At 50.6% G+C, this 142513-nt stretch overlaps 2 protein-coding genes across 2 annotated transcripts in view; one reads left to right on the top strand and one right to left on the bottom strand.

The window, feature by feature from the left end:
- TMCC2 (transmembrane and coiled-coil domain family 2) overlaps positions 1-44735 on the bottom strand; it is a 48761-nt gene extending 4026 nt beyond the window's left edge. The window contains exons 1-3 of the mRNA XM_075529338.1: positions 44060-44735; positions 28551-29075; positions 1-419 (exon numbers count right to left, since the gene is read on the bottom strand). The exon at positions 1-419 is cut by the window's left edge and continues 522 nt beyond it. Coding sequence (XP_075385453.1) covers positions 1-419; positions 28551-29075; positions 44060-44266 — 1151 coding nt within the window. The 5' untranslated portion in view covers positions 44267-44735. The remainder of the gene's footprint in view (positions 420-28550; positions 29076-44059) is intronic.
- Positions 44736-84976: 40241 nt separating this feature from the next.
- On the top strand, positions 84977-141424 carry DSTYK (dual serine/threonine and tyrosine protein kinase). Its single transcript, XM_075529324.1, has 13 exons — positions 84977-85362; positions 105997-106385; positions 121761-122430; positions 126373-126605; positions 127019-127102; positions 127667-127843; positions 128463-128592; positions 128931-129087; positions 129776-129908; positions 130194-130307; positions 131342-131456; positions 136885-137019; positions 137399-141424. The coding sequence occupies exons 1-13, from the start codon at positions 85095-85097 to the stop codon at positions 137584-137586; spliced, it is 2793 nt and encodes a 930-aa protein (XP_075385439.1). The 5' UTR covers positions 84977-85094; the 3' UTR covers positions 137587-141424.
- The last annotated feature ends 1089 nt before the right edge of the window (positions 141425-142513 follow it).

The raw sequence follows: 142513 nt of genomic DNA, 5'->3' as shown, positions 1-142513 counted from the left end.
ACGTCCTTGAGGCCCTGCTGCATGTCGCGCAAAACGTCCTTGGGCTGCCGCGACGGCCCGTTCTGCTCGATCTCGCGCAGGCGCCGGCGATAGTGCTCCAGCTTCTTGTGCAGCTGGGCGATGGTCTGCGCCGACTTCTGGTTCTTCTTCTCAAACACCTGCTTGATGCGGGCCGCCTGCTGCCGGTCGGCATTGTTGGCCAGCTTCAGGTACTCCGCCACGTTGTCGTCCCGCGCCTCCTGCTCGATCTTGATCTGCTCCGTGATCTTCAGGATCTTCTGGTGCAAGTGCTCGATGGCGGCCTTCGTCCGCTGGGGGTCTGGCGCCCCGTCCGGCACATCCAGGCTGATGGGGCCGTCACTGTCGCCATGGCCCGGGCCACCGGGGAGGCTCAGGCTGGAGAGGTCTCCCTTGTCGACCTGGGGAGAGGACAGAGGAAACGTGGGGTCAGGCAGAAAGCCACAAGCGTCTGGATGGGGTCTCTCCGCACATGACTTCTCTATCTGTAAAAAGGGTGTGGCGTTATTGGGGATCTTCAGAGACACAAGTGGAGGCCCGGAACGCCATCAGTAAAGGGTTCTCGGCGCCTTATCTGCCATCAAGGTACCCAGGGGCTCCCCACCACTTTTCAGAAAGGCAACCTAGGCAGATCCAGAAATTGGCCCGGACACATCAAGCAAGGTGCTAGAGACATTGTGTTTGTTGGGTACCAGCGAGTGAGCCCCGACCCCTAGCGACTCTGTGAACACCAGGAGACACTGCCCATCCTGCGCCATCCTCACAATGGTTCCTGTGCTCGAACCAGCGTTAAAGCCACCGTGTCCCTCCATCTCATCTAAGGCCTTCCTCTGTCCCTCTGCCCTGCCACATCACCAAGCACGATGTCCTTCTCCGGGACTCTGCTGCCCCCACAACGTATCCCAAGAGCATGAGACCAAGTCTCGCCATCCCTGCCTCTAAGGAACCTTCTGACTGTACTTCCATGACAGGTTCTTTCGGAAGGGACACGCGGTGACAAAAACACAGAACTTCCAGCCCAGCAATACCTGTTGCTCCATCACACAGGCCACGCAGATCGGCGGCCTCCCTCCCCGTGACTCACAGGCTGAGTGGTTTCTCAGAGCTGAGGCAAAGCTGTCCCTTGCAACTCACCTTCCCCTTAGGACTCCTGTCTTGTGCAAGGCTTTCTCTCAGAGTTGGTCACAGCCTGCACTCGGTCCCCATCCCCCCACCCTCCCACCCAGTGGGCACCCTCTTCTGCCGGCACCTCTCCCAGCCCCTCCGTTACCTTCCAGTTCTCTGGAGTCGTCAGCAATCTCCTCCGCTTCATGGTGGTGGGAGCACTCAGCCCCAGGAGAGGGGTACCCCTGCCACCTGCCCTGCTGGCCCAGGGCCCTGGGCTTTAGCCTGAGAAGCCAGGCCAGGGGAAGCGGGGACCAGCTCTGAGGGTCTGAGGGGCTGGCTGCTCAGCAGGGTGTGTGTGAGCATACAGGAAGGAAATGGCAGCCCCCCTCTGCTCCCCAGCAGACAGGCTCCCCAAGCATATCAGGGTGGTGACCCCAGAACCCCCAGAGTCAGCCACAGGCAGAAGATAAGGACCTGGGAGAGAACTCGGAGGAACGGGAGAGGAAGGAGAGGCCACAGGAGATAGGGAACATGGAAAGCAGGAGGCCAGCGGAGAGAGGGGGAGTTGGGGGTACTCCCCTCTGCCTGTGGGGAGGACCTCTGTGTCCCCAGCTGAGTGCCCGAGTCTTATCACTAGGCAACAACGTAAGCAGCAGGAAATGGCTCAACCCCATGTATTTATATACACAGCACACCCCGAAATCAGCCGGGTCAGCTCATTCGTCCCTTGAACATCTGTGGGGGCAGGCAGGGGCGGGCTGAGGTGTATGTTGGGGGCAGGGGTCAAACACAAAGAAAGTGGCGTAGTCACCGGAGCGGAACCGGAAAAGGCCAGTGTCAACGAAAGGCAGAAGTCACCGGGTCCACTTCTGCCACTTCTGTGAGGTACGAAGTTACTGGCAAACAAACAAGAGCCTGCTGCCCTCAGGCCGGAGAAGGCTGCGGCTCCTCGAGCTTCCTCTGGGGCGTTCTCAGATTATGCTTCTGCTGGGGACACTGGGGACGCCCTTCCTCATTCCCTCCTGAAGTCAGGATGTGCCTCGCACATGTACTCTGCAGATCCCTGCTGACACCCCTGCCCTCCACCCAGTGGCAAGACCAGCTCCTATGAAGGAACCCTGCCCTCTGGGTTTGAGTCCACAGCCTCTCTCGGCACATCTGCTCCAAGGTCTACCAGTCACACGCATCCACCCCAACCCATGGCCCTCAAGTTGATTCCCAAGCATTATCCACCCACAGGCAGGTCAGAGCTGCCCGGGTTTCCTCTCTGCCCCTGAAGAGTGGCGAGGGGTGCTCAAATCACCAACCTTCCAGGTCAGCAGCTGGCTATGTCACCAGTGACATAAAAGCCCTCTCTGGACTCAGTGTCCCGACCTGCAAAATGGGCAAAGTGCATGTTGCTTCCCCCCCAGGTCTGCAGTGAAGGCCATAGAAGCTGGATGTCTGCTGCTCTCCTCCCCGTCTGCTCTCTGGCACTGACCAGCGGTGGGGCCTGGCCGAGTTTCTGCCCAGGGCAGTGCTTGGCCACGTGACATCTCTAGAACGGGGGACCACCGGTCCCACAGCCTCTGAGTGTGGGAGCAGCAGGGGAGCAGGGCTGTAAAATGCCCAGGACGCCTTGTGCTTAGCCCCGCCCCCAGGTGTCCAGCAGGACCACGCTCCACAGGGCTTGCGGCTGGTGATTTCTTAGATTTTACTTTGGCCTCTGGCTGGACTTGCACCTTTCCTTTGCTGTATCCAGGGACTCCTCAGGATTGGGGTGCTATTGCTGGGTGCTGCGGAGTCCAGTCTGATTCTCAGTTAGCAGCCAGGTACCTCCCCGTTGCCCCCTTTGGGGTCTCAGAGGAAGTGAGAGGGGGCAAGCCCTCCACCTGCCCCCTTGAGGATGTGAGGTGGAGGGGCCATCTCGCTGGACCGCTTTATCTACCACTGGCCCAGGCTCCAGGGGCAGTCCTGAAGCAGGCCGCCAGCTCCGGCCTCACCCACCTCTCCCTGCACTGAGGCTGGAAGCCTCTGAGGGTCGTGAAGCTTAACAAGGCCTGTAATCAGGCCACCTCTCCATGGCGCAGCTCTGCCTTGTCACCTCCCCTAAGGACTCAGCTCCACGGGCCTTGGGGATGGGGGGGTGGTGGGGGCATCTTTCACTAAAGGCCCTTCTTGCCCCCTGGGGACCGCCATTCTAAAATCCTTGGATGAGGGCTAAGACTAGCCCCACAATTCCTAACCCTTCCTGACACGAGCCAGGCACACCCTAAGTGCTTGATGTACGTGCTCATTTACAGTAAAGGGACAAGTCCCCCAGGTCAGTATAATTAGTATTCCTACCTTACAGAGGCAATGGTGGAGGAAACCAAGGCCCTCTGAGGGCAAGTCACCAGCCCAGGCGACAAACCAGTAAGTGAAAGGCCAAGACCGTGAGCCCTGTCTGGTTCCAACACTCAGGCCCCGACCCCACAGTGGAGGCTGGGATGCCCCTGAAGACCCCAGGCCACGAACTGCCAGAGACAGGTCTGCCTTCAAGGGAGGGCCTCACGCTAGCAGCCTCCTGTCCTCAGCCACCTTGGGGATGCACAAGGCTAGGCCAGTGGGTCTCAGCTGCAGGGCAACTAACGTGTGGTTTCTATGTCTGGCATCACAGGCTTTTCTCCACCCCTGTGAATGTGCAAGAGAGGTGCTCTCCCCAGCCCAGGCCTGATGTCTCCACACCCACGTGTAAGTCCTTGGAAAGATCCGGGCCGGGGCCACATCGACTGAAGCCACCCCTGCTGACCCATCCCTGTGACCCTGCCACCATCCTCATGGCAGCAACCCCCTGAGCCCAGAGTCCATCAATGCACACTGAGCTCGAGCACTTCCAAATTCTGTACCATCTGCACAAAGCAGCAACTCGCGGAGGGACTAGACGCACACAACGTCTTTCTCGACAGCCCCTTACATTCCACGCCACTGAATAAATTACTGACATTATCAATGGACTCGCTTTGTACCCCAGGGGGATTATGGATTAGGTTTTCTGTTTAACCATAAATGACAAGACCACCGAAATAAACCAGTCGTACATAATCTGTGGACAAGAGGATGGATAGACATTGACTTATGGAATGATTGATGGATGGATGGACTGACTGACCGAAGGACTCACAAAGAGAGATTCTAATTCAAAGGCTGGGATCAGCCCTGTTTCCAGAGAGAGCCCAGCCTCACGGAAGTATCTCAGGGGCTTCCGCTTCTTGAGCCCCGAGACCTCGCTTGGGCCCTCAGCTGCACTCACACTGACTGGACTGCAGGGAACGGTGGGCCTCCCCTGGCCGGCTTGGACTGAGGTGCTCCTAACAGCAGGGGTGGGATGACCTCACTGGCACAGCCCACATGTTGATCTCATTCAGCACCGCCCTCCCCACCCGCAGGCCCACCTGACCTAGGAAAGACTGTTTTAGGGTTCTGAAGAACCAGCAGAACTTATGTGCTGAGAGGAAATACTGGATGCCCCCCCATCCCCTCCTCTCAACACCCTCTCTCTGGTTTTTCAGGCCTCACCTTGGAGGGAGGCACAGTGAAAGAGACAAGACGGTGATAGGCAAAAGGGGAGCTGTGCTTTCACAAGGGGGTTGGGAAGAAGCTGAGAGACCCAAGTACAAGGAGAGAAGAGATCTGCCCAAAGGAAGAACAATAGGCTGGCTTAGGGGGCAGGAATTGGGACCCTGGGGCCAACTGGGAGTCCTGGCTCGGTTGCTGCAACTGTCTGACCTTGGATGTCAGGAACCTCTCTGAGGTTGTTTTCTCATTTATAAAAGGGGGTTCATTCTCCCTATCTCAGAGGGTTCCCAGCAGGAGGAAATGAGGCAGGGTGACAGTAGCCACCCACAGTACAACCACAGGCAGAAAGCAGGGGCTCAAAAGCAAATGCCAGTCAATGAAGGAGCGTCGGGCAAGAGCACGTGTCGGCAGGAAGGCCTGCTGTGGATGGCCAGAGCCCCCACCGCCTGCAGCTCCGATGCAGTGCGATGACCCCACGGGGCTGCACCATGGCTCTTGGCCTCCGACTCAGCAGCCCACTCAATACTGTCGAAGCTTTTCCTCCCAACCCCTTGCCACACGGCCCAGCTGTCCATGTCCACAGGTGACCCTGGCCTGATGGCCCCCTCACTCAATTCCACTGGGGAGAGGCCACAGCTAGCCCCGGTACACAGGCTAGGCATGGCCTGCACACCAGGCAATCATGGCTGGCTACTCCTGGCTCCTGTTTGCTCAATTCCCATCATGCATGCCAGGTAGTCAGGGTGTCCACCAGGCAGGGCCTGAGCCACTGGCCTTGATCTCCACCAAGACAGAGTTCAAGAAGTGCTCAGCAAACATTCTGGATGGAGTCAGAGTCTAATGTGCCCCCTCCCTGGTCCAGTAATACCTGCTTGCTCCCAGCATACCCCTGGAGGGCAATCATAAATGGTCCCGCACCACAGAGGACTTGTCTGGACCCCCTTCGGCGACACTAAGCGGAGCTGGATTAGCAGTCTGCTGGATTACAGGAGTTGCCGGCGCAGGGTTCCCAGATCAGCTTCTGTGGCTTCCACAGGGCTCCTGGCTCCGGACCAAAGCTCCGTGTCCTCATGTTAACCAGACCAGGACTCCTGCCCCTCCTCAGGCACCCCTGCCCAGCAGCCTGGCTCCCTGAGATCCATGGCAGGACCCCAAATACACTGTCCTGACTTGAGTAAAGCCTTCGTGGGTGTGGGATGGTACTCCTAGCCCATCTCTGGGCTGTTAAGACAGTCAAGCGGATCTGACTAAACTCCCTGCCATTGAGCCCAGGCCGACTCTCAGTGACCCTGTGGGACAGAATAGAACTGCCCCTGAGTTTCCCAGACGGAAATTCTTGACAGGAGTAGAAAGTCTCGTCTTTCTCCCGAGTAGCAGCTGGTGGTTTCGAACTGCTGACCTTGTGGTTAGCAGCCCAATGGGTAACCACTCCCTACCAGGGCTCCTTCAAATGGACTTGGCAGGTATGCAAATTGTGCAGAGTGAGTGAATCACGGACTTATTTATGCAGCAAGAGCACAGGATCACTGTGAGTAGGAATCAACTGGATGGTAGGGAACACAGGATGTTGTTGTTAGGTGCCTGACCCTCTGTACAAGGGAACAAAACACTGCCTGGTCCCGTGTCATCCTCCCAACTGTTCCTATGCCTGATCCCACTCGTTGATGCAGCCAGAGTGTCGATCATCCTGTCCAGGGCCTTCCTCTCTTCCGCTGCCCCTCTACTGAGCAGGATGGCTTTCTCCAGGGACTCCGTCTCTCCTGATCACATGTCCAAAGTGCATGCATGTAGTGAATATAAAAACACAAAGCACAAACATTCGTTATCATGGGCCACACAGACATCACCGCTTGCAAGCAGTGTGTGTGCCCCTCCTGGGCTTCCAGGCTCACAAGAGGAACTTCAGAGGGTCAGAATCTGTGACCCCAACTTACCCTCACCTGGGGTCTCAAGCAGCCCCCACCTATATTTTCAAAGTGAGCCAAAGGGAACAAGCTGACACAGAAGAGCCTGCCTGTCACTTGCTCCGGGCAGGAGCTGGGGAGTCAATATCACGGGGACTCCCACTTTAAGGAGGGGCGGGGGAGAAAGAGCAAAGGGAAGAGATGGAAGATGCTCTCTCTGGACTTCTAAGCATTCCTCCAGGAGAACAGGTCAGCCCAGCGTCCAAGGATGGGTGGCCCTCCGGTCCCTCCCAGGGTCAACCCTGACATGTCTGTGGGTCTGGCCAGGAAGATCAAGGATCTACACAGAAGGCTGCTCCCCAAAGCAAGGTCTGAGCCTTCAGTGGGTGACAGCCAGCAGGCAAGTATGACCCGGGGGATGCCAGGCCAGGGTGACTCAGGAGGGGTGTTTGCAACAGCCGACGTCTCTCACAGTGATCGGAGCCTGTCTCCTCCTGGCAAGGAGGACATTCCGAGTCTCTCAGAGGGACACAGGGACAAGCCAGGCAGGAGAGGGAAATCCAGTTAAAATCCTTCAGCTCAAAAGAGGTCATGGGACAGTCCTAGACTTTACTGTGAAACTGGAAGGGAAGGAGACGGATGCCCCTCAGAGCTCGACATTCCGGCAACAGTAGGCTGGGAAAACGTTTCTGTACACGGGCTGCCCGCAACCAGCGGACCTAGTCCTGGTGGGCTGGTCCCTCTTTCTCTTCCTAGCGGGCAGCAAGAAGGGGCTCAAGCCAAGCTCTGGAGGCATCATCAGAACTGACCAAGTGCTCTTGGGGAGACGAGGGGTGGGGGGCTGGGCAGGGGGAGGCAGAAGCCAACAACAGAGTTCTCTTGGTGCCTGGAAGCATAAGCAGCTTTCCTCCAGAGGTCGAGGCAAAATGCTCAGATACTGAATGGGGTGTGTGTGGTGCAAGGTGGGGTGTGACCGGCCCCACAGCATACCCCAGGGGGCTGGCTCTTCCCTCCTGACCCAGCTTGATGGGGAATTTCAGTCTCTTATAAGCAGACTGGGGAGCTCTAGTGGAGTAGTGGGTTTACATCCTGGGCTGTGAAATGCAAGGTCAGCAGTCAGGAACCACCAGCCGCTCCCCGAGAGAGAAAGATGAGGCTTTTTGCTCCCATAAAAGCGTTACAATCTCGGAAACCCATGGGGCAGTTCCATGCGCTGTCCTGTAGGGTCGCGACGAGTCGGAACGGCCTGGTTGGCAGTGATTTTGGTTCGCAGAGATTTGTTACAAGGGGACAGTAATGATGAATGCTCACTGCTAACTGAAAAGGTGCAGGCTCAAGCCCCCGCAGATGCCCACCTCGGAGGGCCTGGGGCTCTGTTCCCAGAGCCAGCGCAGGGGCCCCTCGGAAGAGCAGTTCTATATGGGCACGCGGCACTTGGAGCCAGGCGATGACAACTGGCTGCCTGTGGACAAGGGAAACTTACCCTCCCACCCAGCCTCTCCTAAGTCAGAGGCCCGTGCAGCTAATGCCCATCTCCCCGCAGCAGCGCAGCCCAGTCTTCCTCCACCCCGACCCTCGGGCTGCTCCCGCTTCCTGGTGGACACGCTCCCCTCACCAAGCCCGCAGCTCCTGGGCAGAGGTCATGCTCCTCTGCTCCCAGCAACGCTCTCCTGTTTGCTCCATGTCCCTGGCTCTCCTCTCCTCACACCCCTGCAGCTGCCCTCCTGCTGAGGGGATTCTCAGTTCTCTACCCTCAGGATGCCCCCAGAGCAGCAGACACCCACTTTTCTCCCTCTAGACCCTCCTATTGCCCACCCGCTGATTTCTGCCCCTCTGCACACTGGGACTTAGGCCTCCACCCCCCACTCCCACTCCTCCCCAGGACTGCCTCTCCTGTGGATTTCCTATCAGCCCCTCTGGCCTCACTCTCAGTGACACATGGCCCCTCATTTCTGGAGGCATCTTGGCCCTCACCCACTCATTCTCCTGCACAAGGGCCCCAGGACCCCAGAAGCCCTCTCTGCACCTGCCTTGAGAGCCTAGGTCTGGGAACACCTGGGGTCGGTCCCTACGCCCTTCTCCCAGCCATACCGGGCTCTGCCCTGAGCCAGGAGAGGTAACTGCAGCCTGGAAAGCCCAGAGGGTGAGCCCTGCCCATATACGCAACCTCACAAGTGGCTTCCTCCCCATCCCACACTCCACCTCCACCGCTGCAGAGAGTGCTAGCCCCCAGCTGCCCTGAGAGCCTCTCTCCTTTCACCCACCAGGGCCCTCACCTGTGTGGGCGCCATTTCCAGGGTCCAGGCAGGGGATGGGGTCCCAGGGGTTCTGAGGCCGCAGCTCTCTGACGGTTGTGCCAGAGTCCCAGGGTTATGGTCCCTTGGCAGCATTGGACTCGCTGCAGGCAGCTGGGGTCTGTGAGCGGGTGTGCCCGAGTTCCCACCCTCCACAGCTGCCATCTCAGTCTGAGGCCTGGCCAGGGGATTAGGGGAAATGGCTCAGGGAGATTTCCTCCCTCCCCTGGGGCATCCAGGCCGCTCCTTCCCATCTGGCAGGAGACCATGGAGATTGGCAGAGCGGGTACAGCTGCCCCCCGTCCCAAGCCAGCTGTGGGTTCATGTGGCTGAGGATGGCCAGGTGGGGCAGGCAGCCCACCTGCTCTGCCCTCTCCTTCCATCTCACTGAGCATAACCAGAAACACCTCCTACCCCACCATCATGGGCCCCCTCACAGTCACGGAGGCCCTGCTGCAGCCTGAGTGGCATGAGTCCCCTAGCCAGCCCTCTGCCATGCAGGAGTGCTCTCTGAAGCCAAGAAGGGTGCCCAGGGGCTCCTCGATGGACCCCTGCCCAGCCAGCTCGGCCAGTGTCCTTTCCCTGCTGCCCTGCCCACTGCCTCCTTAGGACACCATGCTTGTCGTGCCTGTCCTCCCCAAAATGTCTGCACAAGTCAGACGGCAGCCAGCTTCACGCTTGGGCACCTGCAGGGGAGGGGGTCTCTGCTCCCTGAGGCACCCTCAGCTCTAGTCACCACTGTGCCCACTTTCCTCTAGCTGCCGCTTTCTATTCCCCCACCCTTCCCGTTTTCCTCCATGCCTCCCTCACCCCCACCCACCCACCCCAGACCTGTCCAGGCAACACACCCTCCAGGTGAGAGGACACACAGACTCACAGCAGTGTCCTCGTCTTTGGGCTTCGTTTTGGCCATCCCAGCAGGAAGTTCTGGGAGTGTCCAGCAGAGGGAGTCAGCTGTCCACAGAAGAGGCCAGCAAGCAGTGTGGAGCGTGATGGTGGCTGCTGAGTCTGGGGCCTGCTGGGGCTCTGGAAGGGCAGCGTCCCCTAGTCAAAGGGTTCTCCAGTTCTGCCCTAGCTGCAGGCTGGAGAGGGCCTCAGGCTTAAATACAGGTCGGCCTGGGGCCAGCAGATGGGGCGGGCCTAAGCTCAAGAAGGTGTCAGGCGATAAGAGGGGGCCCGGTGCTATCTACAGGGCTCTGACGCTGGGACCTACAGGCCAAATCACCAAGGGCAGGAGGCACCACACCCTGGGCTCAGAGAAACCTCACAAATATTTGTGGCGGCCAGTGACTTGAGCTTTGTGAGGACAGAAACGCATCAAAGCAAAGCATGTTCTATAGGTCCCAGGTCCTGCAGCCAGCTCTGACTGGTGCGCTCAAGACACACAGCGCCCCAGGCCTCTGACCGCTCTCCTCCCAGGGAGGCTCCATGTTCACTTCATGTCTTTGCAGCCGCCGGCCAGAGAGAGGCCTGGGGATGTGCTCTGGAAAGATGACGGCCAAGAAAACTGGGCGATTCTGTCCTGTGAATCAGGCAGTCCCCAGGAATAGGAATGGCCAGGAAGTCACAGACGGCAAGGACAATGACTGCTGATGCTGTACCCCGGTTATCTGTAAACAGGCCATTTATAAACAGGCCCTACTGCATCCGTCTGCCCCGCTCTTAATCACATGTGAGCTCCTCACTGCGCCTGGCATAAGATTAACCCCCGATATTGATATTTGTAGAATGACTGGGCTTAGCCACTCCAGCTAGGAACCTTCTGTCCCGGGTGGCAGGGAGACAGCCCGGTCTTCCCCTAGTCCCCTGATACCCACCCCCTCTCCTGCTCCCTCTTTTACAACCCATCAAGCTAGTGCTTCAGCTTTGTAAGTAAAAGAAGTGGGAGAGACCCGGGCCACGAGGGGGAAGATGACATGGAGTGGGAGAGGTGAGGAGGGGGCTGAGCAAGCTGAAGCCTGGGGCTCGCTCTCCACCACAGCTCTGGCTGCCCAGAGCCACGGAGACTTGGAAAGAGGTCCCTGGGAGGCACAGCACACCATCAAGATGCCACTGAGGGACATCACCCCCAACCAAGCTGTCTCCCCAGTGAGAGGTGTCCGCTCTGCTCTGGGGACAACTGAGCTGCAATGCCCAAGCAGCAGGGCAGGGCTCAGGGCACCCCAACAGTCTGCAGCGAGAAGAGGAACAAATGGGGACCAGAAGATGGCTGCCAGGCAAGTTGGCACAAACCAGTCCTTTCTCCTCTCTTGTTCTGTTCTTGTCTCTGGACCAATTGGCCAAGGACTCAGTGCATTCTGCTCAGAGGGTGGGAAGTGGCAAACAGGGTGCCTGAGTCCCAGTTCTACCACTTCTTTGCTATGGGCCCTGGGTCAAGTCACCTCAGGCTCAGACATGCCGTTTCTACAAATGAGCAGCCCCTCTGGCCCCGGCCCCGACAGGTGAGCCAATGGGAGGAGTATGTGTGGGGGGTTGGGGGGTGGGAGCTTGGCGCCTTGGCTGCAGCTGAAGTTGCTTGGCAGGAAGACATGGCATGGTCGGGCCCCTGAGCACCGGCTGCGGCTTTTCGGGACAAAGCAGAGTAGCCGGCGGGGAAAGAGCCAGTATCCAGTGCTCAGCACGCCTCCTGCTATCGGCCGCCTGGGCAGGCTCTGTAAGGCAGAGGGCTCACAGGCTCCTTCACGGCGGTGGCAGGAGGAGGCAGCTGCTCCTATACAGTTGGCATCGGGAGGTGGGGGAGAGGGTGCGTAGCGTGAGCCGTGATTTGGCACATTAAGTCTTCGTTTTCCTTGCAGCAAAAAATGGTACCCATGATACATCTATCCCAGGGCCTTCAAGCAATCATAAGCAAGTGAACGTCAAACCAGGGGCCGTCAGGAGAGCAGCTACATTGGAGAACTGACTCTGAATTCTGGCCTTTCGGAAGCAGTGCACCGGGTCTTCCCTCCACACTTGTCTCCGCAGAGTCCCTTCCCTTCCGACTCACCGCAACCCTGTAGGCCCGAGTAGACTGCCCCTGTGTCTTCCAGACTCTAAATTCTTTTTAAAAAATCATTTTATTGGAGACTCATACAACTCTTATCACAATCCATACATCCATCCATTGTGTCAAGCACATTTGTACAGTTGTTGCCATCATCATTCTCAAAACATTTGCTTTCTACTTGAGCCCTTGGTATCAGCTCCTCATTTTTTCCCTCCCTCCCTCCTTCCTTCATGAACCCTTGATAATTTATTATTTTTTCCCATGTCTTACACTGACTGATGTCTCCCTTTACCCACTTCTCTGTTGTCCATCCCCCTGAGAGGGGTTATAGTCGATCATTGTGATCGATTTTCCTTTTCTCCCCCACCTTCCCCTTCCCCTCCTGGCATGGCTACTCTCAATATTGGTCCTGAGGGGTTTATCTGTCCTGCATTCCCTGTGTTTCCAGCTCTTATCTGTACCTGTGTACATGCTCTGGTCTAGCTAGATTTGTAAGGTAAAATTGGGGTCATGATAGTGGGGTGGGGGGAAACATTAAAGAACTAAAGGAAAGTTGTATGTTTCATTGTTGCTACCCTGCACACTGATTGGCTTATCTCCTCCCCGCAACCCTTCTGTAAGGGGATGTCCAGTTGCCTACAGATGGGCTTTGGGTCTCCACTCCGCACTGGCCTTCATTCACAAATTCAGGGATACATATGGTAGCCAACTAAAAAGGAGGGTGGGGCGAACAGACTGTAAATTCTTATAGGAATAGAAAGCCTCATCTTTCTCCCATGGAGTGGCCAGTGGTCTCGAACTGCTGACCTTGTGGTTGGCAGCCCGATGCATAACCCACCACACCATCAACACTCCTCTTTCCTTCAAGATGAGTTTGTTCGAATCATCAACTTTTGGGTTTGTTACCCAGTGCTCAGTTGTCTGCACCACCCAGGGACACCCCCAAGGACTTAGCTAAGATAAGATGAACACAGGAGTGAACATGCCTGACACACAGTAGGTGACATCAATAGAGAACTGGCCTTGAGCTCCTGTACCACAGGTGTGCACCTTCATGCACACAATCCACAGCAAACGCTGCTGGCTTGTGCACTACTCAGACAGACTTTGGAGGATATGCCAGGGGCAGAGAAGGCCAGAAAAGGAGCTGTCTGGTAGAGCCACGGCGAGACAGCTGCAGGGAGAGCAAGGAGCATGGGAAGGGCATGAGTGGCCTTTACAAAGGCCATGCATGTGCTGGGGGTAAGTGCCAGGGCTGCCTGTGGCCTAGGGAGTGGTGTGATCCCTGCTGCCTCCTCTCTGGCCTCTCTGAGATGGGAGTGGTGGTGCCATGTCAGTAGAGCAGGGCATCCGTGGTGGATGTATGGGACCAGGCAGCTGGGCGCAAGCAGGCAGTCTTCTGCTCTGCTCTGTGCAGTCTTCTAATGGAACCTGAGCATGGGGGCACCAGATGGGGTCTGTCTGTCCTGCAAGGGAGGCTGGGAAGCTGGCCAGCTCTGCTCACAGAGCCTGCCCGGCACCTTAGGTTGAACCTCTTTTACCGGGCTCCCCTGAGTTGTTTGACTTCCATACCTTCCCGTTGTCCCCTCCTCCTGCCACTGTCTCATCACGCTGCTTCTCTTTCCTATTCGGTTACGGACTGAGTTGTGTCCCCACAACATGTGTGTTGTAACCATCCCGTACGGAATCCGGGTCTTCTCAAACCAGACTCTCACTGCCACTGAGTTCATTCCAACTCACCACGACCCTACAGAACTGGCCCTGTGGGTTTCCGGGACTGTAACTCTTTCCAGGAGCAAAAAGCCTCATATTTCTCTCACCGAGGGGCTAGTGATTTCAAGCTGCCAACTTACGGATTAGCCAATGTGTAACTAATAAGCCACCGGAGCATCTGGAAACAGGGTCTTTCAGTGCCGTATGAATGAGGTCCTATCAGTGTGGGGCTGGGCTGGGACATGCCGGGATGATGACCACAGAGTCAGCAGTTCCAACCCACCCACTGCTCTGCAGGAAAAAGAGGAGGCTCTCTCCTGCCGTCAAGAGTTCCATTTCAGGAACCTGAAGGTGCACCTGACCCTGGCCCAAGGAGGGTCTCTAAGGGTGGGAGTTGACTTGACGGCGGGGGGCATGAGTGTAGGGTCACCTTGGAGGTGTGTAATGAAGAGGTTCAGCACAGAGAAGGAAGTGCAAATGGAGACTGGAGTTGCCACCAGGAGATCGCCAGAAACGGAGCCACGGAAGCGGAACAAAGACCTTCCCCCAGAGCCTAACCCTAGCCCTAGCACTAGACCTAAACCTAACCCTAGCCCTAGCAATAACTGAACCCGAGCCTGAACCCTAAACCACACCCTAGCCCTAACCACAGCCCTAAATTGAACCCTAAAACTAGCCCCAACCCTAACCCGAGCCCTAGCTCTAAACAGAGAGAAAGCCTTTCCCTGATTCGCCTTCTGTCGCCTTCAACTGTGAGAAAGTGGCCTTCTGTTTCTTGAAGCACCCCTGAGGTCTTGGTCACAGCAGGACTGAAAAACCAAGAGGCTCTTGGGGCATCCCAGTTCCCTCTCCTCTCCCTTCACCTTCAGGATTCTGCTTCTGTCCCTCCACCCCCACCCTCCCCCACCCAGCAACCACTTCAATAATAACACCGGGTATACTCGTGTATAAGCCGGGTTTCTTTCAGCACGTTTTTAATGCAGTTTTTGTGGTAAAATTAGGTGTCTCGGCTGATTTTTGGGTTGGCTCATATTCGAGTATATAGGTAATAATAATAATAAATAATAATAAATCTTCCTACTCAGAGCACTGTCTCGTGAAAAAAAGCTACACCCACGCATTGTAGAGGGTGGAAACCCCAAGAATTCACGGCCCCAGGAGCAAAAGACAACCTGACCGGGAGCTGAAAACAAGGTGAGACCTCACAAACAAAAACAAAACACCCCTCAGGTTCCAACCGTGGGTGAAGCTGTTCCAGAAGGACTGCTCCTGAAAGGGCCTGGGCTTCTGGAATGCTCACCAAGCCACCCTGGGAGGGGTCAGTGGCAGTGGCCAGTAGTTAGAAACCCTGCCACCCCCAACGGTCTTGGCCAGACCCAGCTGGAAGGTGCATCGTTAGAAACTCCTACGTGGTGGCTTCTGGAAGCTCGTGGAGAACAGTGTCCTTGACCTTCAAGTTCAATTTCTCCCTTCCCTTTTCTGAAGCACCCTTGTATTATCAAAGAGCCCTAGGTGCCCCAGGAAAATGCAGGAGGAAGGTGCGCCTTGGTCAGCATGAACTGGAGCCACCGGGGGATGAGGGGGAGGGGGGCAGGTTTCCTGGGAGCAGGGGAGAGGCACAGGGGTCTGAGTTGGGGTGGAGGATGATGGGACAGCTGGGAGCCACCCCCAGGAACAATGCCAGACACTGTCTAAGAAGGTGCAGGTAAACATGCGCGGCTGCTAACCCATAGGTTGGCGCTCATCCTGACGTCCCTTGGAAGAAAGGCCTGGAAAGCACTCACTGACACACACAAACACACACACCCCACCCCCCAGAGCACAGTGCTAGACTCACGGAGTCACTGTGGGTCAGGGGCTCCTGTAGGGCCACCAGGTTGGGCACAGAACTACTCACCTGGTCACCCTGGCTGCCAATGTCAGTTGTCGGTTCTGGTTCAGGGTGACCCACCCTAGGCGTGCACAGAGCCACCTCACAGGGCTTCCGAGACTGAGTCTCTGTGGGTGCAGACTGACTGCCACATCTTTGACCTGTGGCACCTGGTGCTAAGAACTGCCGACTCAGTTAGTCGCCTGTCACTTAACCCACTGGACCCCCAGGGCCCCTTAGGTCACCTTTTAGGCAAATCAACATTCTTGCCAGGCTGGGAGAAAAGGCCAGCCCATTCCGTGTCCATGTCTTTCACAGTCACTGGGGGAACAGGCGCGGAGAGAAGGGCAGGTTGCCAGCAGCAGAGCTCTCTGTTGTGATTAGATGCCATGGAGTTCCTGGCGACCCTTGTGATGGAGCGGAACTGTCCCAGAGGGACACCACAATTCAGACGCGTCCATTTTGAACTAGTGAGTGTCAAGGACAGCTAAAAGGACAAACCTCTCATGGTAGAAGTACGGCCAGAGCGCTCCTCAGAGGCAGGGATGGCGAGACTTTGTCTCACGTACTTTGGGAGAGACCGGTCCCTGGAGAAGGATGTCATGAAGGCCCCCGGTGAGGTGGATGGATACGGTGGTCGCAATGATGGGCTCAGACATGGGAACACTCGGGAGGGTGCGGCAGGGCCGGGCGGTGTTTCCTTCTACCGTGCGCAGGGGCGCCCAGGGGTGGAGCTGACTCAGTGGCGCCTAGCACTACCGAGCGTTCTAGCGTGTGACCTTTAAAGGTCAACCACTCGGTTGTCTCTGGCGGAGCCAGGTGGGTGCTTTACCAGTACACACCTGGGTTCCTTAGAGTGCCTGCTACCTCGCCCCACTTGCCCAGAATCGTTTAGGACCAAGGAGTCCTGGTAGCTCAGTGTGCAAGGGCTCGGTTCAGCCCCAGCAGGCTCTCCGGGGGAGAAAGACGAGGCTGCCTCTGGGAACCCTGTAGGGCCAGCTCTACTCTGTCCTACAGTCGCTCTGCGTCAGTTTCAAGTTGACGGCAACCGGCTTTCACGGAGGACAATCGTTCTAAAAGCCCAGGATGGGCACACAGACTCCCCCTGGGTCCTCCTTACTGAGGGCTCAGTGCAGGACGGACACCCAGGCTCCCCACGGGTCCTCTTACTGAGGACTCGGCGCTCACCAGGAGCAGAGATGATGAAACGTGAAATGCCATGAGAGCACTCCCCATGCGGCAGCATGCGGCTCAACTGGCTGCCAGACCCCAGGAAGGCTTTCAAAGGGACCCGAGGGGCACATCCTGGTGGGGGGAGGGCATGCCACAGAGTCAGCAAGGACTTAGTAGACAGGCACAGGTCCCGAATCATGTTGGGGTCTGGAGCTACCTTCTCCAGGAGGGAAGAAACCTTATATCGTGACGTTGATATTACCGAGCCCTTGTCTTTCCAGGGCAGGGTTCGCCTTTCCAGTCGCCCGGAGGCGGCCTCCCGGTCATGGTATCGCCCAGGATCTGATCGAGCCTGCTGAACATGCTGAATTATTCACTAGTTATGGATACTGGCTTAGCTCTGGGGTCCCAGCGGTGGGCTGTCAGAGACACTTGTCAAAGGAAGAGAGAGAGGTGCGCAGCCAGACGCCCCCATATACCAGACCTGGGGGAAGTCAAAGGGGACAAAAGAGAAATGTGGGAAACGGGCTGGGGAGCCAAGGGGACCACCTGGGGAGCCAAGGGGACCACCTGGCTGGTCCCTTGAGAGAGGAGCGAAGTTGGAGAGGGCTCTAGTACCCAGGAGCTGCATTCTTGACTCCCAGCCCCCCACTTGTGCTCAGGGCTGCCCTGGGCTCCCCAGGAGGAATTCAGGGTCTGTGCTCACTTGGGCACCTCTGCTACTACCTGCAAGCCCTCGGGCCCTTGGGGTACAAGCAGAGACAGCCCAGGCTGTGCCCGTGAACAGAAAGAAGAGGCGGGCGCCCGGATCAGGTTCATGATAGTGTTTCCATTGCCTCACCTGGCACCAGAGGGGCCCAGGGTCACGTTTCACTTCTCAGGGATGTGGCGGATACAGGGAGGAATGTGCTCAGTGGCTGGGGAGAGGGTGCCAGCTCCCATACCCAGCCCCACCCCACCAGCTCCGCTCCATCTGGCACCAGATGACAGCGCACCCCTGGCTACTCTTATGGGCTCTTATGGGAAACCCTGTGGAGCAGCTGTCTTCTCTTCGATTGGGTCTCTGTGAGTCAGGATGGACTTGGGGGCAGGGAATTTCCTTCGTCCTCATTGACCTCGCAAAAACCAAAAAAAAAACAAACCCAAAACCAGTTGACTGTAACTCATGGTGACACCAGCGTATCAAAATAGAACCCTGCTCTATGGGGATTGTAGGGGCTAGTTTTTGGGAAGTAGAGTACCAAGTAAGATAGCTTTTCTTTGAACACGCTGTCAGGAGAGGCCAGGCCCCGGAAAAGGACGTCGTGCTCGGTACAGTGGAGGGGCGGAGGCGCGGCGAAGAAGAGGAAGGCCGTTGACGAGATGGACGGACAGCAGCTGCAGCGATGGCTCAGGACACGAGCCACCGTGAGGATGCGCAGGACCACGCAGGGTTTCCTTCGGCTGCACAGGGCCGCTATGGGTCAGAACCGACACCATGACACCTAACTATAACAGTGGAGTGTGAGGGCTTTCTTCCAAGTCACCTCTGGGTGAACTCTAACCTCTCACCTTGCAGTCAGCAGCTGAGCAGGTTAAACATTATGTATCACTGAGAGAAGGGCACCTCCTGCCTGGACAGGGCTTCCCCTGAATCTGAGGCATTCAAATCAGACTAGAGCAGCGGTTCTCAACCTGGGGGTCGAACGACCCCTTCACAGGGGTCGCCCGATTCATAACAGTAGCAACACGACAGTGATGAAGTAGGAACAAAATTAATTTTATGGTTGGGAGGGGGGGTCACCACCACAGGAGGACCTGTGTTAAGGGGCCACGGCAGTAGGAAGGTTGAGACCACTGGACTAGAGGAAGAACTTGTTGGTTTGCAGGCACAATAAGGGAGTTGCGGTGATACGAGTGGTTAAGAACTTGGCTGCGAACCCCAAGGTTGGTGGTTCAAACCTCTCAGCCCCTCTGACCAATGTTTGCAGTCTGCTTCTGCAAAGATAGGGCAGTTTTAGGCTATCTTATAAGGGTGAGTCAATGATGGTAGGCTTGAAGGTTTTGTTTCGTTTTGTGTTTTACAAAACACTCGCAAGGGAGCCCTGGTGGTGAGATGGTGAAGCACTTGGTTGCTAACCAAGAGGTCTGTGGTTGGAACCCACCAGCTGCTCCGTAGGAAACCCCCCGGGGTCATTCTTCAGGGACCCTCCGAGTCGGAACTGATTTGAGGCCAGTGGCATGGGGGTTGTTCTTTAAGACGCGTTGTGACAGACTGCCATGGTGAGGCCTGAAGGGTGCTAGGCAATGGAGCTCTTGAAGCACCAGGAGGGAACACAGCTCTTGGCTGCCTGGCTGGCAGGAAGGGCCTGTCTCAGGAGGTGTTTCTGAGGCTACTGGACAGGCTGGCTCTGCCTGTGCCCCAGGGGCCTTCCTGGAGCAGAGAGGACGAGAGGATCAGACCCAACATCTGTCCTCCCAGCTTCTGATGGGAAGGCCAGGAGGTAAATCCACGCCGGAACAGCACAGGAGTGGCCAGGGAGGTAGACACCTGCATGTGGACAGGTCAGCGCTGGGCCCCTTCTGCCCAGCCAGAAGCACAGCTCGTGAAAACAGTCCCCGTGGCAAGCTCTGAAATCGTGCCCCTGCACAAACACCTGACACCCATCTTTGAGACAACTTTACCACACCATTGGCTCCAAGACCCGCATCCAGCTCACTGCTCCTTTGCTCAACGCATCAGGCCACCTCATGGAAAGGACAGCCTCCGGCTGTCACGGATGGCCATGTGCTTCAAGTCACCCCCACCCTCTCCCCGCAGTCGCTTCTCTTCCTGTGCATGGCTGTGCAAGACCAAGAGGCCTGTCTTGACCCAGAGGCTCTCCCACGGCCCAGCTGGAGGGTTCACTTGCTGCGTGATCGCTCACAACTGGCGGTGGAAACAGGATGCTTAACAGCCACAGCCCGGCCGAGTCCCCTGGGAGCAGCACACCCAGGGCGCTGCCATCCCTGCCACCTCTGTTCCCACGCACCCTGGCCTGTGAGCTCAGATGCACAGGGTCTAGCGGCCTGGTTCCTGCCAGCTGCCCAGGGGGACATGTTTAGCAGCCTCTTCTGCAGAGCCGGCCACACCTGCAGGCTCCCAGATGTCAATCAACCAGAGCTGCTCACAGCTCAGCCTTCTTGGCCAGAGCCCCTCACCTACCACCCCTTGAGTGGTGTAAACAGAGGTGCTGTTTATGTCAGGGTGGGAAAGAAATCTTGTTAGGTAAATCTGGCGAGGGGGTGTCCTGAGAGGGCAGGGTGGCGGAGTCAGCTCTGGTTGATGTGATGAGCAAGGCTGGCCCCTGCTCCCTGTCTGGGGGGTGGAGATAAGGCAGGCCATGGGCAGCTTCAAAGTGGTGACATCATTCCTACGCTTCCACCTCACCCCCCAACCCCCCTGCACCTCCTTGGCCTCCTCTTCCACCCTTTCCTGTAAGCCGGGGGCAGCAGAAGCGTCTCCCTCCAGCTCTCCCAAGGCCACCTTAATGCCTCCTTGTGTGCTCCCAGCTTCCACCCCCATGCCCCTCCTCATCCTCAGCAGGAGCAGCCACATGTCTGTCCAAGGGCTGGGCTGCAGCCTCCACCCAGGGCCAGCCCTTTCTTGGACCTCAGCAATCCCCTGCACCCTAGTCACGGCCCAATGCACAGACGTACCAACAAACAATGGCCTTTTCACATCCTCCAAGGGCGGAAAGGAGGGGCAGAAATGACCGCTTGTTTTTACAGGGGAACCCTTGGGTGCACAACCTCAAAGGCTCTTGGCTGAATCTGGAGAGACCTGTCAGTGACCACACTACCACCAAACTATCCTCTGGGGATTGCGGGGAGCGGCTTCCCTGGACTGGGAGCCTCTTCAGCCCTCATATGCACCCCTACTCTCCTTGGGGTTCAAAGTCCCCGAGGTCCTTAGGGTGGGGGTGGGGTGAGTCTTTTCAGGACAGCTGGGGAACTTTAGCTGACTGCAAGGGGTTTCAGTAACTCAACCCCTGCCTGGCCAGCACGGATCCAAAAGCCAGCTGGTAAACCCCAAACAATGGCAAGGGTGTGGGCCGGGAGTGGGAGGCTTATGAATTAAAAATAGATGCTAGTAATCGTGGGGCGCTTGCTAAAGCGGGGCTGTGTTTACTGGGGAGAAGAATATCTTCTATTCATGCCCAGAGACCAGGGGCGGACCCGCCACGGGGCAAGCACCAACCAATGGCCTCTGGGTCTGACAGAACAGGGTTTGCCCAGGGCCGTAAGTCCCCTTCTTCATGGAAGCACCTCATTCTCCTTGCCCCCCACCATCCGGGGTTCAACCATCCCTGGAGGGTCAGCTCAGGTCAGGAGTGCCACCTGATTGAAGGGGAAATGCCAGCCGAGAGAGAGAAGGGTCCCCTCCCTGGGCTGGGGCAGTCCTGGTCCTGTGGACAGTGCAGAAAATGTTCCTGAGAGGTTTGGCCAACTGCAGATCTCAGCCTGATCTAATGGAGAATCTGGAAGCAGAAATTAATTTATTTAGCCCCCCCCCCACCACCACCCCTGCTTTTGACTGGCTAAGTCGCCTCCCAAAAGTAGTCTCTTGATCTCTCAAGAGCTCAATCTAGCAAACGTCCAGGGAGCTGAGGGGAGGTGCAGGTGGCCCTGTGTGTGTCAGAGAAAGCCGACTTGTGAATGTTTCCTCTGAGGTGCCTCCCCGTGGGCCCAGCCAAGCCCTTAGCTCTTTCCACCACCCCGGGTGGTCAGAGAGAGAGGAGGCTTTTTCCAGTCACCGTCTCACCCCGGCCCTCGAGGGGGACGGACAACAAAGGTGGGTGAAGAGAGACCACGACAGGGGTCCTCAAACTTTTTAAACAGGGGGCCAGGTCACTGTCCCTCAGGCCCGTTGGAAGGCCGGACTCTAGTTTTAAAAAAAACTATGAACAAATTCCTATGCACACTGGACGAGTCGGCTGCTAAGCAGGACAGGCAGCGGCGGCAAAAACACCCGGTGGGCTGGATAAATGCCCACGGCGGGCCGCATGTGGCCCACGGGCCGTAGTTTGAGGACCCCTGGTGTAAGAGATGAAAATAATAATAAGCTCTGATTTATCAAAGGTTCATAAGGAAGAGAGGGTGGGGGAGGGAGGGGAAAAGGAGCTCATCCCATGGGCTCAAGCAGAAAGAAAAGGTTTTGAAGATGATGATGGTGGCAACATAAGTACAAATGTGCTTGATACAATGGATGGATGGATGGTTATAAGACCCCCCAAGAAAATGATTTATAAGAAAAAAAAAGTTAGCATCTAGGAAACCCACAGGGGCAGTCCTACCCTGTCTTCCACAGCTGCAATGTGCTGGAGTTGACTGGATGGCAGTGAGTTTATTTTTTCCTCCCTTTTCCCTTTCTGGTTTTGGGACTCCGGAACGTCAGTTGGTAAAATCAGGGGAAGACTACTTTCTCTGATTTGACTCTTTATGATCCCTGGTGACACAGCGGGTTAAGCACCAGGTTGCTAACCATGAGGTCAGCGGTTCAAACCCACCAGGTGCTCTTCAGAGAAAAGATGAGGTTGTCTGCTACCATATAGATTTACAGTCTCAGAAACCCTAAGGAACAGTTCTACTCTGTCCTGTAGGGTCACCATGAGTTGGAACGTACTCCCTAGCAATCTGGCAGTGGGTTTGATTTTGGGATTCTGCCTACTTCATAGATCTGGTGTAGGATTTACCAGGTCAGGTGCGTGACAAAACTCTACCAAGGTCAAAATTCTAAATGAGGACAAAAAATGGTCATGGGAGCAGCCATTTCCCCGTTTGCCACTGGAATCCCAGAAATCGCCCTCCCAAGAGTCTCTGGGCCTGGTGTCCACTGGAAACAAATCCTCCCTGCCCTCTGGGTATCACAGGGGCCATGTGAACACCAAACAGGAGCCACGTGGAAGAGCAGCTTGCCAGCTGATGCCCGAGCCCAGGGCCCCGGGCCCATGACAATCCCAGTCAGCAGCTGCCACACCCATCGGCCGGTGCTACCCCGTCTCTCCATCTGCTCAGGCACCAGGAGATCTTTGTGGCAGCTCTGGAACCCAGGTCCAAAGACTCACGTAGAGTCTCCTTACAAAGTACCTGCGACACCAGGGCCCCTGGCTGGTCAGGTGATTGCGTTTGATTTCAGAATGCATTTACTGATTCCTCTCTGGCTGCTGTCCCACGCAGGGCACGGTCATACACAACTCTGAACAACTCAGAACATTCTCTGGGGCCCCTCTAGCTCCCCATTCCATAGGGCCCCCAGTGGAAGCTCTGCCTGCAGCGTTTTAAAGCCCATCTCTGTGCTGACCACACCCTCATGTATGCTCACACACCTGACTGCTTCTTTGGCCATTCCACAGATGTCCAATAGCTATCGCTCCCTCAGCATATCCAGAATTGAACTTGGACATCCCCCGCCTACCCAGACCCCCTGCCGTTGACACACATCGACCCCGTGAACCGTCCTCTCCGACGCAGCCAGCGGCGACGACACCGTCCTAGTTGCTCAGTCACGGGGTTGTTCCCTTTCTGCCAGGCCCCACATCCAATTCATTGGAGTCTTTGTGACCACAAAGCAAATCCAGAACCCCGCCACTGCCACCACCTCCACCACTCCACCTCTTCCCATCCCTGGCTGATTCCAGCAGCTCCTAACTAGACCTCCCACCATACCTTGCTCACGGCCTATTCCCACAGCAGCAAAGTGATCATCTGAAAATGTATCAGTCATCTGCACAACACCTTCCAGCCGCTCCCCAACTCTCTCTTGCCCAAAAAAAGAAATATCAAAAGTCCTCTCCCGGGGCCCACTACACCCCATTTGTCCCTCAGCCCTGCTCACGCTCCACCCACCTCTCCTACCTCTGTCTCCACTCTCCTGCACTCCCCAATGTGTACTGACCACCCCGGCCACACTTCCCTCCCCGGGGCACCTCGATCACCTCAGTATAGTCTTAACTCGGGGCCTTTGCATTGACCTGTCCCTCTTCCCACCTATCCTCATGGTTCATTCTCCGTTATCACACAACCCTTAGCTGACCAGCCTGCCCAAGCAGCTCCCTGGGCCCACCCCTCTCTGCCCCCGAAATCAGCTTTTATCTTGCTTCACAGCACCCCCTACAACGCGACCTGCTGTGTGTTTCATGTTTGCCTCTTCCCCCTGAGGAGCCCCGGTGCTGCAGTAGGGTAACGATTTGGCTAACTGCAAGATCGGTGGTTCAAACCTACCAGCCGCTCATGGGAGAAAAGTCAAGCTGTCACTCTGCTCCGTAAAGATTTACAGTCTCAGACACCCTGCGCACAGTCATCACGAGCGGGAGTCAGCTCCGTGGCAGTGGGGTTTCTCCTCCTACGAACCAGGATGCGGGCTCAGTGCGAGCCCGGTACCAGTTCCCCGATGTCACCAAGTTTATTCTGACTCATGGGGACCTCTCGCGTGTCAAGAGTAGGACTGTGGCCTGCAGGGGGCTCAGAGGCTGATTTTTCAATAGTAGATCACCAGGCCTTTCTTTGGAAGCGCCTGTGCGAGGACCTGAACTCACAACCTTTCAGTTAACAGCCAAGCATGTCTGTTTTCAGGACCCTAGGCATTTGCAGGACCCTAGGATTCCCCCATGAGAACTGGGGCTTTGTGTACATTCCCAGCGGGTCCTTCCTGGTTGGGTATCTCCCAAAGGTGCCTGGAACTCAACCAGACTGAGGCGCTTGGTCCACTCCAGGCTCCCACCGCAAGTCCCCTGCCCCTGCATCCTCTCAAGTCCAGCTCCTCTCCCCCATGCTCCCCACATGTCGTCACTCTGGGGGCAGGAGCAGCACGCCCTGTCCTCGGGGCTGCTTTGGAGACATCACGCCTTCACCCTCACAGACAAGTGCATCCTCCCATCACACATCCAGGTCACCGCGGCCCTCGCTCCTGACCTTGTTCTTACACACTGGCCTCTGAGCCCAGGCTTCCTCTCATCATATTCCGCAGCAGTCAGGGGGTTCCAGGGTGATGTGAGCTACAGCCTAACCACCGAGTTCTTACCGCCTCAAAGATCTTTCCATTCAAGCCAGGCCAGCCACCCTCCTGCCAGTGCACTTTGACCCCTTTCTCGCCGACTCAGCCTCCCAACTCTCAAACGCCAGTGGCCTTTGTGTCCCTCTGCTCTTGACCGTCAGTGGCTGGCTGCCCAGCCCCTGCAGCAGTCCCACCTGCTTTCTCCCACTTCCATCTTCTCTGCCAGACAACGTGCCAAGGTCAAAAGCTTTGAGCTCTTTGGTCCAAACACTTGATCTTTTAGCAGCCCTCCAACAAATCCTGCACGCCAAATCTAACAGTCTTTGGCTCTGTCTCTACCCTCCGGCTTCGAGAAGGGAAGGCCACTCAAACTCTCTGCAATCAAGTAGATTCTGACTCCAGGCGGCCCCAAGGAGAGAGCAGAACTGCCCCCTTTGAGTTCCCAAGGCTGTAAACCCTTACAGCCGCAGAAAGACTCATCTTTCCCCATGGAGCGGCTGGTGGATCTGAACTGCTGACCTTGTAGTTAGCAGCCCCACTCGTCATAACCCACAATGCCACTGGGGTCCTTGGGAAGACCAACTCCAAACCCCAAACTCACTGCCACTGAGTCTACTGTGACTTATAGAGACCCTGTAAGACAGCACAGAATTGCCCCCAGTGGTCTTCTGAGATATCACTCATTTACAGGAATAGAATGCCTCATCTTTCCCTCACAGAGTAGCTGATAGTTTTGAACTACTGATCTCGCATTCAGCAGCCTAACACATTATCCACTTTGCCACCAGGACTCCTCTAGGAAGACCACTTAAGGGGGAAATAAATTACAACCACTGAAGGTGTGGCCAATACAAACTCAGAGCCTCTCACCTCAGCCAGTGCCTCACCTACACCAGGCAAATCACCCATGTCTTCCAGCTCAGAGCCCCACTCTGTCCTGAGCCAAACATTTATTGGGCCCTCTCCCCTCCCCTACTCCCTTCAAGAAACAGCCTCACCTTTTGTCCCCACGGAAAATAGGCACCAAGTGAGAAGTTGTCTGCCTCCCATCACCACCTCGCCTGCACCTTTTCCGTGAACACCCTTCACTCATGCCAGCAGAAGCGACCTTCTTCCTGGCCAAGGGCAATGCTGACCTCTGACCACAACTTCTCTCGAGCACTCCCTGACCTCCGCCTCCCTACAGTATGAATGCTCCCTCCTCACGGCTGCCCTGTCTTTCCTGCCACGTGGCCTTCTGTCTCTCTCATCTTTGAAAAAACACACTGCTTCAGTTCGCATCTCTCCTTCCCAGGCCAGCTACACACGCTGGCTCCGCTCCCACCCACTCCTCGGGCCACTGAAACTGGTTTCTTGTGGCCGATGGCAGTGACGTCCACAGCTTGCTATTGATTGTGTTCATGTCCAGCTCCAGCTCGGGGCTGCCGTCAGTGCCACATCTCCCGCTGTGGACGACGTTCCCTCCTTGAAGGCCCTTTCTCTTTTGGCTGGGAGGGCATCTCTCAGAGTCTACTCTTACCTATGTGGCGACTCCTCTGGTCTGTTCTTGGGCTCCTCCCGTTCAACTCATGCCCCTTGGATGATAACGTACGCACGCAGGATGCCAACCTCAGTGCTGACTCCAACTACCAGGTGGCCCGCTCCAGTTGGACTGCTCTCAAAGCCCCCTGGAACACCCTGTTTCCTGAAAGGAACTCACCATCAACTCCCCTCGAATGGCTTGTTCCTCTCCCATGTTTCCTCATTCTGAGACCATTCCCCCCCTGCACTTGCTGAGCCAGAAGCCCCAGAATCAGCCTCTACTCCTTCCCTTCTTTCTCTTCCACTTCCAATGTGAGTCCCAGTACTGCTGACTCTGAGCCCTAAATATCCTGAAAGTGCCCCCTTCTTTCCGTCCTCGCTGCTGCTGCCCTGATTACGACGCAGCTCCAAACAGGGCTTCCTTGACTCCTGTCCCAACTTTCAACCTATTGTCTATACCGAGACCCAGAGAGATGCCCTCCCAGCAATGTCTGCCCACCACCCTTCAACAGCACCTCACCTTAGAATAAGCAACCATTTGAGATGGAAAGGCAGCATCTGCCCAGGGATACAGTTCAGAAGGGAGGCGGGGTTAGGGCAGAATGAATAATGGGACCTCGAGGTAAGACCCCAGACTATTAGGGCCGTCAATGAGGGAATTGGGACAAACCTGAGGACCTTGGTGCAGGGAATACACAGGCTATCAGAAACAGGGAAGGATGCAAACACAGAGGAGTCACAAACAGACAAGTGGGATATACTGAAGATAAGACACCTGTGTACATCAAAAGAATTCACCAAGGGAGTAATAAGAGAGCCCACGGACTGGGAAAACATCTTTAGCAAGGACACATCAGACAAAGGCCTTATTACTAAAATCTATAGTATTCTGCTAGCTTCCAAAAAGAAAAAACTAATTGCCCACTGAGGAGGTGGGCAAAGGACCTGAACAGAAGTCTCACAAGGGCAGAAATCCAAATGGCCGATAAACATATGAGAAAATGTTCCCAATCATTAACCATAAGAGAAATGCAAATTAAAACAACAGTGAGATACCAGCTAACACCCTCAAAGATAACCCAATTCAAAAAATCAGAAAGCAACAAGTGTTGGAGGGGCTGTGGGGAGACAGTAACTCTCATCCACTGCTGGTGGGCCTGTAGGTATGTACAGCCACTATAGAAATCGATTTGGCAATTTCTAAAGCAGATGGAAATTGAGCTACCGTGTGACCCAGCAATCGCCCTACTGGGCATGTACCCAGAAGAGGCAAGAAACAAACCACGGCCAGACATCTGTGCTCCAGTGTTCATCGCGGCCAGTTCACAATTTCAAGGCGATGGAAACAACCCAAATTTCCATCAACAGATGAATGGATTTAAAACTGTGGTTCATACATACAACGGAGTACTACGCATCACTAAAAAGCAGTGATGAACACATGAAGCACATTGCCACATGGGAAGAACTGGAGGAAATTACGCTGAGAGAAGTAAGCCAAGCACAAAAGGACAGTTACAACATGAGTCCACTGAGGTAAGCTTAAATATGCAAAAGGGGCCTAGGGAAAAAGCTACTGTACACAAAACTCCAGATCATAAAAGGGACCAGGCTACTGGTTGGATAGAAACTGGTGGGGCCCCCAAAACTGTGGTCCTGAGTCATCTTTCATGGTTCAATTTTCAGCCAAGCAATAGACAGATCCACAAGGGAACAATAGCACGCAGGAGATAGACACGTTAGAATAATCAACCGCTTGAGATCAATAGGGGATCAATAGGGCAGCGTCTGTCCCAGGGCGCAGGTCAGCGGGCTGGTAGAGGAGAAACCCAAGGAGGACACGTGACATTACACGGAGGCCATTGCTGTCGACGAGCTGACACAAAATACAAAAGAATGACTGAATGGACAACCGGCGATCTCTTCTGCAAACTTTCACCCAAGTCTCTCTCTCTCTCTCTCTCTCTCTCACACACACACACACACACACACACACACAGTTACAAAAATGAAAACTAGAGGGAGAGGGGTAGAGCGGGGGGAGGAGAGGGGTAGGGTAAAAGGGAGACGATGTCAAGGAGCCCACGTGGAAAAAGACTGGAAACTGGTGGGGTGGCAATTGTACACTTCCACTTGATGAGACTGAACCACGGAATGATGTATGTATTCTAAATCCGAAGTAAGAATCCATCTTTCTTTAAAAAAATAAACAGACCTGTGCCCCCAAACAAATACAAACCTGTCCTTCCGTTCGTCAGCTCTTGCCTCTAGCCTGGTCAGACCTCTGTCTGTTCCCAGCAGTAGGATGGCAGCACCCACCTGAGGCCCGGCGCTGGTTCCCAGGCCTAGAGGGTGTTCCCACCCCACAGAAAGCCCGGTAGCCCGGTCCCAGCACCCCTCGGTGCCCGCTCACCTTGTCCGCGCTGCCCTCAGCCTCCTCGGCCAGGAGGTACACGTTGCCGCTGTCAGCCAGCAGCAGGGCCGTGTCGGTGGTGGAAGAGGAGCGAGGGCGGCCCTGGTGCTGGTGCAGGATGGCGGCCAGGCTGCTGTCCTGGGGGGCTTTGCGCAGCAGGTAGGGGCTGCCACGCTGGGCCTCCAGGGAGCTGCTCTTGGTGCGCCGGCTGCCGCCCCCGCTGCTGCTGTGCAGGCTGGCGCCCCGCTTGATGGAGGGCCGGGAGCGGATCTGCTGCAGCACGCGGTTGAAGGCGGTGGGCCGGGCTGGCAGGTCGTGCAGGGACATGGCATAGGAGACTCGGTGCATCTCTGGGGAGCGCTCCTTCTCGTCCGGAGAGTCATGGTCAGACATGCCCTGGTGAGGCTGCGGCTGCGGGCTATCCTGAGACGCTTGGTGCTCCCGCTCCCGAGACCGGCGGCGGCTGTGGAACAGGTGCTTCAGGCCGTGGCCAAACATGGAGCCGTCGGAGAGCTGCTGGAGTTTCTGAAGGGAAGAGACCGACACTCATGAGTGGAAAGCTCTGGAAGGCCGGGTCAGCTGTGGGCGACCTAGGGCCAGATAGCTATGACCGCCCTGTCATCTCAGTCATGAACCCCGGGGATTCCCAGCAGGACACTCAGACCACCATGTGGGACCAGACAGCACGTGGGACCCACACTCTGGGGCTTGGCGGCCCGCACAGGTAGTAGCACTTGGCTCTGGGGTTGCATCGTTCTGACCGGTTCTTCCCCCATGGCCCCTCCCTCTTTGTAAGTTAGGCCCTCAGTCTGCCCGCACTGGCTCTTTTAGACCAACGTTTCCATTTCCAAAGATGCCTCATGGTGACACTCCCCAGGAAAACCAGGGTCCTGGGATATAGATTGTTGGGGCAGACACTAATTAGCTACCCGGTCGTTCCCCTTTCTCTCCCACCAACCGAACAGCAGGACCTCAATGTATCTGGCCACAAACCTCAGGGGCGTCAGGCTCCCTTGCAGCTGGGAGGAGCCGCATTGATCACTGTTCTGATCAATGGACAGCACAGCGAGGGTGACTGGGGACACTTGCTTTCCTAGTACAGGCACTGGCCCTTCTGCTTCGTATCTGGAATGTGGAGGCAGTGTGTGGAGCAACCGTTCTGTAGCCATTAGGCAACTGGCCTGACTGTCGCCTAGGAACTTGATAGCCGGGGGCGCCTCTCCAGTGGCTGTGAACTGCCTATCCTGAGATTCTTGATGCATCCAATAAAGAGAGCAAGGCGCCCTGGTGGTGCTGTGGGTTAGTCAGTGGTTCGAATCCACCAGCCGTTCCATAGGAGGAAGATGAGGCTGTCTGCTCCCGTCAAGATGTACAGTCTCAGAAACCCTACAAAGAGTCATGATGAGTTGAAATCAATGCCATGGTAGAGGGTTTGAGCTCTTTTGTGTCGTTTAATCTAAAGTAGTGGTTCTCAACCTGTGGGTCGCGGCCCCTTTGTGTGGGGGGGTGTTGAATGACCCTTTCATAGGGGTCACCCGATTCATAGCAGTAGCAAAACGATAGTGATGAAGTAGCAATGAAAATAATGTTATGGTTGGGGGTCCCCACCCCATGAGGAACTGTATGAAAGGGTGGCGGCGTGAGGAAGGTTGAGAAGCACTGATCTAAAGGGTAGGGGTATAATTCTCAACTGCCATGCAAGAAACCCAGGGTTAGATTCCTGGCCAACAGACCTCAGGCGCAGCTGCCAATTGCGTCAGTGGAGGCTTGCTATGATGTTGAACACGTTTCAGTGGAGTTTGCAAACTAAGAAAGACTAGGAAGAAAGGCCTGAAGATATACTTCATAAACAAAAATAAAAAAACAGCCACCGAAAATCTATGAACCACAACAGTATAATCTGTAACTGAGCATGCGGCTAACACAGGACCAGACCGTGTTGTTCTCTTGAACCCGGGGTCACTGCCAATCAGGACCAACTTAGTGCAGCTAACCACAAGTATTGATGATAACCGTATAGGACAGAGTAGAACTGCTCTAGGCAGGGTTTCCTAGCAGACTTACACATATGTAAGCAAATCACTACATCTTTTCTCCCACAGAAGGTCCCTGCTGGCATAGTGAGTTATGCATTGAGTTGCTAACTGCAAGGTCAGCGATTTGAACCTACCAGTCGCTCTGTGGGACAAAGACAAGGCTTTCTACTCCCATAAGGATTTCGTCTCAGACAAAAAGGGTATCTAAGCAAATGTGAAGAAAACTGATGGTGCCTGGCTATCAAAAGATACAGCACTGGGGTTTTAAAGGCTTGTAGTTAAACAAGCGGCCATCCAGCAGAGAAGCAACAAAGTCCACATGGAAGAAGCACACCAGCCCGTGTGATTGTGTGGTATTGACGGGAAAAGGTATGACAAGCTCACAAAATGTGCAACCCGATCGACACGAAGACTAGTGGATGTAGTGGGACCCAAAGTCCACCAGCAAGACAGTTGGAGAGTCCCTCTTGAAAGGGCCTCATGGAACGGAGGATAAATCCAGGCTGTGGTGTGGCACTGATGAACCGCATAACTGTCCTCCGGTTCTTTAAGATTTCCTCCCCTATTATGGTCCTTACCTGATACACCTCATTGGTCATGTTAGACTTGCGTATGTTCATTTGTACATTGGCGATCTCTTGGTACGTGGCAGTCAAGATAGAGGGCCCCTCAGAGACAGTGGCAGGAGTCAGGGTTCCCTGAGGGTACCGGAAGTGAGAGGGGGGGGGATTGATGGCCTTGATGACTGTACAATCCTACAAGATGGGACTGTATGGGAAGGGATACTGGAATGAGTACGATATGGCAATAAAGATATTATTTAACTTAAAAAAAAAAGATTCAGTGTCAGAAATCCCAAAGAGCAGTTGTCCTCTGTCCTAATTGGTTCACAATGAGTTGAAATGGACCCAATCACAGTGAGTTTTTAAATGTTCCTCCTTCAGTGGGTTCGAACGGCCCACCTTTCAGTTATCAGCTGAGCGCTTCCTTGTCACCCCGCTATCGCTGCATGGGAATGGGCGTGACGACACAAAACACGTTCATCTGTAGGACTCTGGTGCACTTTGCGATTATTTGTAGACACTCTCGCGCCTGAGACAGCTGGCAGTGAAGTATACAAGTTTCACTTCTGTACACATGCCCCATAGTGCAGTGGATCGCATAACCGACTCTCTAGCATCCAGACCAGAACCAGAAATTCAAATGAGTGTCTTTCGGCTCAGATGGGGGCAAACCACAGAGGCCCCCAGGCTCAGCCAGCTGCCCTGGCCCAGCCTTCCCGCTTTACGCTAGCATTGAGATTCTCTGCCTGCTCCTCAGACACGACTGCTCAGAGAGCCAGTCAGAAGTCCCTGCAGGTGAAGGAACAGGCAGCCTAACTCCAAGGGCCAGGACCAGCCTTATCTGGCCAGGCCGTGCCCTCTGCTGAGTCTCAGGCAGTTGGGAGGGCCTCCAGGACCCAGAGGAACTCAGTAGAGGGAAACTCAGAGCCAGGCAATTGGGGTGTTGGTGCGCCCCCTGCAGATCTCCACCTGTGAGGACAGCCCACCCTCTCATGAGGCGGCCTCGCTTGTTTGTTAAAACATTCTAAATACTGACTCCTACGGGATTTCCCTTTTTCTTCCTTGAAACAAATTTTCAGGGCTGGAAACTCAGGCATGAGGAAACCAGGAGAAACACCCCTGACATCCCCTGGGCGCGGGTCACCTGTAACCTCAGCACAGGTGGTCTGTGCAGACAACTGCACACAGCTGGATGTGCAGATTATAAACCAGCTGTCATCACATACCCCCGACACATGGCAACCCCGTGTGTGTGTGTGTGTGTGTGTGTGTGTGTGTGTGTAGGGGGGGGTAGAACCGTGCCCTCTAGAATTTTCATGGGCTGATTTATTTTTTAGAAGTAGATCCCACCATGGCTTTATATACAAATTTAGGATTTTCATTCTTTACCCCATCCGAGTTGCCCCACAAGCCTCAGACGAGGCAGGCCCCTAGCTCTCCTCTCTCACAGCCCTGCGGAAGTGCCATCACCGCAGGTGCTGGTCGTCATTCACAAGTGGTCAAGGCACTTCTGCTCCTGTGCATTCTCAATGATTTCCCAGGTCCGACATCAACAACCGCATGCTGTCTATTGTCAGCACAGGCGATCAAGGCTACACCAGATTTTCCATTCCACCCTGGTCCTCCCCTGGCAGTTGCCATCTTTTCAGTAGCAGCCTGAGGCAGGACTACCATGAGCCCCATCTGAATCTGCTCTGGGTCAAACCAAGGCCCCCAGGAAGCCACAACTTGGGAGCACCCTCCACCATGAACTTGAACCTGGCTGGATCCCGTGGGCCTCCAGCCAGGGCACCACCCATCTATGCAGTTCCAAGCTAATACCAGACCTCCCTCCAAGCATCTCAGATGGAGCCAGCTGGCTCTGGCATGTCCCCAACGGATTCTGCCAACTGGCCACATTACATATAACAAACTGTCTTTCAGGCATTCTATTCCAGATCCCTTCCTCCCCTCCCCATCCCCTCATCCCTAAGCTGGTCTCCCTAACATTACGGCTCTGCTTCTCTATCCACTCAGGTAGAAGGAGCTCTCCTTCAAAAGGAACTGGGCCGAGGGGTGGCATGGGCCGGCATTTCCTCTCCTGCCTGGAAATGGTGGAGATGCTGGGAGAGGAACATCGGCCACTACTGTCTGCCATCAAGCCTTGGTGTCGCCAATGTGGATCCGTTTCTTTTACAATTACACAGCATCCGTTTTCAAAGCTCTTCCCGATGTATGTGTGCTGTCATTCCACCTCAAGCTTAGGAGAGGGAGGCGACACATCAAGGTGTTAGGATCTCCATTCTGCAGGTAAAGAAACGGAGGCACGGCAGAGTGGAGGGAGTCACCTAAGACGCACCCTGAGCCCTGGCTCCTAGATCAACTTACCTCCTTGGCCTGTGCACTGTCCCCAAGATAAACTGCCAGCTGCCATCCAGTGCCTCCCTACTCACAGCCACCCAGGTGTCAGAACTGAACCGACACCCTCCACAGGGCTTCCAGTGGCTGGGTTTTGGGAAATAGATTATCGGGTGCTTCAGAGTGGACCTTGTTAGTTTGGCTGACTAGAGAAAAAAATCCAGGGACACTCATATGTGTGTGGGAGAGGGCTTTATATCAAAGAGCAATTGTATACTGAGAAAACATCCCAGCCCAGTCCAGTTCAAGTCCATAAGTCTGATATTAGCCCATTTGTCCTATACTAGTCCATAAATTCCTCTTCAGATTCGCGCAGCACATGCAATGATAGTGAATGCAAGAAGATCATAGGCCGGTGGGGTGAAAGATCTGTGGATCCAATGAGGGTGGGAACATCTCCAGAGTTCTGGTGGCCATCAGCATGGCTCCATGTGGCTTTTCAACAGGAATGTGAAATAGAGAGAGTGTCACCTGCTTCTTCTGATGGCAGAATCAGGAGACTTGAAGTTTCCAGAATCCTCATGAGAAGTTCACACCCACACAGAGGTGTCATTGGCTATGACCTGATTGACAGGCTAGACTCCACGCCTTCATTCAGAACACTCTCAAGTTGACACCAGGTTATGGACTACCACAGACTTGAACCTCTTCCTATGTTTTGGTGCGTCATCAAGAACTTTAACTGCTTGCACACCCATGACTCTTAAGACTCAATTAGATATGGTATTTACCTTTGCCCCCAAAGAAGATCAAAATCAGGATCAAAACAAAAATGCCTGGGCCTGGAGGAATGCAGTCTCCTGAACCAGTCACGGATCTGCTCAGACTACATTCTAAGGCCCCGAGTCACTGCAGAGCTTCATCTTCTTCCGACCTTTCAGGTAAAGGGAAGCCAGGGATGGGACTGCAGCCGTGGGACCTTCTCCCCGCCAGCACCCAGGAATCCGCTAAAGTCCATGAGCGGGATGAAGGAGAGAACAAAGGGAAGTCAAGACAGGAGGCTACAATGGAATGAATGGCTAAGGACCTTCGTGAGCAGCTGCCTCCTCCGCCACAAGACCAAAGAACTAGATGGGACCCGACTATCATTACTGAATGTTTTGATGAAAAGTTCTATAGAAGAATTCTCATCAAAGGAGGACTGAAGGGAAATGCTGAACAAAATGTCAAATTCTCATGGAATCTAAACTTCCTGGGTCCACGGAGGCTGGATAATCCTCTAAGACCACTGCCCGGAGACCATCTTTGAAGTTTACACTAACCTTATCCCCCTGAAACCTTCTTTAAACCAAATAATACTTGAGTTTACTTAGTAAAGAATGTCTGCCTTAAGGCTTTGCTGGATTTTAAAGAACTACCTCTATGAGATCAGGAGCCCTGGTGGTATAGTGGCTACTCACCAAGCTATAAACCACAAGGTTGGCAGTTCAAAATCACCAGCCACTCCTAGGGAGAAAGAGGAGGCTTTCCAAGCCCCCATAGAGTGACGGCCTCAGAAGCCCACCGGAGTTCTCCTCTGTCCTACAGGGTCATGATGAGTTGGAATAGACTTAATGGCAGTGAGTGTTTGTGGTTGTTGCTGTTTTATATGGGATCAAGCTGACAAGAGCAGCTCACAGGGACCCTTGGGGGCAATGAGATTATGTTGATGGGGAGGGGACCAATTTAGAAAAGGAGGGTCAGAATGACTGCCTGGCTGGATGAACAGTCACTGTCACTGAATCATGTCTGCAGAAGTGGTTGAGTTGGAGTATGTTCTGCTGTGTATATTCTCCACGACAATAGCCAAAAATACATCAAAATCACTTTTGAAAAACGAAGTCAAAGAAAGATGTGGGCATGGGTGCTCCAAACACATCCACAGGTGTGAGGCAGGAATCTCAGGGGGCTACCTGGGCTGCCCAAAGGGCAGACAGATCTGTCTCGGAAGAAGTACAGCCAGAGTGCTTGTAAGGGGCAAAGCCTGCGAGGCTTCCTCTCACGGGCTTTGGACACGCTGTCGGGAGAGACCAGTCCCTGGAGAGAGGGACATCACGCTTGGTAGAGTGGAGGGGCAGAGAAAGAGAGGAAGGCCCTCGACAAGATGGATTGGCACGATGGCTGCCACCATGGGCTCGAACATAACAAGCATGGGGAGGGTGTGGTGCGCAAGGGCCCTGGGGTGGGAACCCCCTCGATGGCCCCTAGCCAGACCAACCAACCCTGGTGCTGAGCTACTCAGTCTGGGGAGAAGGGCCAGCAGGGCGGAAATGGTTCAGGAGTTTTGACCCAACATGGTAACTGTTAAAAACAAAACCCCAAGCCCTTCAGCACAAACACAAACGCAGCTACGAGTCTTGGAAGTGAGGAAAACCATGGTGACGAGCTGGAGGGATCGTTCCCGCCAACGCAGCAGAAAGTGCCACCTGCTCTGGCAAACCAGGTTCCAGCAACTAAATGTCATTTGCTCTTCCACATCGACTCCTCCCCAACTGCTAGCAATCCGTTTGCTGGCCACACGAAGGCTCGCCTCAGGGAAAGAAGGGTTGAGCTGGGTCAGATGGGAAAAGCAGCACACGGACAGAGCTTGTGTGACCTGGGAGGACGGGGGAAGAAGAGGCGCCCCCGAACTACCGGCGGCAGGGACAGCTTCCTGGGCTCAATGCCTATACCTGGGGAAGCCACAGAGCAAGGACCACTGTCTCCCCCTGGGCCATCTTCAGTGGCAGGAGGGGGGCCGCCCTGTCTTCTCCGGGCACCCCTGCCCTTTCAGGAAGAAGGAGTGGACTTGATGGGTCCCACAAGTTCCTTCCTGAGAAGGCTGTGGTCTCTGGACAGTTAGGCTTTAGCCATTTTCTTTTCTGGATGTGGGTCCCCCAAAGGGGAAGTTTGCTTCAAATTCTTCAAACACAGCTGCAAGAGGCCCCAAAATGAAAATACTCCAGGATGCAGCGCCTTTGGCATCCTCTGGTTGGGAAATGGTGGAAAGTTGCTCCTAATTCCGACGGGTGCCTGGATCCCCAACAAATCACAGAAAGAAAATGCTGAACAGATCCTAAAAAGTCACACTAACCTAGAGCCAGTTTTCCCGTGTGGCAGCGACAACATAGCCCTTCCGCATATCCCTGCGGGCTTGCGGTTCGGCTGGAAGAGTTCGGTGGGGTGACTGGGTCACCCTGTGCCTTGGCAAGCCCAGGTTGCCAACGCTCCTCTATTTATAGGGTCTCTATGGAAACAGGGCCAGCATTAGAGAGCTAATCACTATAAAAAAATCCACAGAGCCCTCCTCTCGGGACATCAAGTAGTTTGAGGAAGTCTCGGGTTGCCCTGAAGAAGTTAGGGGGGGAGGGCTTGAAGGAGGAGAGGTGCCATCACCACAGGGCTGGCATGGAAATTGATGATGATGGGCAAGGGTGAGCGGCTGCAGCGGTGCCAGCCTGTTGGGGTTTCTATTGGAGATGCAGGGATGAAGGAGTCTTGCAAGCATGTTTGCGGCCACAGCATCCTGAAGCCCAAACCAAACCCATTGCCCCCGAGTCAATTCCGACTTGCAGGCTCCTTAAAAGGACAGAGTAGAACGGTCCCACACGGTTTGCCAGGCTGTACATGGCAATGGGAGCCGACTGCCTCCTTTTCCTCCCAAGGAGCAACTGGTTTGTTCAAACCACTGACCTCCCCGGAAGTGGCTGAGCCCTTACCCACTGCACTACCAGGGTGCCTTCACAGCATCACAGTTGACGGTACATGGCAGACCTCAAGTCAGAAGCAAGTGATTTCCCATTCCACATTGTATGTCAATCCTTCCTCCGTATCTTACTCAGAGAACGCTGCCTGGAGCCAACACGAGTGAGGAAAGGTAACCTCAATCACTGGGTATTCCGGCAGAACCGAGTCAGTGTACCCCAGCCTAGAAGAGTCCTATTAAAGTGGCCTGCAAGGTGTGCTCTCTCCCTGCCTCTTCACACCCCACTCATCCTTCACCACCTCCTCCGTTCACACCAGCCTGCCAAGGCCTCCATCCGTCCGTCCGCTCAGAGCCCCAGAGAGCTCATTATCTGTACCACTCCTTTGGCAATTAATCGTGCCCTGCCTTGTGACATTGCTTCTAACGCTCTCTCTAACGGTTATCTAGCAGCGCTCACCCGCTGGCGAGCTGCATCCTCGATGAGAACAGAATCAATGGGAGTGTGCAGGGGCCTGCATGTCCAAAGTGCCCAGGAGCTCCTTGCTGGTGCTAATGGTTAAGCATGTGACCGAGGAAACAGGGTGGGCTGCCCAAACTGACCCAGAAGCACCTCAGTCCAGGCCTGGCCATCAGAAGGGTCACAGTCTTGAAAACCCCAAGGGGCCAGTTGTGCTCTGCACAGAGTGGGCTCGCCAAGAGTCAGAAGTGGATGGGATAGCAACCAGCCGCTAACGACACTCTTACCCGGTAGAGGTGGCCATGCAAGCACAGAGGTTTCTATCTTTCAGGATGTGTGCGCATTTGCTGAGGAGAAACTACCCAAGTCTACAAAGCCATTAAATCAGGTGACTCCATCCTCCGTGGCTTATCTTTTCCGAAAACCGAAGCTGCTCTATCAGGCAGCTGCTGCTTGCATCTAGCCCATTCCTTCCTGCTGCGGTTCGGTGTACAGTCTCCGAAATGGCTAAGATTGAGCTGCCACGGAGGGAGGGGAGCACGGGCCAAGGAGCCTGAATGTGTGGGGTGACTGTTTGCACAAACGGCTGAGGGAGAACGGAGGGGGCCCATGTCGTTCTGCTCAGCTTTCTTCACCAGCCTGGTCATCACTCCATTAACATGGCGGGAATGGGGAGGCCTTTAGTTATTTAGGTTGAAAATACAAATCATGCCTTTTATACCAGCAGTTAAAAAACCTGCTAGCTCCTGGTGGCAGAGTGGTTACACGCTGGACTGCGAATGGCGAGCTCAGCAGTTTGAAACCATCGGCTCTTCTGCAGGAGAAAGATGAGGCTTTCTGCTTTGGCAAAGAGTGACAGTCTCAGCCACTCACAGGGGCAGTTCCACCTGTCCTGTCGGGTCGAGATGAGTTGGCATCGAACATTGACACCATGGCAGTGAACGTTATTGGGGAGATCCCTCAACAGCTTTGCATCTATCTTCTTAACATGGAGAGAGTCCTACATGACTGGCTGAGAAAGGTGGACTCTCCGGTCATAGTTCCATTTTTAAAAGCACACCATCCTTCTCTATGGGGAGGAGCCCCAGAGGGCAGAAAGTTTAGCATTGAGCTGATAACCCCAATGTCAGCAGTTCAAAGCCACCAGTTGCTCCACAGAGAAAAGATGAGGCAGTCTGCTCCTTTAAAGATGTAGTCTCAGAAACTATCAGACACAGTTCTACTCTGTCCAAAAGGGCTGCTGAATTGTAATTGGCTTGATGACAGCAGGTTAATGGGAGTGTATCAGGATTTCTACAAGAAACTCCATTCCTTATGAGAGGTCAGTTTTGAATCGCCTCTAAGACCACTACTGAGAAAGTACTTGAGCCTTTCCCCTCGTCCCTGTGATAAGCCAAACCCACTGCCTTCAAGTTAATTCTAACTGACAGCAACCTTGTGGCACAGCGTAGAACTACTTCCTAGAGTCCGGGAGGCTGCGAGTCTTTATGAGAGCAGAAGGATTCATCTTCCTCCCACTCGGTGGCTGGTAGATTTGAACCCCTGACCTTGTGGCTAGCAGCCCAGTGCTTGCCCCACTGCTCCACTAGGGTTCCTTTAGCCCCATGATGCTCACTCTTAAAAATAAAACCACCAAAACCTCCTGCCTAAAACTTAGGTTGATTGCCTGTTTCTTGTTGAGGGAGACATTCTTATTAATGGATTGCCAATTAAGGCCCAATTAGACACACCCAAAGAGAAGCACATTCTGTAAATACTGAGCCGGCAAACAGTTCCCACTAGAAGAACAAGGCAGACATCTGGGGGTTCAGCTGGGACCCAAAGATGGCAATAGAACAGAGCGCTTCATCTGTCACACGCTTTCTCAGCAGCCACCAAGTCCTCCCTTGGAGGTGGAGAGAGTCCCTGCTGTCAAAGAACTAATTTCCCAGTTCTTCCTCTCCTGGTGCAATCTAAGGCATTCTGGGGGCTCCCGGCTGCCAACCTCAAGGTCAGTGGTTTGAACTCACCAGCCTTTCCTCATGAGAATGATACGTCAGTCTGCTTCCGTACAGACTTAGAGCCAGGGCAGGCAATGTCCAGCCCGCAGGCCCTATGAGGCCCAAGAGACCATCCACAGCAGCTAACATGGCACCGCTCACCTGAGAAGAAACCCCAGCCATCACAGTAGGGGTGAGTGAAATAAATGTTTGACCAGTATGGCCTGAGAATGACGCTATCAATATCCAATGGCCTTGGGCAGATAGAAAGGCTCCCCTCCTCTGATGTGAAACCTCAGAGACCTGGTGGGGCAGTTGGTGCTCCTCCATTCCAGAGATTTGGTACCTGATGGAATCTACTAGGTGGCAATGGTGATGAATCTATCCCAGGGATGCGCTCCCAGTTGACATGTCAGGGATCCTCCAGCCGTAAGCTCTCCCTGCTGGAGCTGGGAGCCTCATGGAGTGGCAAGGCCAATGCAGGTTAGGCTTTCTGTTAGAGCTCACCCTTTGAGTGCCCAAGCACACACATTCCTTCTGCCACCTGTGTGAAGTGGCTCGTCTTCCACCCATTTAACAACGGGGAAACCCAGAGCCAAAAATCCGATCTGAATCCTAAGTCTTAAAAATCAGAACCAACACCAAAGCACAAACAAACAAATGGGGGCTTCTTGGGAATGTCCGTGTTCCATTTCTGAACTTGGGCAGCAGTGGGGGGATGGGGCATCTGTTTAGCTACTGTTGTGTAACTGGTGCATTTCTTCTTCAATATTTCTTTCTATGCATGGTTTATTTTACCATTAGGAACAGCGCCTTCCCCATGGAAGGCGTCCAACAGCTGTTGGCCATACCTGTTCTCCATGGGATCCTGGCCGCTCGTGGGGGTGAAGCACCTCCAACGAGAGATGAAGGTCGTGAGCTACCAGAACATCTCACAGAGGACTCGGCTGTGGGTCCCTCTGAACAGTCTGGCCTCTGATGGCTTTGCCGGCCCTTCACTGGGAGCAGGCAAGAAAAGACCGGTGTCCGGTGGGAGAAGAAGAGCATGCGCAAGAGTCTTGAGTCAAAAGCACGTATAACCAAGAATGAATCATAGAACTAGGACATCCCCCCTTCTATGAATTGAGGAGAACAGGAAGGGTCCCTGAGGAAACGATGTTTTGGTGAGAGGAAATGTGTTTTTATGAAAGGAAAAAGGGCCCCGAGGAGAGCCCAGGGAAGGCCTCTGGTCTGCACCCAGACCCTACTTTTCAGCAAGGGCCAAATTCCTCAGGCTGCACCTGGGGTAGGAGAGGTGGGTGGCCGGTCATTTCGTTCCCACCTTGTGCTTTTGGATGTGAGTCAGGACAAACCCAGCTGGCACCTCAGTTCAGACACTCATCCCACACATCAACATTTCGACCCCACGCCCTCTGTTTAACAGGAAATCGGGCTCCACATCTCTTTCAGCACTTTCCCCTCAGTTTCTCCCTGGAGCTGAGTTGTCTCCCTGGTCAAGACTCCACAGCAGCGCCTTCAAACTAGTAAGCAGCCCAGTAACGGCCAAGGACTAGATGCTGCTGCTGCAGTGGTGGATATTGCTCAATCAATCCGACTCATAGCAACCCGGCATTCGACTAGAATGGCCCCCGTAGAATATTCCAGGCTGGAATCTTTACTGGAGCAGATAGCTAGGCCCTTCCGCCCCAGAGTCCCTGGGTGGGAGCCACCTACCAACCTCTCGGCTCATGGCTGAGTATTTAATGGCTGTGCCAGCAGGGCCCCTTAAGGACTGGATAATGGCCACAGACGAATCAAGCCGTGAACACACGTGGTTAAACAGTACCACGCCCCAGTAGCTGCTGGGACTGGGACTCCGAGCGGCTGGGATTCTGTTGCTCAAGAGACCACCGAGAGCTCTCCTGAAGTCATGTACGCTGTGTGACAGGGCTGAGGAGGCCCCCAAAGTATCCAAATGAGCCTCCTGGGAGACAAGTCCCATGTTCACATTCTGGTTTACATACGGTTTGAGCACTCCTCCTTTAAAATTTGCTGCTTAACTTTTTTTTTTTCTTTTCACCGCTCCTCCTCAACCCGTAATCACAGCTCCCAGGCCCCCAGAGCAGAAATTCACAGCACAGCGCACAATGAAGGGCCACAGAAAGAAGCCCACAGGAGTCCCTGCCACCCTGGCTGCCACGAACAAGGGCCTCATCCAAACCTCTCTGGCAAAGACCTAACGCTCCCCTCCCTGGAGGGGCTTCGGAGAGAAAATAGGGCTTCTTTGCCCTATTTTCAAAGATGATTTCCTTAGATGCACTCAATCTATCATAATGCCTGAAGCTGTCACAGAAAACTGAAGCTGGGACCAAGGGACTGAGTGACCAATAGCCAAAGTTTAAAATGAAAACCAAGGAAAAGTGAGGACTGCTGAGCTGCCCTGGACAAACACAGGTGGGTGGAAGGTGTAACAACAACAACAAAAATCAAACTCATCCCCTGTCTGGGCCCCCCATCAAATCAAGAGCCAGTCACCTCCTCCCCAGTTCCAGGGCCAACGATGGGATTTTTCCATCACTGGAAAATGATACCTGGAAAATAATTTGGGACACATTCCAACATTTGCTTTCCCAGGACGGCAGCTCAGGAAAGTTGAGTGATTTGTCTGAAACCAGACTGCAATGCCTTCAAGTCCCTGGCCTGTAAACATGTTGTGGTGCAGCAGACAGAGATAAACAGGAAAGGCCCAGCTTGCTTCCCCGACTCCCACTGGGCAAGCAGGCGCACCTCCGTTTCCTGCTCCTGACTACTAGTCTGAGTCCAAACTCTTGTGAGGGACCTGGGAATATTTACTCTCAGGATGGAGAGGGGCCCGGTAGGGGTCCTTTCCTCACCTCTGGTAGCAATTCTGGCTCAGGGAAGTTCGGCAGGTAATATCAAGTGCCCAGTGGCTGCTCCCTCTGCCCCTGTTCAGAATGAGGGCGTCACCAGAAAAACACAGAGATAACAGCGGGAGCACGGAAAGGAACAGCTTCTTCAGGTGTAGCCCCCAGCACATGAGTGCGCCAGGTTGGGGAGGAATGAAGGCCAAGGCTGGAATCTCTGAGCTGGAGAGATTCACCCTCTCACTTAAAACAGGAACCGTGCCCCCTGACAGTACAGGGTAGGCTCCTTGGGCTTGATAAAGCACAGGCTCCCCCTGCACAGCTCCCCTGGGATGGGGGTGGGCGTAGGGCAGCAGCAAAACCAGAGGCCAGGTAGGAGAAACAGCCACCATTTATTTAAAAGTGCACCAAACCTGCTCCCCGACCCGCACACCTCCTCAAGCCCAGACAGGTAGCAGGGACAGGTAAGGGCATACTTACCTGCGCCCCAGTGGCTTCCTGAAGCTGAGTCTCTCAAGCCGAATGAGGAATATCATTGGCTTATTCGGGGGAAGCTCCTTAGTGGCTGCTGCCATAGGATACAGGCTTCCTTTAACACGACCCAGTCCTCTCCGTTCCCCTAGCCTGACCCTGCACCCCCTCCAGAGAGAAATCTCCCTGAGGGATCAATCTACAAGGCCTTGAAGTTCCTTCCTGGGACTGGCATCTCTCTCAGCCCCACCATGAGCCTGAGCCGGCTTGAGGACCCCGAGCCTGCATAACTTGGGGCTGCTCCGGCAAAGGTGCATTACTAGGCTGGCTGCTGTTTTCATTGACAGAGGTATACATCCGCAGCTCACCAATGGGGTCAGCAGCTCAAGTCCAAAAATACTGGGCCCCGGGCTGCATGGGAACTGTTCCCTGGGATCCTGGTTCTAGCTGCCGGCTCAGCCTGCATGCAACTTGAACCGAGGCCCCAAAGCAGCCCAACCGCGCTCGTACCACCTGTCAGTCCTCCACCCTGGGGGCTGGTTCGCAGGCAGGCACGGATCTCCAAGCACTGGCCGGACCTCTGGCTCCACCTAACGGCAAGAAGCGCACACCCCCCTTTCACAGATGGACAAACTGACTCCAGAAGGCTCCCCCAGGGAGGAAACGAATTCAGCAGAGGCAACTAACGGTCGCCTGCTCTGCCGCCCACACTGCAATTTCCTTCCCCTGCCTTCCTGCAAGAAGAGAGGGTGATGTCAACTTTTGAGTTCGCTTCTTGGATTTCTCCAGCCCTTTGTCTGCGAATAGCACTTCTCACTCACGTTATTCAAATAATCTCCTAGGATGGGTGACTCACTAGAACACCTTCCGAAGAATGGGAACAAACGCAGGCCCGAAATGTATCTGCAAGTCAGAGGCACGAATAGGACACCTTTGACTTCCAGCTCCGGATCCCAGCCCACCACCCGCTCATCCTCGGCGACCTTTGCCTCGCCTCCCCGTCACTTTCCCCTGCTCGGTGGCGTGAGGAAAGCGAAGTCGCTGGGCTAGGCTTGCCACGGAAGGGTCTGTGGCTCACCTTTAAATCAGGAGGCTTGCTTCGGGGTCCCGGGTTGGGCGCCACGGCCGCGCCTGCATCTGAAGCTGGCCCGCCGGCAGAGAGAGCGCCCGTGCCCTCCCCCGGGCGGGGGTCCGCGCCGGGCTGGGGACCAGCGGCGTCTTCCAGCCCAGTTCCATCCTCTTCACCTGGCTGTTGCTGCAGCTCGTCCGATTTGCACCTCTTCATGGTTTATGTGGGTCGACAAGGGGACTCTGTCCTTCCAGCGCGCCGTCTTGGGGGAGACCGCGCCACCTTCTCCACTCCAGAATGAGGCCGAGGGTTAAAATGACTAACGAGGAGGGGAGTCAGCGGATCATCATTTCTTAAATTATGACATTTTTTTAAGAAAAGAAAGAAGGGGTGAAGGAGGGGCGCGGAAGGGAAGCCTTGGTTACAGCTTGTAATAACACTTGGTTATGGCCTGGGCAGCCGAAGGCAGGTCCCAGGCGAGGCTGGGCAGCAGAAGTCCTTGGGCAGTCACGGGAGGGGGTGCGGGAAGAAGCCCCGACCCCGAAACTTTCTGCTTCTGGGCATGGGCAGGGCGGAGGGGAGCTGGGCGGCACCGCGCATCCCTCCCCGCTGGCCCGGCCGCTGGGCAGGGCAGGGCAGGGGACAGCCCGCCCGCCCGGCGCCCTCCGCAGCCCGCAGCCCCCAGCCCGGCCGCGCCGCTCCGGCCCCGCAGGGGCCCGGCCTCGAAGTGGGCAGCTCGCCCGGGCCCCTCCCCGCCCGCCCGCTGCAAAGCCGCCGCTGCCGCCGCCGCGGCCCCAGCCCAGCGGCGAGCGCGCAACCTACCCCGCCTCCGCCGGGGAGGGAAGGCGAGGCAAGGAGGGCGGGGCGACGACAACCGGCCAATGGCGAGCGCGCAGGGCTGAGGGGGCGTCGCTCCGCCACGTTGTTAGGGTTGGTTGCACTGCGCGGTTCCCCAGGAGAGGTTCGGAGGGCGACGCTGCTGCGTTTTAGCATTGCGGAGAGCGGGGTGCGGAGTAGGGGCTGGGGCAGCGGGCGGTGGAAGATGCACTTGAACGGGTGCGTGAGGGACCCTCCCAGGGAAGACTCTCCCGGAGCAAACCCCCCGCCCCCGGCCAGTTTCTTAGGCGGGGAGGAGGCGCCACGGGGATGTTTATCTCCACTGCTTCTTTGCCCTAACTTCTCACCTTTGGCGGGGGACCCCCCCCCCCCTCCAGGAGGCTCAGAGGGAGGCAAACCCACGCCCGCATTCTGAGCTGCACCTGCAAAGGGGAGAGGGTGGTCTTCAGCCCTATTGCTCCCACCCCACCCTCCTCTTTAAGCACCTGGCTCATCGGAATGCTCACTTAGCTCTATACATAGTCATTGGAAGGTCTTACATATTTACAAGCAATAATGAATAGGGGCGTACTTTGCAAACCGTGAAGCATTATTTACATCATATCACAAAATCCACGCCCCTTGAGTGGCTTCCGGAGGTCATAGTGACCCTATTATCATATCATATATCATATATCATATCATATTTCATTTAAAAACTCAAAACCAAACTCACTCGCATTGAGTCGATGCCAACTCATAGAGACCCTGTAGGACTTGGGAAGAAATGTCTCTGTGAATGACTGAGACTGTAACTCTATGAGACTACATCTGTGAGTGGTTTCTAACTGCCGACCTTTAGGATCACAGCCCCAATGTATAGAATAACCAGTAGGCCATCAGCGTTCCAGATCATATAACAAGGGGTTGTTAAATCACAGGAGGTTGATACTGATGGGAGAGTAGGGCAGAACTGCCATCTCTTTGCCCGTAAACCCCAGCCAAAGACACTGAGTGATAGGGAGGCAGAGGAGACAAAATGCTGGGACTTACACAGTATGCAACTCAGGAAATAATAATGATCCTATTGTGTGCCTGCAGTGGATGGGATGGGCTTGCCCACCCTGCAGCCCTAATCTGGTAGTTCTTGAAGCGGGGCTCCTGGACCTGCAGCGTTGGTATCACCTGGCAACTTTGGAGAAAGGCACATTGTCAGCCTCCACTCAGATCTATTGGCCCGGAAAACCGAGTCTGAACAAGTCCTCCCAACACTTGGTCTCAGCAGCCTCGGAGGGGCCCGTCCCTGTATGAGTCATGGCAATGCTCCAAGAGAGCTTTACAGCTTCCCGATCCCTGTCTGGCTCACGGTGCATCCCCAGCTTCACTTCAGTCCTGCTCGGCTGTGGGCTTGTTGGCTCTTCCTTCCATCTTCCTCCCCTGCCGACCGCTCCTTCTCATGTGTGCCCTAAAAGAGACTGAGTTGTTAAGACTTTGTTGTAGGAAAGCATCCACTCTCTAAGCTAGGCAGCTCGTGTTTGAAGGCTGGAATATCGGATGGGCTGGGGATGTGAAGCCACCTCCTACACCCTCTCCACAGCACCGGCCACCGTGTGGAAACATGATGGTGTGGGTGGCAAGTCTGGGCAGAACCAGTGGGCCCAGAGTCCCCTGATGTCAAGTGTCGGCAGTGGAAGGTCCCTGCTTGATTCACCCCAGAGCAGTATAAAAGTGCAGCGGCCCCACAGACACCCCCCCCCCCCCCGGCAGGTCTTGGGCAGCAAATCATGAGCACACGTTGACCCTTGTTCACAGCCTGGCCCTAAAATGCAGAATTGTGACAGGATTCAGGCTGAATCGTCAAGAACGCTGAAACCGTGTTACTCTGAGTGATTCTTCATTTCTGTACTAAATTGAAGTTGGCTTTGAGTTTGATGTGTGTGCATATACATGCATATGTAGTATATGGATCTATGAGAATCATGATCACCAAATGTCTGACTTGTGGCCCTATGTAGCTAGGTATGATGTAGGTATATGAAAAAGTCTGTTTCATGAATCAACGAAGGCTTTATATTGCATTTTGGATATGCTGGGTAGCATAGTAGTCTGAGCTCAGGCTCTGTGCTCAGACAGCTTGAGACAGATCATGGCTCTGATCTGCATGACTGTATAATCAAGGACAAGTTATCTAATTTCCTTATGCCCCAGTCTTCTCATTTGGAAAGTGGAGGCAGTAACAGTACCTCCCTCACCGGGTGTTGGTTAATATATAAGTGGGTTAAGCACTTAGAACATCGCTGTCACCCAGTAAGGACCCTGGCCATTCTCAGAGATGTCTTCCTTTTTCAACAGAGTTGCACCTTTGATTCCAGCAGTTCTATCCTTCGATGTTCAAATGCATCTAGCATATTTCTGATTTTTATCAAACGTGATCTTATAGAAAGAGCGTAAGCACTTGGCTGCTAGTTTGAAACCGCCAGCCACTGCATGGGAAACCGATGGGGCAGTCTGCTTCCATAACATGTTGGAACCCTATAGGGCAGTTCTATTCTGTTCTTTGGATGGTTGTGAATTGGGCTCAGCTCGATGGCAGCGGATGTGATATAAAAGAAGAAACGCCCTGCTACTAAAAAGGCTTGTGTGAGAAGTCTGTGTAGAGACCCGTGTGACCTACAACCATCTGTGTGAAGCAACATTTCCTTAACCATAGTACATTCTTGGGTAATTACGATAAACAGGCCTGAAAGTACTTTGGTTGATAGAAATTGTGTCAAAAGTGGTACATTGTTCTAATCTTCTTTGGGGAGATACAGGCCCAGACTATGTTTTGATGTACAAGAGAATGCAAGAGTTTGTCCCTGGAAGAAAGATGAGGCTTTCTACTCCCATGGAGAGTGACAGTCTCAGAAACCCACCGGGACAGTTCCACCCTGTCCCACAGGGTTGGACATGGACTCCATGCGAGTCGGCATGGACTCCATGACAGTGAGTTTGAGTCAAAGACGGTAAATAGCATGATTGTGTTGAACACCGGTCTCCTCCTCCTGATGTCCATGTAAGAACTCCAGTGCTGGTACCTCCTGTGTTCTTGAGCAACCAAATCACTTACCTTCTCTCACCCTTGGTTTTCTCAACTATAACTAGACCTTAATAATACACCATCCTCACGTAGATAATTATGTGAAAACTCTGGCATGAAGTAGGTGTTCCATAAATATGAGTGAAACGGAATTAATAGACTTGTCCCAGGTGCCCTACCTGTCCCATGAGAAAGACAGGATGATCCCACTAACCTGAGACCTTGCAGTGAATAAAAGGTGGGCACTTCGGGCAGCATCTGATGTGCTAAACCAAAAACCTGTGTGCAAACCAGGTGGATAGAGAGCAGGTGTTTGGCTCCTGCTCCCTTGTCTACAGCCAGCTCCTTCAGTGTGCTAAGCGGATGAAGGCTTAGTGCTAGCAGAGTCAGTGCTGAGATCAACAGGTAGGGTGGGTTTCTGTTTCCTGTTCGTGGAAGCAGTTAAGTCTGAGGAATAAAGACTCTTCTATCTTTTAGCCTATAGCAAAGGCTTGCGAATTATTCAAGAAAATTCCATGTCCTACTCTGCAGGAATTCTTTCTTTAAAAAAAAAACTCAAACATTAAATAAGTGGGTAATTGTCAGAGAGCTTTTTTAAGATTCAACCTCCTGAGGACTTGCAAGGTAAATGCATTCTTTTGAGGAGCTAGGTACCAATAAATCTGATCACTATATTTTGGTACCAGCATCATGACCAATATTGTCTTTTGTTCATGTAATTTCCTTCCCTTTGGGCTGGAGATTTCCACTTCCACTCAGCGCTCTCCTTAAAAGAAATTGAGTACCAATGGAATAGGAGGAGTACACTATGCAAATAACTGCCAGGGAGATTGGCTAGATTTGCTGATGATGTCACAATCCCACCACCTAAAGACAGGCCTCCTATTGGCTATTGTCAGAGGCAGGGGGCGGGGCCCAGGAGAGTCCTGCCCCACTCCAGAGTGGGAGACCGCTCAGCAGCCCCTCCTGTCCCACCAATTCCTCACGTGGTGAAAGATAGTCGCCACTTCCTCAGCCAGTATCTAACACGCACCTTTCTGCCTCTCAGCGTGATTTCAGTCATTCTCTAGAAACATAAGAGTTTCCAGCTAAAAATATATCAGCTATTTTATCCGGAGAGAAGGGAGGGTAGGGAATGTGTGAGATTTCCTAACCCACCCGCGGGATTTTTCAACTGCTTCTATGTCTGTGTGAAAACTGGGTTTCCTGCTCTGAGGAACCTCGGACTTTAGTTGGGCTACCTACAAAAGGGTAGTGTTTTTTGCTAACAATACGTGGCTTTCCATGAAAATCTGGGGGCAAGGAATTTAGGGAAATGGAAAGAAGAAAATGACCCCCTCTGGACAGAAATAGTGATCTGGTTCGTAATAGGCCCTTCCAATATTTAAAAAAGTAACAATCAACCAAATTTGATCTTTTTATGACGCTCAAATTTTACTCAGAAGCATTTCCACATGATTGCTGATCCCCCTATGTGTAAGTAAACATTTTAAATGACTGCTTAACATTCTATCACGTGATTATAAATAAAATATCACTGCCACCAAGTCGATTCTGGCTCAGAGGGGCCGCCCAGGGCAGACTGCAACTAGAACTAGACTCCCTCCTTGGGGGTGCAGAAAGTGCCCTTTCTCCCCAGGAGCTGCGAGGGGGTTCAAGCGACCTTGTAGTTAGCAACCCAGAACATATCGCGGCACTCTGATAAATCAAGAGTATAGTATGATTTCATTAACCACCATGCACCTTATCTTACACATGCAGGTGTTTCAGATGTTTTGGGCCCTTTTAAACGTACCAAATACTACTATATTGATAAATACATTGTATGTGTTATTTTTCCTGAGCACAGAACCTTCGACCCACAACTGGGGATGCTTTACAAGAACAGGAAGCCCAGGTCCCCACCCCTGTGGTCATATCTCTCACAATACCCCAAAGACCTGCAGTGTCTTTCTCGCCCTGGGAACGTTGCCTCTCTTCTCTGTCCTATGAAACTGGAAGTCCCTGTCCCTCGGCTTAGGTAGATGCTGGCCAAGCCCCCATTCTGGGTGCTCGCCGTTGGTGGTAATAGGAGAACCGCTGCAGTGGGGATGGTGCCCAGGAACAAAGAGGGTTTGTGAAGCATAAACTCAAACCCTGATTGTGCTGTTCTGTGTGAAAGCCTGGGACTGCTGAAATGGCTGCTTTGTGTCCTTTCCCGGCTCTATAGGGAATCCATACAAACCTCTGGACAATCTGTTACTTAAAGCTGAAAATGCGAGGCCTTGAAAATAAAATTTGAAAAATAGAAAGTCTCAGCTTTGCTCAGTGAGAGCCTCCCGTTGATGATGGTGCCTCTGAAGAGCACGCTCTGGGGCCGTTCCCATCTATTCTGCCGGGTGGGACACAGCTAGAAAATAAAAGAAAGCAGCTACCATTTAAAGGACCTCCACTGGCTTAGGAAACTCAGGAACACGGTCTTACTTCTTCTCCACAACAGCCCCGCAAGGTAAGTTGCTAGTCTCCCTCTGCACAGGAGCACCAACAGGCTCACAGAGGCTGTGGGCTTACCTAGGCCTGAGTGTAGAACCCACCTCAGACTCTAAAACCTCGAAGACTTATAGTTCACCTGTGGTGACTAATTCCGCATCACTCTTGTGCTGAAGAATCTGTCGATGAGTATTAATCCATAAATATGCGTACATCCATTCAAATGCCTGTACCAAGTGCACACCGTGTCCACAAGCTCGCCCAGCTGTTGTGGAGGATAAAGACAACACGTCGGTCCTTGCCTTTGGACTTAACGTCCAGGTGGGGAGATGCAATGCAGTATTTCAAGGGTGATGGCTGCCAGCTCTTTAGGGGAGGGATAATTATGTGGTGAGACCACTCCCCAACCTGCCCAGTCCTGTGCAGCCTGCCCTTGGAGCCTGCCCTCATGCTGTCGTCACAGCATGTTGGAATACACACCTCATATGTTGCCCAGAGTTAACCTGTACTCTCCTTCCTGACCGCCTGTCTCTTGTGAGCCCTTTTCTTCTCAGGAAAGCATCCTATCACGGCAAGTGAATATTCATCGTGCCCACACCTGGCCTACTGAACATGCACAAAAAGCGCAGTCCCAACCTTCAGGCCACCCACCCAGGAACAAAACTACATTGCTCAAGGAACCCCAAGTTGCTGAAAGACATCACTAGACCAACTCAAAAGATATTTGAAATTGAGGAGTCCCATAAGCCATCTCCTGTCAAGGATCATAACTTGCCCTGGTGCATATTCATGACTTTCTGTGAAATCTGTTACATATTTATAACCCCTTCGAATTATGTCTTGGTGTGCACGGATAAAATCATAAGCCCCCCTTTCGGGGAGCTTGCCTCGAGGCTCTAGTCCTGGCTAGCTGTTTGCTTGATCAACTGCAGTACAGCTTTCCTCTTTCACCTCTGTTTGCTCTTGGCCTTGGATTCTCAGCCACGCTGAGCGAGTCCTTTGTTGGTAATAGTTCTATGGGTCCAGAGGCTCTGTGAGCGAGGGGTCGGGTCGACTCCAAGGAAGAGATGCTTGCACATACTCATCCATATCCGGAGTGCTAAATGGATACAACTCAGCTTTAGGATGTTCCTGGTCCTGTCCATGAATAAGAGCTATATGAGTCATCTTGAAAAGAGAATGAGACAAAAAAAAGAATGATTCAAATGGGGAGCTGGTATCAGGGGCTCAAGTGGGGAGAGAATGCTTTGAAAATGATGATGGCAGCATATGTGCAAATGTGCTTGGCACGCTGGATGAATGCAGGGATTGTGATAAGAGATGGAAGAGCTCCCAATAAAAGTATTTAAAAAAAGAATGAATGATTCCATATTTGGATCCCTTTAATTTTGCATTGGAGTGCTATAATGTTTTTAGGGCCTACAAGGGAGCTTCAAAAAGTTCATGGAAAGATGGTATTGAAAGATAATGGATTTTTCCCCCAAAACTGTTTGAAGCCCCCTCATATGAGAGATGAAAAAGATTGTTTCTTCATAGTCTCTGAGACTATAGGGCAGTGTTTTCTTCGTTGTTGTTGTTCTACATCAATGTATTTTATATACCTTTCAAAAATTTGTCATGCATACCTTTCAAAAATTTGTCATGCATATGTATGTATCTGCATATACATACATATTTATTTTTTACAGTTTTATTGGCATATAATCCACATATCATATAATTCATATCAAGAAGAATTATACAATCATTACCCTGAATAAATTTTAGATCATTTTCTTTTTTCCCCTCATAGTTAAATCGCTTTTAAAATAAGTTGTGTAATCTCAGTCAGTTCTAGTGCTTCCACCCCCTCCAGGGCAGAGTTTCTTAATGCATGGTTCAAAGACTGCAAGATTTTCATTGCAAAGGGGCTTCAAAAGGTGGATGGAAAAATGAAAATAAAAGATTAAGGAATTTTTCCGTGAAATTTTTGAAGTCCCATGGCAGATATCCAGATTCAGAGCCTCATCTCAAATGGACAAAAACAGAATGCCTAGGAGTGGAGTCTGAAAAAATTATTTCAAACATGTATCCCAGGCAACTCTTAGGTACATTGAAGTTTGAAAACCATTGTGTTAGGGGAAGACTTGGCTAGTCACATTTGTTCATACTAAAGGAATTTGATTATAGTTCCCTCGATCATCCAGGCAAAAGAAAACACCGGGAGGAGTGTACGAGTTAATGTCATCAAAAGTAAATACAATTACACACACAATCCTGCATTAATCATAATAACTATAATCTACGAATGGATCAGAGACGCCCAAACTGAACATGGGTGGGAAGGTGAATGGGACCACACCCACAAGTATATCTGGGTTTGACAGAGCATAGTTCTACATATGTAGAAATACATCCATGAATATAGTAGCATACGGAAACTTCTTAACTGTAATCAAATACCTTGATGAAATGAGTTGCTGGGCCTGTGGACTCAGGTCTGTGATCCCAGGAGACCAACCGGCATAACACAGGCCAAATATTCTCCACCCTGTTCTGGTGAGGAGCACCAGCGGTCTTAAAAGCTTGTGAGTGGCTGTGTGGGTCTGGGGACATTAGAGAAACAAATCCACAGAAAATCATATGTATAAGAGAGAGTTTTATATAAAGGGTAAGTGTACATTAAGAAAGCATCCCAACCCAGTGCTGTCCAAGCCCATAAGTCCAACATTAGCCCATAAGTCTGACACCAATCCACAAAGTCCTCCTCAATTTCACAAAACACACGCAACGACGCCGACTGCAGGAGGAAAGCCGAATCAGTGTGTAAGCATCTCAGTGCTGGCAGGGGTCTCCACACAGCTGTTCCAGCACCCAGGGCTGCATCAGGGTAGGTCCATGTGGCTTCTCCTCAGGGATGTCTTGCAGGAAGTGAGCCTTGCCAGCTGAGGCAAGAAACTGGCTAAGGCAGCTGCACCCTGGTCCGACCATCAGAGAGCAAGAGACCAAGAACCAAAAAAAGGCAAGACTCACCGAGCCATTTACCTCTTTGCCCTTCAATTAATCCCACATGTGTTTATTAGCCAGGTTGGCACAATAAACCTTAACGATGTCAGTAGCCATTTAAGGTGCATCTATTGGTCTCTCTCCTTCTGGGGCAAAGTAGACTGAAAAACAAAAAACAAAATCAGAGACTCAAGGAAACAATTTGGTCCAAAGGACTCATGAGCCATGGGAAACCCAGCACCCAGGATCCCTAGACCAAAAGAACTAGATGTTGCTGGCTAGCACTGCTGGCGTCTCTGGATGTAATCACAATTAGATGTCTTGGCTCAATTGGGAGCAAAAAGTGGTACAAAACTTAATATCATAAAAAAGGCTAAGCCTACTGATCCAATGATAGAGTCTGGTGACACCCCCAAGACTATGGCCATTAGATACTTCAAGCCTGAAACTTAACTCACCCCCATGGCTCAACTTCCAGCCAAACCTTAGACAAGCCCATCAGGTGAGCAATAAGTCCAGAGAGGCATCTAGTCCTCGTTATAATCAATGAGGAGATCAAACGGGCATTTACTCAGGGACAAAGCTCAGAAGTCAAGACAGACGGGGAAAAGATGGTTGGAAGTGGTAAACCCAGGAAGGAAGTGGAAATTGCAATCTATGTTATGAAACAAAATCTGCTTAAGGTAAGGGGGTGTTGTTTATATCTCCACAGGGAAAGAGGGGCCAGACTTCAATCCGGGATTCCAAGGTGTGAATCCAACATGCAGGCATGGAGTAGGGAACCAATGGAGAGGTCTGAGGGGCCGGACCCAAGCCCAACTATGTGGACACCTGCCCCTCCCTCCAGAATTTATTTCGGAGGACAGCACTGAATCTCAGCTCCAGGAGAGGGACACGTCTGATCAGAGCACACAGGAGCAAATGAAGGGGAAGGAAGAGAGAGTGGAGCACATCCTGGCCCACCAAACCTTGACGATGAGATTCCCGCTCAGAGCAGCCAATCCACAGGGAAGGCCACATGACCGGCCCCACAATGAGACATGGCATCTGTTACTGGCCCATAGCCCTACAGGGGACAACACTGGAGACACAGGGTGGAAATTCCGCTCAATCTGATCCCACCACACCAAGGCAAAAATACTAAGGGCTTGGAACAGAACAGCAAGGGGAACAGAGCAACAAAGTCCCCAGGGAATAACAAAAATAGACTTTGGGGCCAGGGCTTGGTGCCCGATCAAACTTGACCAGAAAACACTCCTAAAGGCCAATAAACAGTCCTTGAGCTAACTACAAGCTTTTCTTTCTTGTTGTTGTGTTTTGTTTTATCATTGGCTTGTTAGTTTTGCTGTTTTGTTTTATTTTGTTGCTTGGTTTTGCTCTGTTTTGTTTTTGTACATGTTATTATTTCTGCAGGTCTGTCTAAATAAGATAGGCTGGATGAACAATCTGGAGGAGAAAACAATGGGACTGACAGTTCTGGGGGGACATGGGAGAGGGGGAGGTGAAGGTAAAGGAAGTGGTGTTAACAAACCCAGGGGCAAGGGAACAACAAGTGATCCAAATTGGTGGTGAGGAGGGTATAGGAGACCTGGTAGGGTGTGATCAAGAGTAATGTAATTGAGAGGAATTACTGACACCCAAATGAAGGCTGAGCATGATAGTGGGACAAGAGGAAAGTCAAAGGAAATAGAGGAAAGATCTAGGAGGCAAAGGGCATATATAGAGGTCTAAATAAAGGCATGTACATATGTAAATATATTTATATATGATGGGGAAATAGATCTATGTACATATATGTATACATTTAGTATTAAGGTAGCAGATGGACATTGGACCTCCACGCAAGTATTCCCTCAATGCAAGAATACTTTATTTTATTAAACTGGCATTCCATGATGCTCACCTTCCCGACACAATCGCTGAAGACAAAGTACATGCATAAGCAAATGTGGTGAAGAAAGCTGATGGTGCTCAGCTATCAAAAGATATAGCATCTGGGGTCTTAAAGGCTTGAAGGTAAACAAGCGGCCATCTCGCTGAGAAGCAACAAAGCCGACATGGAAGAAGCACACCAGCCTGTGTGATCACGAGGTGTTGGAGGGATCAGGTATCAGGCATCATCAGAACATAAAAAACCTATCATTGTGAATGAGGGGAGTGCAGAATGGAGACCCAAAGCCCATCTGTGGGCAATTGGACATCCTCTTACAGAAGGGTCTCGGGGAAGAGACAAGCCAGTCCGGGTGCAGTGTAGCAACGATGAAACATACAACTTTCCTCTAGTTCCTAAATGCTTCCCCCCCCCCACTATTATGATCTCAATTCTACCTTACAAATCTGGCTAGACCAGAGAATGTACAGATGGGAACTGGAAACAAAGGGAATCCAGGACGGATGACTCTTTAGGACCAGTGGTGAGAGTGGTGATACCGGGATGATGGAGGGAGGGTGGGGTGGAAAGGGGGAACCTATTACAAGGATCTACATATAGCTTCCTTCCTGGGGGAGGGACAACAGAAAAGTGGGTGAAGGGAGACATCGGACTGTATAAGATATGACAAAACAATAATTTATAAATTATCAAGGGTTCATGAGGGAGGGGGGAGAAAGGAGGGAGGGGGAAAATGAGGAGCTGATGGCAGGGTCTTAAGTGGAGAGCAAATGTTTTGAGAATGAGGAGGGCAATGAATGTACAAATGTGCTTTACACAACTGATGTGTGTATGGATTGTGATAAAAGTTGTATGAGCCACCAATAAAATTACTTTTTGAAAAATAAATAAATAGAAAGCCAATTTGATCTGTAAATTTTCATCCAAATACCTACATCTCTTGTGGTAGTAACATAATTGCATGTCAACTTGAAGATACAAACGTGAAGGGGTGGAGTTTTGCCTGTCAATCAGGTTGCAGCCTAATGACCTCCTTTGGAGGTGCCACTGAGATAAATGGCTTTTTGGAAGTGGGCCCCCCTCTCTCTGTCTTCCCCTTCCTGCTGCTGAGTCACTCGCAAGCCATGCTGAGACCTGCACCAGACTGTGATGCGGCCACCACCACTGGATCTGCATAACTGTGCGCCCACCCGCCTGGGATCTTCCTGTATCCTGCAACATTGCATGTGGCTGTGTGAGTCTGAAGAAGGACTTATGGACTAGTATTGGACTCATGGACATGATCTGGACTGGGCTGGGATGTTTTCTTGATATACAATTCTTAATATAAAACTCTTTTTTTTAAGCAAAAGGGAAGAAATTTATTGGAGCCCATACGGGAAACCCTAGCGCGGCCCAGCATACCCTACTGTGTAGGCATTCCCAGCAAAGGGTCATACCATTCATTGTACCCCCATGTCCCAGAGGGACTCCCCTTGAGCCGAGCCCCAAAGCCCCAGGACTGGCTGGGGTGGGGATGATAAAGTTCTTTCTTACACATACATGAGAGTCTCTGGATTTGTTTCTTTAGCCAACCCAGCCTAACACCTGTCTGTCTGTCTGTCTCTCTCTCACACATGCACACGCGCTCCCATTTAGAGAACACTTAGAATATGGCACATCCTCCTTACTCCATCTAGTCTGTAAAATGAACTCTGAAGGCTAGTAGCATAACCCCTGTTCTTCAGATGAGAAAAACGAAGGCTCCCAGAGCATTAGTAATTGCCCAGGGTCACCTGGCTAGAAAGGGCTGGAACCAAGATTCCAAATCAACTCTACTTGCTGTCTTCAATGTCGGCACATTTCCTCACATTGCCTCCTGTTTCTTAAGTCTATTACGGCTACTATATTCACTCATCAGCATTTACCAGTGGAGTTCCCGGTGGCACAGGTGTTAAGCGTTTGACTCCTGGTGGTGCTATTGGCAGTCTGAACTCGCCCAGAAATGTCTCAGAAGACAGGTGCGGTGCTCTGTTTCGGAAAGCCTTGGAGACTCGATGGAGCCGTTCTCCTCTGTATACAAGGGTTGCTGTGAGTTAGAGCCAAGTCGAAGGCAGGCGACAGCAGCGGCAACATCCCTGGCGTGCCTTATTTTGCCGTGTGGTTTCACTCTCAACCTTTCCATAACCTCAAACAATGTCACTGAGAGCGAGCTGCAATGTCCCTGATTCACTTTCCGTAAGTTAGAACAGAGCTCTCCTGTCCTGACCTGACTTCAGCTCACATCGGCTCCCTCTGCAAGTCCCTGAAATCTTGTTCCTCTCTGACTTCTCAACCCGCCTCAGCTCGGTGTGATGTATCCCAGCCGCCTTAGCACCTAGTTTGGAATGGGGAACCACGGACTGGAGTCAACTCTTCATTTCTACCAGCCACCCTGCATGCCTTTTCCTGGCCCGGAATGAAGAGCTACTGTCTGGGCAGAGGCAAGTGTCAGAGAGCCTGCTGCTGATCTTGTGACTTCAAAGAGAAAAAGACAAGCTTCATCCAGGAAGCTTTTCCTGGGAAGAGGGGCTCACACCATGCCATGTGAGATCCGACTCTGGAAGCCATCAGCCTTTTGCGGCGAGTCTCATATGACCCTGGGGCCCATCCAAGCTCATATGGGGACAAAGGGCTGTCTTCATTGGCCAAGGCACCTCTCACAGGCTGCTGGGGCGAGAAGATAGTGCTGCCTTTCAAGTCAGTCACTCTTTCAGCGAATGACTTAGTCATGTATCGCTCGAGCCACAGAAATGCTTGTGCCCTTTCACCTGATAATGTCCTCCGGGGAATAAATCTACAGGAAAAAAATAATCCAAAAGAAGAAGGCAAGCAGCATGAGCAACAACAAAACGTTGAAGTAGCGTTGCGTGCATCATCAAGCAGCCCAAATCCCCAAGGGAAGAGCCCGGGCGGTGTAGTTAGTGGTTATGCTTTGGGCAGATCTTCGTGGTCGGCAGTTCAAATCCACCAGCAGCTCCATGGGAGAAAGACTGGGCTTTCTGCTCCTGTAAACAGTTACCATCTCGGAAAACCCACCGCAGACCGCTAAGTCGGCTTTGACTCAATAGCAGTGAGTTTGGTTTGGAAACGTCCAAGAATAGGGAGTGGGGAATAACAATGGCACGACAATATAATGGAATAGTATGCAGCAGTTCAAAGAGATACATGTGACGAATATGGAGAAGCCTGAAAAACCCCCTTGCAATGATAAGGCAATGAAAGCAGTCAAATATGGCATTACGGAGAATTAGGAGAATGGGGGCAGTCAAGTCAGATAAACTGCATAATGGGTTTGGCAGACGAGTTACCTAACTTGAGTCTCACAAATGGCGCTAAAAATACCCACCTTCCCAAAGCTGTTGTAAGAATCAGAGACTATATAAATGACTTCAGGTAGCATCCAAATCAACTGCAGGTAAAACTGGGGAAGGGACTCTAAGAGTCTGACTTTTCATGCTGGGATGTGGTGCTATTGAAACTTTTATTTGGCATAGATTTATTTTTTTGGTGTTTCAAACTTAGTGCTTTATTTTTCTCCCCCCCCCCCCCGACTTTAAAAAGCTTCATACTCCCTGTGCAAAATAACAGTAAGTGCTTGTTCTCAGGAAACTTGGCTGAATGAATCACTAGACCTGCCTTCAAAATGGTTCTAGATCAGTGGTCTTTTCTCAGCTCCGAGAGAATAGTAGGAAGCCCCCAGGTTCCAGGGCCTGTTTTCTAAGCACTTGGATGTTTCTAGGACACTTGGTAGGCGCAGGTCCCCCTTACCTCTGCAGTTTGGTGATGTTCTTGTGACCAGGATGGCTTCCATGAACCTTGTCTTCACACTTTTAGCCTCACCTCCACCAAACCAGCTCCCTGAAGAGCTAGATTCATGAGAAGGGCAAGGAGAGGAAATGATAGAAAGATTTTCATTCAGTCAACATATATTGAGCACGCTCTCGGTGCCAGGCGTTGTGCTTGGCATATATGGAAGGATTCTGAATTAGCCAGTTAGATAGGTTTGGAAATGAATAGGTTTCTGAATCTGTTAGAATCTACTTCTAGAAAACCTCTACCAATCTAATGTTGACAACGAAAATTATATTGGTGGGTTTTAATCTGCTCATCTTCCTCGATCTAGGACCAGTCCAGCGAGATAAGACTATCGCCTGCTGAAAGGTTTTGATTTTTGGAGCGTTCAAAAATTAACTAAAAATGAGTTCTACTGAACTTTCAGGCTCCGCGGGGGAAAGAGCAAAGCCATATCAATTAGGAAAAGCAGTGTCAACCTTTTAATCTTGACTGGTGGCGACTGAACTTGACAGAATGATGTCCATGACTTCTGGAAAGCTTTGGATCACTTGCTCTCAAGTCTTTCTGGAAAACCTTGTTCGCCTACGAGGCAATAAAGCAAAGGTTGTCTCTGTTTGGGGTAACAGTGAGTTTTCCTTAAAGTGATTGCTTTTCCTCCCTAGGCTTCCTGCCGCCTAACAGCCAGGGATGCCGCTGATGAAATATTCAGCATGGCAATGATATTTGATGCATAATTAAATAGAATGCATTTAGCAATTCAGTTTTATAGACCTTTCATCTTTAAGTTAATAAGCCTTCATGTACAGAATAGCTTTAACTGAAACAAATAGAATATTCTTGGAAACACTATCTTTCGAAAATGCCTAATCTGAGCAGTTACTCTGGGGCGGAAAGAAAGCACTTACTAAGCACGTGCATTCAGGTAAGGCTATCGAATGAGGGGTGCCATTGCTGTTGTCAGATGGGTCTTGGCTTAAAGAGGAGACTACCAGGACGGCATTTATCTGTGTTTTATCGGCGCACACATTGCCACCCAGTTGACGCTGATTCACAGCGACCCTCTAGGACTGAGTAGAATTACTCCTGTGGGTTTCCAAGACTGGAAATCCAGATGGGAACCGAAAACCTCCTATTTCTCCCATGTGGTGGTTATTGGCTTCCAACTGTTGAACTTGAAGTGAGCAGCCCAATGCATAACCTATTAAGTCACCAGGGTTCCTTCTATGAGAAGGTCTACAGCGGTGTGGCACGTCACAGATCGTGGGTAACGTTGCACAGGATGGAAATGTCAGACACTTATGTGTGGAACCTGTGCATGAGTCCCGAGGCAGTGGTACGAACAGAACAAGAGGATCCTGCATCGTTGGACTTTTGGTGCCTCGAGGTTGTATCCTTTATCCTTCCTTATTCCATTTGAATGTTGGCCAAACAATCCAAAAAGCCGGAGTGTGTGGAGACAAGCCTGACATCAGGGTTGGAGTAAGCTTCATTGGCAATCTGTGCTGTGCAGACGACACAACCTTGCCTGCCAAAGAGAAAAAGGATGACTTGAAGTGCTTATTGAGGAAGGTCAAAGACAACTGCCTTCAGGGCAGACTTCACCTGACTGTGGAAAACAAACATCACGACACGTGGAAAAGTTGTTGAAGTTGTTGAGGAGTTCAATCTCTTAGATCAACAGCCAAGGTCTGCGCACGCAGCAGTCAGGACATCAGAGAGTGAGTTCCTCTGGGTCATTGGCTAATACATTTTTCCTCTTTCAGAGTCGGGGGTGGGGAAATCAAATAGTGTCATGCATTGGGAAAATCTGCTGGAAAACTCTTTATGAAAGTTTGAAAAACAAAGGTTTCACTTTCACGGTGAAGGTGCTGAGCCAAGCTGAGCTCCGGTCTTTCCAATCACATGTAAAAATTGGACAATGAAAAGAGAAGACAGAAGAATCGGTAAGTTCAAACTGTAGTGCTGATGAAGAATGCAGAGTGTGCTATCGATCCACAACCAAGAGAATAAATCCGCCTTTATACGAGGATGGTCAGGCTTCGACCGGCCCTCTTAGCACCTGCTCTCAGAGACAGTCTAGAGAGGGACATCCTGCTTGGGAAAGAAGAGGACCGGCGGAAGGCTCCAGGACCCCTCCGCGAGTTGAGTAGACACGATCGTCATAACCTTGGACTCAGACCTGTCCGCCATCACGAAGCCGGTGCGTCGCAGGCCAGCGTTTTATTCTGGCATCATAAGGCCGCCAGGAGCTGGGGCTGGCTCCATGGGCAAGAGCAACCACACCATGTCCCAGGCAAGGCGCCAACTGCTCTGTACATTAATCCATTCACTGCCACATCGTGTCAACACTGCTGGTCGGCGTCGTGCGGTCAGTTCCAGCTCATCGCGGCCTGGCGCACGACAGAACGAAACGCGGCCAGGGTCCCTGAGGTGGCCCTTGAGATAAGTATTCGCTTCACTATCCAGATGCAATCACTTAGGCTCCGAGAAGCTAAGGAGCGTTTGGAAGCTCGCCAGGGGAGTGAGCAGCACAGGCGGGATTGCACTCCGGTTCTGTCCACTGGTGCTCGTTCATCGGGCTTTATTCTGAGAGTCCTCTGGTCTGCCGGGATACCTTTGATCGTCCCCATGACTCGGCGATAGCGAACACAGCCCCAGGATTCTCCCTTTTAACAGAAGACACAGATCCAGAATTAGAATTTCTGTTTGCCATTGTTAGCATCATCTCATTGACCTTTTGTTGGGTGTTTTCTCCGTGCTGGGCTCTGTGCTAAGCGTTTAATATACTTTGTTTTGTATTCAAAGCCCTAGTGGCATAGTGGTTACAGGTTAGGCTGCAGTTTGCAAGGTCAGCAGTTCAAAACCACCAGTTGCCCTGTGGGAGAAAGACAGGGTTTTCTACTCCCATAAGGAGTACCCGCAGGGGTAATTCTACTCTGCCCTATAGGGTCACTTTGAGTCGGCATCGACTCGATGGCAGTAAGCTTTGAATTGAGAATTTTGTTTTCCTTTTAAATCTCATAATAATCCTGTGAGGTGGGCACTGTTATGACCCCCATTTTATGGATGCATAAACAGAGACTCAGAAAGGCTTACCCCACAGCTGCCCAATAGTAAGTCAGAGTTGGAATAACAGTAACGATGGAAGACAACTCCAAAAACCAAACTCACGGCCACTGAGCCAATCTTGACTCCGAACAACTCCAAGGACAGGGTACAAGTGGCCCTGTGGATTTCCAAGCCTGTAAGTCTATATGGGAGCAGAAACAGTGGCTGGTGGGTTTGAACTGCTGATCTTGGGTTAGCAGTGCCATGCATAACTAATTATGCAAAACCAAAAAACAAAACAACAAAGTCACTGCCATCAAGTCCATTCCAATTCCTAGCTACCCTTCAGGACAGGGCAGAATTATTCCTGAGGGTTTCTGAGACCGTAATGGGAGTCGAAAACCCCATCCTCCCCTCCAGTGATAGAAGTAGTTTCTGCTTACTGAACCCTTATCATGTGACTGCGTTTGCTGGTTGGGGATTAAATGCCTGGTGTGTCCTGAAATAGGTGCTGGATGCCTGGCCATTTTGCCTGTGATCCTGCTAAGAAATAAGATTGCCTTGGCTATCTTCATTAGGTATCTTGAGTAGCTGCGAGTTCTGAAGCTAGCCACTTCTGAGGACACAAAGGGCAGATTCAATGCGAAGTTGCGCGACCACGAGGGGAGCCAGATGCCACGAGAGACCCACGGATGCCTGGAGCTCCTGACAAGGAAGGACTTGCCGGGGCCAGGACCCTGATTGGACGGTGAGCCTCCAGAATTGAAAAGCTGCTTTTCAGTTGCTTAAAGCACCCTCTTGGACTCTGTTGTGTTATTTCTGTCCAAGCAGCATTAGGGGAGACTGCTCTTTTCCAGTGTTTAAAACGCATTTGATATTTACAGTCCGCCCTCCTCTTTTAATGCCCCCCAACAACCCTGTGAAGCAGGTTTTATTCGTGTCCCCCTTTGGCAGACGAGGAGCTGGGGCTCAGAGAGCCAAGCAAACGGGAGGGTCCAGCAACACGGGAAGGCAAGGTCTCCTGGACTCCAAGCCATTTCCTTAATCACAATGCTTTGCTAGCTGCTGGAGCTCTCGCCTTACATCTTTGCTACCCAAACCAAGAGCACTAGCCACCTCCTGGGGGCTCCTGGAGCACAGAAACCCCAGCCCTGCCCCAGCCCTACTGAACAGAAGTCTACTTTAACAAGAAGAGGCCCAGCGGCCATATGCACTCGAGACTCTGGGAAGCCCTGCTCTGTGACGGCACCAGCAACATAGACGAGCCACAGAGGCTAGCAGGGTTGTCTAGAGAATGGGTCCCCAGACATGCTCCCTGGAAATCATTATCAAGCTGGAGCTGGAGGAAGGAGTGAGTATCCTGCTGCTAAGACTGGTGATCTTTTCATAACTCACAGAAAAAAATTAAGTTATGGATTTTCTTTAATGTTCTCATTTTGTCTTTCCCATTTCTTCCTCTCTTCTCCGGAGCCTTTGCCTCACTCTCCTGTTAGTAATTTAAAAGATGACAAGATGATCACAAAATATTGCTGAGGGGGTACAAGCAGATATTAAAATGGGATGTACCGAAAAAAACAAATAAAAGATGGCAACCACTGAACAAGTAGTAAAGAAAAAACTGTTGGAAAACTCAGAAGCTCCATGTACATGCTTCCTGTGGGTTTTGGCTTTCCTTCTGGGCTGGCTATTGTGAATTAGGGCGCATGCTAGACAACAGCTACGCCTTCTGTCAGTACATGTGTCCCTGCTTCACATGGCAGAAGCAGATGCCGATGGTTTGGGTGACCCACGAGAAGCAGCTGCTATCTAGCTGATACCTAGCCCGGGGTCGAGACTTCTGTATCTCTCTAGAAAGCATATAAGTGAGAGGAAGTTGTCACAGAAAAGCAAGGTTAGAAAGACCGATGACGTGCTTCTCACCTAGCTCTCTTCTTCCAGGGAGGATCGAAGTTAATAGCTGTAAAAATGCCCTGATGGGAATGCTGAAGGCGGACTTTGGGGTCAGGGCGGGGTGCCCCAACAGACTGGACTAGAAAACACTCCTAAAGGTCAACCAACGATCCTTGAACTAACGACAAGCTTTTCTTTCTTGTGTTTTGTTCTTTGTCAGTGGTTTGTTGTTGTTGTTTTGTTGTATATTGTTGCTTGGTTTTGCTCTGTCTTGTTTTTGTGCATGTTATTATCTCTGCAGGTCTGTCCAAATAAGATAGGCTGGATGTACAATCTGGAGGAGAAACAACAAGACCAACAGTTCCAGGGGGAAATGGGATGGGGGAGGTGGGGGCGGGGCAAAGGAAGTGGTGTTAACAAACCCAGGGACAAGGGAACAACAAGTGATCCAAATTGGTGGTGAGGTGGATGTGGGAGGCCTGGTAGGGCATGATCAAGGTAATGTAATGAAGAGATATTGCTGAAACCCAGGTGAGGATTGAGCATGATAGCGGGACAGGAGGAAAGTAAAGAGAAATAGAGGAAAGAGCTGGGAGGCAAAGGGCATTTATAGAGTTCTAGACAAAGACATGTACATATGCAAATATATATGAGGATGGGGAAATAGATCTATGTGCCTATATTTATAGGTTTAGTATTAATGTGGCAGAAGGACATTGGACCTCCATTCAAGTACTCCCTCAATGCAAGAATACGTTCTTCTATTAAATTGGCATTCTATGATGCTCACCCTCCCAACACAAGCGCTGAAGACAAAGTGGGTAAATAAGCAAATGTGGTGAAGAAAACTGATGGTGCCTGGCTATCAAAAGAGATAGCATCTGGGGTCTTAAAGGCTTGAAGATAAACAAGTGGCCATCTAGCTCAGAAGCAACAAAGCCCACATGGAAGAAGCACACCAGCCTGTGTGATCATGAGGTTCCGAAGGGATCAGTTATTAGGCATCAAAGAACAAAAAATCATATCATTGGCTGCACACTTCCATGATATGATCGCTAAGGACAAACAGGTCCATAAGCAAATGTGGTGAAGGAAACTGATGATGCCCAGCTATCAAAAGATATAGCGTCTGCAGTCTTAACGGCTTGAAGGTAAACAAGCGGCCATCTAGCTCAGAAGCAACAAAGCCCACATGGAAGAAGCATACCAGCCTGTGCAATCACGAGGTGTCAAAGGGATCAGAGTGGAAACCCAAAGCCCATTTGTCGGCCACTGGAGATCCCTCTGTAGAGGGGTCTAGGGGAGATGAGTCAGTCAGGGTGCGATGTAGCACCGATGAAGAATACAGCTTTCATCTAGTTCCTAAATGCTTCTCCACCCCCACCCTCCACTATCATGATCCGAATTCTCCCTTGCAAGTCTGGCTAGACCAGAGGATGTACACTGGTAAAGATAGGAGCTGGAGGCACAGAGAATCCAGGGCGGATGATACCTTCAGGACCAGGGGTGTGAGTGGCGATACTGGGAGAGTAGAGGGAGAGTGGGTTGGAAAGTGAGAACTGATTACAAGGATCTACATGTGACCTCCTCCCTGGGGGACGGACAACAGAAAAGGGGGTGAAGGGAGACGTCGAATAGGGCAAGATATGACAAAACAATAATTTATAGATTATCAAGGGCTCATGAGGGATTGGAGAGTGGGAAGGGAGGGGGAAAAAAAGGACCTGATGCCAAGGACTTAAGTGGAGAGCAAATGCTTTGAGAATGATGAGGGCAAAGAATGTACAGATGTGCTTTACACAATTGATATATGTATGGATTGTGATAAGAGTTGTATGAGCCCCTAATAAAATGTTTAAAAAAATACCCTGATGGCTCTTTATGTGTAGTAAAGATGTAAGTGGTTTTATTTCGTGCTTCCTTGAGCATTCAGAAATGTCCACAGTGGACATTCGAGAAGTGTCTAATGACATGGAATGTGGAATATCTAATTACCTCCATGATCAACTGTTACTGTCATGATGAAACCCTACCTGGACTGTGGCTGTTTATCATTGCCGAGCCCACTGACCAAGGATTGTATAGAGGAATACTGATCAAAAGAGGGGATGTAATATCGAGCTGCACATCCTCAAGCACTCCAGACACAGGCTTTTCTAAGGTATGGCAGATGGACTGGGTACCATTTGAAGGGGCCACTATTAAACTGTTTCTATTAACCATCACAGTTTCTAATACCGGTTGTGAGAGATCATTCAGTATGTTAAAACTAATATTTTGATACTTGAGAGCCACCATGAGACAGACTGTGTGATTTTGTTCTGCTGAATGCAGAAAGAGAGGAAACTGAGTGTATCACAGACCAATTTTCATCAGTGAAAGTGAAGAAGGTACCATTCAAATGTTTACCTAGTGCTCTCGTGGGATAAGTAAAAGATTAACAAGCTGGACTTTTGAGCTGAGATTATGATAAAGTTATCTAAATGATGAGGGTCCAATGTTTGGACAGGGTGTCATTTCAAAGCTTGCTATCAGTGTTACTTTCTGTAGATCAACCTCTAACTCCAGATCTTGAACTCCGTGGAGCCACAGAGGCCAGATTAACCCCTGAAACTTGTCCTGAGAAAATCTTTAAACCTGAGACCAAAATACTCTCTAAAGCAGCGGTTCTCAACCTTCCTCATGCCTGACCCTTGAATACAGTTCCTCATGTGGTGGTGACCCCCCAACCACAAAAATTTTTTTGTTGCTACTTCACCACTATCATTTTGCTACATTTATGAATCGGGCGACCCCTGTGAAAGGGTCGTTCGACCCCCAAAGGGGTGGCAAGGTTGAGAACCGCTGCTCTAAGGGCTTCTTAAAACAGTAATTTGGCTTAGGGAGTAAAAATTGTCTGCCTTAAGTGTTCTGCTCTTTCCAGGACAATCTGTAAGGGATCAGAGGAGCCTCGCTGGCTCAGTGGGTTAAGCATTAATCGGTAGATTAAACCCACCATTTTTGCCATGGGAGAAAGATGAGGCTGTCTACTCTCATAAAGATCTCTAGTCTAGGGAAATGCACGGAATCCAGGGCGGATGATCCCCTCAGGACCAGTGGTGTGAGTGGCAATACTGGGAGGTCATAGGGAGGGTGGGTTGGAAAGGGGGAACCTATTTTAAGGATCTACATGTGACCTCTTCCCTGGGGGACATACAACAGAAAAGCGGGGGAAGGGAGACATGGGACAGAGCAAGATATGACAAAATAATAATTTATAAATTATCAGGGGTTCATGAGGGGTGGGGAAGGGAGGGGAAAAATGAGGACCTGATGCCAGGGGCTTAGGTGGAGAGCAAATGTTTTGAGAATGATGAGAGCAATGAATGTACAAATGTGCTTTACACAATTGATATATGTATGGATTGTGATAAGAATTGTATGAGCCCCTAATAAAATGTTTAAAAAAGTGATAACAAAGGACTCTCTCACTCACTTACTCACTCACTCACTCACTCTCTCTCTCACTCATTGACTCACTAACTCACTCTCTCACTGACTCACTCACTCTCACTCACTCACTCTCTCACTCACTCTCACTCATTCTCTCACTCTCTCACTTACTTTCATACTCACTCACTAACTCACTCTCTCACTGACTCACTAACTCACTCTCTCACTCACTCACTCACTCACTGACTCACTCACTCACTGACTCACTAACTCTCACTCACTCACTCACTCTCTCACTCACTCACTCTCTCACTTACTTTCATACTCACTCACTGACTCACTCTCTCACTGACTCACTAACTCACTCTCTCACTCACAAAAAAAAAAAAAAGGGAAAAAAAAGAAAAGATTTCTAGTCTGGGAAACTCTCGGGAGCAGTTTTACTTTGTCCTGTAGGGCAGAGATGAAGAATCAACGGGATAGCAGTGGGTTTGGGTTTGGGCTTTATATGGGATCCAACTGACAACAGCAAATCGATAGATAGGAACCTGAGGGGGAGTCGATGTTAAGGGGGTGGGGGAACATCTCAGAAAAGGAGGGTGAGAATGGTCTCACGACTCGAAGGATGTAATTATGTCACTAAATTATGCAGGTGGACATTGTTGGACTGGTGCATGTTTTGCTGTGTAGATTTTCAACAGCAACAAAATAAGTAAGTATTAATAAAAATCAAAATCTACTAAGTGCAAAAAAAAATCTACTAGTGCTTCCTAAATGGCAGGCACTATTCTTTTAGGACGTGAGTTCCGCAGTGAACAGGCCAGATAAAAATCTCTTCTTGTACCCCCTCGCAAAGGGGTCTAGGGGAGGAGATGAGTCAGTCAGGGTGCGATATAGCACCGATGAAGAATACAGCTTTCCTCCAGTTCCTAAATGCTTCCCCCCCTCCAACTACCACGATCCGAATCTACCTTGTAAGTCTGGCTAGACCAGAGGTTGTACACTGGTGCAGATAGGAGCTGGAGGCACAGGGAATCCAGGGCAGATGATACCTTCAGGACCAGTGGTGTGAGTGGGGATACTAGGAGGGTAGAGGGAGAGTAGGCTGGAAAGCGGGAACTGATTACAAGGAACTACATGTGACCTCCTCCCTGGGGGACGGACAACAGAAAAGGGGGTGGAGGGAGACGTCGGACAGGGCAAGATATGACAAAATAATAATTTATAAATTATCAAGGCCTCATGAGGGAGGGGTGAGCGAAAGAGGAACTGATGCCAAGGGCTTAAGTGGAGAGCAAATGCTTTGAGAATGATGAAGGCAAAGAATGTACAGATGTGATTTATACAATTGATGTATGTATATGTATGGACTGTTATAAGAGTTGTATGAACCCCTAATAAAATGTTTTTTTTTAAAAAAATCTCTTCTTGTGTCAATGTCTGTGTTGTTACTCCTGGGTTGGTGTTACAGATTACATGGGGTTCTCCCAAACTACGTATTAACTTGGCTAGGTCATGGTCGTCAGTGGTTTGTCAATTATATAATAATGAAATCATATTCCATATGTGATCAGCCAGTTAGTTAAAGGAGGATTGAGGTGGAAACACACTAATTCGGGTCATAACCTTGAGCTCATGTACGAGGAGTTTCCTTGGGGAATGGCCTGTCTCATCTTTTACCTTACAAGACATGAAGGAGAGAAACAAACCAAGAGGGAGGGATCTGGCCAAGAAAGAAGAGGTGGGAAAAGACTTTGTCCCTTGGATCCAGGGTCCCTCCACTGAGAACCTCCTAGACACAAGGCAAGATTGATTCAAGACACAGGTAGATCTTCAGGGAATGCTGGGCCCACAGATGCTGAAATGTGAATGAAGCTGAGCAAGAAGAAATAAAGCCTTCTTCCCCACTTGTACCTTGGAGTCTGGCATCTCGTCTCCGAACTGTGACAGAATAAGTGTTTATTCAAGTCGTCCACTTGTGCTTCTGTTGGAGTAGCATTAGAACAGAGACGACTCGTCAGATTCTTTACAGAAGGCATTTCAACGGGCAAATGGTGTATGGGCTCCCTTACATAGACTGTCACAGATGGGCACCCCCAGAAGACAGCACTGTGGGAGGGTTACCAGCGATGGAAGAGGGAAGGAGAGGACTCGCTTTCCAGATAGCAGACCCTTAGGATTTTGGTGAAGGAGATGGCAGCACCCGACATGAGGGAATCCTGCGCAACTTGTCCAAGCTGAGCCAAGACAATAAGAAGGATGCAAGAGTGAGGGACAATTCTGGTAAACACTACAACAAGTTTGTTGTGACAATAACGACCGAAGAATTGCATGTGGTTACATAGGTGGATATGTAGGCATGTAGGTGTATAAGAATGCACATGTGAATCTACGGGTGTGCACGTGTAAGTTTAGGCAGCGTACATGTGAGAGTAAGCTTACAAGCATTGCTACTCATATTCCAATTCTTGCACGCATGCGTTTGTGCTAGGAAAAACATGTTTAGACATGTTTCTGCAATCATTATATGACTGCAGGCAAGTTTGTTCAGAAATACACCCACACACTATCTGCAGTGTTTCGGAATGCCTTCACAAGAAGGAGGTTGAATCAAATAGTGGTTTCCAAGGGGCTAGGCCATTACATTCAAGGAAGAGCGGTCAGCTCAGAAGCTATGATACCTGCTTTGGGGGATTCCAATGAAATTATTGGGTAGGACTGTGTTAGTCTGGGTTGTCCAGAGAAACAAATCCAGAGACACTCATCTGTGTATAAGAAAGAGCTTAAGAAAACATCCCAGCCCAGTCCAGATCAAGTCTGTAAGTCTGATATTAGCCCATATGTCTGATACCAATCTATAAATTCCTCTTCAGACACATGCAAAGACTACAAATGCAGGAAGATCACAGGCTAGTGGGTGGAAAGTCTTGTGGATCCAGTGGTGGTGAAAGCACTTCAGCACTGGCGTGGTTCTCCATGTGGCTCCTCCAGCTCCAGGACTCTGGTTCCATCTATGTAGCTCCCTGCAGCTTGTCAACAGGAATGTGTAGCAGAGAGTGTGGGTCTGGCCTCCAGAGAGCCATTTATCTCCGTAGTGCCTCCAGATGAGGTCATCAAGCTGCAACCTGATTGGCAGGCTAAACTCCATCCCTTCACTCTTAATAGTCTCAAGTTGACACCGGATTATATAACTACCACAAGGACATAGGTCAAAGGACACAGGCCAATCGTCGTGGTTTATGAGGAAGAAGTCTTAAGAAAAGCTGCATTGGTGAGAAGCCAGAAATCTGTACCCAGAAAAATCCCCCTCAACACAACCATGTGCCTGGTTCATTCTTTGCGGGCAGGTAGACAGGGCTGTCCTATGGGAATTTTTCTGGGCAAGCTTACCCCCGTCTGCTGTATACCCTTTATCTTTCCGCTTCAGCTTCCTTTCGGTTCCCAAAACTCAAAGAACATTGAACAGGGGCATGATTTGAGCCCCTGTGGCTGCCATAACGGCTGTTTTAACGTGGTGTGAATGGAAGAGAGCAGGATTCCTTAGGGGAGGGTTAGAGAGGTGGAAACATGGCCTTCAGAAGTCCTCCTGTGTAGCCCTAGATGGAGGCGATGCTGAGATAATAGCCTCGCGTTTTGATATTTTTAAGGAAGGGCTCTATGAATCAATAGCAATACTTTCTGGCGTCCCCTCCTATATGCACGTATCTACATCTCTGTGTGTGCTGCAAAGTACATGGCAGGCACAATTAGGGCTACTTCCCAGACACAACCGAGACTGTTGGGTAATCGGTTTACGGGGTTGAAAGGCCCAGGACCACAGTTTAGTGGGACAAGTCGGTCAATTGACACAACATAGCTCATAAAGATGATGGTTTATGTCCTATTAGGCGAGTCGCATCTGGTCTCTTAAAAGCTCACGGGTGGTCATCGAAGGTACAACTGTTGGTCTTCATCTGTCTGAAACAAAAGAAAAGAGATCAAAGCCTCAAAGGAAGAAAGTAGGGTTGGAAGCTCACAAGGAGCCCCGCTGGCACAGTGGTTATGCATTGCGCTGCAGTTGCAAGGCCCTGAGTTCAAAGCTCCAGCCACTCCATGGGAAAAGGATGGGGCTTACTACTTCCATGAAGAGTTACGGTCCTGAAATCCTCAGGGATGCTTCTACCCTGTCCTGTAGGGTCACAGTGAGTTTGAAAAGTTCACACGAACCTTGGCTCCATCTAACCTGAAACCAGAAGAACTAGACGGTGCAGAAGCTACCACTACTGACTATCCTGACAAGGGACACAAGAAGACCTTGAATCGAAAGGGGAAAATTGTAGACTACAGATCAAGTTCATAAAAGGGTCATATCCTGGACTGATAGACATTCAATGAACTTCTGAGACTATTGCCCTGAAACACCCTTTGCACTTGAACCCGGAGGCACTTCTGGTGGTCCCTTTATTAAAAATACAGTTTCGCCTGGGAGTGACGTGGGCTCTTAAATAATCAGCTATATAAAGTCACTATATACCCTAAAAGATGAGACGTCAAGGAGGGGCAGGAAAGCCAGATTAATAGAATCACAACAAAGAGGAGGAAAAAATGCACGTGCTGACACCTGGGGGAAGGTGACCAATAGCATATGGAATCGTGTACATGTAAAGTGTTACCTGGGAACCAAATTTGTTGTGCAAAGGTTCCCGTAAAACCCACGCATACGAGACGCTTCAAATTTCCTTTGTAGAGGGTAAACACCCGGTCGCCAGTGTTGAATGTGCTAGAGGAAGAGGACTGTAGATCTAAGCTTCCCCTATGCACAGACTCACAGCGCATCCCTGTTTGTGCAGGGAGATGGGACTGATTACTGCGCGCTCTCCGGCATCTGGTGCAGGGGTACCAGTGGGGCTGCAAAATTAGCAGAGGGACAGAGGAGGCTTTCTTCTCCGAACCCCACAGGGCAGGTCTACCCTGAGTCAATATCGACTTGATGGCAGTGAGCTTGGCTTTCTTTTTTTGAGTCTTCTTTTTGGAGAAGACAGGTAAAGGAAAGGAAGAAACCTGGGGATCTATCGGCTCTTAAACAACTTACAAAATCCTTGTTTCAGTCTCTACCCAGGTCACGCTATACCCTGTCCATGATAGGCCTGGTGTCCACCTCGCTACGTGCGGTTTCCAGGAGATCTGCTGCCTCTCGATTCCTGAGACATAAGAGGCTCTGCGGTGGACATCAGGTTGGTGCTCACGTTTTCTTACTTCAGGTTCAGGATTTAGGTTGCTAACATTTTTTAAAACACTTTCCAGCTTCTATTTTTATCTATCTGTCTGTCTATGTTCTATCATCTATTTGTGTGTATTGATGGCTCTCATTACTTTGAGTGTACTTAAAAACCCTTTTACTGGATTGAGTCACTGGGCCTGGAAGCTCGGGATTATAGGCTCAAGAGACTCCAAAGCCAATTGGCACAACATAATTCACAAAGATAATGTTCTACATCCTACTTTGGTGAGTAGCAACTGGAGTCTGACAAACTCATGAGTAGCCATCTAAGGTGCAACTATGGGTCTTTGCCCATCCTAGAGAAAGAACAAGCGGCCAACTACCTCAGAAGCAAAAAAGCCCACATGGAAGAAGCACACCAGCCAGTGCGATCATGAGGTACCAAAGGGACCAGGTATAAGGCATCATGCAAAAATATATATATACATGTATATATATGTGTGTGTATGTATGTGTGTGTGTATATATATATATATACAGTATATATATATACACCATATTTAATGAAGGGGGAAGTGCAGAGTGGAGACCCAAGGCCCAAGTGTCGGCCAATGGAGATCCCCTCATAGAGGGGTTTAGGAGAGGAGATGGGTCAGTCAGGGTGCGAGGTAGTACCGATGAAGAACACAGCTTTCCCCCAGATCCTGGATACTTCCTCCCCCCAACTACCATGATCCGAATTCTACCTTGCAGGGCTGGATAGGGCAGAGGTTGTACACTGGTACATATGAGGGCTGGAGGCACAGGGAATCCAGGGTGGATGATACCTTCAGGACCAAGGGTGTAAGGGGCAATGCTGGGAGAGTGGGGGGTGAGTGGGTTGGAAAGGGGGAACGGATTACCAGGATCTACATGTCACCTCCTCCCTGGGAGATGGACGGCAGAGAAGTGGGGGAAGGGAGATTCCGGATAGGGCAAGATATGACAAAATAACAATGTATAAATTACCAAGGGCGAGGGGGGAAAAAAAAGAGGACCTGATGCAAGGGGCTTAAGTGGAGAGCAAATGCCTTGAGAATGATTGGGGCAGGGAATGTATGGATGTGCTTTATACAATTGATGTATGTATATGTATGGATTGTGGTAAGAGTTGTTTGAGTCCCTAATAAAATGTAAAAGAAGAAAAGAGAAAAAAAATGATTAGGGCAAAGACTGTACAGATGTGCTTTATACAATTGATGTATGTATATGTATGAACTGTGAAAAGAATTGTATCAGCCCCAATAAATTGTTAAAATAAAAAAAACACACACAAACAAAACAAAACAAAACAAAATTACCAAGGGCACATGAGGGACGGGGGAGCGGGGAGGGAGGGAAAAAAAAAGAGGACCTGATGCAAAGGGCTTAAGTGGAGAGCAAATGCTTTGCGAATGATTGGGGCAGGGAATGTGCAGATGTGCTTTATACAATTGATGTATGTATATGTGTGGATTTTGATAAGAGTTGTATGAGCCCTTAATAAAATGTAAAAAAAGAAAAGAGGAGAAAAAAAAAGAAAATGATTAGGGCAAAGAATGTACAGATGTGCTTTATACAATTGATGTATGTATATGTATGGATTGTGATAAGAGTTGTATGAGCCCCTAATAAAATGTTTAAAAAATAATTGAAGACACATGGGAACAAATTAGTCCAATTACATCATCAGGTTATTGCTGGATGCCATTGAATCAGTTTTGACCCATAGTGATCCCTTCTCGTTTTCTCTGCCCCTCTATTACCAAGGTACATTAAAATCAGAAAATCGAGCTCACTGCCCTCGAGTTGATGCCAACTCATAATAGAAGTCTCCGAGATTGTGGCTGGTGGTTTCAAACTGCTGACCTTGCAGATTGCAGCCTGATGCACAACTACTGTGCCACCAGGGCCCCTTTCAAAGTGCATTAGGAAGGAGTAAACATTAACCTCCACAATCTTGAGATTGGGAGGACTAAAAGGTGTCAGCTCCCACAACCAACTGCTCTGGAAAGGATCACAGTAGAAAGTCCTGGATAAGTTAGGAGAAAATTGTGGAACAAAATTCGGAATCAGACAATGAAACACCTATCATTCTTCTAGCTCCTGAATGCTTCCTCTGACCCACTACCACGACCCAGTTCTGCCTTACAAATCTGGCTAGACTGGAGAACACACAGTGGTACAGATAAGCATTGGGGACATGTAGAATTCAGGACAGATAAACCCCTGAGGAACAGTAGTGGGAGTAGCGATATCATGAGGTAAGGGGATGGCCAGGGAGAGGGAAGGAGGAGAAAGGGGGAACCCATCACAAGGTTGGATATATAGCCCCCCAGCCCCAAACGGGACCAATGACAGAAATGTGGATGAAGGGAGACAACGGAGAGTGTAAGATACGAAATAACAATATATAATTGACCAAGGGTGGAAGGGTGGGGGAGGGAGGGGAAAAAAGAGTTTATACCAAGCACTCAAGTAGAAAATGTTTTGGAAATGATAATGGCAACCTATGTACAAATATGCTTAAGAAAATTGACGTATGGAATGTTAGAGCTGTAAGAGCCCCCAATAAAATTATTTAAAAAAAATTCAGAATCATAAACCTAAAGAGACCACACTTCCTGGTCTGATATAGATGGTGGAACACACCCCCCACCCCCCATCCCCAAGCCCTTGGCCACCCTTCAGGTCTGGAACGTTACTCTCCCCTATGACTCAATTTTTATCCCCAAACAAAGAGCTCCAGAAGGGGACTACTGGAGTTAAACACTTCTTAAGATAACCAACCATTTGAGATCAGGGGGCAGCAGTTACCAAAGGACAGCGTTCTGTTCAGAGGGAAGAAAGAAGGCGGGATGGAAATGGGAAACAGCGAAGGGGATCAGTGCCGGTTCCCTGTGGAGCTGGCAATCATGGGACGACACACAGTGTCTGAACGGTTGGGAGGAAAACCGATGGTCTGCTCTGCTCCGTAACCTTCACCCAGTTCACAATAAAAGGGCTTTTGTTTTTTCCTTCCTTTACTGCTGTCTCAGTAACGCTTTAGGAGAGAACCAAAACAGATCTATATGTTTATCTTTACTAACCACATCTCATCATTTTCAGAAATCTATTTTCCTAAGTCTAGTTTAGGCCTTCTCTTACTACTTATTACTGAATCCTCACGCCCTGCGTTTGTCTGTAGTTTAGACCACTGAATAAAACGTGCGTCTTTACTTGTCGGCGAAAGTGATTTAGGAGGGTTCACCATAACTGGCCTTCTTCAAGATTTTAAATGGCAAGAAACAAATAATTGCTTTCTTGAGCAGATCAAAAGTAGGGTTACCCAGAGTAATTAAGCAAGAAAAAGACGTCAAAGGGCATCCAAACCAGGAAAAGGAAGCAACACGCTCCTCATCGTAGCTGAGCGAGCCTGTGTGTCAGCCCCAAACCCATAGCTGTTTAGTCGGGTTCAACTCCTCGTGAGCCTACACATGGAAAATACCAAAGAACCCACATAAAGGCTGTGGAAACTAAGCAATGCACTTAGCAAAGTGGCAGGATACAAGGTAGACACACAATATCAGGTGGGTTTCTATACAACAATGAGCAATCTGAAAGGGGAAAATAAGGAGATAATTAATTCATAATAACATCTAAAAAATCAAAATACCAGTAATAAACCTAACCAGGGAGATGAAAACCTTATACAAGGAAAACTACAAACCCCACTGAGAGACATTAAAGGTCTAAATAAATGGAAAGACATTTGGTAAGGGTATGAATCAGAAGGCTTAATATTATTCAGATGCCAATACTACCCGAAAAGAGCTATAGATTAAATGTAATTCCTTAAAAAAAAAGAATAAATGCAATTGCTATCAAAGTTCCAACAGCTTTATTTTGCAGAAATGGAAAAGCCAATTATCAAATTTATGTCAAGTTGCAAGGAGTCAAAAATAGTCACAACTATTTTGAAAAAAGAACAACATGGGCAGACTCACACCTGGCTATTTCAAAGCACTGTGTAGAATAACAGTAATCAAAGTAACCTGAAACTGGTATAATGATAAGCACACAGCCCAATCAGTAGATTTGAGAGTCTAGAAATAAGCGCCTACATTTCTGACCAGCTGATTTTCAATAAGAGCGCTAAGTACATTTAATGGGGTGGGTGGGGCGGGGACAACTGGATCTCCACGTGCAAAAAAAGAAATTGGACCCATACTTTACACTGTACAAAAATTAACTCAACATGATCAAATAATTGCATGTAAGAACTAAAACCACAAAAATCTTACAAGAAGACAGGACTTCATTTTTGACAGTGGTGTCTTAGGTGTATCATCAGAAACAAGAGCAACAAACCTCCCAAATCGATCAATTAGATGTTATCCAAAGCGGAGATCTCGTTCATCAAAGGGCTTCATCGATAAAGGAAAGAGGCAGCCTATAGGAAATGTTTGGGAAGCATAAATGTCTGTGTGCTTGGGAAAGGAACGGAGCAGGGGAAGAGGAGGACCTTAAAGATGATGGATGGGGGCAGTGGCTGGGGCAGTGGCTGGGACAGTGGGCTCAAACAGAAGGCCAATGCGGAGGCTGGCACAGGAGAGGGCCATGTTTCATGTTAGTGTACGTGGGAGCCCCGTGAGGCGGCACCCCCGGGCCACACCTAACAGCAAAGGCAACATCAAACTCCTACGACTCAACAAAAAGAGGAACTCAATTAAAAAAAAGAAACAAAGAATTTGAATCCGCTCCAAGATCAACACATAGCCAGGAAACCCATTGCCACTGAGATCACTGGAGGTGGCTACAGAAACAGTGCGGAGGCCACGCCTGGCCGCGGACTCCACCAGGGAGAAGGAGACTCTGACTGCACACACCGAGGCCCGTGGTCACAAGGAAGAGGTCAGACGTGCCTCCACTCCTGTTGCCCTGTGCTGACACCAGCAGATCCGCCCAGGACGCTACTTTTCTGTTGGTTTGGGTAATCCGCTGCGGCAGCCACACAAACTCACGGACAGCACTCACAAGGAAGGGAGCTTCGTAGAGACCCGAAGGAGCCCTGCTGGCGGAGTGGCTGCTAAGCTCAAGGTCTGCAGATTGAAATCACCAGCTGCCCCACGGGGCTAACCGGGCTGTCTCCTCCTGTAAAAAGTGACAGTCTTGGACACTCACGAGGGCAGTTCTATCCTGTCCTGCAGGGTCTCCAGGAGTTGGCATCCCCTCGATGGCAGTGAGGGCTTATTAGAGAAGCTGACAGGTTACAAGCCAGGATCAGAAAACATGAAGGATGCATGTTTGCACGGTCTGCTCCATAACAACACGTGTCCGCGGCCAGCAGCCAAGTCTCTCTGGAGTCTACAGCCGCTAGGTCATGTGATCTCTGCCTCTGTGGGCCAGAAAGGCAGTCTGTTGCTCGGCCTCCCTGTCTCTGGGGGTCCTTGCCTTAGCCTCTGGTCTAGGCTTGGATCCTTTGTTCTGTTCCGTGGTCTCCGTGCCACAGCCTCCGATGTCTCCGATCTCGGCTTCTGTCACGTTAGACAGAGTTCTTGAATGTGCTCCACTAGGGACTCCTCTTCCTTGATGATCCTGGAGTTTCCGTCTACGTTTCTGACGTGGCTCTTGTACACAGGAAGGACTTTGGTGGAGGTATGGGTTTTGCCTTTTAGCAGACAACACCGCGGGGAAACGAGGGGCCGTGGATAGCAAATGGGAATGATAGCCACCGACACGGAGCCTGGGATCTATAATACACCGCACAGGGATAATGACGAGAGGGCCGTGGGAATTGACGCTATCTCCGTTACCGTCGGGAGTAGAACTGTCCCATAGGTTTTCCAATGTGGGATTCTTTATGGAAGTAGCCTGCCACATCTTTCTCCCAGTGAGCAGCTGGTGAGTTTGAGCCCTGGCTCTTTCAGTTAGCTGTTGAGCACAAACTACTGATGCACCAGGGGCCTATATGTCCAGTAAACTCAAGAAGCGATGCTCAACCAAGCAGTTACGGACACTGCACGGCATTGACTCAATTCAGGAAGTCATAGGGTTTCTAGTGGACGTGAACGTTCATGGAACATCAGACCTTTCCTCTAAGGGGACGGTGGGTGAGTTCAAACGTTTTGGATCATTTGAACCACTCAGGCCTCCTCTTGGTTGTGAAATGCAAACCCAGCCCACTGTTATTGATTCCTACTCTCGGCACTCTAGACAGAGCAGAGCTGCCCGAGGGTTTGCAGGACTGTGAAATGTTAAAGAGCAGACTGGTACACCTTTCCCCCACAGAACGGCTGGCAGGTTTGAACAGCCAGCTGTGGGGGGAGCAGCGTAATGTGTAACCCAGTACGTGCGACACCAGAGTTCCTGCTCGCTGGTTGTTAGAGAGATGCCAGTCAAACCACAGTGAGACACCATGTCCCCTCCCACTGGATGGCGGCAGGATTGGAGGAAGGCTTGGAACAGCCTGCGATATGCAGGGGACACAGCCTTGCTTGCTGAGAGTGGGGAGCACTGAAGCACGTGCTGATGAAGATCAAGGGCTGCAGCCTCCAGCTCAACGTAAAGAAGACCCAAAGGTGGAGATGGCCAAGGATTTTGTCTTAGTCAGATCCACAATCAAAGCCCACGGAAGCTGCAGTCAAGAGATCAAAAGACGCACATGAAATAAATCTACAGCACGATAGCTCTTTAGATTATTGAAAGCAAGATGTTATTTGAGGACGAAGGCGCACCTGACCCAAGCCATGGTATTTTCCATTGCTTCATATGCATGTGAACGTTGGATACTGAAAAAGGAAGACAGAAGACTGGATGGATTTGAATGGCGGGGCTGGGGAAGAATATCGAAAGTATCATGGACTGCTGCAAGGACAGACGGATCTGTCTTGGAAGAAGACTGGCCACAGCCAGAGTGCTCCTTAGAGGCAAAGAGGGCCAGACTTCGTCTTACCTACTTTGGGCTGCTGTCAGGAGAGACCAGATCCTGGAGGAGGACATCGTGCTTCGTACAGAGGAGGGGCAGCGGCAACGAGGAAAGCTCGCTACGAGACGGAGTGCAGCCCTGGCTGCAACAACAGGCTCAGGCAGAGGAGCAACTGTGAGGATGACGCAGGACTGGGCAGTGTGTCCTTCTGTTGTGCATAAAGTCCCTCTGCGTCAGAGCTGACTCAGTCGCATCAACAGCTACAAAGGGTGGCTATTGTGTTAGTCCGAGTAGACTAGAGGAACAAATTCATAGACACTCATATGTGTATAAGAGAGAGCTGTAAAGCAAAGAGCAACTGTATATTAAGAAAACATCCCGTTCTCTGATGAGAGTGCCGGTTGAGTCAAGGTGGGCTGGCAAGTCTCTACTCTCTTTCTAAGATGACTTTTACCCGTTTGGCATCAAGGCTTCCCACCTGTTCCTTCCCCTGCTGGGAATGTGCATCTCCAACCCGGACACACTGACTCAGAATCAACAGCTTCACAAGATCCCCAGCTAAGCTCCATCATGGCCGGGTTTCTCCAGACGCCTCGCCGGAGGGTTAGACTACCTAAGAGTGTCCTGACAAAGCCTTGCCTTGAGCGATACCATCTCCCCATCTGCCTCATCAGCCTGGGATTCCTGAGTTTGGCTATGGGCATGGCTATGGTAATAGGCATTTTGGGCAGTTTCGATACTGTCCTCGGGGTAATACTGCTTCTGCTGGGAGGCCTCCTCTTATCTACTGGAGTTGTGAAAATGTTCGATGTATACTGGGAATTCCAGGGTGTCTCCAGAGCATGAGAAATGGCAGGGAGTGGTCACCTCCTCCAGTCTTCAGCTCCAGGTCTCCAACCCGAAGAGTCCCCTTCCAGTACCTGGTTATAATCTTCTCTCTAACCTGGATGTCTTTGGGCCTCCAACGTTAGTTTAAGCACCTTTCTCAAGTGGGAAATAAAGCTGTTACAGCTGCAAAAAAAAAAAAAAAAAAAGAAAGAAAAGAAAAGAAAACACCCCAGCCCATTACAGATCCAATTCATAAGTCCGATATTAGCCCATATGTCTGATACCAGTCCAAAAATTCCTCTTTAGACTCACGCAACACATGCAATGGAAGATCACAGGCCAGTGGGTGGAAAGTTGTGGATCCAGTGGCGGTGGAAGCATGTCAGTGCTGGCACAGGTCTCCACATGGCTCCTCCAGCTCCAGGGCTCTGCCTCCATCAGCGTGTCTCAACCTGGCTTGTCAGCAGGAAGAGGAAGCAGAGAATGTGTGTCCCACCTCCAGGGGGTAAGACAGGAGTTCCCAGAATCCTCAGGAGAAAGCCATGCCCACACAGAGGTCTCATTGGCTGACAGGCTAGACTCCACTCCTTCACTCAAGTTGACAGCAGATTACGTAACTGCCCCAGCTATTATTGGAAAACAGAAAATCATTGGAAAAAAGAAAATCATCGGAAAACGGAAAATCAACAAGTGTCGTTGAGGATGTAGAGAAATCGGAACCCTTACTCACTGTGGGCGGGATGGTAAGTAGTGCTGCCCCCGCGGAAACCAAAGTGGTGGTTTCTCGGAAAGGTAGATCTAACCTATGACCCAACAGTCCCAATTCTGGGGATCCGCCCCAAAGAACTGAAAGCAGGGGTGAAGAATATACACCCACAGTCTTCCCGGCATCACGTCAGGTATAATTGATCCATATAATGTAATATTCTTCAGCCATAAAGAGGAAGCACGTTCTGATGCAGCTACCACCTGGATGAACCTTGCAAACATCATGCTGAGCGAGAAAAGTGATCACAAGAAGACAAACATTGTATGACTTCACTCATCTCAAACACGAGGCTAATAAAAGCATTGCTACCAGGGTTCCCATTCTTACATGTGTGTGTATGTTTAACCACGTGGGAGTGGATGGCTGCAGACAAGCTTGCTGTTATTTTAATTGCCTTCAAAAAGCCGGGGATGGTGGTGGGGCGGTGGTGATGTCCTAGTTGAAACAGTGGCGTCCAAGGGGATCTGTCAGTTAAATTCAAGGCAGAGAGGTCAGCTCAGAAGGTCACGGTCACTCTTTGGGGGGATTATCAAGGGGCACAGGGCAATCACAGTGGCTGATGGAGGAGTTCTAAGAAAACGGAAAGCTGTACTGGTGAGGAGAAAGTCAGAGAAGTTGTGCCCAGGATTCCCCATGACAACAAAGCCCTTGCTCCTTCTATGGGGGTGCAAGGGCGTCCCTCAGTACCCTAGAGCTCCGATCTTGCCCTTTGAGGCTTCTCCTTTGTTTCTAGAATGTAGAGAACATTGACAAAGAGCAGCTCCCCGAAGAACAGAGTCCCTGAAGATGCCACAACTGCCATGCTGACCTGGTGCGAATGGAAGGGCGGAGAATTCTTTGACCCTGCCTTCCAAAGTCCTCCTCTGTAGCCTGCATCGAGGAGGTGGGGAGGGACGATAGCTTCACATTTTTGTCTAATAAAGGTTTTTAGATTTTGCAGCAAAAATTTTGATTTTCCCTCATATCTAAATGAGGAAACGTTTATTAATGGTTACCAGGGGCAGGTGGGAGGTGGAAAAATAGAAGTTACCTCTTAAGGGACATTGAATTTCTGTTAAAGGGGATGAATAATTTGGAAGCAGATGGCCTTGATGGTTACACAGCACGATGAGCATAATTGATGATACAGAACTGTACGTTTAAAAAAGGCTGAAATGAAAAGGCTCGTTCTATATATTTCACCACCACTTTCCCCCCCCAAAATTTCAAGGAATTCAAGGTGAACTTCTCAAAAGAAAAAGAGATGCGTGGCAGGAATACATGTTGTCAACAGGAGAACCCTCAGGGGTGGGAGGAGCAGTATATGGGAACTTTTGTACTTGCTGCACACATTTTCTGCCAACCGAAAACTGCTCTAAAACCTCGTCTATTAAAAGGGGGGTGAGACATGTCCACAGATCTTCAAAACGTTGTGTGCTAGTTATTGAGGTGAGACTTGTACATCCAGGAGGCTGCAGAAGTCTTATTAAAAAGAAGACAGAAGCGTGCCAGTCTGGTGGTAGTTCATTCTGTAGCTGTTAAAAAGAACGAGCTTCAGGTTCAGGTGTGGAAAAGTCTGCAAAGGCAGAACAGAATAGGCCACTGTCATTCGTCTCCAACACACACACACACACACACAGACACACACACACACACGGGATATGCACGCGTGCAACAGTGGCTGCCTTCCTGCAGGACTGGGACGGAAGAGGGACTTAAATTTTCCTTGTATATTTTGTGAGCCATTGAAACTCACACGGCCTTCTAACCACACGGTTGGCAGTTCAACCGCCCCCCAGCCATGCTGTGGGAGAAAGATGAGACAGTCTGCACCCATCAAAATGTACAGCCTCAGACACCCTATGGCATCCCATCCTCTTCTTCCCTTCAGGGGCACCAGGAGTCGGTATCAACTCCATGGCAGAGCTATTTTTTAAAAATCATTTTAGTGGGACCTCTTACAGGTATTATAGCAAGAACATAATTCAATTAGATCAAGCAGTTTTGTACAACTGCCACCACCATCATTTTCAAAACATTTTCTTTCTTCTTGAACTCTTTGATATCAGTTCCCCTTTATCCCCTCCCCCCCAGGAACCCTTATCTCTATATTATAGTTGTTATTATTTTTGCCATATATCACACGGTCCACTGTATTACATTATTTAAAGTTTCTTATGTTACGTGTTTTAAAATAAATCTCTTTCTCACTGTGGAGTCTGTGCTGACTCATAGTGATCCTATAGGACAGGGTAGAACGGCCCCCTGTGGGTTTCGGAGACGGTAACTCCTTAGGGGAACAGAATAGTTTTTCAAAGGGTATCCTTCCTGACCTTACCTGAAATGCCTTTCTGGATTACTCCCTATTCAAATGTCATCCCTTGGACAAGCTAGCTCTGAATACCCATTCCTTTTCTGGACACCGCTGACATGAGTGCTCTCTCAGTGAATAACCTTCATGAAAAATGATGCTGTGTGGCAAATCATTTGATTGAAATCATTTGATTAAAAAATATCCACAGCCACTTTCCATTTTCATTCCTGTTTTACTGAGCCTTTTGAGGGTTGCTTCAGGGGAGAGGGGAGCTTGCAAAGACCAGGGCGGCTAGTGGAGATGAGACCAAGCATGGGGGAGGGCGTGCACCAAAAGCACGGAAGCCATCTCCTACCAGGCAGCCTTGACACGCATTCACCAAAGATTGGAATCAGCTGCCCTTTTTATAAAATGCTAACAGCCCGCAGAAGGACAACGTTTTCCTGTCAAAATTAATGGAATTAAGCCCGGAGTCAGGGCACCACTTACAACCGAAGGGGCTTAAACATCAACTATGTACTTCATCGATGCCATAAAAGGTTCTTGCCCCGGGTCTCCAGGCAAGCCAGTGGCGAAGTTGAGACCCAATCAAATCTCCTGGAACTTCGTGTTCTTTGCACATCTTCAGGCCTGGATGATTTAGAATGGGTCTTTCCTTAGGGAGAAAGGCTCTGGATCTGGGGAAGGGGGGAAGTAAAAGGGGAGGTGCGAGAGAGGCGAGTGCAGAGTTCTGCCACGTTGGTGGCTGCATCTAGGGCTCTCTGACCGTCTCTGTCAATCAAAGTCTCTATCTGCTGAAGCCAAACTAGGATCATTCGAACAGGGTTGGGAGGCTAGAAACCTCAACTTCCCCTTGCTCGGCCCGTCCTCCCGGTTTGAAGAAACAACTGGCAAGTGCTAACCGCTCTTCATTCACCTTGCACACCCCACCCTTTGCTCATCCGGAGAAGCAAAGCCGCGGAAGGAGGATGCCAGGGGGATCTCCTCAGCCGACTCCCCGTATCGCTGTATCTGGAGGATGACCGTCACGTAGGGTAACCGAAGAGATATTATTGACCTCCGGTCCTGCTTCCTTCCTTTTTTACGCTACTAAACTCTCCCGCTCTGAGTGCAGTCAGGGCACCCCACGCCTGCTGGCGTCCAGGATGTGCCGCGACTCCTCGCTCTCCTCCGGGATATGCATGTATATGCATGTAGAAAAACGTTTTCCAACCAGGAGCGCGTGGTCCGCAGGAGCATGGGCGCGGAGCTTGCCTCGACGGCGCGCATCAGTCCCGTGCACCGGGTCCAAGCCCTCAGCTGAGCGGCGGGGGGTGGAGGTGCAAGCCTCCGCCAGGACTACACTTCCCAGGAGACCGCGCGGCGCCGGCGTCCCGCCTCAGAGCGTCCCTCCCTCTTCGGGATGGTGGGGCGAAAGGTTCCGCTCGCGGCGCACTGCGGGCGGGTTTGTTTTCCACGGAGGTGACGGAGCGGGCAGCCGGGCCGCCTGCAGCCGGGGGCGTCCGGGGGCGGATTCCTCCTCCTTGAGGCCCGACGGGGCGGGCGGAGGCAGGCCGGGCCAGCGGCCGGGGGCCGAGCGGCGGGCACTGAGGCGGCCGAGGAGATGGAGGGCGGCGGGGTGTCGAGGGCCAGCGAGCCCGGATCCGGCCCCAGGCCGGGAGGCGGCGGGCTGGCCCGCGAGCTGTGCCGGGGCTTCGCACGCTACCGCCGCTACCTGGGGCGGCTCCGGCAGAACCTGCGCGAGACCCAGAAGTTCTTCCGCGACATCCAGTGCTCGCACGGCCACGGTGGTCCCTCCTCCCCCGCGGGCGGCGGCGGCGGGGCCGGGCCCGGCCCTGCCAGCGACGTCGCCGAAGTCGGCCAGCAGCCGGGTGAGGAGGGCAGCCCGCGGACGGGGGGACCGGAGCCCTGCCCCTGCTCGGTCCCCCGCGGGGAGGGCGCGGGCGCGGTCGGCGCGGCGGGGCCTGGGCCGCGCGGCCGGGATGCCGTGCGGGGCATCCCTCGCGGTGGGGGAGGGGAGGGAGAGGAGGGGACCGCGGCCGGGCTCCGGGGCGCCCGGGGCGGGGGCGCCCGAGGGGATGGGTCCCCCGGGACGACGGTTTGGAGAGGAGCCGGAAAGTTGTTGGAGTTGTGGGTTCGAGCCCCAGCTTAGGGATGCAGGAGGCATGGAGGGAGGGATGGAGGAAGAGGAGCAAGCCAGGGTGCTCCGGGAGCGGCGGGGTTCGGGAGGTGAGATTGCGTGTGTGTGTGTGTGTGTGTGTGTGTGTGTGTGTGTAGCGGGGGCAGAGGTGTTCGATTACCTATGTGAGACGCTTTTAACACCGATCGATCGATCGTGGGCAGCGCTGTGAAAGAGGATAAGGAATGCCCTCTAAACGGCTGCTTGAGAGTCGCTGAAGGCTAGCTACTAGCTGATGGGACTTGGCAGAGTTGTCACCTGTGCTTACGGCGAAGGCGAAGACGTTACAAGTTGGATCCCGTCTTGACCACACCATTCTCTAGTGACTCCCCAGCACTTCCCATCATTTATAGGCTTTGAGATGTGCTTCTTGCTTCCTCTCGAAACTCCACAGTTGGGCTGGAGGTGGGGGTGAGGGGACTGGAGCGTTTGTTAACTCCTGCACCTAATTAGGAAATAACTTTAGGTTGGGAGAAGGGACCTGTATCCTCTGTCAATATCTTGGGGCAGTACTCTAAAAATAGCTTCCCTGCTATCCAGTCACTTCTGACTCACAGGGACCCTTTCCATGAGCTCACGTTTTGAGAATCAGTCCATTGATCTTAGCAACGAAGTCGGTCAAGTTCAGCTTGGTTATTCTCAAACTTGAATGCCTTTAAGAGGGAGCTGGTTTAGAACAAAAACAAAAGAGTTATGTTTCAGAACTCCGCAGATTCGGGTTTAGTAGGTCTGGTGGGTAAATCCTAAGATCTAAGATAAAGGTTCCAGGAAATTCCCATGTGGGCGGTGTGCAGGTGCTCTTCCAGAAACTCGGCAAACAACATTTTACATGCTGACAAATTAGAACTTAAGGCCCAGGACTGAATGAATTGTTAAACTCTTCCGAGTGTGCGTTGGGCTCCAAATTCCTGAAACTATATGTTTAATATCCTGAACTTCTCGGAGACTCCAGAAGTCCCCAAAATAAGATAGCATGAATCCAATATAGTAGGGAATGATACTCTTTTGTTTATTTGACTGGCCCAAACCCAAACCCATTGCTGCTGAGCCGATCCCGACTCATAGCATCCTGTCTGAAAGGGTAGCACTGGCCCGGTGGGTTTCTAAAGGAACCTTCACAGGAGCCAACGGCCCCTGCACTGTCTTTTCGCAGAGCGCCTGGTGGGTTGGAACTACCATGCTTTTGGGTTGCAGTCAAGTGCTGAATGAACCACTGTGATGCTAGGACTCCTTACTTGGTGTGAATGTAAATTAAAAAACAAAACGAAACACTTTCATTGTCTCTTATGGGAGAAACAGGAGAAGGATGAGGATTCGTTGTTCCGAAGTTGTAGTTTTGACATGTATGGCCTGAGATTCGCAGTTCTGTAAGTGGGGCTCTAGAGGGAAAAGATTTCTCGGAGGCTGTCATAAGACAGCTAGTGCGAAGGCCTGATGTTTTCAGTCCATTCCCTTTGACTTCTCCTTTCCTCCGTCCCCTGAGCGGTGTCCACTAGTGGCTGCCCCTTCCCAGAAGTTCTTCTCATGGCGTATCTGAAAACTCTTGCAGTGAAGGTTGTAACCACCCCCCCTTGTAGAATTATAGGGGGGAATAAACAACACAAACAAAAACTCGAGGACATTCACTTCCGAGAGTTGGAGGTGCTCAAGGTACTAGGTTGGCTCTTGTTTTTCATTCTTTCAGAACCAACCGACGAAACACAACTGTGTCTTTGTATTTCTTCTCATTGGCTTTTCTAGTTGACTGCATCGCATATTAATCTTTGCACAGTTAGCCCTCTTCACCCTCTGGAGTTTGTCCATCTCAAACAAAAACCTGTGGAGGGTGAAGATGACCAGGCTGGGAGCAAGTTGCTTTTGTTCTGGAAAACGCTTCCATTCCTTTCCGAGTGGAGATGTTTCTCTGCGGAGACTAGAATGCGCACCCGTGCCTTGGAGTCTGTTCTGAGGATGCCGTTTACGCGATTAGGTCATCATGCTCAGAAGGAGAAACCACTCCCCAAAAGACGACTCACTCTTGTTTTCCCCTTTTATAGGCTATCTTTGTAAGATCAAGTTCAGAGACTGTCTCCACTTTCTTTTATGAAGGCTGATGTCTGATGAATAGGAACTTGGAATGTTCAGGGAAGGCGCTCTTGGTTTGTACTCTAACAGGCCTCCTGGAGGTTTGAATGGTTTCCAAGTGGAAGCAGACTTCCAGAACCAGCTGACACCCTGTCGATTCTGCCCCGTGGTGGCTGGCAGACTGGGCCTCTGTACAGTGTTCAGGTGCAGGGTTGGGAAGTGGCCCACCAGCCCTTTCTTGTGTGCCATCCCTTGGGCACTTGAACTTCCAGCCGTTCCTCGGTCAGTCTGGCCACGGGTTAGTTGTCTGTGCCACCCAGGCACTCGCGGGCTTGTGGAATGAATGTATGTGAGCCAAGGGAAGGTCTGCCAAGAGCTGTACATTTGAAATATGGGGACCATGTGGATGACAGAAATATTAAAACCCTTTTCATGAGTCTGTTTTTTTGTAGTACCATTTAAGGACCCAAAAGTTATTTTAAGTTGAACAAGGCGGGGGAAACAAAAATAAGCCATTGCCAGCAAATTGATTTCAACATAGCAACCCTATCAACAGGGTGGAGCTATTCCATCGGATAGCTCAGACTGTCTTTTTTTTTAAAAATCATTTTATTGGGAACTCATACAGATCTTTCTTCTTTCTCTGGTGGGTGGGCCCCCTTTTGGTTGGCTTAACCCACCACACTACAGGAGCTCCATGGAAGTAAGGGGACCTCCAAAAAAGTACTTCTTGCATAATTTTGCTAGTATTATAAACTATCGGGGAGTATACAGAGTTTATACTGTGCATAGTGTTTTAGAAAGTAGCTTTAAAAAGTATATGAACTAGAACTCTGAGTTGGTTGTTTCTTTTTTAAAGAGCAAGTGTAATTGTAAGATAAATTGTGATTCAATCAATCCCTTGTCTACTGCTCAAATCACTGACTTTTATCCCCCTACTTAGTTACAGAAAGTGAGGAGGCCTAGGAGGGCAAGTGGTTACTTGCTCAGCTGCAAACTGAAAGGTTCATGTTCCAGTTCACCAGCCATTCTGCAGGAAAGAGATGTGGCAATCTATCTCCCTAGAGATTTACAGCCCTGGGAACCCTACAGAGGCAGACCTGTTCTGTCCTATAGGGTCACTTTGCCCTGCAGGGTCACTCTGAGGTGGACTTGACTGGACAGCAAAGGGTCTGGTTTAAAGAGAGGAAGAGTCCTAGCCCTCTGCTGTGTCTTGATCAGGGCACTCAAATGCGAGCACTTCTGAAGAAAGGGCAGAGGGGGAAGTTAACTGGCGTGTTATATGATCCAGTAGGGTTCTTTGCTGTCTCTATGATGGCCTCCCTCTCAGTCGGAAGAAACCGGAATGACAGACGTGTCACTGGAATGCTCTAATCGCTGCATTCTGTCACCACAGGTTCCCACCCTTTCCCAACTCATTCGTCCTGGGAAAACCACCAAGGTCTCACTGTCCCCATCTGGAAATGGGGGTTATAGTCTTTACCTCTAGGGTGTTGGGACTTACTGGTAGGATAATATATAAGCAGTATCTGTGAATGCATTCCACATGGTGGAGCACCTGTGAAGAGCAGGGCACAGTGCGACGAATAGGACATACGAGTCAAAGAAAAAAACATTGGGCTTAGCCTTGTTTTCCTGGAGATCCCTTCTATGGCTTTAAGAAATCAAGAAATATCTGTAATTGTCATTATTACAGTACACCTATTGTTTATGCTGACTGATGCATGAGAAGACAAGGAGCGTCTGAATTTGGTCCTTAGAAAAGTATAATCTAATAGAAACCTTATACATGTGCAAGACAGAAAGCAGTAGAACCAATCAAAGCGAACCCCCACCCCCAATAAAAAGCAAAATGTTGAGGTATGTTTGGTTATAGATGTTTTGCTTCGTCAGGGTTTAGACTTCTACAATGCTCTGCCTTGGCTGGCTGACAGCAATTGGCCACACCTAGTATCAGCTGGGCGCCGCAGTTGGCAAGAAGAGGGAACGCTCTAGTATGCTTCTTTAACATGAAGGTGGTTCATGGATTTCTAGCAGTAATTGTGTGAAGCAATAGGGTGGAAGTGGCAGAGACATTTGGGAAAGGAACTAATGGTCCGGAGAGGAGAGAGTCTTTACAGCCTGGCTTCCTACATCTAGGAGTGTGGTTGCACAGTGGTTAAAGCACTGGACTGAAAGGAAAGCTGGACGGTTCAGTCTCACCAGCCCTTCCGTGGGAGAGAGAGGAGGCGGTCTGTTGCCCAGAGATTTGCAGCAGAGGAGACCCGGTGAGGCCGTTTGACTCTGTCCTAGGGAGCTCCATGAGTCAGAATCAGGGTTATGGGGCTGAGCTATGGCGGGTGCTGGGGGTGGGATGTGCATTCTGATTGAGCTGGCCAGGACCTGTCTGGAATACACGGGGCCCTGGGTGTGCTTTTTGGTATGAGTTCTGAAGAGCTGCCTGTGCATTTCAGCATACACTCAGCAGAGAGGGTTCCAAAATTGCCATTCTTGTTTATTGTGCATGTTATCTTAGATTTACAAAGCCCTCCTCTTCCCCCCCCCCAGCTATATCGAAAACATTTATTTTCTTTCTCAAGGGTTCGCCTATGAAATGGCATATAGTGGTCGTTTGAATAGGACCCAGGATCCTATATTAGTTCAGCCTCTCACTAGCTGTGTGCTCTAGGCAAAGTTCCTTGACTTATTTGAGTTTTGATTTCTTCATCATACAAAATGAAACGTGTTACAAAAAACCACATTGTACGAGTTCCTCTATTTCCAGTGTTCAGGATAAGGCAAATACTGAGAAATAGACCACTGCCAACAAGTCAGCTCCAACTCACAGCCACTCTGTAGGGCAGAGCAGGACTGCTCCACAGGCTTTCCAAGGGGGTGCTCCTTCTCCCGCGGCTGGTGAGTTCAAACCACCAACCCTTTAATCAACAGTCCAGTAATTAACCACCTTGCCACTGGGGCTCCTATTCCTAGAGATAGGAAGTAGGTTAGTAATGGTCAGAAGCCAGGGGAGAGAAAAGGGGAAGTGACTGCTGGTGGCTACTGGTTTTCCTTTTGGGTGATGAAAATGTTCTGGAATTAGTGGCGTGGTGACGGTTGTGCAAGTTTGTGAAGATCCCGCTGGTATGTGACTTATTGCTCAAGTCGGGAGAGAGGTGTGGGAACACCCACCTCACAGAGCTATTAGGACACCTGCAGAGGTTGCACACTAAAGCACTAGACACAGGCGTGTTGGTTACTGTTAAATAGATGATGTGGTTCTTCAAGTCTCAGGAGCCAGGTGGCATAAATAGTGGACAGTGTGTTGGGTTGCTAGCTACAAGGTTGGCAGTTTGAGCCTACCAGCAGCCCTGAGGGAAGGAAAATGAGGCTTTCTGCTTCTGTAAAGACTTACAGCCTAGGAAACCCACAGGGGCTGTTCTACTCTGTCTTAGAGGGTAGCTGTGAGGTGGGATTTACTTGATAGCAGTGTATGTGGTTGAAATTTGGGTTAGGGAGTTAGAAACCAGTTGTGGGGAAGAATGAGAGGAGCAGAAAGATGGAATATGAGACAGGACAATTTTGTCTCAAGATTTTGAGTGGAGCCCAAGTTAGTCCCGGGTCTCCAATGTTCTCAGTCCAGTTCTGCTTTGGTGGCCCCTCACATGCTCCTTCCTGACCATGGGACTATAAAGTGCTCCCGGCAATAGAGAGACTTTGTTGTGTCTGAGTCATAACCTAGACTCCTCTGTAGTTTAAGAATCAAGATTTCGTTCATAGGGACTGCATCCTAGCGAGTGTAGTGTGACAGTGACTACTCAGGTCTCTTATCCTAGCTTCTGCTCCCTGGTGCCAGTGACGGTGGCAGAGCCCTCTGAGGAGAGGGCGACCTTCCCAAGAACACGGGTTCTTTGCATGCTTGGGCTTCACAGCCGTTCCCGTTCTTTATCCTGCGGCTTTCCTGCCATAACCTGGCTCCCAGCTCAGGACAGGTCCCTATGGAAAATGGTTGATAATTCTGCCTGCTCTCTCACATACATAAGTATATGTACATCTGTTTACATATATAAACATAATTACCTTTATGATAGTTCTCAATATGTTTAGTCTAATCTTACAAACATCAGCTTTAGTGTAGCCGATTCTATAGCCTTGTACTTACTTTTCCCAGAAAGCATGTTGTACATAGTGATGGAATCTAGGTTTTGATTGTTGCTTTGCTTTCCAGCCTCTCCTGTTCCCTCTTCCCGCCGCTGCTCTCCGTCTCACTTGATTCTAGCTTCCTGCAGTATGCGTGTTTCCCAAACATACTCCTTTGCAAATCACACCTGTAAAAGTATGTAATTGAAATAAAGAGGAATGTGAATTTCACTTTGCGCCTATTACTTAGACCGGGTAGACTCTAGGGTTGCTTGCTGTGAGTCGGATCTCCTTGCTGGCATTGATTAGTGAGTTGGAGCTTTGGATATAGTCTCGGGACACACACGCTTTTATTTATTTTTTCTTTTTGTATTAGTGTCTTTATACATCTGACTTTTATTTGCCTTTGGGGACTGAAAACCATACCTGTGAGATTGCTAACATCGTCCTTAGGTACCATCGAGTTGGTGCACAGAGTGAACCATCCCAGTCCTGCACCAGCCTCCCAACGCTTCCTGTGCTTGAGCTCGCTGTGATAGCCCTGTGTCCAGCCGCCTCCTTGAGAGCTTCCGTCTTCGCTGCCCCTCTCCTTTACCAAGTACGATGTTCCTCTCTAGGAGCGGGTCTCCAAAGTCTGTGAGATGAAGTCTCTAAGGAGCACTCTGGCCATAATCTTCTAAGACAGATCAGTTTGTCCTTCCAGTAGCCCGTGCTACTTTGAGTATCCTTCAACACCACAGTTCAGACGCACCAGTTCTTCTTTGGTCTAACGTATTTACTGTCCAAATTTCACATGGATATGTGGCAATTGAAAACACCACGGCTTAGGTCAGGCACGTTTTGTTAACATTAGCAGATTAATTACACACTGCAATGTGTGTCTGTGTGAGTGTGTGTGCTTCCATCAAGTCAAGTCTGAATCATGGTGAGTCTATTTATGGCTTCCAGGCTTTAAATCTGCTTGAGCAGGCAACCTCATCTTTCCCCCTCAGAGGGACTGGTGGGTTTGAACCCAGGACCTTGTGAATAGTAGTCCTGACAGCACCACCAGAGCTGCTTGACCTTACATATAGTACATATTACTTGCGGTAAATTGTAGGGGGGAAAAAAGCAAAACAAATGATTGTAAATGTGGTTTGTGGGCATTGAATATGTTCTAAGTTGGGACTCTTTATAGCTGGCAAATTCCTTCTATGACTGGTAAATACTGGAATGATATTTTGAAATAATTAAAGTGCAATTCTTTCCTACTTCAGAAAGTCATGATTTCCCCTTAGACGATATTGGATTATTGGATTCACTCACATTGTATTACTTGTCCCCCCCGCCCTCCAAGACCCAGGGCTCATGCACTTGTTGTTGGCAGCACTGGAGTTGCTTGCTGTGTGAGTGTCCTAGAACTTCAACGTGGTCTCACTGCCGACTTACAGGGACTTTAAAGGACAGAATAGAACTGCCCCTGTGAGCTTCCCAACGGGTCACTCTTTACGGGAGTAGACAGACTGGTCTTTCTCCTGTGGAGTGGCTAATAGTTTTGAACTACCGACCTTGTGGTTAGCAGCCCAATGCATTCCCACCGTGGTAGGGGGAATCAATCCTTAGTATCTATTCACTCACCAGCTGCTTATTTAATTTCTGACAGTGTCCTGTACACAGGACACACCACAGTGAGTTGTGGTCCAGGTAACAGATGATTAATTCCAAGTCCATGTTCTGAAATGAAGAAGGATTAGTGCTTCATCGCATTCATTCTATAGCATTTTCTACGCACTGGTCACCTGCTTAGCCATTAGTGATTTTTTGAGGGCCTGGGGGCAGAATAGGTGAGCGGTTATAAAATGAAATGCATTGCTTAAAGACTGTTCTGACTCTGTGCTCACTTCTGGCCGGAAGATTAGCCCTCTTCTCTCTTTGATGGCATGGCCGTACGCTGCCATGCAGCATGCTCTCAGGAAGACTGCTGTCAGAGCCTCTTTGGTCCCCCTGTCTCTTTTCAGGAGTTACTTAGAGAGAAGTCAGGGTGAAGAGGTGTGTGGTGGGAGTTATAAGACTTTCGGTGAATTTACTCCTTCTTACAGGAAAAGAGCCCACTTCTGGAGTGCTGGCTTCTACTTCCTGCGACACTGGTTCTCAACCTGTGGGTCGCAACCCCTTTGAGGGTCAAACAACCCTTTCACAGGGGTCTCCGATTCATAACAGTAGCAAAATTACAGTTTATGAAGTAGCAACGAAAATCATTTTATGGTTGGGGGAGTCACCACCACATGAGGAACTTTATGAAAGGGTCGTGGCATGAGGAAGGTTTAGAACCACTGCCCTACGAGGTCCAGGGAGACTGGAAGCTTTCCATCATCACCAGAGTAGAGAAGGTGAACATGTGGGTCCTGCAGCTCTTCTTTCCTGCCTGGGCTCCTGCAGGATGTCCATCTAGGACAGGCCATCCCCAGGCCCGAAGATTGACTCGGTTGTTGTGGAATGGGGAGTTTGGTGATCTTGGGGATCCAGAACCTGAGACTGTACCAAGGGCAGATGTAGCAGTGGTCACAGTGTGTGCTGCCCTCCCACTGCCGGAGAAAGGCCTCTGCACTTAATGCTTCTCCAAAGCCCACACCAGGACCCTGGGAAGGAGGGTGGATCAGAGCATGAGGGATCTGCAGTGCCCTGGCCAGGCCCTGGTTGGAGTACCCCTTCATGCAATGCATTTTATTCTCTTTGGCAGGCAGTGGGAGTGGTTTTGGTGTGTTCCCCAGCCTTGTGCCATGTGGCTGTGGAACCTGTGACCACTACCCTCTCTGGAGTTGTGCTTAATAATGGCCTTCCATTCTGTGGGGGTGGTCTCTGGGCAGGAAGATGGGAAGTAGGACTTGAGCACTGTTTTTGCTTTTCACTTGGCTAACTAATGATGCAGCAGACCTGTCCCAAAGAATGGTGTCTAGGTTATGTATTTATAAAAGCCTTTGATTAAAAATAACAACCTTTTTAAAGCGCCTTTATCCCCTTTTCTCTGATGTGGAAAGGGTGTAACTTTAGCACCATTAGAAATACCTCAAGTGGATGGCTGTAACACAAATTTGTTCTCTCACAGTTTCATAAGTTGGAAGTCCAAATTTAGAGTGCAAGCGAAGAGAGCTTGAGGGAGCGGTCTTTTTTCTCAGCTAGGGCAGGATGTTGTCTCCTTTCAGCATCTGTGGGCCTGGCGCCCCTTTGAGAGCTGTGTGTATCTTTGCATCAGTTTTCCGTTGGGTTTAGGAGCTTCTCAGCACAGGGACTCTGGGTCCAAGGGGCTCTTCCTGCGCCTAGCTCTTCATTCTTGGTAGTACTGATAGGCTGACCACATCAGATCAGGTGGTACTGATAGGCTGACCGCAACATGGGGAATGATTACATCATTACATGGCTGCCAAATTACATCATTACGTAATTGCCAAACCACCAAGAATCTTGATTGGCCCTGCCATGTTGACACACCTTTTTTTAAGAGGGGGTGATGTCACTATTCAGTCCATGACAATGCCTTTTTTAAGATGGATAAATTTTAATTTAGCATTTTTCACTCTGTAAAGAGAAAGGAACATTTTCCAGAATTAAAAAAAGCAAACAAACAACCAAGATCAATTCTAACTTTTCAGAGCAGAGACTAAGGCCCTGCCATAAGGCAACTAGTTGGTTGTTAGCTGTCCTCGAGTTAATTCTGATGCACGGTGACACCACGTGTGCAGAGCAGAACTGCTCTGTAGGGTTTCCAAGGCTGTGCCCTTGCAGACGCACACTGCCAGGCCCCTCTCTGAAGGGGCCTCCATGCACATTTGAACTGCCAACCTCGTAGCTAGTAGCCTAATGCTTACCCGTGTGTGCCCCCCAAGCCTCTGCAGCTAGATGATTAGACCAATTTGAATTAAAGCTCTCTCACAATTGAAAGGAGAGGAATAGCTAGTGACCCTACTGGAACGCACTGACCGTGGTCACGACCTTTATAACAAGGGTGATGTAGAGAGTCGGGAGGAGAGTGGAGGAGAATAGCTGGGCGGGCGTGCAAATCTGCTCCTTTGTTTTTGCTTTTTGACGTACAAGAACCTCATGGGAAACTTACTTCAGTTTCTTCTGATTCAGCTGGCCTGGCCTGCTGGCTCTGGTTCCACGGAGAGAAATGGAGGATTCTGCTGCTCCAGCTCCGCGCAGTTTGCTGGCGAATGATCAGGAGGGGCCGAGAGGTGCTCTTTCTTCCCTGTGGAGCGAGCAGAAGGGGCCCAGCTGCTGCTCTGCTGGTGGCTTCTCGTAGCTGTCATCACGGTATCTGTCGTGCAGCGCGTGCTCTGGGCTCTTTAGTTTGTGGATTCGATCCTGGGCCACCTATTTAAATCAAGCCCTTCCACTCCTTCCACTCTGAAAACAGGCATCAGAAAACCATCCTGGGACGGTCGATGTGAAACCTGAAGGCAGAGAAGTTGCTGCTGCCGTATTGAAATCCTTTTGTTCTGTACTGGATGTGTTTTTGTTTGCTTCCTCGTTTGTTTTGTTTTGTTTCCCCAAGTACAAGTCTGTATCTTGATTTTTTTCTTCTGAGATCTAGATCTAAGTATCCCTTTGGATCATTAAAGATGACACCATTTATTTTGAAATAATTTCAGATTTACATAAAAGTTGCCAGAACTGTACAGAACTCCTAACTCTCCATGCAGATTCCCTTGAACCTTTTAATAATACAACACCCAGTCTTTCATCTATATCAGCGGTTCTCAACCTTCCTCATGCACGACCCTTTCATTCAGTTCCTCATGTGGTGGTGACCCCCAACCATAACGTTATTTTCATTGCTACTTCGTCACTGTCATCTTGCTACTGTTGTGAATCAGGCGACCCCTGTGAAAGGGTCGTTCGACCTCCAGATTGAGAACCTGATCTGTATAGTGTCTTTCCTTTCTTTTTTTCAAACCAGTGGACTTAGATTATTTATTGTTAAACTCTCAATGCGGAAGCATAAAAACCAAGGAAGAAACCAGATACTTGCCAATACCCGTCCAATTGATCAAACGGTGGCGGTCTTAAACTCAGCATGATAGACTGCTACTGCGCCTGGGTAAGTGGGGTGTGTGCCATCGTGCAGGGGCGTGGGTAGCAGGGTGGGCAGCTTCTTACAGACCCAGCTTGGTTCTTCTCCGTTGTCTTCTCTTGCAGTTGTACCTGATCTTATTACCAGTTTTCATTCTAATCCATTAGGGAGTGGGCAGGTTCTGCTTTTGTTTTTTGGCCAGGAATCTCTTGATCCGGAAAGTCTTATGCGAAGACATTGTGAAGATGGGAAAGCGCCATCCACAGTGTCATTTCTAGTCCATGTCCGAACCTGTTTAGAGCAAGGGATAGTAGGCTGTCCTCTCATCTCTAATCACTCCAGGGTGCATCTTTTTCAAACAAGGACATACTTCTGAATAGCAGCCTGCAGCTCACCAAATCAGGAAAGTAGCATTGATCCAACACTACCATGCAATTTATGACCCTGTGACAGGTTTCACTGACTTCCCAGCAATTTCTCTTTTCCCCTTTGGTCTAGGATTCTAGCCAAGAACACAGGTTGTATTCAGTTGCCATGTTATTTCAGCTTCCTTTCTGGGGAACAGTTCTTTAAGCCCCCCCGCCCCCCACCGCAGCATTCATGCCCTTGGCTAGTTTAAAGCGTAGAGAGTAGGCCCTGTATTCTGTGAGATGACCCTCAACCTGGATCCATCTTTTATTCCCTCCTGATTAGATTCAGATTAACTGGATCACTGCGGAAATGATTCGGTGCTCATTTTTTCAGGGCACACATGACACGAATTCCTCCCCACCATGGAGTTGTTAACCTTGGTCACTGACTCTCTTAGTCTCTTCTCTGCCTCTCCCCTTTAAATTCCCCCACGTTCCCTTGCAGTTATTCTTTGCTGGGAGATACTGTACCAACCCAGGTCCCTCACTGCTCTGAGAAACCAAGACAGACTGGATAGAGGTAAAAGAAGAAAGCTTTACTGTGGTTGATCAAGGAAAGAGCAAGCCAGAACTAGAGCTGCCAAGGCAAGCTCCTCATAAAAGGGGGTTTGCGGTTTTATCCATGTGCACCAGGAGGTAAATTGAAGGGCTTATGAATATGTAATAGATTTCACAGAAACAGTTATGAATATGCACTAGGGCAAGTTATGATTCTTGATAGGATGTGATTTATCAGACCCCTTGATTTCAAAGGTTTGTCCAGCTGGTCTAGTGATATCTTTCTGGGGACTTTCAGTTCCCTAACTTTTGTTCTGGAGTGTCCTGATTTCATACATGTATGACGGTGTGGACTTGCACAGGTTTGCAATGAGTTATAATCACTTTCTGTCATGTTTTGTTCGTATGCTCAAATTGTCCCCCGTCTCCCCTCCGACTCCTGCATCGGATGGTTACAAGCTGCAAGAGTCTGCCTTCCAAAAGCCAGGCATGAGGCCTCTGTGCAGCATGGGGCTGGCTTCCTCGGGGAACTGCTTCTATCTCCAAGCCCATGAGTGACCGCCTCAGCTGCCAGCTGTGTTTCTGTTCCCTTTGCAGCTGGCCAGCCTCTGGAGCAGTGTCGCTGGGAAGGACCTGGGCAGCAGCTGCCCTGTGCATTCTCCTAGTTGCACCTGGCTTGCAGGGGGAGGGAGCCTCTGGAGGAGCATGCACTCTTTCCCCTGGTGCTAGTACAGCCTGCTTCTCGAAATCAGTTTGTTTCCACCAGGAAGGGATTTTGAAAGACATTCCCAACTTGAAAGAGCTTTACTCTCATCTCCCAAAACATCCCCTTTAACCAAAATAATCTTGTATCCCTTGGTTCTGGAAGAGAATTCTGAAACCCAGACTCCCTGGGCACATGTCTTTCTCCATTGGGAGTGTCTCCTCCATAATTCAGTCCTCCAATTGTAGTTGAAGGTCAAAGTGCTAGTGAGAGAACTTTCTTGGCTAGGATTTCGCTCTTGCTCTGCTCCTGGGATTTGTGTGGCTCAATCCGTTGAAGCCGTAGAATTGATTTTAGTAGAAAGATGGTCTAATGCCCTCTCTCAACTTAGAATTTGCCCATCCCTCAACTCTTGGCACACGGAATCAGTAAGCCAGTGACTGCCTTGGAGCCAGCGCCACTGGCTGGTGGCCTGATGTAGCAGAGCAGGTAAAGCAGCCCCTGCTGAGCACCTTGGAGTAGACTTGAATTTCCCACCTGGGAACTACCTGTAGCACCCAGTGACTTTCATTCCATTCAAAGGGCTTTGTAGGTGAAAAGACAAAGCCTGGGGCGGGAGGTGGTGTTTTTTTAAGTTTCAGTTCTCTCATCTGTAAATGAGGCTACTAGCAGGCCTTGTATGACAGAGTTGTGAGTGTCGAATGAGATGATTATTACAAACGATCAGGATTTGCAGAGGGCTCCCTAAATGCCACAAAAAAAAAACAACAGTAAAATGGGCTGCTACTTGACTAGCTCCTCTCCCTCGTTTCCTTTCAATGTTCTAGGTCGGCTTCCTCCCAAAATAAAAGCCTTGGTTGGCACTACTTAGGACAATTGGAGCTGTACTGCCTCCAACCCACGTTGGCAGGGTTAATGTGCACCAGCTGAGGAGTCCTGCCGCTCCCTTCTGGCTGCCCATATGCAGATGCTGTTGTATTAATTACAAAAGAAACCTGATGAACCCCGAAGCCCTTTAACTGTCAGGAAGGCAGCTGCTCTCACTCTGAAACTAGTTTTCTTCCTCCCTCCTACTGGCCGGCTGCAGTTTGAATCTCTTCTTTCTTTCAAGAACTGCTGAGGCTGCACTGCCAGCCCTTGGAGCTCCTGGCTGGTTCAGTCAGCTGTTTGATCTGCCGCTGGAGAAGTCAGGGAGCGTATGCGTAATTCCATCACTCAGCACAACCTCCCATTCCCCTCAGTCATCACCCCTCTGCCAGCAATTCAAATCGGATGGAAGGGGGGGGCGGGGGGGGGAAGATGTGGGCGATGGTCTCCCCTAACTCCCTCTGTTTGCAACTGAGGACTCTGAGGTGGGGAAGCGCCAGAGGATAGCCAAGGTCACCAAGCAGCCAGCCAGGGAGAAGCCTGCAGTGGGAAAACCTGCCCCCCTGGCAGCTGCCCACTCCACTTCCATGCCACACCCTCGCTGAGGCCTCTGCTCTGAGAAGCAGGTGGTGAAGCGGGCCAGTTTGAACTGGCCTTTGTCCAGCTCTTACAGACTTGCTGGAGATCAGTACAAAGCTAAAGGGTAATGGACTCATTCATTCACGGAATAATCATAGGCTGGAAAGCAGAGGTGGTCAAGTCCACACTGAAGACTTCCCCTCAGTCCAAAAGGGGGCCTGCACAGTTCTAGCGGATGCTCGGATCTGAAGCACTTGGTGCACCATAAGCCCCGCTCCCCACAATGGGCTCCAGCTGTTCTGTGCCTGCACAGGGATAGTTTCCGTGGGAGTGGCTGGGCCATGGAAGTAGGATGGGGGTGTCTACTGTGGGTTTGGCAGAAGCAGCCTGTTTTCCTGCCTGCCTTAGGGTCGACACTCTCTGAAGCCAAATGGTGAGGGCTCTTCCTCTGGTCCCGAAAAGTGATTGATTTCCCTACTCTCTGCTTTCCCACCCACAGGGGCAGTTCTTCCCTGTCCTGTGCGGTCACTGCGAGTCCCCGTGGACTTGGTGACACTTTGGGCCCACTTTCCCAGCAGCAGCAGTCACGGAGTTTGTCCAGTTTGTTGTCGCTTGTTATGTAACAACTTTTTATCAGGAGCTGTAAAGATCAGATGAACTTACACTTCGGCGTCTGTCTGGGAAATCTAAGAAGGTCTGGGAAAAGCGGGGAAGAGAGGAAGTTTGGGTGCCAGTGAAGATACCCTCGCAGGACTTCCCTCCATTTGGGCTGACGCTGGGGTAGTTCAGTTCTGCTAGGGGATTTAAAATGTCCAAATCCATTGCCATCGAGTCCTGCTGACTCCTTTTGTTAGGTGCCGACGAGTCAGTTCTGTCTCAGCGAACTGATGTATAACAGAAGAAAACACTGCCGTCCTCAAAATTATTATGTTTGAGCCCATTACAACCTCAGTGTCAATCCATCTCACTCAGGGAACTCCTCTTTTTCACGGACCCCCCGTTTTCCCAAACAAGGACTGGTCTCTCTTAATAACCTGTCCAACGTGTGTAACTGAAGTTCAACCATCCTTGCCTCTAAGGATCGCTCTGACTGTACCTGCAAGACACATCTGTATGTTCTTCTGGCAAAAAGACCGTGGCACTTTCAGTACGTTTCGCCACCCCCCTAATGCAAGTGCATCCATTCTTACTCTTCTGACGCAGCAGGGTTTCTGAGGCTGCCAGTCTCCATGGAGCAGGGCCTCTCTTTCTCCCACGGAGCAACTAGCATCGAGGAACCCCCAGCCTTGGAGGTAGCAGTCCAGTGCTTATCGGACAGTGCCGCCAGCATTCCATGGGAGATCAGGGATTAAGAAAGCCTTTAAAAAATTTTTTTTTGGAAAGCCTTATACTTTTAACCACATCTTTCCATACTAAAAGGTATGAGGGTCTTAGAATGACATTTGCCAAATACTTAATCAAATTGTTTAATGTTTTCTGTAGACAATTCTTAGCACTAAATGAGAGTGAGGATGGTTTCCTACTTTTGATAATTATAAAGAGAGAATTAAAATAAACTGTGGTAAGTGTTGGATAGTTGTGAACAGGGTACTAAGGGTCTCTGGCCCATTGCCGCTTACTAAGTGGTTACACAGAAATTGGCCATGTCCTTCTTGCTTTTAGATGGTAGGCCAAGGACTATACAAGTAGTCTCCTGTAAATATCTTTCCTCTGTAAATATCTTTGCTTTCCTCTGTAAATGTCTTTCGCAGACTGAGGTACTCCGTTTCCGAGGAGCCTATCTCTGGGTCAGGAGAGTTTGGTGGTGCTGAGGCATATACATTTCTGGAAGAGCCTTACTGAAATGCATAAAGAAGTCTGGGTAAAAGCAGACCTCTTTAAACTTTAGCTCTGGTTTGCCTATGCCATTTGTGAAAGAGAGGGGGCTTAGGATTTGAAATAGGATGGTACCAGAGTAGATACTGTCCGAAGCAAGGTAGCATCTTTCATGAATCAGGCCTCTCTTTAATTGTTGGGCTCTGTCGAGTCCATTCTGGCGGTTGATTCATAGTGACTCCACTTAACAGAGGACCTGCCCCACGGGGGTTTCTTGCCCCACGGGGCAGATCACCACGTCTTTCTTCTTCTGAGGGCCTGGAACCCCCAGTCTTTCAAGTTTAACCGTCTGCCACCAGATCAGCTTTATGGCATCAACTACAGAATTAGCAGGCTACAAATGTTTTTGGTTTTTTTAAAAGTCATTTTATTGGGGGCTCATACAACTCTTATCACAGTCCATACATACATCAATTGTGTCAAGCACATTTGTACATTTCATTGCCCTCATCATTCTCAAAACATTTGCTCTCCACTTAAGCCCTTGACATCAGCTCCTCATTTTTCCCCCTCCCTCCCCGCTCCCGCCTCCCTCATGAACCCTTGATAAGTTATAAATTATTATTATTTTGTTATATCTTACACTGTCTGATTCTCCCTTCATCCACTTTTCTGTTATTTGTCCCCCAGGGAGGAAGCTATATGTAGATCCATGTAATTGGTTCCCCCTTTCTAACCCACCTTCCCTCCACCCTCCTGGTATTGCCACTCTCACCACTGGTCCTGAAGGGATCATCTGTCCTGGATACCTTGTGTTTCCAGTCTGTACCAGTGTACATTCTCGGGTCTAGCTGGATTTGTAAGGTAGAATTGGGATCATGATAGTGGGGCGGGGCGGAGGGAAGAAGCATTTAAGAACTAGAGGAAAGTTGTATGTTTCATGGTTGCTATACTGCACCCTGACTGGGCTCGTCTCTTCCCCGTGACCCTTCTGTAAGGGGATGTCCAATTGTCTACAGATGGGCTTTGGGTCTCCACTCCACACTCCCCCTCATTCACAATGATATGATTTTTGTTCTTTGATGCCTGATACCTGATCCCTTCAACACTACCTCATGATCACACATGCTGGTGTGCTTCTTCCATGTGGGCTTTGTTGCTTCTCAGCTAGATGGCCACTTGTTTACCTTCAAGCCTTTAAGACCCCAGATGCTATATCTTTTGATAGCTGGGCACCATCAGCTTTCTTCACCACATTGGCTTATGCACCCATTTGTCTTCAGCGATCATGTTGGGAAGGTGAATATCATGGAATGCCAATTTAATAGAACAAAGTGTTCTTGCATTGAGGGAGTACTTGAGTGGAGGCCCAATGTTCATCTTTTACCTTAATACTAAACCTATAAATATATGCACATAGATTTATTTCTCCATCATCACATATATATTGTACATGTACATTACATATGTACATGCCTTTATTTAGACCTCTATCAATGCCCTTTGCCTCCTAGTTCTTTCCTCTATTTTTTTTTTACTCTCCTCTTGTCACACTATCATGATCAACCTTCATTTGGGTTTCAGTAATTCCTCTGGGTTACATTGCCCTTGATCATTCTGTACCAGGTCTCTTACGCCCTCCTTGTTACTGATTTTGGATCACTTGTTGTTCCCTTGTCCCTGGGTTAGTTAACACCACTTCCTTTCTCCCTACCTCCCCCTCTCCCATGTCCCCCCAAAACCGTTGGTCCCGTTGTTTTCTCCTCTGGATTGTTTACCCAGCCTATCTTATCTAGATAGACCTGCAGAGATAATAATATGCACAAAAACAAGACAGGGCAAAACAAAGCAATAGAACAAAATGACAACAACAAAAAAACAATGACCCCAAAAAAGAAAAGCCTGTAAATAGTTCAAGGTCTGTTGGTTGACCTTTAGGAGTGTTTTCCGGTTGAGTCTGACAGGGTGCCACACCCTGGCCCCAAAGTCTATTTTTGGTACTCCCTCAGGACTTCCTTGCTCTGCTCCCCTTGCTGTTCTGTTGCACGCCCTTAGTTTTTTCCTCAGTGTGGTGGGGTCAGATCGGTCGCAATCCCCACACTGTGTCTCCAGTGTTGTCCCCTGTAGGGCTTATGGGTCAGTGAGGGATGTCGTGTCTCATGGTGGGGCCGGCCATGTGGTCCTCTCTGTGCACTGGCTGCTCTGAGCAGGGTCATTGTTCTCAGGGCTTGGTGGGCCAGGCTACAAATGTTTTAATGCAGCTCATAGTTCAGTGACTATAGCAAATACTGCTTCATTTGGTGCTGCCCAGAATTTCAATTCCAGTGGGTGTGTTTTGTGCATACACTGACCTTACAGCCTAAGGACCATGAGTCTGGATCATAGGCATATAAGCACTGGTCCTGAACCCAAAACCAAACCCAAACCCTGTACCATAGAGCCAGTGCATACATAGTGACCTTGTCCAAGGTTTGCAAGCCGGTAAATCTTTTTTTTGCTGGTAAATCTTTACAAGAGCAGACAACCTCAACTTTCCTCCTCAGACTCCTGGTGGGTTGCAGTTACCAGTACAAACTCTTCCATCACTGTGCCACTGGGGATCCACTGGTCCTGAAGAGGAGAACAGACCTAGCCTAGAACGGGAGGGCTTCAGTGGACGGAGTTCTGACTCCTTTCCTTGGACAGACAGGTTCTCATAGGTTAGGAAGTGTTTTATTCTCCCCCCGAGTACAATCAATCAGTTTGGGAGCTAGCTGGTTAGAGTAAGGGAGGTTGTCCTGAAAGATGTCTGTTTTAATATAGATTTTGTGTTAGGCTGGGTTGTCTAGAGAACCAAAATCAGTGACCATATAGATATGAAAGAGCCTTATATCGAGAAGTAATCTTACATCAAGAAGGTATCTCAGCCCAGTCCTACTTCAGTCTATGGGTCCCATGCTAGCCAGCGCCCTCGCCAGACTCCCATAGCTGCAGGCTGATCGTGTGGAAAGGTGAAGCAGAAGCAGGGCGCTCATGGGCCTGTGGATCCAGGGTCAGTAGGAATGTGGCCAGGCACCGACCACTCTCAGGGTTGGGTGGCCCCCATGGGCCTGAGGCAGCCACTGAGTCCCGGCAAGCAGGAAGGTACAAGGGCAGAGAGGACGAGGAGGTGTCCCCTGTGTCACATTAAAAAGGCCACACCTTCCAGGAGGCATCAGGCTGTGACCTGACTGATAGGGTTGGACCGCACCTCTGAGGTTTCATGGGAATTCAAGTTGACTTAACCCTAACTGCCCCAGACTGCATCTCTTCCTAGCCTTGCCTGCATTTGTCCTTCGCAGGCAGCGCTTTCCCGGGTCTTACTTGGGCTACTCATGCATAACAGAAGGAATGTGATCTTTGTGGGAGGTACTGATCTTCACGGAGCACCTGATGTTCAAGGAAACAGATGCCCTGGCAGCTGGGAAGCTGTCACTCACTCTGTCCCAGGAGATGGCCTGGGAAAGAGTCGAGAGCACCTGCAAGCTTGTTACCTGTGCGTTTAAAGAGGTGGCTCCTTTACTGTGAGTGATGAAATGTGTGGGAGGAAAGGGACGGCTACAATGGCATGCGGCAGGGGGATTTTAAAGGGCCGCAGACATGTTCACATGTTAGGCGTTCTCTTGGAAGACCAGTTTGTTTCGCCATGTTTAGACATAAGTTTTTCCTTGGATGGCTGGCTGAGTTACTGTCGAGTTTTTTTTCTGGCTCTGTCATGTTCATGGTCTCGTGCTTGTGATGGCATCTTTTAAAACCCTCTGGGCTGTCTCCCCACTTAGTGAAAATAAGGTGAGTGCATCTTTTCAGGGAGCCATCATGGCACAGTGGCCAAGCACTCAGCCAGAAGCTTGGTGGTTCGAACCCACCAGCTGTGCCACAGGAAAAAGCTGAGGCAGTCAGCAACCTCGGGCTGCTCTGTGCTGCCCTGTGGGGCTGCTACGGGTCACAGCTGATATGATGGCCATGGGTGAGCCCTGTCTGGGTATCAACAACAGCTTAGTACCTGAGGGTGGACTGGGAGGGGAATTCTGTTTGATATTTGAAGAGCCTTTTCTGACTGGGATGTTTTCCTGTATTTCCTTCGACCAAGCGTTTCCTAGAAGTCCCCCCTCGAGGGTCCCAGCTCCTAATGGGGACTGTGTGTGTGTGTGTCTACCCCTCCTCACTCTTCTCTCTGTACTTTCTTTTCCCACCCCCCTGCCTCAGGCCCGCTGAACTGCATTTCCTTCCCTCCCATGGAAGAGAAGTACCTCCAGCAGACTGTGGACTGCCTCCCCTGCATCTTGATCCTCGGCCAGGATTGTAAAGTCAAGTGCCAGCTACTGAACCTGCTCTTGGGGGCGCAGGTGCTTCCGACCACCAGGCTGGGCAATGAGGAGAGCTGTAAGCTTCGGCGCCTCCGCTTCACCTATGGGACTCAGACTCGGGTCAGCCTGGCACTCCCTGGCCAGTATGAACTAGTGCACACTCTGGTTGCTCACCAGGGCAACTGGGAGACCATCCCGGAGGAGGACCTGGAGGTCCAAGAGGACAGTGAGGACGCCGCCCATGTTGTAGCTGAACTGGAGGTGACCATGCACCATGCTCTCTTACAGGTACCAGTCTGACCTTGCACGGCCCTCCTCGCCGGGCTTTCTCAGACCGTAACTGAGAGAAGCCCTCTCTGGGCTCTGAGCTCGAGTCCGTCCAGCTGAAGGACCATAACCAAGAGGTTGGCTCACAGCCAGAGGCCTGACGACAATGGATTTCTACCCTTTGTACCAGGGCCCTTTGTACACACACGGCATTTCTTCTCAGGAATTGTCCTTGTAAAGAGTCACTTTCTAAACCTAGTTTTCTTTTTCCCTCTATGACATATCAGCCCTGGGATTAGCTGAACTACTGCTTAATGATCTGTAGGATCTGGAGACACATTTTAGGTACCGACTGACCATGGTTGTGAAAATTTTGTTTTAGCTTGATGAACTATATAAAAAGCAGAAAACCAACCTCACGAGCATCAAGTTGGTTCCGACTCATAGCAGCCCTGTAAGACAGGGAAGAGCTGCCCCTGTGGGTTTCTGAAGCTGTAATACCTTACTAGAGTAGAAAGCCTCATTTTTCTCCTGCGCAGTGGCTTGTGGTTTTGAACTGCTGACCTTGTGGTTAGCAGCCCAACTTGGAACCACTATGCCACCAGGGCTTCTTAATGCTGAAGTATATACTCACCAAAGTTCTTTGTATCATAAATCATTCACCAGTTACTAAGAGATAAAGTTCAAATTAAATCAAATAATATTTTAAGTTCTTTACAATTTGACTTCAATATACCAAAACTTTGTACTCATACGTGAGAGCCACCATTGACCAACTTTTTCTGTAAAGGTCATGTAGACTATTCACGCTCTGTTGGAAAGACTCCACTTTGCCTTTGTAGCATGAGCTCAGCCATATGCAGTAGGTAAACGGATGAAAACAACCATGTTTTAATAAAACTTTATTTGTGGGGAAATAAAAGAAAACCAACCAGGGGCATAGAGTGCCTTCCTCTGCCTTGGCTGTAGTGCTGCTGGGCCCTCAATGGTGTGCCACATTGCTGCCCCACCCCCCTTTCTAAGTGGAAAGAACGTCATACTTGCCTCATGAGATACTTTTATAGAGTAATTGTGACCAGACTTAGAGTTCTTCTTCACTCCTTAGGAAAAAGGAGTTGCTAGGATTGTCTGTAGCCACCCCTTTCTAAAAGGAGTGCTAAGACAAGACAGTGGGAAATTAATTTTATTAGAATTGAGACCAACCAAAGACTGCTGGGGGCTTTCCCTTTCCTAGCCATCAGGCTACCAGGCATGCTTCCTCGAGGCTCCTACTTTGTACGGAATTGAGGACTAGGAAGACTACCGTTGGGTCAGTGTAAGGAGATGTGGATATCCAGTCATTTAAGGAATCTCTGCTGCCCTCTGGATGCAAACTCCCATTCTTGTGGCATCTCTGAAGATCACACTGCCTGCTTAGCATTCACAGCTCCCCTGGGGAAGAACTCCTCTCCTGTCCTGGACTGGGCAAGGAGCTGGGACTGGGTTATTTGACTGGGCCAAATGGGGATCAGCAAAGGCTGTGACTCTACTGGGGTGGGGTGAAAAGAAGGCAGTCATGCTCAGAATAGAGACTATCCCCTGGGTGAGCTGGGCCAGGAAGCTAGGGCTCTTTGGCCGGACTGGGAGAATGCTTTCTCCTTAAACCTCTTCAACTACCTGCATTCTAAGAGACACAGTCTCCAAGTGACTGAATGGATCCTCTGGTTGCGGTAACAGCCCATGACATTCTAGAAGCTGAAACTATTACTTCATTTCCTTCCCGAGTTCAGATTTCTTTTATCTTGATGTATGTTCCAGAGGGCTCTGTGTACAAGCCAGCATTTACTCCAGCTTGGTTTAATTTTGAAAAGCATGCCGTTTTTTATAATTGAAGGATCCTCTGGTGAAAATTCATGTGAGGCGGCTTCAGAAAGTTTGTGGGAAAACTGTGATTTTTAAATTCCATTTTCCACACACTGTTGGAAGCCCCCTTGTACAGATCCGATCAAGTGACTGCCGGGTCTTTACTAAGGGCACCGCGTGACCTTTGCAGGCCCCCAACGGTGCTCATTCTGATCTCAGTCCCTGTGGCTGTTTCCTCATTCTCACACAGAGCCTTTCTTGAACGCCTGTGCTTGGCTTCGTTTCTCTGGTAAGCCACACCACAGCTAGTAGTCTGGCCGCCGCTAAAGGCGGCCTGACTGCCGACACGGAGGTGACCTCTGGGCGGTCGTGCACGTGTTGGCCTTTTGTCCTTGCAGCTCAGTCTTAGGTGGTGCTGCCGTCTCTGTGGGAGCGACGTGAGCAGACACTGTTGCTGCTGCTGCAGTAGTCAGCTGGCCATGAGCTAGCTGTCCCCATGTCCTTCATGATGGGAGTCAATCCTTGAGCAGCCAGGAAGGAAGCGGTTGCCGTGTTAGTGATGCCGTGTGGTGACACCCAGCACAGTCAGCGTGGTAGAACAGCCATCGTGTTGGGCTGCTGACCGCACGGCCAGTAGTCCCAAACCACCAGCCGCTCTCGGCTTTCTGCTCCTCCAGGGTCGCGTTGCAGTCTCGGAACAGCCAGGGGCAGTTGTACCCCTGTGGGGTTGCTGTGAGTCGTCATCGGCTCAACGGCAGGGAGTTTGGTTTGGAGTTTTCTACCATCACCACTGCCTGCTTCCAAAAGTTTTACTTCACCTCACCCTCTCTCAGCTGTGATTTGTGAAAAGTTCCTAGTTTATATTTTTAACACTATTGTGCACTAGATGCGTCAGCTCAGTTTTAAGGAATACTGGGTTTCTCTGGCTCCACCCTGTGAGCCCGTACTTCCCGCTACATGGGGAAGGGTCTTGGGTAACTCTGACAGCCTTCCTGTGGGTCCTTAGGCCCGCTCAGTGCACCCCTGGGAATTTCACCCTTCACAGCTGTTAGTTCTTCACAGGGTCTTTCTGTGATCTACTGCCTTGCTCCCGTTTATTCAAGCATCTGTCAAATTCAGTGTTTCCAAACGTTTTTTTCACCTTTAATTCACTATAAGAAATACATTTTATAGCATGATGTGATCCATATGTGCACATAACATTTGAAACCAAAGTTTCACGAAACTACTTCGGTTTTTTTTAAATCGTTTTATTAGGGGGGCTTATACAACTCATCACAATCCATACACACATCAATTATGTAAAACACATCTGTATATTCATTGCCCTCATCGCTCTCCACTTAAGGCCCCGGCATCAGCTCCTCATCTTTCCACTCCCTCCCTGTTCCCCCCTCCCTCATGAGCCGTTGACAATCAATAAATTATTATTTTGTCATATCTTGACCTGTCTGACATCTCTCTTCATCCACTTTTCTGTTGCCGTCCTCCAGGGAGGAGGTCACATGTAGAGCCATGTCATCGATTCCCCCTTTCCAACCCACTCTCCCTCTACCCTCCTAGTATCACCACTCACACCACTGGTCCTGAAAGGACCATGCCCCCTCGATTCCCTGTGTTTCCAGTTCCTATCTTGCAAGATAGAATTGGAATCATGATAATGGGGGATGGGGCGGAGGAAGCATTTAGGAACTAGAGGAAAGTTGTATTTTTCATCCTTGCTACATCTCACCCTGACTGGTTCGTCTCCTCCCCGAGACCCTTCTGTAAGGAGATCTCCAGTGGCCCACAAATGGGCTTTGGGTCTCCACTCCACACTCCTCCCCTCATTCACTATGATAAGATTTTTTGTTCTTATGATACCTGATCCCTTTGACACTTCGTGATCGCACAGGCTGGTGTGCTTCTTCCATGTGGGGTTTGTTGCTTCTGAGCTAGATGGCCGCTTGTTTACCTTCAAGCCTTTAAGACCCCAGACACTATATCTTTTGATAGCCGGATACCATCAGCTTTCTTTGCCACATTTGCTTATGCACCCGTTTGTTTTCAGTGATCATATCACGGAGATGAGCTTTTCTAGTCTACTTGACTTTGTTGAGGCTTTTTGTTGTTGCGTGTTTTCAATGGTAGGAACAACCCCTTGATTGATGTCCTGACCTAATGTATTATGAGCAACAATCTTACGAAAAACAACTGGTAAGTCATTGAAGTGACTAGTATAAGCTGGATGATGGTACCCTCGACCCCCCTTTCTTGCCTGTTAGAAACCATTCACAGGCAAGGCAAAATTGAGTTCTTCCCTGATTTCAGGAAAGCTTCGTTTCTCTGTTTTCATTTTCATTGGTTTTAATTTCAACTGCTTGCTGACTTCTGCTCCATGAGTTGAGGTTATATGACTGGGCTCGGAGAGAGTTCATGGAAGAAAACGGAGTTGAAAGATGATAGAACCAGGCAGGAGAGAGCTATACCCCCAGCACGTGCTCAAGCAGGTGTCTTACTGCTGAGCGTTCCCAGTGTCTGTTCCTGTGTGCACAAAGTAGTCAAACTGGGCCGCAGTCGGGGAGGCTCCTTGGTTGGGAAGCGGAGATAGAAAATCAGCTTTCTCTCATCACAGTGGAAATACAGACTCTCACACTCTCCTTGAGGCAGTCTCCAGCCTCCAGGGTTCTGCTTCATGTGGTTTTGCTACTTCCTTCGCCAGTATGTCTTGGGGTCGGCTTGATTCTCCCAGTGACTTTGATGTAGAAACAGTAAGGGGCCCAGAAGCATCCAAGTTTAGCTCCCCTTGATGCTGAGCCTCAGAGGGGCCTTTATGGCTTGGAGGCACTGCTCCTCCCCATTCCCACCCTACCCTGACCCCAGCCAAGCTCCCGGCTCCTTTAGAAAGTAGAAGTGGAGCCCAGCACATTGCTGGAAGCATATCACAGCCACCTTGAAGATTTTTCATTCCAGTAAGAAAGATCTTTTTGTTTAGCTCAAGTTATATTTAGGACCAACACGTTTGCTCTAAGCAGCCTTTCCATTTGATTTGTAAGGGGTGGGGGGGGGGGTGATAAAGAAAGGAAACATTTAGCCAAAGGAAACCAAAATTGAATGAAGGGAAATGAGATGTTCATTTTGAGCTGTCAAATTATCAAAGCCGAATTTCCCCTACCATCTCATACAATGGGCATTCTTCTAAGTGCCGCTTTCAAGTCCTAGTAAATCAGGCGTTTCCCATGTGTTTCAGAACAAGCTCGCACACATGGACCCACACCGCTTCATAGTCCTAGATTGTGGTTTTGTTTTGTTTTGTTTTTAGCGCTCTGTTCCTCAAAATTCTCAGTTCATAATTCAACCATAGGAGATTGTTGAAGTTTACCCATTGGGATCTAAAACCTTGTTGAGTGTTAAAACAGTCACTTTTCAACTGGCAACACATTTTACCCTTCACCAGATCCGTTAGTTCTCTCTTCCTGTGCGGATCCCTGCTGACTGTTGGCCAGTGGTTCAAGCCCACCCTCCACTCCTTGGAGAATGATAAGGCTGTCTGTCTGCTCTCAGACAGATTTTCAGACTCAGAAATCGTACGTAGAGTCACTATGAGTCGGAATCTGCCCCATGGCTGCAGGTTTGGTTTGGGGGTCTCTCTATTCAAAAGGACTAGCCTTACCCTCCTCTCCCCTTCTTTGTAACACACGTACACCTGCCCTCATTTCCTCTCACAAGTCCTGTGGCACTCAGTTGTCTGCCTCCAAGTCATGGTTAGCACACACATATCTGTATGTTGATGACAACACTACCCACTGCTGTCTGCCCCTTCCGACTCATTGCAAACCCCCCACCCCGGGGCAAGTAGAACTGCATCACAGGGTTTCTTTGTTTCTGTTTAGTACAAAACATTTGAGTTCATTATTAACTTTGAATTTCACTTATCAATAGCCAGAATAAGCTATGTAGTTGCTGATATAACTGTCTCTACATTTGAGAGAAATGTTTATATCTGTGGTTCTATTTCAGTCGGATTGAGATTTTCATGTGGAAATAGGCCCAGTAAATAACTAGAAGTTTATAAATGCACATTTACACTAGTTCAGGGTTGCTTTCTTTCTTTCTTTTTTTTTTTTTGCATTACAGGTATCTAAGGCTGTAATATGAATCGGAATAGACTGATACAATGAGGGCTTTTTTTGTTTGTTTTTGTAATCTTTATGACACTACCTGCCACCTCTTCCTCCCATAGAGTGGCTGATGGTTCAAACTACCGACCTTTTGGTTAGCTGCCAAGTGCTTAACCACTGCACCACCAGGGATGCTTATGTGTGTATATGTATACACTTGTACGTACCTGTGTTTTAGAAAAAAGGAGTAGAGAAAAGCAGAGAGGTTTAAGCTCTCCTGGCCTGAGATGAAGTCCCTGTGGCCCAGCAGCGAAGTTTCCTTAGCTCTCCCTTGCCGTGCCCCGCTGATGATGCCTGTTTATTCCCACAGAGTGCTACCTGTGGACAGGTTGCCCCACTGACCTGGTGCCTGGTTCACGATGATATCCTCTGGTAGGGTACATTTCAGAGAACTGAGACTGATGTTTCCAGGAACAGCCTAATGACTTGCAAATGAACTTTTAAATTTGTTACTCCTGCTCCCTCTCTACTGATTAAGGCAGTAAGGTTTTCTCTTTATCTTCCTCAATTGATAACGACCAGTGGAAATAATTTATTTGAATGCCATATGGGCATTGATATTTTAGATTTCCCAGCAGTTAATACTTTTTACACCCAATCATGGTAAAGGATCTTACTTAGAACGACAAACATTCATGCAAAAATGTCAGCCCCCCAAACATTGTTTGTTAGCAGAAAAGTAGCTCCTCTCCTTTTGTTGCCTAGTTGTCGCCCGTTGTTATGATGCTTTCTAAGGTGGAATCATGGATGTTGCTCATCCAGTTAGAGAGCATGCCCTCTCTTGACTGTGTCTACACTGAGAGATAGGGCTGACAAGTACAACGACTGGGGAGAATGCTGAGTAAACTGGCGTAGGGGTGACGGTCCTGTGGGTGGGCGGCAGTGTGGGGACTGAGGCCAAGGACTGCCCAGGGCGGAGGAGCACACGCGGTGGGGTCATACGTAAGAGGCTGCACAAAGTCCTGAAAGGGTCAACTCGGCTGCAGTTCTGGTTTTTCCCTGGGCGTTTGGAAGCCCTTTCTGTGTAAGACAGGAGTGCAGAATGCTGTTGTAGGGTGGAGACCACGATGCTACAGGGCAAGAAGAAAGAGGGGCTCGAGTGATATGTTATAAAGGGCTACGAGAAGTTCAGGCAGATGCTAAATTATAAATCTCCTGTAGGCAGTGGCCCGTATTCCTGGAATTGGACATCTCCCTCTGCCTCCCCCTGACACACACTAGCACGCACAGTGCGGGGTAGCCTTCTTGCACGCAGGCAGTCCCTGGGCAAGTTCCATTCCAGGTCTGTCTCTAAGGAAGGCAGAGTAGCTGGGCACAGTGGGTATCTGACTTCAACAAGAACCCCCCCGCCCCCACACACACACTGGAGCATCTTGAACGCAGTAACACAGTAGCCCGAAGAACGTGTTGATATGTGTCACAAAGTAGCACTGTTTGTTATTATGACCACTGTATTTGCCTCACTTTTTACATCTTTTTGCTTTCTATTTTGAATTAGGTGAAGGTTATAGAGTGGATCGTAGTTTCACATCCATCAATTCACACACATCGCCACGCTGTGCCTACAGTTTCTAATATAAGTTCTATGCAGGGGTTGTTTCATAATTACAGTTGCATGTCAGTTGAACATGTGTAACCTGGAGACTGTCTATACATTGCTCAGAAAACCTGGGAATACCTATCACAAGTCAATAGATCTATTACGGCACTATGGGGTTTCGAGGCAAGAGGTTTCTAATAAAGTTTTTAGTGTTTATTGTGGTGAAATAGATTTAACATTCAACCACTTTTATGTGCACAATCCAAAGACACTAAATGTAATCACCGTGGTTTGCAACAGTCAACGACTGTTTACAGATTTCTAATCACCCTAACAAAAACTCTGTCCCCTGCCTCCCCCCAACATACCCAGGTAGCCACTAATCAGTGTGGTGGTCTCTTTGCCTTCCTCAGTGAGATCAGGCACTAAAAGACTTTCTTAAAACAAAGACAAAAAAAAGCCCTTTCTTTTTTATTATTTAGATCATCAGCTTTGTAGTCAACAGTTTAAATCACTCATCCTCCAAAAACTCACTGCCATTGAGTCGATGCTAACTCATAGGAAGGGGCAGACCTGCTCGTGGGCCTTCCTGAGACTGTCACTGTGTACAGGACTGTGTGCAGCAGAAGAAAGCCCCATCTTTCTCCTGTGGACCGACTGGTGGTTTTGAATAGGCGACCCTGCGGATGAAAGTCCAATACGTAGCCCCTGTCCCACCAGGGATCCCTTTGAACCACTTAGGAAGCTCCCCAATAGTGTACCCCTAACCCGCTCCTTGATTTGATTTCTCTTCAGAGTACTGTCTTCTACTTGACCACTTCTTTTTCTTCACATCCCAGCGCTCACTCTAGCTACCTTGAAGCTCTTCAAAGAACCGCTTGGAGCAGAGGCTGACTTTGCCCAGTTCACTTTGGCTGATTCTGTCATATCTGACCTCCAGGTTAGCTCTTGGGGAGGAAGTCCGACAAAGAGATTATGCATGTTATCTTCCTCTCCTGTCTTCTGCTCTTCCTAGAAGCCTGTCTCACTCTCCTGCACTGCTTCCCCGAGGGCCCAATTTGCCTGGGTGTCACTGGGAGCAGAGGACTGGGAGGAGGGAGCCTTCCCGGATTCAAAGACTCGAGGGGGTAAAGTACGGTCCATAGGCAAGTTCTTCTCTTGAGGTAATTAAAACTTTTTTTTTTCATTTCTCTTGTGATATCTCAACCAGTCCTTGAGAGAGCGCTTATTTCATAGCAGGACTTTTACTTTATAAACATCATTTCTTTTTCAGCCTATGAGGGGGTTTCAGAAACTTCACAGACAAGTACCGTGACCTTTTAGTTCCATCTTCCACAAACTTTGAAGCCTGCTTGTAGGGCTAGGATTGCTAGGGATTCTGAAATCATCTTGTCCATCCTTTAATCGTTCAAAACTTCACGAGTATTAGATTAAATAGTGCCTGACCCACCGCGGCCTTTGGTTACTGCCCGATCCTGTGCTCGCTAGTCAAGTGGGCCTGGGTTTACATCTTGACTTGGTCACTTAGCTGTGGGACGCTCTGCTCCAGGGGCACAGTAACCCCTGGGTCTATGATTGGTGTGAGCTTGAGTGAGGAGCTACGGGTGCAGCGTCTCACAGAGGGCCCGCAGGAGAGACCAGCCCCTCCTCCCTGCCTGCTGGAGAAGAGGGTTTCCCCATCTCCCAGTCTCCCTTCTCTTCCTGAACAACGGTTCATGCTGGAACTTCTGCCTTTTGTTAAACTTCAGTCCTTGTTCCAGTTTACTTAATTGTTCTCATTCTTCTCTGATGAGAAGCAAAATTCATTATGATTTACTTTTGTGGAAAAAGTGAAAGAGAGCAGGCTGTCATAAACATATAATTTATCCCGAGCCAAACGCACTGTCATTGAGTTAATCCTGACTCGCAGGGACCCTCTGAGGACAGTAGAACTGCGCCGAGCATCCTGAAGCTGTAGCTACAGGAGCAGGCAGCTTCATTCCTCCTGGGGGAGCTGCTGGGAGGGGGGGGGGCGACCTTGCAGTTGTTGACCCTGCACTGAACAACTCACTTTGTAACTCACTACGCAACTAGAAGTATAAAAGGTTAAGAGTCCCTGGACGATGTAAACAGGGACAGCTAATGGCTGCTCACCAAAGGGTTGGCAGTTCAAGGCCGCTCAGAGGTGCCCTGGAAGAAAGCCCTAGCAGGCTAGTTCTGAAAACACAGCCGTGGAAACCTTGTGGAGCACAGTGCTACCTGACAGACGGGGCTGTCTGATGCCTGCATTGCCTGAAGGCAGCTCGTTTGGGTTTATATAAAGTTAAAAATCTTCTCTACCTTTCTTCTCTCTCCATTCTGTTATTTTGATTTTCTAACTGTTGATTATTATAGTCAGTGGTAAGAGAATAAATGTTCAGAGTCCTACCTTTACCTTCCTTGAAGGTACCTGGAGGTGCGCTGGTGGCAGAAGGATTACGCTGCTAAGCACAAGGTCAGCAGTCTAGTCCACCAGCCCCTCCGCAGGAGGCAGTACAGACGCGTCTCTGAAGCCCGTATGGGCACTCTCACCCCGGCTCTCGGGTCCCTGGGAGTTGGAGTTGCCCTGGTAACTGTGAGTTGGGTTTTGTGTGAAGGGTCCCTGAGGTCTGTGTGCCCACAGAGTGGGGTACATAGAGGCTGCTCTGCAGAGCCACGTCAGTTTACCTGCTGCCAAAGCTGGGATATTATGGAAAAGATAGGTGAGGCCCTTAAGGAGGGGCCTCAGACTAATGAGTTGAGGTGTAGAGTTGAATCTTTGTCTTTGGATCTTAAGATTTGTGCTTTTCAGCCTCTTGATGTCTGTGGCTTGTTTCCGGCTTTGGTTGGGAATATTTTTCCCCCTGGCCTCCCAGTCACCACAGTTGCACTTTTTACGGGACAAGATGATGAGCTTATATCTGTACTGTGTTGGCGGCTGAGGTGAAGCTGGGCTCACATTAGTCTCAGTTTCTTACGAGGGATTTATAGTCTAGAAATTCGTTCAGTTGCCGCTCCCTCTTGGAGAGGATTAACAAGCTTCAAGGTATTGTCTACGATGTAACAAATATAGAGAGATGTCTTCCTGAATATGTAATGAATATTTAAGCTGATAGTGATTTCAGAGAAATACATAAAAGGGAAGAGGAATCAGCCTTTGTGTAAAAACTAACAGGAAAAATCTTTCCGCAGCTCTGGGAACGGCAGGGAAGCTGGCAATAAAGGTGGCTGGGATCTGGGGAGAGGGCCTGAGGTCTAGGCGGTGCCCCACAAAGTGGGGACTCTTACGTAGCTATGCTCTACACTTTCTGTGTGGCGTCAGCCTGAGGTCAAGAACTGTAGACAGCCAAGCAAGGCATCTGCCGCCTTCGCCGCAGCCTGGGCACAGGACAGCTTTCTGTTGTGGGCCTCAGTATAATCATCTCTCGCTGCAGATGTTTCCGTAATGTGCTGCGAGCCATAGGATAAGGCATCCTGGCCAAATAAGCCTATATTCATAAGAAATTAAGCAGGACGTATGGTCAGGCTTCTTCAGTGATTGATTGATTGCTTTGGGGCATTTTAGCATAATGACATTTCCCATTAAAAAACCGAAAACCAAGTCAGTGATCTGGTGTATGCAAAGTTGGGTTGTCTTCATCCTGCCAGGAGCACATCCTCGCACTGGCTTCACAGGTGCGTGCAGAAGGTGCTCTATGAGAGAAATTGTTTCCAGAATTCCCTGTGACTCAAAATGGGAGGTAGGGGATTCTCTAAATGCAGTTTCTCTTGATTGAGTTTGGAACAGAATACTTACTGCTTTCTTTGTGGAGTAGGGAGAAAACTGCAATTCCGGACCAGAAGAAATCTTTAAAATGTGAGAGATGGCAACTTCTCCTTAGGATGTTCCAAAGTGGTTGTGATGAAAGCTATCCTTTCTTCATTTTTGGTGGCATGCCTACTAAGTGGCAGGCCCTGATCTGGGTGGCAGGCCTATGAGCTTCCAGTGGAGACAGACCGGTCTGGCTGGGGTCACACCTTCCTCCCAGGGCCAGGAGGCCTAGCGTAGGCTTCTCCTTGGTAAGGTTGTTTTTCACTCCTGGAGACGGTGCTGGCTTCCCTTTTTGTTTATAACCGTCGGGCATGAGTCACTCCTTCTCCGTGAACATTGCAGAATCGCCTATCACGTTCCCGGCTCATTGGTCGGGCTGTCAAAGCCGCAGCCAGCAGCTGCTCGCCTGTCTGACATTCATGACAGCTGGGAGCCCAACTGCCGGGTGTTAATGAACTGGGAGCAGAGTGGAGGGCGGCCTCCAGCTCGACATCCCTGTTTCTGTAATCCAAGATACATTGCAGAGTGAGCAGCTTCTTTCGGCTGCCAGTGTGTGTGTGTGTAGATTATAGCCCATCATTGATTATGTCCTACCGTCGGAAGCCTGTGTGTGTGTAGGCTATAGCCTATCATTGATTATATCCTACCATTGGAAGCCTGTGTGTGTGTGGGTTGTAGCCCATCATTGATTATAGCCTACCATCGGAAGCCTGTGTGTGTAGGCTATAGCCTACCACCGGAAGCCTGTGTGTGTGTAGGCTATAGCCTACCATTGGAAGCCTGTGTGTGTGTGGGTTGTAGCCCATCATTGATTACAGCCTACCATCGGAAGCCTGTGTGTGTGTGGGTTGTAGCCCATCATTGATTATAGCCTACCGTCGGAAGCCTGTGTGTGTGGGGGTTGTAGCCCATCATTGATTATAGCCTACCGTCGGAAGCCTGTGTGTGTGTGGGTTGTAGCCCATCATTGATTATAGCCTACCGTCGGAAGCCTGTATGTGTGTGGGTTGTAGCCCATCATTGATTATATCCTACCGTCGGAAGCCTGTGTGTGTGTGGGTTGTAGCCCATCATTGATTACAGCCTACCGTCGGAAGCCTGTGTGTGTGTAGGCTATAGCCTACCGTTGGACGCCTGTATGTGTGTGGGTTGTAGGCTACCGTTGGAAGCCAGTGTATGTGTGTGTAGGTTATAACCTACTGTTGGAAGCTTGGAGTATTTTTTTTGCATATGCACTCATGAGGAAATAAAACTAACTTGTCTCTTAGAAAGAATATTGGTTCTTTAACTGGATGTAGCCGCTTTACTTCATGGTTCTGTTGCACCACACAAAAAGGTCTTTTGAGGAAACTCTGGAAATTTAGAAGCTTTTAAGACAATCCATCAAATAAACAGGCAAATGAGAGTCTCCCCGAAATTTTTCTACATAATAATTACTTCAGTTTTGAATAAATCACAGCTGCCTTTGCCTAATATTCCTTATAATGAATGTGATTAATTCTTATATTTTAAAAACTATGTATTTATACATTTAAAAATATACATATTTAAAAATATTTCCACCTATATTTCCCCACGCTATTATAGCAGTTTTCATCTCGTAGAACGTTCTTTATCGAATTAAATGTAATTATTAATGCTGACCCAAACTCCCTGAGTGTTCTACAAGGTCCTGGGTCGAAACCAGCTGGTGGGCAGCCACAGTGCTGGTGTTCACACAGTCGTGTTCTCTGCTGCAAAGCGCATGGTCTGCCTGGGGTGATTCACCTGCTAGCATGTGGAAAGGGATTGGTCCGGAACTGCATGTGTCAGACTAGTCTTCCAACCAGCACGTTGCTGCTGGCAGAAGCTTGGGCAGGAAGTTGGTGGGATTACATGAGGTGTGTCCACTTCCAAAGTGGGCTGCTGCGGCACTTTGCATTTCAGAGAGCTCGAAGGCAGATGAAAGTGCTGTGTGGCCTGCTTGAAAATAAAGCCTTGTTCTTTGGCGGAGGGGAAGCTGAGACATTGGTGCTTTGCTGCGAGTGGGAGGGGCCAGAGGAAGTAAAATGTCCCTATCTGGTCACTGTTGAGGATACAAAGCTGAGCACATGGGAGTTCTTTTGTAACCCTAAACTGTGCCAGGAGGAGCATTGGTTGTGAATTTGCAGGCCTCTGAAATCTCTGTGCCTATTGGTGAGTCTTAGGTCAGCCCTTAGGCCGTGCCATGCATGGGCAGCGTCAGAGATGCCAAGGGGTAATCTGGGCAGTGAGTGCTGGTGATGTCGTGGATATGTGTTGGGCTGCTAACTACAAGGTTAGTCATTTGAAACCACTCGAGGGTCCATGGGTAAAGAGTGAGTCTTTCTACTCCCATGAAGAGGTACAGTCTCTGACATTCACAGGGGCAGCTCTTCCCTGACCTGTGGGGTCACTGTGAGTTGCAACGGGCCGGATGGCAGTGAATTTGAGGCACCTGTGCGGTGGGTGGAAAGCTGTGCTTCCTAAGCACCCGGACGCCCTCAGGAAGGAGTAGAGCACAGAGCAGAAATACACGTTGAGTGAGGAACGTGCTTGAAGATCTGTTTAACCAAAGATCATCTCTGAAACTCACATCAGAATCTTGGGTATGTCCATTAGGATTGGGTTGGATCACATGTGACAGTAAGAGAGTGCACGGAAGCAGGAATTCAAGCTAGACACAGCCTCTCCCGCTCCCCATTTTATCATGGAAAAGAAGGCCTTGAAGGCAGGCATCTCTGGGGCAGCAGTTTCGTGGTTGGCTGAGAGGAGCCCTCTCTCGAGAGCTTTCCTGGAAACCCCAGCCCTTACGGCTCAGTGGCTAGTCCTCTCGGCGAAGGGCCTTCCCTTCCCTTCCCTTCGCAATAGTGCAGAGGATAAGCTTCGGCTGGTTAAACTGTAGCCTCTGCTATACTTAGAACAGGCCTCCTGATGCAGTGGATCACCCTGTGGGTTGCTAGTTGCAAGGTCAGTAGTTGGAGCCCATGTGCCCCATGGAGGGAGAAAGAGAGGATCCCGCCTCTGTAAAGACTTAGAGCACCAGAAACCCAAAGGGGAAATTCTACATTGCCTTCCAGACTCACTGAGTCAGAATTGACTTGATAGGGGGAGTTGAGTTGTTGCTATACCAAGAGTTAGGTAAATAAGACTTTTTGCAAACTCTTACAATAGGGCAGTAAGAATGTTTGTTGAAACTCGCTTTTAGTTTGCTGCTGGATTTATTGATCTGACAATATGTGTTAAAGGAGCCCTGGTAGAATAGTGATTAGGGTTTGCCTACTGACTGGAAGGTTACCGGTTCAAACCCACTTGCTTTCTCCAACGGAGAAAGGTGTGGCAGTCTGCTTCCTTAAAGGTTACAGCCTGAAACTCCTTTGGCCCAGTTCTACTGTTAGGTCCATGAGGGTACTGTGAGGGACTGTGTGCCAATCACTGGACTTAAAACAGTGAACAAGGTAGACATAACCCCTACCCTCAGAGAGTATATAGACCCTGGGGGAGTTAAATGAGATAAACTATGCATGTGTTAAGTATTAAAAAGGGGGAAGAAGAGTACTTGGGTTGTGTAATAGACACATGTGCTTACATACATATACATTGATACTTACAGGGCGTTTGGGAGTTAGTCAGGTTGGAGTTGGGGGGGACAGGAGATGTGAGGGGCAGGAAAGACGGGGAGGATTCTTCAGGTGGACTCACTCCATCCGATCATTTCCATGAGTTCCTTTCCCCCCACGAATAGTCCTTATTTCTTCATCAGAGGGAATCGGTGAGAGTTTTCAAGCAGCAGAGGGGCTGGCAAGGGCCTCATAGTCTCTTGATCGGCAGCGGCTAAAGGAACTGCCTTCCTCGACCTACTTCTCGCTCTCTCTAGATGAGTGCTGGCCTGCAGAGGTTGCATGAGGGAGTGTTGGTCCAAGAGGAAGGAAGTGACTAGGTGACAGGTGGAAAGCCAGGTGCCCCAGCCTAGATCTAGATGTGGAACTTGGGGAGGCCAGGCTTGAGTCTGAGTGTGAGGTGCTGATCTGACCCCCTTGCCCTTCCAGGAAGTGGACATTGTGGTAGCACCGTGCCAAGGCCTCCGGCCTGCAGTGGATGTCCTGGGTGACCTGGCGCCTGAGTTCCTGCCCGTGGTGACCTACGCACTGCACCAAGATGAACTCTCAGAGAGGGATGAGCAGGAGCTCCAGGAGATCCACGAGTGTTTCCCCTCTCCCATCTTCTTTTTCAAAGTGCCGAAGCTGGCCGCGGAGATCATTGACGCGCCCGCCAGAAGACCAGAGAGTGAACGGTCACCACTTTATCGCCAGCTGCTTGACCTGGGCTATGTGAGCAACAGTCACTGTCACTGTGGGGCCCCCGGCCAAGACACGAAAGCTCAGAGCATGTTGGTGGAACAGAGCGAGAAGCTGAGACAGTTGAGCACATTTTCCTACCAGGTGCTACAGGCTCGCCTGGTGGATGCCGCCAAGGCCCTGAACCTGGTGCACTGCCGCTGCCTGGACATCTTCATCAACCAGGCCTTCGACATGCAGCGGGACCTGCAGATCACGCCCAAGCGCTTGGAGTACACGCGCAAAAAGGAGAATGAGTTGTTTGAATCGCTGATGAATATTGCCAACCGGAAGCAGGAGGAAATGAAGGACATGATTGTTGAGACGCTGAACAGCATGAAGGAGGAACTTCTAGGTGATGCTGCTAACATGGAGTTCAAAGGTAGGTCCCAGAAAGCTGGCCTCCAGGGAGTGAGGCCAACCAGAGCCTCGAACCCAGTGCTTCTCAGAGTGGGCAAAGCCACCCCGGGAACGTTATCCTGGATTATGGTACAAAAGTTTTTAATTCCCCGGGTGTTGGGAATTTTTTTTTTTTTTCTGAAAAGGGGGCAGTAACCCAAATAACTTTGGGAACCTATGGCCTAGCATTCTCGCTTTCTCCCACAAGCGATTACAATACCTTAGCTTTTTCTACCTGGAAATTAAATGTGTCAGCTCTTCAGCCCAAGGGAGCCTCTGGGTAATCTCCTGTACCTCACTGTTAGCAGCAGGAGCTTAATTTAAACCACTTAGCAAAAAGTAGCTGCTCTTGTTCTCAAAGACGTCCTTAGAATATCCCATCTTCATTGCTTCCCAGAACTGTTAGCTCAACCTTGGCTGTATTCATCTCAAAATTCCTGTTTCGGCTCTATCTCTCCGACCCTGATGGAGCCGGACAGGGCTGCGGGAGGCATGCTATGACATCACTGTGGAGCCACCTGCCTGCTGTTGACCCTGCATCTCATTTTCTTCTCAGGCTGCTCCTGGAACCCATCTCAGGAGGAGCTCCCAAAATGACAGTGCTAGTCTTCCTCCACAAGTGGTCCTTTACAAAGCTGGGCCAAGATAACACTGGTCAGGCCGTTTGGTGTCTGAGGGTTACCTGCTTTATTTGCTAGCCGCTCTAGAGACCTCCAAGTATTAGCATTAGCTCTGCTTTCTGTTAGCGATGGTCACACGCCCTCTAGGTTGTCACCCAGGGCTGTGCATTCAATCCAGCTGGGAGGTTTTTTGAGCATGTACGTAGAGGCGCCACATCACCAAAGACCACTTCTGACCTGTTGATCAGGATTTCTGACTCAACATCAGTATTTCTTCAAAAACAGTCTGCATTCTGTAGACTCTCGTGGTCTCAATGGGGGTGGAGGGCTCAGGCTTAGAAAGATTAATTTGCTTGAGGTCCAACCACTAGGAATTTGTAGAGGCAGGATGTGTATCTACCACTGACTGATTCCTAGACCCACTCTCTTAATCTCATTGCTCTTCTGCCTCTTAATCTGTTCCCAGCCGCTACTGCCACCTTCTTCCTGACACCCAGCTCAAACGTCCCGCTTCCAGTCGCGTGCCAGGTCCTGATGCGCCATCTTCCCTGGGCCTTTCCACCTCTGCTTATCTAGTCCCTCTGCTTTGCCCTCTTCGTGCCTGCTTGATCTCCTTGACCCCTCCCTCTTCTTCAGTGCATCTTTACTGGCGACTTGCTCCTACAGACTGAGTTTAAGCTCCTCAGCCTAACCCCAAAGACCCCCAAGTGTGACCCTTGCCAGCGCTTCCCGGCGTGATCACCACTGTGAGCCTCCCTGTGCTTTCTGTCCGCGTTGCTCTGCTCCATGTCTGCCCTCCTGCCCTTCACGCGCGTGCTGCCTGAGCCGGGACTGTCTTTTTCCGACCTGGAATTACAAACCATACCCATCCTTAAAGCCCTCTCCCAAATGCCATTTTTCATCTAGTCTTTAATTTTTAAAGCTTGTAATAATCACATTCATCCGAACTCCCTTAGCAGTTCATTTGCAAATTTATTTCTGCCATGTTTCACTTTCTACCCTCCCCCCCTTTTTTTAAAGAGTCGTTTATGTTCTTTCTAAGACATTAAATTCTTAGAGTTGAAGAAGAACAGGATCTGCTTCTTGAACGGCACTGTGTGTCTGATACACAGGCGTCTGGAGAATGAATGGTTATAAAAATGGTGGTCTGCACCCGTGTCACAGCTAGATACATACAAGGAATGCTTGCACATTTGACTTTCACAAGCACACGGTCCCTGATTTCTTGTATGTCTTCCTAAAAATGAAGGAAGATTCTTCTCGGTAATTCCCACCGCAGAGAGGAATTTTCACTTGTGAACTTCCTAGGACGTCCTCTCAGTGTTTAATGAAAGACAGTACAGCATCAGCGCCAGCACCACAGTGCGCATGATAAAGGGCGGGCAGGGCAGGTAGTTTGGGCCGACACTGGAATATGTGATTACCTGGGATTTTTCACGGCATACCATGCTTCATGCCTGCGATACAGGGGTTAGCCAAACAGATGTCGAGATTACAGGGACTCAGCAGACTTAAATGACTACACTGGGTTTGTTGATCCACTGCTTGAGTTGGCTCCATATTCTGCTTAAGGTACATGTCTGATTCTCACCTTACGGCAAGTCCCGTCTCTGTGTCCTGGAGGCAGATGTACCTGAGGGAGTCAATGGTCTGCAGATTTCTAAGAGCATGACCACATGTCCTATGGAGCCAGGTTTCAGTGATGTTTTGCTTAGGTGTTTTGAAGGGCATCTGCCCTGGAGAGCATGTTCTGCATACTTAATAAAGCTTTATTTATTTTTGAAATGGTGGTGCATCACCTACATGTCTCTCAGGGACCCCGCTCCCCTTTGTGTATCTTTCTGCACCGTGCTGTTTCCCATTTAACAGTATATCTTAAGAGAGTTTGATTAATATGCCTTAACTTATTGAATTATTCCCTGCTAATGTTCATTTAAAGAGTCCTGGTAGTTGACTGGCTGCAGACTATGAGATTGGTGGCTCAAACCCACCAGCCGCGTTGCGGGAGAAAGATGAGGCTGTCTGCTCTCACAAAGCTATGCAGCTTTGGAAACCCCATACAGGGTCGCTAAGAATGGGATGGGTCCTTGCTCCGTTCCCCGGATTGGTCATTATCGTACACATAGCGCTGTGGGGCTTGTCAAGGATATTTCCAGGAAAAAAGAATCTTAGAAGTGGAATAGTTATGTGGACCTTTTCCCCCATTGGTTGGTTGGTGTAAGATTTTGATGGTTACTACCCAGAGGGGGTACCAGTTCAATTTCTACCAGTAGACAGGAGAGGGTCTTCTTAGGGTCACGCATACTCTGCCTTTGCTGAAGTTCTTTATCTTCTATTTGAAAAACAGATGTTCTTATCCTGGGCCTATATAGTACAGTAGTGGGCACAATAATTGGGTCTTTTATTTATCTCATAATTGATTAGAATTGAATTCCTAAATCTTGGATTGTTCTCATTAATATGCTAAGGCAATGTGAGATAGGACAAAGATCTTAGGCATTGGAGTCAATAAGCTTTGGGTTCAAATGCTGGCTGAATTATTTCTTAACTATACCATCCCCTTCCCAAAGCTAGCTTTGTCCTCAAAATGACCTGCACTATATAACCAGTACTACCCACCTGTAGCCCCGGGGTGCCGTGGGTTAGGCATGGGCTGCTAACCACAGGACTGGCAGTTCAAGCCCACACCACAGGAGAAAGATGAGTCTATCTGCCCTGTAAAGGGCCTTGGAAGCCCCATATAGGGCTGCTCTTTGTTGGAATTCACTCAGGGGCAGAGGGGTCTGGGTGGTGGCTAATACCTACCCAGTAAAGTTATTGTGAAGATTAAACTAGATTAAACCAAAACCAAACTCCCTACCATCAACGTGATTCCCATGGGGCAGAGTAGAACGGCCCCTTGGTGTTTCTGAGACTTTGCATGGTTCCTAGGCAGCCTCTGCTTTCTCCTGTGGAGCAACGGGGGGTTCCGGCAGCTGGCCCTGTGGTTCGCAGTTCCGTGTTTGCCCTGCTATGCCACCAGGGTTCTGAATTGTGCCTTTCAGAGGGTCTACACTCAAGAAATGCTTTGTTGTCCTGTTATAAATATGATGTACAGGGAAGCCAGCGAGGCCGGCTCATTCCTTCCAGACACAGGGACTCTCAGCATCTCTAGGTAGCCGAGGGCGGCTGACCGTGCTGCGGGTTGGCCATGTGTTTTCGTAGCCATCATCATGGGACTTCCTTGACACCAACAAGGGAGGTGCCCGTAGTTAGCTTGCCTGCCACTTCCCCCTGGCAGCTGGTTCCTTTCTCTGCTCACGCAGATGTCATCATCCCAGAGAACGGGGAGCCAGTGGGCACGCGAGAGATCAAATGCTGCATCCGACAGATCCAGGAGCTCATCATCTCTCGGCTTAATCAGGCCGTGGCTAACAAGCTGATCAGCTCAGTGGACTATCTCCGCGAGAGCTTTGTGGGCACCCTGGAACGGTGTCTGCAGAGCCTGGAGAAGTCGCAGGACGTCTCAGTTCACATCACCAGCAATTATCTCAAGCAGGTGAGTGCTCAAAGAAGGGCGGTTTAAGATTCCACGTGACAGATAACACCCGAAGCAGGATTCACCTACAAGCCCAGCTCCAGAGTCGGCTAGTGTGCCCACTCAGCTCTTGCCACTCCCCTTTGAAGCTGACTTCGTTCTCCTCTGAGCTGGCAGGCGTCTGTGGGAGGGGCTCGTAGGCCGTCAAACTCGGTTAGGTTAATGAGTGAGGGGTGACGAATGAAGCTAAGGCCTCACGAAGTAGATGATCCCCGGGGACCCCAGGCCTGGCCTCTGTACACACAGCAGGGAGCCATTGGGAGCCCTGAGACCACCCATGCTGTGTTAGTGACGCTCAGGAGACTCATTGCGCTTTGAGGTCGCCACCCGCCTACTCAGGGCCTCTGGAATCTGTTCCGTATGTTCTCGCTCAGATCTTGAATGCCGCCTACCACGTTGAAGTGACGTTTCACTCCGGGTCCTCGGTGACAAGGACACTGTGGGAGCAGATCAAGCAGGTAGGGAGGGCAGCTTACAGGAAAATGCTCGGTCCACAGGGGGCTCCAAGGGCTCATCATCCCCCAGGGGGTGGACTGGGGCTGGTGAGCAGGGAGCGCTGTCCTGCGTTGCCTGCGTGGGGGAATCCTGGTTTGTGCCTGTTGTGCAGTAGTTATTGATAGTACGTCGCTCCTCGTTATGAAAAGTGGCGGACTTAGTGCTGCTTCGTGGAGCTGTACGATTCGACTTCACTGTCTTTCTCAGATTTCTTTCTCCCAACCTCAGAAGCCCACTTTGTCATCCCCGGCGGCTGGGAGCGTGGCTCCTGATGAGCGCTTATGTAGAGATTTATCAGGCCCTCCCGGCACCCAATGCAGGGCATCAAGGGCTTGTGTTCATGGCGACCAGGCCCGGGGTTCTTTGATGCTTCCATCTGGGCCGAGCCCTGGTTGGGAGGTAGCTGGCTGGACCTGGAGACTATTTGAAGACCTGAAGGAGCGGATGACCCAGAGAACAAAGGCCGTTGGGTCTTGGTAGTGGTCCTGCCTCCTGCCCTCAGTGACCTCCCGCCCTCATCCTGCCAGATCATCCAGCGCATCACGTGGGTGAGCCCGCCGGCCGTCACTCTTGAGTGGAAGAGGAAGGTGGCCCAGGAAGCCATCGAGAGCCTCAGTGCCTCCAAGCTGGCCAAGAGCATCTGCAGCCAATTCCGGACTCGGCTCAACAGTTCGCACGAGGCCTTTGCGGCCTCCTTGCGGCAGGTGAGTATTGGGCCGGAGGCACCGTGACGGCCTCTGCTGTGGGGAACATTGTGCTTCCTGCTCGCCATAGAACGTTTCCTTAATGAAAGAAACAAAGAAACAGACAGACACACAATACTTTTTTCCCTTTCTATTTTGATAACGGATAAGATGACATATTACAGGTTCATGAATGCATCTTGCATATGTGGATGTTTTTCTAGTTCTAGGGAGGATGGCGTGAACTCAGTTCATTTCTCCCCATTTCCCTGCAGGAGGAGGGGTAATATAGAAGGCTGGGAAAATTGAATTGATCTCCTTTCTTAGGGTGCATGATCAGGAGGGGCGATTTCCACTTTCCATGCTCGTCCACAGTTAGGTGGCACCTGCTTGTCCCTTTGGTGTGTGTGTGGGGATGTGTGTCTGTGCTGGGCGGGTCAGAGGTGTGTATTCATCTATGCGAGGGAATGTCTTATTTAGTTACCCCTCTGCCTCGCCCCATGTGCTAAACACCTACGCACAACCAATTGAGTTTACTGGTCTTTTTGTTGAGATATTATCAGTAGCCCTGTGTTATAGTCAAGAAGATCAAGGCTAGGAACTGGGTCAATCGTAGGCCTTTTTGTCTGTTCCCTCCCAGTTGGAAGCTGGCCACTCAGGCCGACTCGAGAAGACCGAAGACCTCTGGCTGAAGGTCCGAAAAGATCATGCCCCCCGGCTGGCCCGCCTCTCCCTAGAGAGCCGCTCTCTGCAGGATGTCCTGCTGCATCGTGAGTCCTTAATTGTGGGTCCCCTCCCACCCACTTCCTGAGTAAGGTGGAGGCGCATTCTAGACAGACACTTGACAGGCTCAGGTGCAACCCTGGTGGGAATCTCAGTCTCTCTTTCAAAGTGAGTTACTTTATTTCTGTGGTTTTGAAGTCCTGATGTCAGTGTGGTGCTGCTGATTATGTAGTTCAAACAGCATCATCAAAGCTTATTTCAGGCCCACCAGTTAGTTACTTTCTGTGGACTTAGATGACCCCAGAAGGTCTTATTTGATAATTGTGGCTTTCTGCCTTCCAGCCTGGCCCTTATCTCTCTGTCTGTCTGTCTGTCTGTCTTGCAGGTAAACCCAAACTTGGACAGGAACTAGGCCGGGGCCAGTATGGTGTGGTGTACCTCTGTGACAACTGGGGGGGACACTTCCCCTGTGCCCTCAAGTCAGTTGTTCCCCCAGATGAGAAGCACTGGAATGACCTGGCTTTGGAGTTTCACTACATGAGGTGGGTCCTGGTGTCACTCATCTTTATGAGCAAAAGAGAAGCTCAAAGCCCATAGAAGTTCTGTGCAGGGAGCTACAGCGTGTCCTGCCTCTTCATACCGAGAGCCCAGAATACTGCGGCCTGGTATTTCGCTGCCTTGCCCAGAAGCATGCTGTCAGCGGCCTCCTCTGTCCTTGCTTTGCCCCAGAATCCTGTCTTCTGGGTCTTAACTTTGGCATTGGACTTTGCCTCTGAGTCTTTATGACTCCCTCGGTGTGTGTGTGTGTGTGTTTGTGTGTAGTGTGTGTGTGGTGTGTGTGTGTGTGTGGTGTGTGTGTGTGGTGTGTGTGTGTGTGGTGTGTGTGTGTGGTGTGTGTGTGGTGTGTGTGTGTGGTGTGTGTGTGTGGTGTGTGTGTGTGTTGTGTGTGTGTGTGGTGTGTGTGTGGTGTGTGTGTGTGGTGTGTGTTTGTGTGGTGTGTGTGTGTGTGGTGTGTGTGTGTGGTGTGTGTGTGTGTGTGCGTGCGTGTGTGTGTGCGTGCGTGCGCGTGCGTGCGCGTCTCCCCCCCTTATTGGAGCAGCCATTCTCTCTGTCTTCTCTCTGCACTGAGAGTGCTGACCTCCAGACCTGGACTGAGTGTGGTCTCTGCGCGGGGGATGCTGTGCGGGGTCACAAGGTAAGCGGGCTGCTACCCCCACCCCTGCCCTGCAGGTCTCTGCCCAAGCACGAGCGGCTGGTGGACCTCCACGGTTCCGTCATCGACTACAGCTATGGCGGCGGCTCCAGCATCGCCGTGCTGCTCATCATGGAGCGGCTGCACCGGGACCTCTACACGGGCCTCAAGGTGGGTCCAGGGGGAAGGGGAGCACAAGAGCCCGTAGTCACAGCCTTTCCTGTTCAGTCAGCCCTGCTTGCTTTGCTTGGGAAAGAAGGCCAGCAAAGAAAAGAGATAAACTCAACAAATGGACTGACACCGAGGCTGCAGCCGTGGGCTCCAACCCAAGCCCAGCTGTGAGGGTGGTCCAAGACCAGGCAGTGTTTCGTTCTGTTGTCCATGGGGTCGCTGCGAGCAAGTAGCGCTGGAGCTGTTGCCTTGTGGGTGACAGGTGAGCTCTGTTGTCTTCCTAAGGCTGGGCTGGCACTGGAGACGCGCTTGCAGATTGCCCTGGATGTGGTGGAGGGGATCCGCTTCCTGCACAGCCAAGGACTTGTTCACCGTGACATCAAGCTGAAGAACGTGCTGGTAAGCAGAGCTGCTTCTCCTGATGACCACCTGGGCTCAGCGACCTGCCGGAGGGCATGGACAAAGAGTAGGGGACAAATAAGAGTTTACAGCACAATAGCTATACCATCCTCGTGCACTTAAAGTCGGAATTTTATATTCTCCAACTTAAAAAGTATAGGGTAAGTGGGTTAGTTCATTAGAGATGCTCTTCCCCCCAAACAAAAATCATGTTCTTCCACTGGTTTCATCATAGGCCTATCTTATACTGCTTAAGAATTTCTCCCAGCACTGTTTTAGGAGCCCTGGTGATGTAGTGGTTATGTATTGCCCTGTGATCCACAAGGTTGGCAGTTCAAAACTATCAGCCACTCCTCGGGAGAAAGACAGGGCTTTCTACTCTTGTAAACAGTGACAGTCTCAGACACCCTCAGGGGCAGTTCCGCCTGCCCTGTGAGGTCACTGTGAGTTGGCATCGACTCCACGACAGCGACTGAGCACTATTGTGAAATATTTTAAACTTAGAGAAAAGTTAAAAGCCTAGTAACTATGAAGGCCCATATACTCGTGCCCCAGATTCATGCTCTGGCTCACTCTCTGGTGGAAAGAAAAAGTAGTCCTAAAATTACAGGCAGAAACCTATGAGGCCTATCAGTCACCTGATGGATGCAGTCTTGTGAACCTGTAAGAAAAGCAACAGAGATTCCCAAAAGAACTCCCCTCAGTCGACTGGAGGGCTTCCGCCTTCTGCCCGTGCTCTGGAGGTCAGGGGGTCAGGAGCGGAAGGCTTTCTGTGCTGTCCTGCTGTGGACCTTCAGTGTCCGTTTCCCCAGACTCATGGAGGCCCTAACATGGGCAGCGCACTGTGCTCAGTGTCTGAGTGCTGGGATGCAAAGGGTAATGTCTGCCGTCGGGGGCTCGTAGTATCGGGGAAGCCAGTCCTGGGGTGAGCCTGCAGATGGGAGATCAGAGGATGGATGTGTTCCGTACCTCTTTTGTAAGTGTGCTGCGTACAGGGTGGGGCCAGGGTGACTGTCACCTTGCTTTGTTGGCAGCTGGACAAGCAGAACCATGCCAAGATCACAGACTTGGGATTCTGCAAGCCGGAGGCTATGATGTCAGGCAGCATTGTGGGGACCCCAATCCATATGGCGCCTGAACTTTTCACAGGTAAGACTGGAGGGCAGCGAGCTGGTTTGGTCTGGGTGTGGTACAGTAACCCGGAGTGCTCCCCCACGGGCTAAGTTGTCTCCTGTAGCACCGCAGGCCCTCTGGCACAGGCACGGGGAAACCAGAACAGGAGCAGCTTGGGGTGAGTAGAGGCAGGGGGTGAGAAGGCAGCTAGAAAAATGCCATGCATCTCCATAATCCACCAACTATGTTATCATGAAGTATGGACTGGGTAATCCTATTTGATTAGATAATGGGGAGTCATCCACTGTCGTTAAAGGACTTAAAACTACCTTGGAGTTAGCATTTCAAGAGAGAGCCAAAGTCATTATTTTAAGTGACTGTTAAATTATGGTGCGACACCATGCCCTCTCAGTTTCAGAAGGGGTTCAGTGATGGCTTAAATGCTCCCTAACTGTGTGGCCAAGGTGGGGTTTAGGGGAGAAGTTGAGACAGGCTGGTAAAAATTGATAGGTAGTAAGGAACTCCTAAGTATTAAGTATCTGAGGGGCTTCAAAAAGTGTGGGGACAGAAGGGTCAACAAAGGTGCAGTACGGCACCGACGAAAGACACAACAGCCCTCTAGCCCTTTAATGCTTCCTCCCCCACCTCCACCTCCACTATCATGACCCCAGCTCTACCTGACAAATCCAGCTAGACCAGAGAAGGGAGACAGCGGACTGGGTCAGATATGAAAATAAAAATAATTTACAATTTATCAAGGGTTTATGAGGGTGGGGAGAGAGGGACAAAAGAGCTGATACCAAGGACTCAAGTAGAGAGAAAATGTTTTGAAAATGATGATGGCAACATATGTACAAATGTGCTCAACACAATGGATGTCTGTATGTATTGTGATAAGAACTGTCAGAGCCCCCAATAAAATGATTTATTTAAAAAAAGTGTGGGGGTGGATTCTGTTACCTTTTTATTCCATTTTTCCTTGAGCTTTTTGAAGTGTCTCTGATTATGTTAATCCAGATGTGGGGGTGGTTTTTCTATATTTTCCTTCATTTAGTTCTCATTACAATTCTGTGATGATGCATTTTATATGAATTGATGGATAAAGACACTGAGGCCAGATTGATGAAGAAATCTCCTACCCAAAAAACAGGGAGCTGGAAAGAAGTAGAGGTGGGATGTGAACCTGAAGCTGTTTATAAGATCCAGAGGTTTGTCATCAAGGAGAAAAAAGACAGAGGCGGGAGACCAGTGGGTGCTGGATGTCTCCAGGATTAAGTGGGTAATGCTGACATAGGAAAAAAAGTGATAGGTTTGAGATCGATTCAAGAGGAAGAGTGAGCAGGATTTCGCTATCTACTTGATGTGGGTAAGCAGAAAGGGTGAGCCTAGGCAGATGGTGATGGTGGAATGGCTGCCAGGGAAGGGGAAAGCCATTGCAGGCCCGTCTTTGACATTGGTAAGAGCTAAGCCTAGCCCAATACTTCGACTGTCTCTGGTTGGCTTTGTACACACATTTGCCAACCTGAGCCTTACAAAGTTTAGGTGTTAGCTGGACAGCTACATCCTTACTCACACACCAGCCAAGTAGTCACTCATCCACTTATTCCCACTTCCCTTGGTGTTACTCATGCAGTTCTGTTCCACCAAAGCATATGCGTGATCACCTTTGGGAATGGGTTGTCTTTGTGTAGGATTAGGGTAGGATTGAGAGACAAGCAGAGGGTCAACAAGCAAGTAGAGAGAGATGGGGTAAGAGGATGACAGACACACGGAGCTCTCTGGGAACCCGGACGCACACACACGACATAGAACCTGTCCCTAGAGCGAGCGTGCTGAGTTCCGACTCCTAGCCTCTTAAACTGTGACAAAGGTCATTTCTAAAATCATTTTATTGGGGGCTTATACAACTTATCACAATCCATACACACATACATTGTGTTGAGCACATTTGTACATTTGTTGCCATCATCATTCTTGAAACATTTTCTTTCTACTTGAGCCCTTGGTAGCAGCTCCTCACTTTTTCTCCTCCCTCCCTACGCCCCTCCCTCATGAACCCTGGATAATTTATTACATTATAATTATGATTATGTTGTCATGTCTTACACTGTCCATCCCCCAGGGAGGGGGTTCTATGGAGATCCCTGTAGCCGGTTCCCCCTGAGAAAGGCAATTTCTGTTTGTCAAAAGCACCCGCTTGTATTTTTGTCATCATAGCACTTGAGAACTCATATTTATGTGTGTGTTTTTAGTCTCAGTTCCCACTGCCACGTTCTTCTGTGGCTACTTTCCATTTAGCTGCCTTTCATTGTCTGCCGCGCGCAGTCCGCTGCCTGAGACCAGGGGCACATGCTCCGTCCCTGTCAGCTGCACGGACTCAGTCCCCGCAGCCCTCACCTCCCGGGACTTGAGCATCGCCGCAGCCTCCCGCACAGCAGCACACTCCCTGCCCCAAGCCACCCACGTCACAAGTCAGGTGGCCCCATCTTTGGGAGCATGCAGCGTTTCTCAGTCTCTCTCTCGACCAGAGCTCTCTCCCTGCAAGGCCCCCTCCCTGCAGGCTGTCGGACAGGCAGGCAGCCCCCGCTGCTCTCCCGCTTCTCATTCCCTGGAGGGGCTCACACAGTTCAGGGAGCAAAGGATGCAAATGAAGACACGCCTAGGGGGAACTCGGGAAGGCACTCGGTGAGGGGCTCAGTGAGGGGCTTCCCGTGCCCCAGAGCGAGCTACCCTATCCTCTTCAGTGGCTGCCCACCATCCTGAAAGCCCCATCTATACCTTAAGGTTTTGGAGCCTTCTGAGTCTCAACCTGTGGGTCACAACCCCTTTGAGGGTCAAATGACCCTTTCACAGAGGTCGCCCAATTCGTAACAGTAGCAAGATGACAGTGATGAAGTAGCAATGAAAATAATGTTATGGTTGGGGATCGCCACCACACGAGGAACTGTATGACAGGGTCGTGGCATGAGGAAGGTGGAGAACCGCTGCCTTAGGGCCCAGGATAGGTTACCTGTACCTTGAGGGCCAAGTTCGCCTCAGGCCACCAGGGGCCTCTCTTTGGACAGCCCTGCTTGTTGCCCCAGGTGCGGGCCAGCACCGGCCGCAGAGCCAGGGCCTTTTTAAGCAAGGTGAGCCCAGGCGGTGCGCACTGTGCTGTGCTCAGTGACTGTTCCTACGGTCCTTCTCCATGTGTCCTGCTGCGGAACGGCAGTGCCTCCCCATTGCCAACTCACCTCAGACGCCAGAAATCTTCCAACCGCCCGTGGTTCTCATCTTTATATCCCAGGGTGACCTGTCTGGCCTTAGTTTCTCACAGTTCCATGAACCGAAACGGCCCCATTCTGAGTTCCAGTCAGTAGTTAGTTCTTGTGAGTGCATCTAGCTCCCCCTCGCAGTGTCCACTGTATTTTAAGTCCTCTACACGGAGGCTTCGAAGGGTTCTTGGAAGAGTGGAGCTGCGATCCCCCTGAGCTTCCCCTGAGCTTCCTGAGCTTCCTCAGTGCGTCCCCCTGAGCTTCCCCTGAGCTTCCTCAGTGCGTCCCCCTGAGCTTCCCCTGAGCTTCCTGAGCTTCCTCAGTGCGTCCCCCTGAGCTTCCCCTGAGCTTCCTCAGTGCGTCCCCCTGAGCTTCCCCTGAGCTTCCTCAGTGCGTCCCCCTGAGCTTCCCCTGAGCTTCCTCAGTGCGTCCCCCTGAGCTTCCCCTGAGCTTCCTGAGCTTCCTCAGTGCGTCCCCCTGAGCTTCCCCTGAGCTTCCTCAGTGCGTCCCCCTGAGCTTCCCCTGAGCTTCCTCAGTGCGTCCCCCTGAGCTTCCCCTGAGCTTCCTCAGTGCGTCCCCCTGAGCTTCCCCTGAGCTTCCTGAGCTTCCTCAGTGCGTCCCCCTGAGCTTCCCCTGAGCTTCCTCAGTGCGTCCCCCTGAGCTTCCCCTGAGCTTCCTCAGTGCGTCCCCCTGAGCTTCCCCTGAGCTTCCCCTGAGCTTCCTGAGCTTCCTCAGTGCGTCCCCCTGAGCTTCCCCTGAGCTTCCCCTGAGCTTCCTGAGCTTCCTCAGTGCGTCCCCCTGAGCTTCCCCTGAGCTTCCTCAGTGCGTCCCCCTGAGCTTCCCCTGAGCTTCCTGAGCTTCCTCAGTGCGTCCCCCTGAGCTTCCCCTGAGCTTCCCCTGAGCTTCCTGAGCTTCCTCAGTGCGTCCCCCTGAGCTTCCCCTGAGCTTCCTCAGTGCGTCCCCCTGAGCTTCCCCTGAGCTTCCTCAGTGCGTCCCCCTGAGCTTCCCCTGAGCTTCCTGAGCTTCCTCAGTGCGTCCCCCTGAGCTTCCCCTGAGCTTCCTCAGTGCGTCCCCCTGAGCTTCCCCTGAGCTTCCTGAGCTTCCTCAGTGCGTCCCCCTGAGCTTCCCCTGAGCTTCCCCTGAGCTTCCTGAGCTTCCTCAGTGCGTCCCCCTGAGCTTCCCCTGAGCTTCCTCAGTGCGTCCCCCTGAGCTTCCCCTGAGCTTCCTCAGTGCGTCCCCCTGAGCTTCCCCTGAGCTTCCTCAGTGCGTCCCCCTGAGCTTCCCCTGAGCTTCCTGAGCTTCCTCAGTGCGTCCCCCTGAGCTTCCCCTGAGCTTCCTCAGTGCGTCCCCCTGAGCTTCCCCTGAGCTTCCTCAGTGCGTCCCCCTGAGCTTCCCCTGAGCTTCCTCAGTGCGTCCCCCTGAGCTTCCCCTGAGCTTCCTGAGCTTCCTCAGTGCGTCCCCCTGAGCTTCCCCTGAGCTTCCTCAGTGCGTCCCCCTGAGCTTCCCCTGAGCTTCCTCAGTGCGTCCCCCTGAGCTTCCCCTGAGCTTCCCCTGAGCTTCCTGAGCTTCCTCAGTGCGTCCCCCTGAGCTTCCCCTGAGCTTCCCCTGAGCTTCCTGAGCTTCCTCAGTGCGTCCCCCTGAGCTTCCCCTGAGCTTCCTCAGTGCGTCCCCCTGAGCTTCCCCTGAGCTTCCTGAGCTTCCTCAGTGCGTCCCCCTGAGCTTCCCCTGAGCTTCCCCTGAGCTTCCTGAGCTTCCTCAGTGCGTCCCCCTGAGCTTCCCCTGAGCTTCCTCAGTGCGTCCCCCTGAGCTTCCCCTGAGCTTCCTCAGTGCGTCCCCCTGAGCTTCCCCTGAGCTTCCTGAGCTTCCTCAGTGCGTCCCCCTGAGCTTCCCCTGAGCTTCCTCAGTGCGTCCCCCTGAGCTTCCCCTGAGCTTCCTGAGCTTCCTCAGTGCGTCCCCCTGAGCTTCCCCTGAGCTTCCTGAGCTTCCTCAGTGCGTCCCCCTGAGCTTCCCCTGAGCTTCCTGAGCTTCCTCAGTGCGTCCCCCTGAGCTTCCCCTGAGCTTCCTGAGCTTCCTCAGTGCGTCCTGCCTGCACGGCAGGGCGGGCGTGTGAGAGAGGACACGGTCCACAAAGTGCGTGGAGGCGGGACAGGGCCAGGAGGCCGATGCCTTCTGCCCTCTCACCCACTCCTCGCCGTCCCTCCTTGCCGTAGGAAAGTACGACAACTCCGTGGATGTCTACGCTTTCGGGATTCTTTTCTGGTACATCTGTTCGGGCGCCGTGAAGCTCCCCGAGGCCTTTGAGAGGTGTGCCAGCAAAGACCACCTGTGGGACAGCGTGAGGAGAGGTAGGAGGCACGGCCCTGCATGTGTTCCCTGCCCCCATGCAGCCCCTCCCCGGCAGCGCCCTGGACACCCAGCTCCCCCTCGGGACATCCAGATCAGACGTCTGCTTCCAGGCAGCATTCGGCTCTTTCCGAAAGGCCGGCCTCCATGCCTTGTTTGCTTCACAATGTCCAGCTCGCTAGTGTCCTACGTCCCCGCTCTCTTTAACTGCTGCTGCCAGGTTTCACCTGAGATGTTGGCAGTAGAAGCCCAGGCTCCTTGCCCTGGCCAGCCTCTTGAGCCCCGCAGGGATGGAGCGTCAGCTCGCCAGCTGGTCTGCCCTCTTAATGCATTCTTCTCCTTCTGACTAAACCCGGTTTCCCTCCACCCTTCTTCCTCCAGGAGCCCGCCCCGAGCGCCTCCCCGCGTTTGATGCGGAGTGCTGGCAGCTGATGGAAGCCTGCTGGGACGGCGACCCCTCTCAGAGGCCTCTCTTGGGCATCGTCCAGCCCATGCTCCAGGGCATCAGGGACCGGCTGTGCAAGTCAGAGTCAGAGCGGCCAAACAGGGGGCTGGACGACTCCACTTGAAAGCAACATAGAGACCTTTCTCTTGTACTCTCTCCTTCTTCCCTTCCCCCCACCTCTGGCCAAGGGGAGAATAGGACATGTGTGCAGTACTGGGAGCTCCTGCGGGAATCAGTGCTTGCTGGGCAGCATGAGACCCTCCCAAGCAAAGATGACTCCTGGCTAGTGCAGAGTGACATGGCTGTTTGAGCATACTCACTGGTTCACCGACGTCCTAAGCTGTCCCTTTAGCAAACAGGAAAAAAAAAACTGTCTAGGTCCTGTGTAGAAGTTGACCAGTGGGATGTCTGGCCTTGGAATAGGACAAGCAGGCAAATCGGGCTCAGTCTGTGCTCACTGCCTGTGTTTCTTTCCAAGATACCGATTGGACACTGCCAGGACCCTTAGCAAAGGGGGCTTAGCTCCAAGCTTATGAGAACAGGGACAGGGAAAGTTTTGGGTGCCCGGCTCCTGCTCTCTCTCGGCCACCAGAGAGCTCGGGTTGCAACAGAAGCCCCAGTGAGGAGGCTACAGACCCAGCTCTCTGTCCCTTACGGCACCCGTTTGTTTACACTTGTAGGACCACAATCCCTGGATCCTGGGGGAGGAGTTCACTGTTGCATCACCAAAAGGCAACCGCACACACACGCACACACACAAAATTGTGTGTGCTGAGCTGTTGGATTTTGCGTTATACTGAACCCAGAACAGAATTGGTCTCTCTACAAAGGGGTTTGTTTCCTTTCTGGTTTTGGTCTCAAGGTAAAGAGACTGCAGATAAGCTGGTACTTTGGGTTGAATGTCTGAGCAAACTGGTCCATTGTGAAGTTTCTGGTGAGAACCGAGACGTGGGAGGTCTGAGGCCCCGGGCCTCCACACACACACCTACTGGAAGAAGAACCAGGTTGTTTTAAGACTGAACGGAATCCGAGATGTTTTTATTTTTTACTCTTAACACACTCACGTTTAAAAAACTTGACCCGTGAGCTTTTTAACCAAGGTTTCTTCTGCAATTTGCCCCTTCTTTTTACTTTATTTTAAATATGATTTGTTACAAAGGGGCTGCAAATGAGATGAAAAAGAACAGGCTAGTAATGTGTGCGTGTGTGTGTGTGTGTGTGTGTGTGTGTGTGTGTGTGTGTTAGTGTCCGGGAAGGTTCTCTTCCCCTTGCAGCTGGGCAAGTTCACCGGGAGGTGCAAACGAGAGAAAGTCCGATCCTTGTTGCAGGAAGGGACGTCATTTGAACGTAGGTGCGTCTTGGCCATCATCATCCTAACCGGTCCTATGGGTGTGGAGAAGCAGGCAGGCTGAGAGCCAGATGGTAGAGACAAGTAGCCTCATCTCCAAGAACCCGGCCCTGCCCTGTGCTGAGCCGCACAGGGTGTTACTGCTGGGCCGTGCCAGAGTTGTGCCCACAGGGCCATCTCGCTCTTACTAACGGCGTCAGAAGAGTCTGTAATGCACTTTCCCTGTGATCTTTAAACCTCAGCAGAACTCTTGGCTTGCCTGGGCAGTAATGGGGTCTTGAGTGTAGCAGCCCCCTAAGCATGTGAGGCTTTCCAGAACTGCAGGGATAAAGGCCTTTGCCCCGGGGAGTGAGCTGATGGCTGGTCGTTGGCCCCCGCAGGCTGGAGCTTCACTTGGATGGAATGTTCAGTCCACCTCGTAGAAGGGGAAACACCTCCTACATGACCTTTGGAGTGACCCCTTGTAGCACAGTGGTTAAACACCTGGGTGCTCACCGACAGGCTGGTGGTCCGAGGGTAAGAGATGTGGCGGTCCGCTTGCATGAAGATTTGGAGCCGTGTCAATCAGGATGCACTCCATGGCCATGGGTCCGGTCTGGTAGCTGTCCTTCAAGACCCCCTATTCATTTGGGCATTTGCCCTTCTGGGGGCAGCAGTGGGACTTCCAGGAAGCCAGATTAAAAGTTTGGAAAGGAGAGATGGGTAGTCTCTGCTTGCAAAAAGTAACAAAAGCGGGGGGCGGGGGGGTGGGTGTCTGTGCTGTTTGCAATCTTGAGAAAAGACCATATAGGTCCCCCTTCGGAGGGTCCTTTAGGATTGGTTGTGACCGTCCTCCTCACATTCACTGGACTTCTGCAGCTCCTCCCTCTGCACACTGGGGAGGCAGGTGTGTGGCGTAGTCCGCTCTCACTGCGGCTGCCCAGCAGATTCCCCACATTATTATTATTCTGCCCAGGGGCAGCGGGGAGTGAAGGGTTAACACCTGAAAGTAACAAGGGTTGTGTGTGTTACCGTTCCTTTAAAAAGAAGTATTCCAAGAAAAGGTGCAAAGTATTCCTAAAAGTCGCCAGGCCAGCTGAAGCCCACAAAGGGAGAGCTGGGGTGCGGTGCAAACGCTCAGCAGGCTGAGCACAGGAATTCAAATGTGTTATGTATGTATATTTGCTTTTGTTCTGTAGCATTATCGGCTGAGTTTGGACTCGTTGTCCCTTGGCACCCATCATGACCCAAGTGATGGAGCCATGAGATGTTCTGTACTGTGTATTACTCGGGAAGACACTAGGTAACTCCAGCGAGCCTGGCAGCACGGGCTGATGGGGAGTCCCTGTCACCTGTGCCCGGAGCTGGGTGCTGCCCTTCTCATCGCCCCACATGAGTGCTTTGCCCAGCAGAAAATGACCACCCGTGAAGTCTGGGCACTCATGTCGCTGCAGAAGTGACATTCGTGGCACTTGGGACGGCCGAAGGGCTGACCCTGTTCTTAGACCGCTGGTGGCATGGTCAGTGTGGCCATGCCGTCCCCTCATTCTCCACAGAGAATGGCTCGCTGACCGCTGACCAGGCCAGCCTGCCCTGCCACTTCTCTAGGAGAGAGGACTGTGCTGGTTGTCGCTTCTGACTCCCTCCACGTCAAGGAGACATGGCCAGGCAGCAGCTCCTTCTGATTTGTAAACACTAAACCCCCAGGAAGCAGTGGCAGGCAGGCCACAGGTCCACCAGGGACAGGTGCAGGACAGTGATGGGATGCTCACCTGGGCCGTCAGCTCTCAGAGGGACTGGAAGCTTGGGAAGCAGTCTTGGTGGACGGGCCGTACCGAGGTAACCACATGGACAGCACTTTGCATTTGGGCATCTATTAAGCACTGAGAAGCGAAGAGGGGCCAGTGGTCACAGCACTCTGGGGAGTAGGGCACCGTCTTGGCCTTGCCTTGGAGGGCTGGCATGCTTGGCATTCCTTCTGGCTCATCACGGACATGCCTGAGCCCAAGTTGCAGTAGAGCAGGATTAATGGCCCTGGGAAAGCCTGGTGCCCAAAGAGTATTTTTCCCTTGAGTTTTCAGCTGGTTTTTTTGTTGTTGTTCACAAGGACAAAGGGGGCGGGGAACACGCATTCATCCTCCTTGCAGTTAAGGGTAAGGAAGGGGTGACCTAGAGGAACCTTTGCATGGGGACCCCTGTGGGGTGTCAAGTAGCCCTACTATTGTGAAGGGTTTCCTTGTTACCCCCTGCTCCTGAGAGGGAATGCTGGAGCTCGGGACACCTGGCATGTGGAAGGCCACTTGGCCCAGCGGGTCAAAAAGAGAATCGGTCTGGATAGCCTGTTGTCTTTTTCCCTTAATGTAATGGGATTTTTGTTTATTTGTTTGTTTTAAAGGACTAATGTTTATCACAGTGTTAAATAAAAATGTAACAAACTGTAGCATAAAAGTGCAATAACAAAAGGAAATCTGGGGCAAACTCCAGTCCCTGTACTCTCCCATCTGAAACCGCCTTGGACAGCGTTAACTGTGTGTGTAAGAGTCTTCATCCGTGAACGGTTGGACTTGACTTTTCAGGTGGTCTGGAGAGCCGCCAGGATGCCAGCTGTGCTGTGTAATAAAGATCACGTTAACGTCTCCGGTTCACATCTGTTTGGCTTTTATTTTCCCTCATTGCTACCTGTGTCGACAGGACGCCGTACCCAGTTTTCCTTCCTTTTCACGATGACCTTGGCAGTCAGGGGTCTCTGCCACTTGCCTTAGGAGCTACTGCTGAGACTTGCCCTCCTCCATAAAGGATCTCCCAGCTGGGAGAGTCACCACTGTAGGCAGAGTAGGGCCAGCGGGTCGGGAGGCAAGACCGGAGAGAAGGAAGCAAGGTGTGGTGGGGGAGTAAGTGCCTGCCTGCTCACACAAGGTTGGTTTGCACCGCCCGTGGCTCTCAGAAGAAAGGCGCGGTCGTCTGCACACACAATGATTACGCTGAGGACGGCTTGTGGGGCCCGTTTCTCTGTCACACGGGTCGCCAGAGAGGTCCAACAGGCACACAGTGGGTCTGGTGCTTTTCTGTTCTTTTTGGATTTAGGCCCATGGGCCCAGGCTCTTTTCAGCGTGATCACGAGGCATTCAGAGTGGGGAGGTGACACACCAGCCTGCCTGCATTTAGGGTATGTGACACCTGTGTGTGTTCATCCTGCTGTTGAGATGTGCTACCCGGGTATTGCCAGGCACTGCCCGTGCAGGCCCAGCACCTCCATCAGCTGCCCTGGAGCCGAGGCACCCGGCTCATGGTGGCCCCATGTGTGCGCCATCAAGTTTCCCACGGTCGGTGTGTCGCTCTCCAGACCTTTCTTCTGCCGTGCTTCTGGATGGTCACCAGCTGCCAGCCAAACACATTCCTCATTTCCACCACACAGGGGTGCCCCTGGGAAGCAGCACAACGTGAGTGTGGGCACACGGCGTGCCTTCTGCTCCTGTGGGCGTGCTGGTTTGATTGGGGCTTGGCAGCCATATCACATCTTATACTTGTGTCAACTGTCCCCAGTGCCTTTTGGCTTTTGTGTGCTTGTGATTGGCCTGCAGCCCAAGACTGACCAGGAGATGGCAGCACATCTGAAAATGTTCTTGAACTTGAGGTTCTTAAAGGGGAAGCTGGAGTTGACCATTGGTGTTGCTCAGCTTGTTAGTTGCCATTAGTTGCAGCCCCGGCCTACACAGTAATCGCT

This window comes from Tenrec ecaudatus, chromosome 1, assembly GCF_050624435.1.
Source record: "Tenrec ecaudatus isolate mTenEca1 chromosome 1, mTenEca1.hap1, whole genome shotgun sequence".
Lineage (NCBI taxonomy): Eukaryota > Metazoa > Chordata > Mammalia > Afrosoricida > Tenrecidae > Tenrec > Tenrec ecaudatus.
The sequence above is the reverse complement of the archived record's forward strand: the minus strand, read 5'-3'. Positions and strand labels throughout refer to the sequence as shown.

Excerpts from the sequence above, each read along its gene's own strand:
- DSTYK (XM_075529324.1), top strand. The coding sequence starts at position 85,095 with ATGGAGGGCGGCGGGGTGTCGAGGGCCAGCGAGCCCGGATCCGGCCCC. Across the intron at positions 122,431-126,372 it reads TGCTAACATGGAGTTCAAAG|ATGTCATCATCCCAGAGAAC; the intron begins GTAGGTCCCAGA and ends CTGCTCACGCAG. Across the intron at positions 126,606-127,018 it reads CCAGCAATTATCTCAAGCAG|ATCTTGAATGCCGCCTACCA; the intron begins GTGAGTGCTCAA and ends GTTCTCGCTCAG.